We start from the raw sequence: 144,179 nt of genomic DNA, 5'->3' as shown, positions 1-144,179 counted from the left end.
CGGGGGCCCAAATCAGGTTGCGTGGAGTTGGATCTTCAGATCGACAGCTATATTCCAGTATGCGCCAGGCAAGCGGGGGAGCCCAGCCCAACTCGTAGTTCCGACAGGCCCCTCGCGAGTCGGTGATGATGTGTTTCGACTTGGGAGTAGTGAGAGCAAGAGCAATGGCAATCTCCTCCGCGTGTGTTGCGCTGTAGGCTTTGAAAGTGAGCCCGTTGACTGTGTTTGTGTTGTGTACGACTGCGGCCGTGTACCACACCCCGTGGTGTGGGCCGGCAACGTCCACGTAATACACATGTTGTTGGTTACCATAGTATCGCGCCAACGCTTCCGCGCGCGCCTGGCGACGACCGCTATGGTCTTCTCTGGACATGTTGCGGGGAAGGGGTCGGACCCGGAGGGCGCGTCTCCAGGGTGCTGGCACTCTCTCCCTTTCCTCAATATGGTAGTCATGTTTGATGTGTAGCCGGTCCAAGAGGCGGCGACCGGACGTGGTCTGTGCAAGACGCGTGTATTGGTTGACTAAGTGGGCCTCTCGAAGCTCCCGAAATGTGTTCACCACGCCCAAGGCCAGAAGTCGCTGGTTGGACGTGGTGACCGGGAGGTCGAGAGCCCGCTTGATGACTTTCCGGTGGATGACCTCCAGTTGGTCATCATCATGTTTGCGCAGGTGCAAGTAGGGGGTTGAGTAGAGGATTCTACTCGTTACGAAAGCATGGGCAAGCCGCAGTGCATCCTTGCTTCGTAATCCGCCCCGCTTGTTGGAGACCCGGCGGACCATGCGGCCCACCTGGTCTCCCACCGTGCGAAGTTTGGCTAGGGTGGTGTCGACTCTGCGTTGGTGGTGTATGAAGAGACCAAGGACGCGGATCTCCTTGGACTCCCGGATCGGTCCCGAGGGGAGACTGATGCAAAGCGGGGTTGTGTCCCGAGGGGAGGGACGTATGTGCACAAATTCTGATTTCGACGGGGCGCACTGGAGTCCGCAGTAGGCCGCGTAGTCGTCGACTAGGGTCGCCGCTGCTTGCAGGCAGGATTCCATGTGGCCCAGGTTACCTTGCGTGGCCCAGATTGTAATGTCATCCGCATAAAGAGCGTGATGTATCCCGGGCAAAGAGGACAATTTGGAGGGAAGATGAAGCATTGCCAAATTGAAGAGGAGGGGAGACAGGACCGCGCCTTGAGGTGTTCCCCTCGAGCCGATGGTGTATGGCCCGTGTTCCGCATCTTGTATGCGTATGTAGGCTTGACGGTCTGTAAGAAATTGTTTTATGTAGTTGAATGTTTTGTGGCCACAGTTGGTGTTACTGAGGTGGTCCAGGATTACTTCGTGTTTGACGTTGTCGAATGCGCCTTTAAGATCCAAGGCCAGGACCACCTTGTCGTTGTGGGGACATTCGACAGGATCTAAGATGTCGTGGTGAAGCTGCAGAAGTATATCCTGTGCAGACTTGTGAGGGCGAAAACCGAACATGGTGTCCGCGAAAGTGTGCTGTGTTTCTAGAAAATCGGAGAGTCTGTCGCGCACCATCGTCTCCATCAGCTTGCCGACACAAGACGTGAGGGAGATGGGGCGAAGGTTCTCCACATCAATAGGTTTGCCGGCTTTCGGAATAAAGGTCACGAGAGCCGATTTCCAATCGAGAGGGAGAGGAGTCTCTCCGTCCCAAATGCTATTGATGTATTTGAGGAGCGCGGCGTAGGCTGCGTCGGGAAGGTTGGCCAAGAGCTTGACCGTAACCTTGTCGCGCCCGGGTGCAGTGCCCCGCTTCATTTTGCTCAAGGCCGCCCGGAGGTCGTGGAGCTGGAACGGCTTGTCCAGCTCCGTGTTCTCTTCGCCTGCATACGAGTACGCCGCCTGCCGGGGATCCTTAGTGGTGCACAGGTAGCGATCCCTGAGCGTGTGCGCTAGTTGTTTTGTTGTTCCTGTAAAGTTGTGCAAGGCCCTATGTAATTGGCGTTGGGTTTCCGTGCGTGTTTGTATTGGATCGATGAGAGCGCGGAACAGGCGCCACGTGTTGCGGCCAGACATCTGGCGAGCAGCCGCGTTGCACCGGTCCACCCAGTTAGTGTCGGCTAGCTGAGTAGCATATTCCGCTGCCTGTTGTGTGAGTTCCAGGATGCGGTTCTTTAGGCGTCTGTTATGTTTCTGTTTCTTCCATCGCTTCGTGAGGCTGCGACGGGCCTCCCAAAGGTGGAGAAGGTGGTTGTCCACGTCTGTTTGTGTTTCTGTAAGCTGTATCTGCTGTTCGTGTTGTGTAAGTGTAGAAGTGAGCGATCTGGACCAGGCGTCGTATCCCGACTGGAGGGGGTCTACAATAGGTAGAGAGGTGCGGAAAGTCGTCCAGTCAGGGATACGAGCTTGTTTTAGTGGGCGTTTCAGGGGACGCATGTAAATGGTTGTGTTGATTATACAGTGATCACTACCTAGAGTGTCCTCTGTATTCAGCCAGTCGGCATGTCGTATGTTGCGTGTAAATGTGAGGTCCGGGCAAGTATCTCGTTGAATGGAATTGCCGACACGTGTTGGGTTGGCGGGGTCAGTGTGCAGGGTGAGTCCAAGTGTGGAAAGAAGTTCCGCAAGCTTCCTCCCACGCCTCTCCTCCCGGGGGTATCCCCATAGCCTGCTCGGGGCGTTGAAATCGCCGACGATTAGGAGGGGATCCCTACCCGCCACCTGCATAGCTTGAGTGAAAATTTCATTGAACGTGACGTTGTTAAGTTTCGGTGGGCAGTAAATATTTAGAATGTGTACAGGTGGGTCAGACCGCTTTAGGGGCAGCACTGAAACCATCGTGTATGGGAAAGACGGTGTTGTGGGAAGTGTGACCTCCTGCGCAGTGTATCGCTTGTGAACAAGTATACATGTCTGCGGGTTGTGTTGAAATGTAGTGTAGTTTGTTAGTTTGGCACCGGCGCCGGGTTCCTGAAGGGCAACCACGGCGACGAGGAACTCAAAGGTCTCAAGATAGAGGCGGAGATGAGTCCGCTTCTTGTGGTCCTTGAGACCTCGGCAGTTCCACTGCGTTAGTGTAAGCGGCTGAGTTGTTCTTGCTCGCGACTTAGGGTTGGGGGCCATGGTCGGAGGCGGAGGGTGGGGTCACGTTGTTAAGACTCCCCAGTCCGCTAGTGCCCGGCGCAGACGTGCAGGAGTCTTCCGAAAAGTCAAACTCATCGGGAATAGCTCTATTGAATTTTGAGGGGCGGTTAGCGTCCCTGATGGGTCCTACGCGTTTAAGGACGCGCGGATTATCTTTTATCCATTTTTGGATAATGTGCGTTACGGCTAAGTCGGAGCTCCTCATAATCCGCCCCACAACACGAAATTGCCCCACAGCCCCCATCACCGTGACACTGGAAAACCGGCCCATCCCGGAGGTAAACACTCTCCGGGTACTTGGCCTCCACATCCAGAACAACGGGAAAAACACACTCACCATACGGAAACTCAAGCAGACAACTGTGTCGATATCACACCTAATCCGCCGCGTTTCTGCACACCACCGGGGCATGAAGGAGCATGACCTATGTCGTCTCATTCATGCCTTCGTCCTCAGCCGCTTTATCTTCACGCTCCCCTACCTGAAACTCCAGGCCGGGGAAATCTCCACCCTGGATGCCATGATTCGAACAGCATTTAAGACAGCATTACACCTACCCCTAAATACCTCAACCGAAAAACTCCTTCAACTAGGCCTGCACAATACGATAGGGGAGCTCATTGAGGCCCACCGACAGACACAATACATACGTCTCGCGAGAACCACCACCGGGAGACACATCCTACACACCCTCGGTATACGCCTACCAGTTACCGATCCCACACAGCTCCAGGTCCCCCGCCTCATTCACCGCGATTTATTTATTAAACCTCTCCCCAAAAACATGCATCCCACCTACCACGAACACCGCCGCAGAGCTCGCGCACGGGCACTCCACAAATACTATGGCACGGAACCGTATGCCGTTTGGGTGGATGCCGCATGCACGGGCGAGGACGCGGTTGTCGCCATCACGAACCCCTCCCTCCAACCCATTGCCACCCTTCACATAACCCCTACTGCCACTTCGGAGGAGGCCGAAGAGGCCGCCATTGCCCTGGCCATCACCCGCACGGAGGCCCGATATATACTGTCAGATTCCAAAACTGCCATACTAAATTTTGCTCGCGGGAGAGTTCACGTCCCTGCATTTCGCATACTGGACTCCCTCGCCGCGCACCCGCCCCGCCATGTGGAGCTGATATGGGTGCCTGCCCACTCCGGGAATCCCGGAAACGAGGCCGCCAACGCTTTAGCCCGAGCTTCTCTCAACCGGGCATCGGCGGCCTCCGACCTGGGGTTCTCGCGTGAGCGCATGCACTCATTCAGTGAAATGACGCAGGCCTACAAAGCCGAGCGTCGGCTCTACCCCCCTCCTCATCCTTCCCTCGACAATTACCATCAGACACTTTGGAGGCGGCTCCAAACACGCACTTTGCCCTCCCCTTATATACGCTCGCGATATCACCCAGTCCACACGACCCCTTCCTGTACCCTCTGCCACCACCCCAAAGCCACTCTCGACCATATTCTTTTCCTCTGCCCGGCGGACCCTCCCCCGCGGGGCCTGGAGCACCTGACCACTTGGGAGGCTTGGGAGACCCTACTGCGCTCCGAGGACCCGGCCAAGCAAGCCATCGCCACCGGCCGGGCTGCCAGCGTCATGAGCCTCCGGGACATGAACGTTTGAGTGCAGTGGGGCCGTGCGGGGGCCCAAGTACCGACGTGTCCAAAACTCCCTTGTTATACAAATAAAGTTTTCATCATCATCATCATCAAGAAAAATGAACGTCCGTCCGTTCATAGTACGTGGAGGGAGCTTAGTGTCTCCTTTACACCCGCCTTCTACCCTCCGATCTCTTTGCAAGCCGTGTGGAACAATGGTTTCACTGGGTCAACTCCACTGATTGGAATGGATCTGAGCAGCGGCGGCGTTGTCGGCTGTGCAACTACTGCACACAATATACGCAAACGGCAGAGGTACGTGTCTGGCGTATTCCAGATCGGACCTGGCCAACGAACGGGAAACCAAGGGAAATACTGCTGATATACCTTCTTTTTTGGTCCGAAATATATCTCAGGCCAGGATACAGAGTTGGTGGGGTTTCACTTGGAAAGTACAGGAATGCAGAATTGTCGCGGAAGCTAGCCAAGCTGTGGCATCAATGAAAGATCTGTCCAAGCTGCAAACACACACAAAGGTTCGTCTGGGGCGAAGAACGAGTTTGCCAACTCGTTACGATGTGGCGACGGGCGGGACCCGTGCACCCACTGCGTTATTTTTCTCTTCGGTGAAAGAAAAAAAAAGTATGAAAGAGAGAAACGATGGGAGGGTGCCACGGCAGCGGACCGTCATCCGGGTTTCCACTGAGACTTCTTGACCAGCACAGATCGACCTGAGACTCGGCAAAGGACACAGATACGGGTAAATGTTTGCGGCGGAAGAAACTCTGCATCGTGGTTGACCAAGGGTAAATGTCTTTTGCTGACCTCCGAAGAAACATAGAGACTTCGTGTGTACGCAGGGTGTTCTAACTTAGTGTTTAATGAGAAAAGGACAGGCGTGATGTTAAAAGAGGGTTGGAAGCGGTTGCGTGTAAACGAAAGATTATTGGGATGATGATGATGGTTTATTATGACAGAAGTGCAGCTGCGGCCAAAGAATGCCATGGCACAAGGTATTTTTTGTCGACAAAAAGTGGTGTTAAACACCCTTTTCCCAAGTATTTCACCCCATATAAGCCGAGAACAAGAGCAGGGAAAATAAAAACATGTGCCGGTTGTGTCACCGCAAAGGGTCGAACGCCGCATCTCCCGCACAACTTGGCCACCGTTGCGATCGTTAAGTGTTTAGTTTACAGCGTTAACTATTCAGGGCTTGTTTGTGTGGAGCTCCCGTCATTCGCAAAAAGATGGCGTCTTCAGCATGTAATAAGGTTACATTAGCTAGTCACGTGACGACCTGGTCACGTATTTAAATGGATCTTGTCAACTACTAATTTCAGCGGATAATGTGTCCCGTTGATCTCCTTAGGCGTGACCGTGACCCCCTAATACTCGGTATAACCCTCTTAACAGATGACGCTGAAGCTTGTGTTCTACTACGTACGTGATAGCCCCTTCAGAACCAAAATGACGGTTTACGGTTTATGCGGGTTTAACGTTTCAAACCGACTCAGGCTATGAGGGCCGCCGTAGTGAAGAGCTCCGGAAGTTTCAACCACCTGGTGTTCTTTGACGTGCGCCGACATCGTATAGTGCACGGGCCTCTAGCATTTCGCTTCCATCGAAATGCGACCGCCACGGCCGGGATCGAACCCGCGTCTTTCGGGTCAGCATCCGAGCGCCGTAAACACTGAGCCACCGTGGCGGCAAGCGGTAATGGACCTGTAGAAAAAATATTCAGCAAAGAACCCCGGAAATTCCGTTCTGAATGAAACACCGAAAAACTACACCTAATTAAAAAAATAAAAACCGAAGACTTCAAACCCATATACATACTGTGCTTGCAAGCGTGTGTAAACATGAACCTCTGCTACCATTGGCTGCCGGCTCGAAAGCTTGCCTTTTGTTTTGTGGCTTACTGATTATTCTGCGAATAAAAGTGGAATATACATCAAGAAGCTTATGAATAACAAAACAGCTCTGGAAAGGGAGCAGCGCGGATATCTGAGGAAATAAGTGCCAAGCTACCTAGTAACTCCGGATAAGTATGGTTGATAAAACAAGCAAGAAAACATATATGATGACAAGTCTAGCAGACCAACTACAAAGAGCTACTTGATAAGGAAGCGATAAGCGTGCTGTCACAGGTTCGCGTAGTCGGCACACGTAAAGGAAATGCCTCTAATTGATAATTACGTTGCGAAGCAGTCTGCAGCTCAAGTGCAGGAAGAGGTATACGTTGTTTTGAGTGGGCGGTCTTATTAAGCTTACACGAACAAGGTAAGAAGAAGCAACGAAAGCACAAGCGGCCTGTACAGATTAGGAGCACTCCTTGTTAGTCGCATATAACAAGCTTATTATCCTGCAAAACAAATTGGCTGATAGACGAAGAAGCATGATCTGGAAGTATAGAGGTAAAAGAAGAGCGAAAAAGTTATCGGCGAAAGTATAGGCTAAAGCTTAGTTAAATATTCGACGAAGGCCGTGATTGGCGGAAGATCTGACGCGGAGCTCCTAGCGCTGACGCTTCGTACATTCTACCTGTTGCACGACATTCCCACTTCACAGCACGAACCTCGTCCAAGATGGCAGCTCGAGGTCCTCCTGCGAGGAAGTCGTTATCTGTGTGTGTATGCAGAATTTGGCACCGATCCAAGCGACCCTGATCCAGTGTTAAACTCCATAAAACCATGAACCCAGTGTTCAAGCTGATGGAAGGTGGAGGTGGGTGTACCTCCGGGAACCTGCCAAGTTCTACGTACCATATGGTTACACGAAGGCTCAGGGTGGGCTCCGTATGGCGGCACTCGCCGTAAAAATTAGCGGGTGATCATACGGAGTGATGCGACCAATGTCCCTTAGGACCGATTCACACGACGGTCCGTTCGCCCGCGGCCCTCGCATAACGTGTTTATGCGCCACTAAAAACTGGCCTGCGATCCCAAGACGTCAAGCGGCCCGCCGCGGTGGCTCAGTGGTTATGGCGCTCGGCTGCTGATCCGAAAGACGCGGGTTCGATCCCGGCCGCGGCGGCTGAATTTCGATGAAGGCAAAATTCTAGAGACCCGTGTGCTGTGCGATGTCAGTGCACGTTAAAGAACTCCAGGTGGTCGAAATTTCCGGAGCCCTTCACTACGGCGTCCCTCATAGCCCTAGTTGCTTTGGGACGTTAAACCCCAATAAACCAAACCAAACCAAACCAAGACGTCAAGCGGACGCGACGGACCAAAGGGGCAGACGACGCCCTGGGTGTACCACAGTTGCCAGATTATTTTAAAGTGTTCGGCAGGACTGGTCGAACCGGTTTTTCCTCCCGACCCATGACTGTGCGATGGAATGAAAGAAAAACTTTATTGAACTGCGGGGGAAGTCCTGCAGAGTGGTTGTGGCCCTTTGTCCAATTCCTCAATGGCCTGGGCCGTCTTGCTAGCCCAGTTGTCAGAGCTAGTGATCGCATATCTTTGCAGGCCGCCGCTAATTCCCGCCAGGTATGGTACGCGAGGGGAGAGGCACCTGTGCTTACTTGCTTGACCAGTACGTAATGCGCGGGCCGCGGACGAACGGACCGTCGTGTGAATGGGCCTTTAGCGGCACTGGCTTTACATTTCGCTTTTGCAACGATCGTCTTACCATTTAGATTTTTGGATTCGATTTCACCTCGGCTTCTTCGTTTCATTGCTACGGGGACTTCTAATGGAAGTAGGGGGGGGGGGGGGGGGGGGGTGGAAGAAGGCTTCGGACACACACACAGTGGCATTTGTGCCGAGTGACTGCTATAATGCTAACGCAGTGAACAACTCCTGTTAAGGCGGCTGTCTGTAAAGCAGTAGAGACAAAATAGTTAGGGAAAGCAGGGTTTTGTTTGTCTTTGACGAAGGCCAGGCCGCCGCCCTCCCGTTCTCGTGCGGCCGTATACTTACTGCGGTTCGACCACTCTCCAGACTTGGTGGTGAGTTCGTCGTAGGCTTCCTCAGACTGTTGCCTTGTCACTGTACAAGTGCCTTCCGAGACGCGTGTGGAAGGCGCAGGTGGAAGGTAGTTTTCAGCACTGTGGTGGCGCCACATGACCCTGAACTGGTAGTACTATTAGTGGTAGCAGATGTAAGTAACCAGCGACCAGATCGAGTTGCAATTTCGCATAAACAGCTGCTGTTGTCTGCTTTTTGCAGCAAGAGCAAAAAAAAAATTGCCATAACTAACCTAACCTAACCTAACCTAACCTAACCTAACCTAACCTAACCTAACCTAACCTAACCTAACCTTGGAAGCTGGCGCCCTCCGACGGCGAAAAGTAATCGTTACAAAGCGAACAGTTGACTTAACACGACTTGGCAGTCACTGTCCATAGCAGGGGAATAAATGAAGGCACAGTGGTACGCAGACGCCTGGTCCGGCTTAGCCAAAAGCACCCAACTGGACCTCCGATTACGAATTCGTCAAAGCCGGCGAGTGTACGACCAGATAGGCTCACAGCTTGCTAAATTCTGATGCAGGCCCACAGAAGGTACCAGACAGTCGCAGATGATCGCAAATAAGTAGCACTTTGGAACGTTGATAGTCAAACGTGCAAATTAGCCCCAGCAAGCGGATTCGAACTTACGCCCTCCGAGACCAGTTCTCACTTCTGATTCACAGCATCACATTACTTCTTTATTTATAGCCAGATATCAACATAATGCGCAGACGTGCCTCTAATAGATGATTGATCGAATTCATTATTGAGCTTGCTATACGCTTTCATGACACGCCTTCTTTCTGTTCTGCCAGTAGGTGGCGCTTCTCAGCCGAAATTAATGCAGAGGGTTGGTAAATGCAGTGAGAAAGATTAAAAGCAAAAATCAGAAAATAATCGCTTTATGACAATTCAAGAAGCATTGCTCTGCTGTTTTAAGCAATTTCTAGTTTTGTAGAAATGAAAGGGGTAAAATCAATATGCACAGCATTATGCACAATGTGCAGTGAGTTGTATAAGTCTCAAGGTGCAAGCATATTTTGTCAGATTACCGCAATATCCATCCAGGTATCTATGCCGCTAAGATCAGTGCTTCTGAGGCACTAATTTTCAGGTATAATGAATACTAGCTGGACGTTAGTTAAAATGACTGGAGGATTGGTGGCCTAATAGCAGAGATGTAATCTAAGGGTAAGGCTTCAAGGGTGAGGTTTGGTATACTCTAAAGGTTATTGCAATCTATATTTGAAATGTGGGTGAACTTCAAGGTAGTACTTGTTAATGCGAAGAAAAATGTCAAAATGCACAGGAAAAATATTTAAGCTTTCTGCCCCCCGCCATCGCACCGTTTTAAAGAGGGCGCTCTCACACCACCCGCCCATTTTGCACTCTAAACATGAATTAGTTTATAGGGGAGCCAAAAGGCGGAAAGCTTTTAGGGACTGCTGTTTTTAGCCCTTCTAGAGGCATGGTAAGCTGTCTAAGCCCTGGGGTAAATTTCTTTCACTGAACATACGGAATACTTACTTCTGGCAACGAAAACAAATTTACTCATCAAGGCATGCGAAATTCTAGCAGTTACGAAGATTTTACCCGAGCTTTCAATTTCCTCTATTTGCTAAACTCAAGACTTGCGCTGACGAGTTTAAAAGCCTCCTCCAATTGCTAACTGCATCAAGTCACTATGTTTTGCAGTGGGAGTATATCTCTACTGCCAAGTGTAAGCATTCCGTATATTTAGTGATCTAAATCTACTTCAGGACTTGTGCAGAATACAATACAATACAATGCCCGTAAAAAGGTGTTCACTAAAGGGAGCTTACTCTCTTTTTACTCCCTTATAACCTTACTCGTGTTCAAAGTGTAGGGAGCCCATACACTCTAAGCAGAAATAGTAAGCTATCCTGTAGCGCACTCCCTTATATAAAAGTGCTAGAAGAGAGTTTACTCTCTTTTTACTCCCATATAACCTTACTCGTGTTCAAAGTGTAGGGAGCCCATACACTCTAAGCAGAAAGGAGTAAAAAGGTAGTAAGCTATCCTGTAGCGCACTCCCTTATATAAAAGTGCTAGAAGAGAGTTTACTCTCTTTTTACTCCCATATAACCTTACTCGTGTTCAAAGTGTAGGGAGCCCATACACTCTAAGCAGAAAGGAGTAAAAAGGTAGTAAGCTATCCTGTAGCACACTCCCTTATATAAAAGTGCTAGAAGAGAGCTTACTCTCTTTTTACTCCCTTATAACCTTACTCGTGTTCAAAGTGTAGGGAGCCCATACACTCTAAGCAGAAATAGTAAGCTATCCTGTAGCGCACTCCCTTATATAAAAGTGCTAGAAGAGAGTTTACTCTCTTTTTACTCCCATATAACCTTACTCGTGTTTAAAGTGTAGGGAGCCCATACACTCTAAGCAGAAAGGAGTAAAAAGGTAGTAAGCTATCCTGTAGCGCACTCCCTTATATAAAAGTGCTAGAAGAGAGTTTACTCTCTTTTTACTCCCATATAACCTTACTCGTGTTCAAAGTGTAGGGAGCCCATACACTCTAAGCAGAAAGGAGTAAAAAGGTAGTAAGCTATCCTGTAGCACACTCCCTTATATAAAAGTGCTAGAAGAGAGCTTACTCTCTTTTTACTCCCTTATAACCTTACTCGTGTTCAAAGTGTAGGGAGCCCATACACTCTAAGCAGAAATAGTAAGCTATCCTGTAGCGCACTCCCTTATATAAAAGTGCTAGAAGAGAGTTTACTCTCTTTTTACTCCCATATAACCTTACTCGTGTTCAAAGTGTAGGGAGCCCATACACTCTAAGCAGAAAGGAGTAAAAAGGTAGTAAGCTATCCTGTAGCGCACTCCCTTATATAAAAGTGCTAGAAGAGAGTTTACTCTCTTTTTACTCCCATATAACCTTACTCGTGTTCAAAGTGTAGGGAGCCCATACACTCTAAGCAGAAAGGAGTAAAAAGGTAGTAAGCTATCCTGTAGCGCACTCCCTTATATAAAAGTGCTAGAAGAGAGTTTACTCTCTTTTTACTCCCATATAACCTTACTCGTGTTCAAAGTGTAGGGAGCCCATACACTCTAAGCAGAAAGGAGTAAAAAGGTAGTAAGCTATCCTGTAGCACACTCCCTTATATAAAAGTGCTAGAAGAGAGCTTACTCTCTTTTTACTCCCTTATAACCTTACTCGTGTTCAAAGTGTAGGGAGCCCATACACTCTAAGCAGAAATAGTAAGCTATCCTGTAGCGCACTCCCTTATATAAAAGTGCTAGAAGAGAGTTTACTCTCTTTTTACTCCCATATAACCTTACTCGTGTTTAAAGTGTAGGGAGCCCATACACTCTAAGCAGAAAGGAGTAAAAAGGTAGTAAGCTATCCTGTAGCGCACTCCCTTATATAAAAGTGCTAGAAGAGAGTTTACTCTCTTTTTACTCCCATATAACCTTACTCGTGTTCAAAGTGTAGGGAGCCCATACACTCTAAGCAGAAAGGAGTAAAAAGGTAGTAAGCTATCCTGTAGCACACTCCCTTATATAAAAGTGCTAGAAGAGAGCTTACTCTCTTTTTACTCCCTTATAACCTTACTCGTGTTCAAAGTGTAGGGAGCCCATACACTCTAAGCAGAAATAGTAAGCTATCCTGTAGCGCACTCCCTTATATAAAAGTGCTAGAAGAGAGTTTACTCTCTTTTTACTCCCATATAACCTTACTCGTGTTCAAAGTGTAGGGAGCCCATACACTCTAAGCAGAAAGGAGTAAAAAGGTAGTAAGCTATCCTGTAGCGCACTCCCTTATATAAAAGTGCTAGAAGAGAGTTTACTCTCTTTTTACTCCCATATAACCTTACTCGTGTTCAAAGTGTAGGGAGCCCATACACTCTAAGCAGAAAGGAGTAAAAAGGTAGTAAGCTATCCTGTAGCGCACTCCCTTATATAAAAGTGCTAGAAGAGAGTTTACTCTCTTTTTACTCCCATATAACCTTACTCGTGTTCAAAGTGTAGGGAGTCCATACACTCTAAGCAGAAAGGAGCAAAAAGGTAGTAAGCTATCCTGTAGCGCACTCCCTTATATAAAAGTGCTAGAAGAGAGTTTACTCTCTTTTTACTCCCATATAGGCGGATTTGCGTTTAGAATGTATAGTCGTGCCATATCCCGACCAAGAAGGCTCCCAGGGCAGTTCTGGCTCCGTGCCTTTGACAGATCGAAGCCGCGCCAAGCAGACACAGCGACAAGGACAAAAGACGGAGGCGGTCGTTTATTCTTCAACCGGAGTATAGCAGTACGCTTTCCTTCTCTCCACGCGTGGCCCAAGAACGCGGAAAGAAGAGATAGACAGAAGAAACAGAGACACTGGGTTCGACCACCACGGGCTTCGAGAAACAACACTCGGCTCACTATAAGACGCACACACCGATGGTACTGAAGAACAAGAAGACGCAGCGCAACGGCACTGATCAGTGGCAGCAAATAGGCTGGGAAAGGAGGTCATTCGGAGGACAACAAGGAAAAAAAAAAGAGAACGCCTAACTCACGCACACACAACCTTCACGTGGTTGGTTGCCTCGGGTCGGCAACGACAGCGCCATCACTCGGCACAGCTGCGCGGGAGGGAGGTCGACTAGTAGACATCAACATCAACATCAAGCGCAGAGGCGCACAAAAATGCACACTCACTCATCCCCTGCGAGCGCCCGCGAGCAGGCATACACCACCGCTAGGCTGCGCTAGTGGCGAACCTAGTGACGAAACTCAGGGGAAAAAAAAGGAAGAAAGTAATGTGGAAGCGCGCATCAACAGTGTACTAGTATCAACATCAATGACAAGAGACAAAAACCACACTCGCTCGCCGTGTTGTTTATTTGTTTTTTTTTGTTACCCCTCCCTCGCTACCACGCGGTACACATTCAGACGCCGCACGCGTACTGAAGCAACAGAAAAAAAAACAGTGAATTACACATCCATTTGCAAATTGCATACATAGATGCGCTACGCAGTGATGTGCATATTTTTAGGCCGCACCCATCTTAGCACCGCGCTCGCACTTTGCACGTTGCAGTCTCACCGCAGAAGCACGTTTCCCCTATGTTTTTTTTTTCGTGTGTGTTTCTGCTTCTGCGCTAGTGAGATCGGGTGATTGGGACTACAGCTATACAGTACAGCTTGACACAGTTATTGGCACGTTTGAGGAGGGCGAGACGAGGCTTTGCAAGAGCGAAACTGGGTTGTGACTCTCATTGTCATTAGTATACCGTATGCCAGGGCGCGCGCCGAGACAAATAAAAAACATCGCGGACAACTCAGGTGACGCGATCAGTGTTAACTGTTCCGGCGGACATCGCAGGCATTGCCGGGGGATGCAAGGTGCTGGACTCTGGGAGGTTTACCAGCAGACCGCTCGTCGGCAAGTGTCTACAAACCGTTTCACGGGCAGCCGAGGACTACACACAGTAAGCATTAAAACTCCCCTGGACATCCCGTGGACGTCTTGTAGACGTCCTAAACGTCCGCGGGACGTCCAGGGAAGTTTCAGTGTCTATTGGGACAGGGCCGCCACTGTAGCTCAAGCGCACTTTTGGGTTGTTTCAGCTTGTCGGAATAGGCTGTCAAGTCGACTTGGTGGAGCATGTCGCTTTTGAACTTGAAAATTGGGTGGCTTTCTCTTTGCGTTAAGTTCTGTTTTTGCTCACAAACAACAATCTTACAGTGGTATAACAACACTCCACGCTGTGTATGTGATATCCTCTATCAATTCATTCCTAGCACGTTGTTAGTTAATCGCACTTTTTTTCGTTGAGAAGTTAGTTTATTGATGGTTAAAACATCTTTACTTTTGAAAATCGCTGTGCACTTTCAGATGCACCATAGTGAAGGACTTCGGATTAATTTTGCCTTCCTTTGGCCCTTTGAACTACTCTTTATCTTATCTATAGATGTGTTATCCATAGGTATTTTCCATAGACATACGACCGTCGAGGCTGGGATCGAAACCACTAACTCATTGCTAGCTGCCTAACTCCATAGCCAGTGAACCTCCGCGGCGGATAGTTATAAGGACAATGACTTTGCACCTGGAGATTCTGGAAATGCATGACCCATTAGATGTGCTCGCTTTCATGGGCTCACACATAATTCTTAAAGGCAGCTTCGTGCGAGCATATTAACTAGCTTCGCTGCATACCTTACTAGGATTAATGGCCTGGTCAGCTGAAATTGTCAAGCTTAGCTATTGCCTGTCACAAAAAATCACAAAGCAATGTTGAACTCGACTGGGATTGGACGAATGAGCCTGAAGTATCCTCTTATGCGCGCACTGTTTTGTTGTAAACAACAGACTGCTAACAACTAATACTTTTTTGTGATTTTGGTTTGCACTCCTGTAAGAGCCTGTTGAGGCTTACAGTATTAATAAAATTAATAAACGAACTACTATTGGCTGACTTCTATTGCTTTAAGTGGTGCACGAGTAATATGGTCTAATCAATTCCTGCCAACAGTGCAATGGAGGTATATCTTCTGGTTCATCAGAGCCAGTAATATCGCAAGGACTACGCATTAAAAAAAGGAAACAATTGGGCCTTCAGAACAAAAACTCGAAGCTTGACCCGGTAAGTTGAAGGCAAAGTTGTCTGCACTTCCGAAGCATAATATAATCTCAACGAACTCTGGACAAGGATCTTTCTTACTTCACAAGATGTCGCGCAGTGTGTAAAAATAGTCACATCATTTTTTAACAAACAGCGTTTAGCGCTTCTGGACCACCTAAGCTGGCTGGTGGAACGCCGATTAAACGCTTGTAGAGCTGCTCACTTAGTCTACGTATCCGATGACGACAAGGAAAGAACTTTCTTTGCCTACGGGAAGAGCTTGACGTGCTTCTGTGCGATGTTGTGCAGTAAACTTCAAAAGTTCTCAGGCCACATTGGCGTCTGCTTTTTCTACTACGAGTAGCACTTTTGCTCCTACTTTACGAAGCTTCCAAAGCAGAACAAGGGGATGCAGGTGAATAGCCTAGTGTTGTGGCCGCGCGAAGTGTGGCCTGAGAACTTTCGACTAGCACTGTACGTGTCGAATGAAGCGTTTGGTGTGAGCTAAAATGGCACCTTGATAGTTCACCGTTCCCGAGTAGTAGTTCTGGGGCAAATCGGGGTGCTATGCGATGAAGGGCAGTCACGATGGGAGCGAACACGATGCATATGGAAGGTCTACACGTTTTTTTCTTTGCTTTGGGCATGGTCGCCTTCTGAAGCGTCGCTCTAGGCGCACGCTTCAAACACCTCGAAAAATGAACCGCACTTCCATGCCTACGCGCACGCATGCGGCACGCCTAAAGTTACGCCTAGTATGAACAAGTTTCCACCTGATGAACCTTCCTAGAGTGTACAGTTTCGTGCACACTTAACGTGAACGTGTAGCTTGGTTCTCCGGCAATGCTGTTGCTTTCATGCCAACTACATTGGTTGTTTGTCTTATCAAAACTGCCAATGTTCTTGTACAAAACAGACATGCTTGATGAGGCCGCTGGAGGCTCTCTAGGTTTAAGTGTGTGAACTAACGTTGTTTCAAATAATAGGCATAGCACTGCGATCATGTTCACACAACTGTTTCGAGTTGCACGTGGAAAAACTCGTTCTTGTAGGCGGAACTTTTTGCAGCGGCAGGACTGCGGTATAGAACGCAGAAGAAGTAAAGATCTATCGGCCGCGCGGAGCGTGAAAGGCCGAAAAAGAAAAGCAAATGTCAAAAGAAGAATCGGCAACATTTATGCAACTACTCCATCGAAGGTGAACGCGCCGACTCGTAGCTTGGTATTCCCACTGATGTGGTCTGCGTCCTCACAATCAGGGTCATGTATTCGCTATCTACACACACGCGCTGACTGTGGTCACGTTTTTGTTGTTGTTGTGCTCTTTGAGAGTTCACAAGCTTATACAGTCACCCTACGATCCATACAATCGCACGACCGTGTAAGAGCTAACCATCGCAACTAGCAGAGGAAGAGCAACTGTTTGAAAAATAAGAACACGATATTCCTTTTTCAGCCACAGGTTCTAGTTTAGCGACAACCACTTACTGCACATGAATTCAGATGACAGAACTCGCACGCTTGGAGCAAATAAGTGCTAGGCTTTGCAGACGTAACGTTACCAAGTTATAAAACATAAGACGGCTCACTTAGCAGCTTACAGGACCGAGTTTTGTTTCTATGAGAAATGTAACGCGCGGCACTGAAAACAATTGAAACACTGCAGCATATAAATTGTTCGACAGGTACGGTATTGCCGTAACGTTCACTTATAGCGAAGCCCAATGAAAAAAGTGGAATCAAAAGGTAACCACATTTCTTTTTTCTACTTATAAATACTCGTGGCAAATAAGATTCCGACGTTGCTTTAGAGAAATGCCACTGCAAAGATTCTTTGTAACTGAAGGCACAGTTGAGAGAGGCGTCACAGGGACCTAAGCAAGACCACAGAGACATCTCGCAATGAAATCAACTAAAAGCAATTAGTTCACTGAAGTAGCGTGTCCTATTATAATCAGAAGCCGTACTGTGAGGAGAAAAGAAATGCGTAAGAAATAAGTGCAAAAACTCACAACTGCGGACCTACTTACAACAAAAAAAAAATCACAGATTCTTCCGAAATGATTTGAATGTCATCGACCGAAATGCTTCAAACGCTTCTAGTGGCTGAGTAAATACAGAACTTCGGGGTGGCCGCCAGCGGTATGGATATTCTATTTAATCATATTTCTCACCACGCCTCCGGGGAAATACGTCATCCCGCAGCTTTGACGTAGCAATACGACAAAAAGAAAAAGTAAAGTAAAACAAGTAAGGTTCCAAATCAAGCGAAAGGGAACAGCAACTCGAGTACCGAAAGGCTTAGAGGCACCAATTTATCCGCATATTAGAGGCGTACGAGTTATTATTACATGGGACACGGTAAGGCGCGGCAAGGATGAAAATTGCAGAAAGCCGAGGCAGGCGAAAGAAAAATAAAAAAATATCGCCAAAAAAGTCGGCGCCGCCAATCCTCACCTGTTTAATATTTCCGACTCCAATTTTCGTCATGAGGAAATCGGTCGCTCGTCGAAGCGCCTTTTTTCACGCCTGTCTGTGCCCAGGACGTCTCATTTTAGCTCCGGAAACGGAACCTTTCTTTTCCTATCGAACCCCGCTTTTTATCTTTGTTTTTTACATATCCGCCTGCTTCGAGCGGCTGCGTCTTCGACTTTGTTGGACCAGGTTATACCGAGGCGCGTATATATAATATACGCCCAGTCCCAATCGAAGAAGCCGTCATTTCACGCTGGCTTTCAACCTGCCGCTGTAATGATAACGTATATCTCAGCTCGGTGCGCCCCTCGCCTTTTATCGGCGTAGTTTGATTCCCCGTGGCGTTTCCCCGAGCGTCGTCTGCATCGTATTGTTTCGTTTGTCGTCTGCTGCTTCTGCTTTTCGTTAAAAGAGAGCCGATTGCAGACGTCCAAGCCTGTCAGGCAGTGACACGCTTGTCGAGTTTAGTGGTTCGGAAAGCGCTGATTAGTCTGATTGGCTGCGAAGGATGGTGACAGCGTGAAATATCCATGCGAAAACGCAAAGAAAAATATAAAGAACAGAACTCGGCACCAAGGGGAACGTCGGGTTTGGATAACAGCAGACGGCAATGAATGAGAGCCTAAAACTTTCCGCTTGCACGCTGCGATTAGGCATTTCCAGAGAAATGAATGAAGAAAAGTAATGAGAGAAGAAGAAGTAAAGGAATATTTAAGTGCTTCTAAGGTTTGAACCGAAAACAAAAAGGAAAGTTGCCATACTCTTATGCCAAGATTCAAGGCCGCTTTTGAAAGACAACACGTTGGGCGCGTATATTCAACACTGACGGCTGCCAACTCTGTTTTTCTTCAGGTTTGAGTTTCTTTTTTTTTTTGGAATGGGGCGCCCAGTTTCGCCATATTACGTTTCCGAATTACACTCGGAACTTAACCACAGTTTCATTCTTCAAGATTTAATGTGTAATCGTACGTAAATATACCTCCTACTAGCGGAGCTCTTAGGAAACGCTGCTCTGTAAAGTATAACGCACCTGGTATAAGTTTTCGCGTTTTTTTTTCCTAGCTTGTGGTTTAACTAAACTAGGTTTGAAGCAACGGGAATGTTTATGTTCGGGAAAACTTCACTTTGTTTCAGTAACGCCGCAGTTCTAAATAAAGCGAATACACAAATCTGGACTCCGCAGCTGTTTTCAGTAGAGTGATAGCAATGAGTTATTTCTGCGAACACATGAAAAGAAAAAGCTCTTTTGGCTACAAACAACGGTGCAATCAAAATACCAATGGTCTAGTGCCACTATTTGCACATCCTGCCTAGACCTGAGCATAAATACAATTTCATAGTGTCAATCAAAACATGTTTTCAAGGCGGTAGGCGTCTCCCTGAATGTCGCCGCGAGTGAAAATTGCCGGCGCTTACGCTGTAATTTTTCTGTCATTTTGCTTATACCCCAAGCAATGCCTCTCCGTACCTTCATAATCTGACGTCTTTTGCCATGTATGCGCTTAAATAGACACCCTGAAAAATGTGGATTAGTATCGAAATCCGGAACAATTTTGTGCTCAAGCCAACAAAACCTGGACTGGCTTTGGTTTTGGATTGTAAAGAACGGTAATTTAGACAAAGCAACTATTCCCAGAGATTGCTCGTAGTGCCATTTACGCGAGCCACCTAGGTAGCTAAAAAGAACTGGGCCTAAGTAGGGAACCTAAACACAATTTCCCGTAGAGTTCTCAAATTCATGTTTTTCATGAATTTAACGTTTCCTAACTTTATTCAGGCTACACGAATGTCTTGTTTTGTTCGATACGAGGAAAAAAGGACTTTGTATCACGTAGTTCACGGAGCCTGACGAAAATGTAACTAGTCTCGAAACGTATTGTTCTTTCGTCACATCAAATGCTAGATGCTTGTAAGAACCAGAATGCGTGGCTGTAAGCAAGCATCTAAGCACAGAAAGCCGTGCTACCACATCACGTCATCATCTTCCGCAACGCTACACAACAACCATTCTTAGCAACACGGTAACATTCACACTCAAATACGGACTGACTTCGCTCACTCGCTGCTACGGTTATCATGTGCTCCACATAAGACAACAACAACAACAAAGCCAAAAAAGTGCGTAGCGCTTCGTGGAAGGGTTCGTCAACATCACGTCGGCAGGCTGCAGTGAATCAAATGCATCGTTAAGGCCAGATAATAGACAGTCGTGTACTTGGGGCAAAAGTGATGAAACGCTGCTGGCATGCGTCAGTTGGCTGTAAAGGTTTGGTTTGGTTTATTGGGGTTTAACGTCCCAAAGCGACTGAGGCTATGAGAGACGCCGTAGTGAAGGGCTCCGGAAATTTCGACCACCTGGGGTTCTTTAACGTGCACTGACATCGTACAGCACACGGGCCTCTAGAATTGCACCTTCAAGAAATTCAGCCGCCGCGGCCGGGATCGAACCCGTGTCTTTCGGGTCAGCAGCCGAGCGCCGTAACCACTGAGCCACCGCGGCGGGGCAGTTGGCTGTAAAGTCTAAGTTCTTATACTGCACTCACTTAGTCAGACTCAAATAGTCCTGTACAACCGCTGTGTCAAAGAAGAAGCGCGTAAGGTAAAACAAGATTGATTCTTCTGCTGAAGTGATTGAATTACCGGCCAATCCACGCCGAACTTCTGGTGAAGAAACATTTGGGAGCTTCAATATTCACCACGACGTCTTCAATGAATACAGCCACGTTAAGAGAGTGCGCTCGAGAGCACAAAAAAAGAGAAAATTGCTTTTTCTTGTAATTTTTTCTACAAAGCCAGGAATGAAAGAAAACGAAGATTAGATGTTTCGTAACGATTATCTGCGGTCTGATTCCTTTGTATCAGTACTATCTGTAACCGCCATCTTTGTCGTAGGCGGCTATCGTGGATTTGCGGCCATCGTGAGGCGAGGCTGACCAATGACTTAAAACCGAAACTATAAATCGGAGAAAAAAAATATCGTACAAGATACGTCTCCAGTCATCAAAGATATTCTTGACTACCATTAGTCACCGTCGGCGGGAATTCCCACAACGGCGCCGGGGGATCCCAAGAAGGGAACGCTCCCGGAGGTATTGGCAAAGCTGGACCTCCATCCTGACCTCATAACGGAGTTAAAATACCAAAATAAAGCCTCCGTCATTGTCAGGACATTCAAGATGTCGTAAAGGCATTTAAAGTTTTTTTTTTGCCTTTTAAATTCGACTAAGATGAGTACGATGCATTTTGGATTCGCCGCATCCTGCCTAATTCGTCACCCTTGCAAAACGTGAATTGAGACACTCCAGAAACGAGTCCTCGTGAAGGTGCATATATGTAGTGGTAGCAGCATAGCACACACTGACTCGCCGACATAGCGCGCGCACGCGCGGACAGGTATTTAAATGTGCAAATTTGTGTGTATATCGTGTGTGTACGCATGGCGTTATATCATGCCTAAAACTTTGTGTGTATGTAATGCGCGTCGTCTAAGTGGCTTGACGACAATAATATATATTTCATATATATATATATATAATATATTTGCTACACAGTCAGGTACAAAGAGACAGTTTTAAAAAATTACACACACACATACACATACGCACTTGCGATCTGCTTGAGTTGAGTGTGTTCGACCGCCGATACCACCTCGCCCTGTGTCGTGCAGGTGATTTTGATCAGAGATACAGTAAACACGGTATACTCGATTACCCTCGATACATCGACTAACACACCTTCTAAAGCGTCAAGGGCTACGGGTTTATTACTCCGTCGTGCTTTCTGTCTTTTATCTTTTTTTTTCCCCGTCAAGATAATCGAGCATAACACTGACCCTAAAGGAGCTCGCTATTGGCTAAGCCTAACTGAAGAGGGAACGATAACATATGCGCTTAATATCGAGCACAGAGTGGGTGGAGGACTGGGAGCTGAATAACGGAAGAGAAGGATGTTAGGAAAAACATTGCGCTTAATTGGCGAGGCCTCTAACACAGCACACCGCAGCACCGTTTGTAAAGTAGATAAAAAAAAAAACTCAGCAGCCACTTTGCTAATCAACCAGTCTTTACCTTTCTTTGAGTTTTTTCCGGAATACTTAAAACTGCAGAAAAGATGCATAGCCTCAAGTTGGATCCTGTGCTAATTTATGCTCGAACTTTTTAGCTGTGCATTTTCATCCGCAAACTTTCGTTTAAAACCTCTCTATAACACGATGATTTAAATTTTGCTCTGTACAACCAGTTCCCTCGTGGACATCGGCAGTGGTATCAAGAACTAGTAAATAATAACGACATTCAACATGCAATTGCGCATGTTTTTTTTTGTACCAGCTGAAAAGTAGCTCTTGACAAAAATATGTTTTACGACACAGAAAAAAACTTTTCCCAACCATTCGCCACAAAAAAGATAGTATTCACAGTTGTTTCCTTTGTGAGTTAAGCTTCGTAAATAAGCTGAACGTCTAAGTAATAGATGAAGAAAGTAAGTCGTGAGAAGGTAGAATTTTGTCGCCGACGCTCAGCGACCGGTATCTTGCCGTTACCTAAAAAGTCAACCCAATATCAAAGCAATCTAAAATCGATCGTCTTGTGCGTGGGTTTCTCCACTCTACTGACGTCATTGGGGTATTCACATAGCACTTTCCAATTTAATCCAGTTGAATTCGCTGTTTGCCTTACTGTCTGTTTGCTTGTTCTCTGCTTTTATTATTACCAAAGTTTCGAGTGAGCTAAAAACAAGTTCTTTAAAATTGACAGAGGTAGTTTAGTGCAGTGACTTCAATGCTTTTTTCAACGACCTCGTGGTTTACAAATTTGATTCGAAAGAAGCAATCAGCGGGCATATAATATTCGTTTCTGCAGGAAAGTTTGCGTCGGTTCAAAAGCAAAAATTTTTCGACGCGGAAAGCTTTTTCTTTAAGTTTTTGATACCACTATTTTTTCTTGCTTTGGTGTATATATTACATGGCAGGGACATAACTTTCGCGAAAGAGATCACCAAAAAGAAAACTAATAAAGTATAGTATTCATGCTGAAGGTCGTATGCAAATAAAGTGTGCGATTTAGTCACATTAACTTAAACCGCCAGCGTGATACGAGATATTGCACTGCTAAAAAAACTGAGCAGCATTAAATTAATCTCTTTTATGGGAAAGCAGGGGTAACATTCAGAGGGCGCCGATGTTGAGAGCGCACCCATGGTACCAGTTACAATTTCGATTTCAATTTGAAGATTAACTGAAAAAAGAAAATTGAAATAAAAAAATGAGGCAAAAGCAAGTAGCAAAGATAGCTAGCCGTAGCACACATAGATAAATGCTGAGAACACGCATCATTTCCAACGTTCGTCATGTCTGATACCCAAATTCCGTTACCTTCTTAAACAGAAAAAAAGCAAACAAACCCAATGTGCTATGAGAAGCTGCATTTTCTTCACAAGCCCGAATTCTTCACTGATCTCTTATGTCTGCCGAGCAGAGTGAAAAAGAAAACCTTGACTTTGTCCAACTCTCCGCGGAATCTTTTCCTTAAAATACTTTTTCTTCGTTGGTATAATTTTACTTATTTGCTTTCAACTTTGGCAGACCCTATTGGGTCCGAACGGGAGAATTTTTGCTTAAAATATGTATATAAATAAAAAGCACATTATCTAATATAAAACACAAAATACGTTCGAGTTCCTCTGTGACGCAACCCCGCGGATACCAACGGAAAACGAGTTCTCTTTTCAACCAGACGGAGGTATCCTAGTGGCGGAAGCCAGCAGAAGCAGCGTATTCATCGGGCTAAAAGCCGATAAAAGAAAAGAAAAAAAAAACAAAGCCGATCTGTAAATATCGTTTCTCCGACAGTCGTTGCGATTTTATCACATCTAATTTCCTTATCTGCTCTTTCCTTATCCTTAATGCGAGCGATCATGATTTGTTCTCTACTCCGTACTTCTAATAAGACGACTTTCTCGTCTTCCACAGTTGGTTTGACTCAAAACATGAAACCAATACGGCATACAATTCGACTGCTGCGCCCCCTAATCATACTCAGAGCTGTGTGAGACAATCCGAACTGCAAGCCTGAAGTGTTTCCACTAAGACCGTGACCGAGGGAGAGGATATTGTGCTTCTTCAAAATAGAGGTATAGATAGAAAACAAAGACAGTTGGAGTGCTAATGATTTAAAAACAAAGTAGAATGTGCTCAAACGGTGGATCACTCCTGGGTCGACTAGCGTTACAGCGACCTTGTGCGGCAAAGAAGACAGACAAACAACTAAAGAGAAGACGGAAAATAGTGAGAAGCAAAACTTGTGAAGTGGTACAAATAGAACGGCTTAAGGGGAGGAGGATAGATAGGGTAAGGGCGGCGAAAAATTTTACACATAATTTGCACATTCTCGATGCTCTGTTGTTCTGGTTGTGTGCTACCCACACCTGCTCGCCGCCACGCCGCGCCTTTGATAGGCACGTTTTTGTGCTGTGACAGCGCCACCTATGAGCGACAAGACGACCTCCGCACTGTACTTCTGGTTCCCTCTCGCCTGCAGTTCACAGTATTGCTTCTTACTATGATGTGGCGTTGCGCACGGTGAGGTCTGTGCGGCGCCTCTAAATGAGCTGTTTTGCTTGTGTGCTGCTGTTATTAACAGGAAATGGTGCGCACTATGACGTCACTCTAAGAGCGATTTTTTTCTGCCTGCGTAATATATGACTCGACTAAAATCTTTTGATTAATGAGGTGAGTGACGTCAACGGGGCATGAACACCAACGCCACCGCGTATTTTCAAGCGTTCTCAACTAAACGAAAGAACCCGGCTGTAAGCATGTAACAAAGCTTCAGCTTGAAAGACCAAACCACCTTGTACTTGTTTAGAGCATGGTAAACGCCGTTTTTTTTACTCAGTCAATGCAGGGAAACAGTTGCCTGGGGAAAATCAGTGACATCGCAAGGTGAGTGCGGAGGTCTTCTGTCTCCTAGATGGCGCTGGCTGTGTGATGTAGTCACCGCCATCTGCCGGTGACAAAGCTTTGCATCTTCGTCTGCTCTAGCAAACAGCGAGTGCTTGTTCTTGTGTGCTCGCTTAAATGTGTGTGCTTGTTTGTATATGTGCGCAGGTCTTTTGCGTGCGAGTCTGTAGTGCTTGACATTCAGTCGGCGCACGTGACCCCTTGAGAATGCAGTGCACTGGCTGCGAGGGCTGTCGCAGTTTCTGGTACAGGATTTACGCGTCACTGTGACGTCACGCACCGGAGCCGGAATGCAGTGCATTGCGTTGTTCAGCATGCCATACATAAGGGGTGCTCCTGGTACGGGCATTTTGCATGGCCAGCAAATGGCCTAGAACGTTTAAATATATCGGATTTCAAATCGTAACGCAACATTAACTGTCAACTCTTTTCTGCGGTACCTGCTTTAGCGGCAAAACATCACGACGCGCCGTGTTGTGCTTCGGACAGGCACCCTTGACAGGTTACTTCGTTAAAACGGGTAAATACAAGTTATGGACTAAGAGGTAAGCGCAGGCGTTGCATACTCTCTGGGGAATTTTGGTATCAGATTCTTCAGTTGACACTGACGCACTTTTGCTAAGCGCGCTTTATATTTCGGATGCAATTAATACTACTTCAACGATAACGCTTCTGCTGGTTTGTTGCGTAGTTTATACTAAACGCCTCGCCGCTCTAAGCTGATGCAGAAGTGGCATGCCTTCACTTCGAAGTCGAATTAGGAAAGTAAGGCTATAAAAGAAATATAGCATAAATTCCAGCCTCTACACGCAATAATATGGCTCTAAGAGCATGTGCTACACATCAGGGGACTCGAGATAAACTTATCGGGTAAAATATGCAATACCCTGAATGCCTGAGGACCACTTCCATCTCTTGTAGAACACTTATATAGGGGCGATTTTTATCCCAAGCAATACATTTGCCTGGTAGTTGCATATGATTACGACGGAGACTTTCGTAACTGCTGGTCAGTCAGCGGCCTGACAACGACTTGGGGGTGACCCGTAATTTAGTGCGCTGACATCACACAGCTGTCTGGGTTGCAGAAAAAAATTTTTGAAGCGGTGGACTAAGAACTTGCCTTGGAGAAAAATGTCAAGTAGAGCTTTCCATTGGATCGCTAATCATGATGTAGTCTTTCGAGCAGCTGCATAAAGTACATGACAGGAGCTCATAGCTTTTGTCAGAATTCATTTTAAAGCCAATGTTCTCTGCGGATGATATGAACGGTGCACACGAAACTTCAATATATATATATATTTAAATTTCGTTATTTGGGCCCTCCCGTAGACTCGCATGGGGCTTAATAGTTTCTCAGTTTTACGAATTGCCCGATATAACGAACTATTTCGCGCCTTTGCTGATACTCTGCAAACGGATGTTTCCGCGTATTGTCACAACCCCTGCAGCCAGATCTCCCAGGAGGCCAAGCGCGCATGCAGGATGTCTCAAAAAACGGCGATCCCAACGGGTGGACTGACTAGACGTAACGTGTGTGTTATATGTACGTGCTCTTGACAGAAAAAGTGTATGCAGTCACGAAAGGACATCAGAAGAAAGCACATCACGCGTGGGGCGACACAGCTGGTAACACACACCGACACACACATGTATTCCTACGGGCTGTTGGACAAGGCGTTACAAGCTCTGGACACTCGGTGGAGGGCCACCTTGAAAGGAAGAAACGAATGCGCTGCGATATTCGAAAGAAAAGTGGAAGGAAATAAGGAAAAAAATACGAACAGAACACGAAACACGAATTTGTTCGCAGCGTTCTAGGAATCAATACACACGCGTAGGCGTATATAATATATGTACATATATTTATGCATTCCAGTACGCGGGTGGGCTTCTGTGACGGCCGTGGAGACGAAAGCGTTCCCGTTAGTTGGCGAGGAAGATCGTTCAAGCAGCACGCGTGCCAAGTATACGCTGTCCTGCGATGCTGGTCACAAGTGCGCACACTAGTGTTTGTGGTTAAGCGGACAGTCTGATGCAATTTGAAGGAGATAACTTTAGGCTTAACTTATTCGCACTAAAACGCTGTAACTGAAATTATTTTCGCAAGAAGAAGGAACAAAATATACGGCCTTCGCTAGCTACTTGTTTCCTCTATCTTGCACACTCATTTTTATTCGAGAGTAAGTGTTCATCAAGTTAGACAATGTTTATTAGTCCTATCCGGCCGTAAAGACACCGAAAACCTTCAAATCACTCTATACTGTACAGTTCCTGAACTACACCAGTACAATATGAGCGTAAGATGCCTATGAAAGTAGGAGACAGTTGAATTCGCCTTTGGTGGTTGAAGCGTTCCCACGTAAAAGTGAAGTTTTGTGTGCATGATCAATTATCAGCTCATTTCGTTCTTGACATTACTACATCTTACCAAACGAACCCAAGTGCGTCATGTAGGGAACAAACTGGCCAAGAAGCATACGATTATCGAGGCCCAAAGTTCTTTCTTTTGGTACTTAAGAAAGCGAGGTACTTGTTCCTGGTTCACTTTACTGACTACCTGCGACTCTCCATTTAATGGTGAGGTTGAGCGGAGCAAGAGAGACCAAACAGTACGCGCTCCGAGAATTTGGCTCCTTACTGAGTTAAAATTTGAAAAATTAAACATTTTTCTCTCTAGTTGGCCGGCGTAAATGACCTGAGGGACGATCTTTGTTCCGCGACCGTTACAGAAGCGCAACCCACACTTGGTATAGGTAACAGTCGACCGTGCCCGCGACGACGCGCTACTAGCGTGTCGAGTTGAGAACGAAGCGGTGGCGGGATGGGAAGAGGCAGCGGGACGAAGGGGTAAGAGGATGGAAAAGAAGGAAGGGCTGTCCGATATCCGCACCAAAAGCACAAAGAGAAAGTGAATGTCTCATTGTACGTTGCTCACCCTATTGTATGTACATTACATCACGGGCGGCGTACACGACGTGAACCTATTACAACCGCGCAAAACTTTGCACAACGACGAACTATGTTACTTCCCAGCTCTTCTGTGGTCTGCTATGTACACGTAACGAAACGAGTATATATATGTACGAACCAACGACTGACCAAAGTCGCGACTGGGCCGCCTATGCAGCTTGTTTGTGTCCGCCGGCAAATTGCCTTTCTGTACAGAAAAGTCAACTCGTTTGCTTGTCGGAGAAATGCCTTCGGCATGTATGGCGGATTTTTGTTCGCTATATAAAAAGAAAGAAAAGTGGAATATTCCCTTCAAAACAGCACAACTTGGCATTGCTAAGCGCTAACCCAAGTCAGCGGAACGGCGCGCGACAAAGACTTCGAAAGTTCCCAGGGGAACAGGCGGCTCTTGCGCGGGCTTTGTCCTGCCATGTAAATCTGTGGTCCGTGATAATTCGACGAACAGAAGTGAGCGTCTCGCTTCGCCGTCACCGCTAGCGAAAGGCGACCTGTCGGTCAGGTGCTTACGTGCAGGCTTGTTGAAAAGTGCCTGGGTTACAAAGCTATTGGTTGCAGTGATAAGCTTAGTTGGGCATTTGCGGCAACCCTGAAGGTTGAATCGTCTCGAGGGTTGGCAGAACTCTTTCCCTGACACAGCCAGGTCTTTGAATTGCAAGAGGTACTCTTCAACTACGCGTTTCGACGTAAAGCCTTGTGTCCGACGGACTTTTGACGAAGCCAGAGCATAGGTCGCCCATGAATCTGGCTGATCAGCGAAGGCAGTGGCTGACGGGTGATGACGGATGCAGAAGTGTTCGCCGTTAAATGGCACTTCACGCGTCACTGTTCCTCTTGCTTTTATGCTTCAAGACACCAAGCCGTAAGTCCCGAAATACAAGTCTGTCAGACCAGGGGACAGCAGTGTCCGTTTAGACGGTCATTAAATCCCGGTCATTGTACGCTCTCAAGGGCCACCGCAGATTACGTTCTGCATAAAATTTTGAAGACAAACCAGCAGAGAAGCCGCTACGTCCGCCTTGTTCAACTGGGAACAACCGAAATCATGCCCCGCACGGAAGTCCCGTAAAAACCACTGCGTGGGTCCCCCGCATACAGTGGGCATCTATCTCAAAAACACGAAAGACAGCCATCCATGCAGCGCATACCGTCCGCTGTTTCGAAACTGGCGGAAATTCGCTGTACAGGAAGAAGCCAGTCAGTCAGTGCATAGCGGACGCCGTGCGTGAAAACACACCTGCATACAAGGCGCCACGCGGTAGTCGGATTCCGCAAGAATTCCTTTTACAGCCTCAACGTTAGTTTTCCGATTGGGATGCCATAGTGAACGACATTGCTGGCCCACAAATCTTCTACCATTCCTGCGGACCGCGCCGGTCGGTGTTCAAGTACGGGAGCGAAGCCGTATAGCCGTACAAGAGGGAGACCCTTACGGAACCTGGCTCCGCGGGGCGTTTCGTCACGCTGCAAGATGGCGAGACACGGTGTGGGGAAAAGCGAGACGAACCGTCTCAGAGGCGACAAGACAAGAGCCGCTTCGGCAGCGGCCGGGAGATCGGGCACAGCGTTCAGGTGAAGTAGCCGCGGTTCATGGACCGCTGCTTGTTGTGCCACTTGCACGACAGGATGCGCATGTATGTCCGGCGAAAGTTCGCGTTGCAGAGCGCGTAGCACAGCGGGTTCACCGTGCTGTTGATGTAGCACAGGTAGTAGACGAAGTTCCACAGCCCCGTCGGGATGCAGTCGTCGCACGAGGAGACCGTCTTGATGAGCACCAGCACGTTGTACGGCGTCCAGGTGACGATGAAGGCGAGCAGGATGGCGCTCAGCGTCTTGGCGGCTTTCTTCTCTTGCTTGCGTTCCTGCTGCTTGCGTTTCTTCTTGGGCGCGCCGCGCTGCTTGGCGACCACCTGCCGGTGCACCAGCTTGGTGTTGAGCGGAATGCGGATGGTCTCCAGGCCGGAGTCCGTTGTCCGCATGGCGGCCGTCGAATCCTCGGAAGACGTGCGTGCAAACGCTGCCGCCGCCGCGGCCGAGGACGCCGTTCCTCCGCCCCCGGACTCGTGCTTCTCGGCGTCCTCCTCGAGAATCATTTTGATGGAGGCCTGCGAGCGGAGAGAAGGACGGATGAGTTTCGTAAGATACAAGACCGGAAAAAAGCGTTACTGTCGTCCGTAACACATGTATTTTTTAAGAACAAAATGAATAGCTTCTTAATGAAAGCCTGCGAACAACAACAAAAAAACATTCAAGGGGCACTTTGGCTCTCTAAAGTGCTGCAAGGCGAAAGCGTTTTCTGGCCACTGTTTGTTCTTATTTACTTTTTTATTTTTCATATTTTGTTTTTATTTATTATCTTAATTGTATTGTTTTTATTTTTATTTTCACATCTTATTTTTATTTATTTTCCTTTTCTTCACTTTACTCCTTTTATTTCATTTATGAAGCCCATGCATTCACTAGATGCTGGAACCTTGAGCCTTTTAAGCAGTGACGCCGAAAGGCGGACGAATCTGCAGACGCGTCTGTCGGCACGGCTGCCGACGCTCGTGCCGACGCGTCTGTCTACACGGCTGCCGACGCGTCTGCTAACGACAGTATGAGGCATTAAAGGCTTTCGCCTTAAAATAGGGGAGCACTTAAGATCCGCCTTAAGGGTATTACGCGATAGCGTTGGCGAGTTCATTCAGCGGACTCTCTTTCTACACATACACGGACACTGAGAGATCAAACGAAGATGTTGTTGTTGTTGTGACTGAGAGAAGTATGAAAAGGAATTTGCACGGGCCTGCTACTGGCTCGAGCCAAGCCACCACCGCTGCCACGTGCAGATAGAGGAGAGCTAAAAGATCAGAGGAAAGAGAAAAGGAAAGAAAAGACGCGCGGCGCAGCAACAACTGCGTCCGCCGGAGCGGACGCTGCTCAAAAAACAGATAAGCGGCCGAAGCCGCGCTCGCCGAAGCGAGTACAGATCTTGATGCGCACTTTCACTTTATACTGCTCGCGCGCCATCCGTTGGAGCAGCGGCGTTTGCCGGTGGCCGCCGCATGACGGCGCCACTATGACACGTCAAGCAAATAGGATATAAAACGCCAAAACCACTTTGATACTTGCTAAATTACTGCTTGCGTAAATACAACCCTTCTAATTAAACACACACACTCATCAGCATACAGTCTTAAGGTACCGCTTTATGGGAAAGTCTACACGATATACATACATGCCCCGCTTGTACCCAAGCCGTGCAAGCGCGCCTCCGTGTCTTAGGCGTAGCGTGTCTGAGTCGCAACCCCAACTAAAATTCTCGAAATTTATCGTTAAGCGGAAATCATTTGTGTTCTAAAGTTATATAATTTCAGACATAAGGCTGCCTTTAATTCTTATTACATGTAATTTTTCAATCACTTTCATTCCTTAGATAAACGTGTGACGTCGTTTCTCGTGACGTCATGCGTGACGTCACGAGAAACGACGTCACACGTTTATCTGAGGAATGAATTTTCATTGCTCGCCGCCGACGGGACGAGCCGCTTTTTCCGGCGTCCAAAAGAAGGCATAGGTAGTCTCACAATGCGGGTCATAAGATATAAAGCATTCAAAACTAACTAATAGTGGTTTGTTTTGCTCAAAAGGGCCACATCACTGATAGCGCACTCACAAACGTGTAGAGTTTTAAGGTCTCTTTTTTTGCAATCTTACGATGGGTAATTAAAAGTTCAACACGAGCACTTTTTTATTCCAAAGCGAAAAGTTTTTACGGCGATACCCAAAAGATGCTAACGGAAGACGTTGAAAAGAGCCCTGGAGCACAAATAATTTTTGATCTCTATATATGGTGGTAATTACTTCTTCTCTTTGAAGCTCATACACACACTACAGTCTAAAACAAGCACTGAAAGTTTGGGCTTAGGCAAGACTATGTTTCTTCCTGTTTGTCAAGTTTTCCAAAGATGAACACATTGATGCGGTGCCAGATGGCGCCACACATGCCGCCACGGACGGGAGGCAGCTCGGTGGCTTCCGTGGTGGCTGCGAAAAGTTGTTGAACGGAGCCAAAACTGGGCACAGTTATAGGTCGAAACATATGTCGTTATCACGCTCAGCCAGGACTGGCGGAGAGACCCTGGTCACCTCACTGCATTCAGCTCCATCGTACTAAAACTGCACGAAGCTATCTTTTTTATGTCGTAGCTATTCGGTAACATGATAAGATTGAACTAGTTGTTGTATTAAAGACACTCTCTCTCACGTGCAGCGGTGTCACATACCTGCGACGTCTCTCCCTCCAGCGACGGCTGCGTTGGCAGTCGTATCAGTATGGTGTAGACCGAATCGGACGAGTAGGAGCGGGACGCCGAAGATGCCGTAGCTGCGGTAGACTTCTCGTTGCGCCGGAGGCCGTTGCGGTCGGTCATGGGGATGCTGACGCCGCCGCCGCCACCACCGCCTATGCTTGCGATGGCGCTGCCGGTACCAGTGCCGGCACGTCCTGCTGGGTTCAGCTGGACCAGCTGGTCGGCGCGGAAGGTCATCGAGGCCGACTGCACCGGCGTCTCAATGGAGGCCGGCGTCTGGGTGCCGGGCGAGCCTCCGTGGCTGGTACTGTCGTCGTCCTCCTTGTCGTTGTCGATGCGGCACCACGACAGGAGCACGTCCCGGAGTCGACGCCTCTTGGGCGCCGCCGGGGGCAGGTACTTGGAGGTCTCGACGCATAGCGAGGTGGGCACGTACGTGGTCTCCACCTCCGGCGGGCAGGAGTCACTGCGGCCGCGGCGGAAGTCCTCCGACTCGGCGGGGTCGTCGCTGGACGTCGACTTCCGGCTGCCGCCGGTCTCCTTCCGGCCCGCCTGGAGCTGCGTCAGGTCCTTCTGGCGCTTTTCGGTCTCTCGCCATATGCGCCAGTAGAGGATGCACATGACCGTGACCGGCACGTAGAAGGCGGCCAGGGCCGTGCCGAAGGTCACGTATATGTTGGTCTCCAGGAACTGGATGTAGCAGCGGTCCACAGGGACACTGCGCCTGCCCTCGATGTAGGGCCACGAGTAGATCCAGGGCGGCCACAGTACCAGGGATATGACCCAGGCGCTGGCGATCATGATGGCGGCCCGCTTGGTTGTCCTGCGGGCCCGGTACGTCAACGGCCGCGTCACCGAGAAGTACCGGTCAAAGCTGATGATGAGCAGGTTCAGCACCGACGCGTTGCTGGTCAGGTAGTCGAATGCGAGCCACGTGTCGCATATGAAAGTCCCTAGCGGCCAGTAGTCGTACAGGGTGTACATGGTGAACAGGGGCATCGAGATGACGCCGATGGAGAAGTCGGCGATAGCCAGGCTAAGCAGGAAGTAGTTGCTGATGGTCTGCAGCTGCTTGTCGAGCTTGAAGGAGATCATGACCATCAAGTTTCCGATAATGGTTATGACACTGAGCAGAGCTGCCAGGAAGGCGATCAGGATCACCTCGGGCAGCGAGTAAGGCGCCGAGGGACCACCGCCGTCGGCAGTGGAGCTCTCGTTGGAGCCGTTTCCGGTTTCGGTGGCCCCATTTCCTCCCCCTGAGCTGTCGTCGAAAGCGCCGCCACTGCCTCCCGCCTCGGTGGCGGCGAATAAGACCGAGGCATTGAGCGCGGCTTCCAGGAGGCCCATGGTCGGAGTGGCGGCCAGGTCACCTCATGACTCGGTGTGGTTGACCTGCGTAGGATTGAATAACAACAAACGGGGAATTTTTTTTCGCTCTTTATATCTTAATTTGTGTTTGGCACTGCAATTCGTAAGCTAACATGACTACCACCACGACAGCCTATGCACAATTACAGCAACACCAAAATAAATACGATACGAATCCACCTGTGTGTCGGATTTACAAGCAGCTATCGTCGCCGCTTGAAACAAGCCACCACCCTTATAAAAATGGTCTATAGACTTTTTATAGACGCTACAGCCTTCCTATAGATATTTCTTTTGGGCTGTTTAAAGTCTGTAGACTGTCTATAGAAGAAAGTCTACTAAAAGTGTATGACCATAAATCTATGGCTTGCCTATAGACTTTCTATAGGATTTGTATTGACTACAGACTATTCTTAATGGTTTGTCTATACAAGGTCTATGAACTTTTTAGACAGAAGTTTATGGACAGTCTGTAGACCGTGTGAAGAAAGTTTTGTAAGGGTGGTCTTCACTGCGACAGTTGCGGTACAGCTGAAAGTGTGTTACAATTTTTTTAGGATGTCCGTCCCATTGCGACAAAAGGATATATTACTAGGTTGATATGAAGGAATCGCGGCAAATGCTACTGATACTGGAATTTGGGTTGGCTTTATTACAAGGTTTTTCGCCATATAGTATTATGCTCTGAATATTTTACTTGTCTATGTGCAAGACATTGCTGTCCGTGATAAACATCAGTAACTCTTTGTATCGCCGTTAGGAATGCCGACATACAAATTCTATGGCCTCAATCTTTGTTGCAAGCAGTCTTTTTTCTTAATATTTCTAGTCCTTCTTCTCTTTGAAACCTTCGTTTCCTCAATCCACTGCCTGATACGCAGTCGTATGTATTAGGTATAAAGCACGGCGGAAAAAAAAATTCACATGTACGAAAATAAGACCACGTTCAAAACAGAAAATCATAACCGATAACAATGCAATTCAAAAGCACGGCACGAAAAATGCGCAAAGCCAGCAGAGAAACATAAAAACTTTATCGAGAGTGAAAAAAACACACAATGAAAACAAGGAAGCTCACCACGAAAGAGAACTGTGATTTGTGAACGTGAAAGTTATTTGTCAGAAAATGTTAAATCGCATCGACGTTCCTTTCTAGGAGAACTACACACGGGCACACATGCGGGAGTGCAAGTTGAAAGGTGCAGAAATTCAAACACACATCATAAGCTGTTTGGCCCGCAAAGCAGTATGCTTCACAGAAGTGCATTAGACTCTCGATGGTTCTAAGTCGAAGGAGACCTTATATTTATTTGGTTTAAATATAAGGAGGCCGTATTAAGGGAACCCCTTTTATTGTTGGCAGCACTAGGTCGCATGTTAAAGATACAATGTAATGCCGGTTACCACAGCTTATGATTATCATCTCTGTAAGTCACAACAGCAAGAATACACAAATAACTATGTTTCTTCATTCACTAGCTCAAGTGAACGTGAACGTCATAACATAAGCTACACGCAAAAGTGAACGATGGAAGATACACACATTGAACAACGATTGGTCTCCAAACGTTAGAGAACATACTACCACGAATGTTAAATGATTTACACAAAAAATATCCAACTGGAATCGACGACTTATAAAGAGCTTAGAAAACACTTTATGTTAATTTAAAGATGTGCATCCCTTTTTCTAGTTCTGATCCGCGCAATTTGAAGGTCAGGACAAGTGTTACAATAAAGTTTTCGATTATTTTCTTGCTCCCCTATGAAAAACGTAATGTTGTTTACCGCAAATTCATATTGATTTTACTTTGTAGTTTTGTGATTGAATTTCGTTCGCAATCCAAATATGAAACTGCCATTCCTATCGTTTGGGGGCCTGCGGCTTTGTCAAGTTGTCATTAAGACAGCTTTTCTGCTGTGCTCTCTAATCCTATGCACGCATTAGCTGTAAATAAGCATTTATTGTTATTATTATGTTCGAATAAACCAGAAATTCAAACTAAGCAAGTTCTAATTAACGAGATTCCAGTGAGCATGCAAAAGAGTTTGAAAAATAAAAAAATAAAAGCCGTCTTTTGACAGAACACGTAGGAAAACTAGCAGACCATGTGAAAGGTAACACCTAGGACTTAGTTTTGGTTTTGCCCCCGTGGTGGCTCAGTGGTTATGGTGCTGGGCTACTGATCCGAAATACGCGGGTTCGATCCTGGCCGCGGCGGTCGAATTTCTATGGAGGCGAAATTCTAGAGGCCCGTGTACTGTGCGATGTCAGTGCACTTTAAAGAACCCCAGGGGGTAGAAATTTCCGTAGCCCTTCACTACGGCGTCTCTCATAGCCTCAGTCGCTTTGGGGCGTTAAACCCAATAAAACCAAACCAATTTCGGTTTTTCGCCTCTCTTACCTATGTACCCACATATTTAGTTGAGAAGAATAAACACGTGGGAGAGGTCTCCTACGAATTATCTTCCCTAAGTCTATCGCATGGCTATCGTTTTTCTTGGACGCTATGCTCAATGGCATGTTTGTTGATGGAGTACACATGACGTCTACACAGGCCTTGCTGGGATAAACTATGCCTCGTACAGTTTTGACTCCAAAGAGATATTGTAATCCCAGATAAAGTTTATACACTCAGTGGAGGGCACAAACAGCACAGATAAAGCATAGGAAAGTGCGAAAGCTTAGAAGTCGCGCCTCTTGTGCTGAAGGAACCATCAGTCCACTCTCCACCGAAAAACATTGTTTATGTGCCCATCGCTCCCAGTTAGGGGAGTTTTAAGGTAGGCAGTTATGACACGAGTTTTCAGCTCAAGAAAGCAGCGCCACACGGGCTTTGTATATACCGTGGTTGTAACACATTAAAAAAAAAAAAAAACAGGCATGAACGAAAAATGAGAAGAAAATTACCTACCACAAAAGAAAATAACTTTGGTTTCCGCCCCTCACACTTGCATTAAAAGAAAGCAAAGGAAACGCGGCATCCGATCTGGCATTCGACCTGAACGCGTTTGCTACTCTGGCGAGAGAAAAAAAAAAAAAACCGTTGACGGAAGCTCAAAAAAAGAAAACCCCTTCAGTACGACAAAAAGTCGTGATTACTAAGAAGCAGCTAAAGCCTCAAGTGACCGGTCACCAGCGCACCAGTCACCCGGCTGCGATTCACTCAGCGCATGGACACTCACTTGAGACGCAGAAGTGGGAAATTTTGCGCACGTTCTGAAGCGCCTGACCTGGACTGGAGGAAAAAGAAACCGAACTTGCTTCTTCTGTGTCAACCGCACGCCAAACAATCCGCTTCCTACTGACTACTTGTGGCGCCCGACTCGCTCCTTTCTTTTTGTTGTTGTTGTTGCAATTCTCCGCTTTGGATTGTCATAGCGCTCTTGCCCAACATCGCATAGCCAAGGTGACGTCGGCTTGGCACGCCCTCAGTCCGGAAGCATTATAGGATGACTGCCATCGCCGCACTTCTCTGCGTTGTACGAAATCCACCCCTGACTAATTAGTTGTGCGGGGCGGTGGAAAAGGCGTGTAGGTCCGACCTGTGCAATTAGTGTAGAGTAAAGCTCAAAAATGTTGAAATGCAAACAGAGGCAGATTTTGGTGCGTAATTGGCACACTTTAGAAACTCCGTTACCACCAAAACATTAACTGCTCCCCTGCCAAATTTATGCCCAAACAGCACAAGTAATCTGCCCAACATTGCAAATGGATGGTTTCACTATGGTACTTTGTAGGACCGGGTTATGTCAATACGTTTCCAATATTGAGCCTATTAGCTGTGCTGTCAGGGATAATGCCCGCCTTTTTATTTGACACATCTCTTTCTCAATTTCCTGTCTCTTCTTTTTCCAAGGTACTTCGTTTCGAACTTCCTCGCAACAGAGAGTAGCATGATAGCGCTGTTACCACGCTGGCAAAAAGTTCCCGCTGTTCATTAAACAGCCCTCTCTTCCTCTATCCAGGATCGTCCTGCCCGCAAACTTATTGGTCTTGTACAGCACCCCACTCCAAAGCTGCTGCCCCAGGCAAACAACTGGATGTTGGTAGTGAAACAGCACGAAGAGAGGTGTGGCGCAGATACTCTCTTGTCCGGGATCCACCCCCGCTACGGGTATAAATGGAAACACGACTGCTGCGATCCACGGGTAAATTACGGAACGCGCAACATTATATAGTACGAACGAGCTTAGGGCGAGGACAGACGCGTGTCTAAAGGGTTGACTAACGTGTTCCCCGTCACGACAGTAACGAGGCGGGATCATGCCGTCGCCTTTGCACTTTCTCTGACGTCGACTGGAGCTAACGCCAGACACTTACAAATGGGATGGGCCGTACGGGGCCCAAAAATACTTACGCATTTATTGCGAGTGTGGGTGGGTCTGGATGGCAGGAAAAGGGTTTCAACGAAAGGGGTTCTACAGGTCGTAGCAAAGGGCGCTGTAGTGAGAGTCGTAAGCTGCTGGATACTAAACTACACAGGGCCGCGTCGGTTCAAGGTAGTGCATCGTAGATAAACATTACCAGGAATTCGGACAACGCTCGCCGGTGTTGCTAAGCCTAGCTGCCTATTACGTTATGTTCTACAGCCACCAGGTTATTCCGTTTCTTTCTTACGTAATGCATGGCGACAACCCGCTATGTTTTAGTGTTAGGAGCCATGCGCCACATGGTGAAAGCCAAGGGAACCAGAAGCGCTTGTCCAGAATTCCTTGCAATGGAGACAAAAGAGTAAGCCGATTTCCTACCGGATGCGTGAGCGCAAGGAATAGAGAGCCGGTGATCGCTCAGAACAACTAATTTCCTAGATAAGGGCAACGTATAGCACAGGATGCCGCAGGGTGAGGTGTGTGGATGAGATTGCGACGGCTCCGGGGATAGGGTGGCCGCAGCATGGCTCGGAGAGGGTTAACTGGTGATCAGTGGGGGGGGGGGGGGGGAATTTGTCCTGCCATGGACATTTCTGGGATGTGGCGCTGATGTTGATAAGTGAACGCAGGGGAAAGCAGGAGATGTAGTTACGCCGCGCCGGCTATTGATATGGGTAGGCCCACGCGAGAAATGCGTCTTCCAAGATAGTAACATACAAGTGTCATTGTCAGATATTTAGCTAATGCATGTATGATTCCAATGTAACCCTGATGAAGGAAGGTGGAGTAATCCACCCTATCGCTGGCACGTTGAGCGATGCCCGGCTATGCACCACGGCCATACCCACGCCACTTTACACTATCGAGGAAGAACCACTCACGACTCAGTACGGAAAAACTGATACTGACGAAGATCACTGTATTACTACTTCGTAATGACAAAGAAGCCACTCTTAATTAAAAAGCTAGCTCTTGCCAAGTGATATGAGAGCAAGAAATGTAAGATAGGTATCGCGATCACAGGTCGCTCTCACAACTGACCGGCGGTGACGTCGGGAGTGGTCATTTGTCGCACAGAAGAGAAAACGAAATATTATGTGCATGTATATTGCGGTGGCTTCTGTTTCACAAGCCCCAGTCCACTGTTATAGCGTCAGCAAGACGAATAGAAACAGAAACACTAAACGTGAAAAATTCAGCCAAACTCGACCCTCGGACGTAACGACTTCCAACCAGTGTGGCGGGATAAGATATTCTAACCTTAGCTACAAATTTCTCAGCGGTCAAAGTCTCTTTCGCTGCCGAAGAAATATAAAAAGACCACAGAGGGCCGAAAGACCAAGATATCAGAATTTACTCAGGACTAAGACCCAGTTGAGTTCTCAGTGTGCTTTAAGCAGCCGTCCACAACACGGCCGAGGTCTTGTTGCGTCCTGGTGCAAGGAATACAAAGAGAAAAAAAAAAGTTACCGAGGCTTGTTATCCCATCATCATGGAATGTGCTCTAACACTCGTTTTTTGTTCAAGGTTAGATCAAACCTCTACACGAACGCCATCCGTTACTTGCTTTCACCACCGTCTTTGAGGGCTATAGGTCTCAAGTATCAGAAACCCTCGTTAATTACAAATCCTCCATATAACAACCAACGCTATCAGACAGTACAGAACTAGAGTATGAAGAACGGCAGGAAAAATACCGGAACCGCTTAATTCGAAGCAAAATCTTACAAACTCCCTTCGTTGGAGAACATTGTCGCAATAGGACTTGATCCCTCATCATTCCTCAGTTTTGCAGTCAATGCCCTAGTGTCAATGTCAAGTAGAAATGACCGCTTTCCATTCTCTGCAAAGAATTAACGAATGTGCTTGAAGACCGAGCTTGGCAGTAGGGGACAGCGGATAATTACTCGTAGATGTTATGACGAGGTCGCGGCAATCGTGGCAGAGGGCGCCATAATAGCCCAGTCACGGCACGCGTGCTGACAATTTATGGCCAACACGTGTCGGCAATCGGCGAGGTGTACCATCGACAGACTACGAAAAAATAAAGGCAGGACTACGCGCCTAAAGCACCAATACTCGAGCGGTCGATGTAAAAATATACAAGGAGATAAAAAGTGATAACAAAAACTCGCTTATTATATTGCGGCGTCAAAAATTAAGCGCTGAAGTAGATGAATAGCTGAGGACGTTCCGTAACGAATCCACAGTGCCCGCGCCTTGACCTTTGGCCTGACCTGACCGTGACCTTTGATGCCATGAGGGCAAACGGCCGAAGACTCCATTTTCACTCGCCCTTTGGCTCCTCTGACATCGATGGCATGACCTCTGTGATCTCTGTCACACCGCCTTGATCTCTCGCCGATAAACAAGCCGCCGTGCGCGGGTAGAATTTTTAGAGGATGGTCAAGGCACGTGGCTCCACGCCTGGGTTTTCAAGAAAATATTTTCGTAGGTGCCGTGCCTTTTACGCCGCCTAGTATAGACTTTTCAGTAGGCATATTTTATTATAAGGCAATGACGCCACGCCCTTTACGTCGCCTAGTGTAGGATTTCTTTAGGTATATTTTGTTATAAGGAATGACACCATGCCCAATACGGCGCCTAATATAGACTGAAGCATACTTTATTATAAAGGAATGACACAACCTTTTTAATAGCAAGATATGCGATCGACAACGTTGAGTCGGCTTCCGTGCTGTGCTGCGAAAAAATGAGTTTGTTTTCAATCACCATCAAACGACATGTGTTAAGAAGTGGATCGAAACGCGAGCTCAAAAACACAAAATATACAGGAGATGAATTACAGTCGTGCTGCGTTTACACTTTCAAGTTGGGCTCCTCGCGTCTTCGAAATGAAAGTAACCAAGACCGGAATTCATTCTCCCTTAATTGAGAATTTCTGGAGTTACTGTTTGGTGTTTATATCTTCTTTTGTCGCGTTACATTCGACGTGCATCACATGTGTGCAAGGTTTGTCAAAAGTATCCAGTCCCCAGCGTCTGCTTTTGAGCAGTGTAGCGGGAAGTTTACGACATCCCCGAAGCTAAAAATCTGTGGAAGAGAAGTCTCATCCTTACATCGGAGTACCTCGGTGGCCTCATAGGAGTCATATATGTATTCAGTCACAAACAGACCCTGTGCCCTGTGAACTTTTGAGCAGCCTTGTACACGTACTTGACTGAATAATATTTTTGCACCACACAAGTTTCACCACGACCAATTATCAGGGTTCCATAGAAATGCAGTAGCTATAGTGACAGCAGTAAACAGAATAGAGATATTATTTTTAGACTCACTGAAATGAGCTAAACAAAACGGCAAGGCTAGACACTCGCACGAAGCGCGAAGTTGCTGCTTACTTCATTACAAAAGTCGTCCACTCCAGCAAAAAAAATTAAGCATGCCCAGAAACGTCTTGGGCGCATACCTTAAGTAACGGGTGGTTACTTTTAGTAGTAGAAGTGGTTTATTAAAAATAATAATAAAAGGAAGAAAAGATTTTTGCTAGCCCCGGCATCTGCCATCGCTACGGTAAGCACTTGAGCTGGGGCAGCGGAAATAAAAGGGATAGGAGACAGACTGGAGAAATGAATTGACAGAGGTGAGGGGACAGGTAAAAAGGATAGGGGGAGAGAGGTACTATTTACACAATAATATATATACAGGTCGAGCGCGTGTGATGCCCCTTATAGGCAATGGTAAAATCGTAGATCGAAAACCAGCAGGTAGTATTGATGAGGAAGGCAAAAAGACACATTTCCATAGACCGGGACATTCAAGAGCAGCGGCTATAACAGGGGAATTTTATATCTCTTCATCAAGGAAAGCAGCAGATGCCGTGCTCACATGTGTGTCGGATCCGCTGTTGCTGATGCTCAAGACCTCAAGGATTTCCCCAGCAACTTCAATAAAACATGGTACTGGGCTAGTTGGTAATAAATACTTGGTAGGAAGACAGCGCAAAAAACGACAACCACAGGGAAGGACAAGACACAAAAGAACGCTTCTATCAACTCAGCAAGCGTATCAGAGACATGCCAAATTTTCCAAGTATCCTCAAACATATGGACGGCACCTACGCTTACTAATTCTGCTGTGCGAAGACAAGTTCGTGCTGTTTTTAGAATGCAGTGACGTTGTATGTTCCCACAGTTTGTCATTTACGCCATTTAGACAACTCCCTGTCTGCCCCAGAAGTCCACTAGTAAAGAGTAGCTTTTACACTACACGCGCACTACAAGCTAAGTATTGAGTGCAGTGGTTGATGGCGCATGCGTAATTATTAGGAAGGCACTCGCTATACAGTGCACACAGAGCACAGAGTTTGCAAGGACAGTGAGACTTTATACTCGTTGCCTACTCTTTTCATGTTGTGTGATATATTAGCACATAATAAAATATAGCTCGTTTTTTCTTTCTTTTCTGCATGAAATAACGATGATCAGAGTTCCTTACAAGCTTTCGCAATTTCTTAACCAAGTTGTCTGCCACAGGTCTGAATACTGAACACTGAAAACCTGCCTCCAAGAATCCTACTAGGAGGTCAAAACAATGTTAGCTTCATGTGGACAAGATTTCAAGAAGGTCGATATTAAACACAATTAAACAGTACCATGTTTTACATTCAAATCTCTTTTTGCTGGAAAGAACTCATGTGACAACAAACCCTGTACCAAACACGGTGCTTGTACTGCGGGTTTAGTGGGTAAGATTCTCCCTATTGTGGACATGTTTATACAGGGCAAACAGGGTCCTGTCTAAACGATCGACCGATGGAGCATGCAGCGTCTATGTATTCTACAAAAGGCACGAAATATCTTCACACTGCAGAACCTGCAGAAGGTCGTCCATTGTTCGAGGCTGCTATTTTTTTCGCTTCATTTCGGTTACAAATCTGGTTTTTCTGTAAAAAAATGCGTAATTGGTGTTTTTGTGGGCAATTTTGCTTTTTCAGCGAAAGAAAAGATATTACAAGCGCTATTTTTTGTTCTGGTTAATTAAAATGCTTTAATTTTGTTCATAAGTACATAAATACGAAATTAGCAGGTTTACAAAAGCAGTTATTTTTCTTAATTATTCTAATTATTTTATCGCATGCATTATGTAATCCTGCAGGGTAAAGACCTGCCAGTCTTTGTACACTGTGAGAAGGTTCATTCAACGTCACGAAATCATTATAACGCGCAAGAGCCTTGGAATAGGACGTCATTAGTGTGCCGGGCAGCAGACTATACACTCAGAATGCTTGATAGTGTGATGCCAGTATGACATCTTGTTTATGCCCGTATTTTGCTTTCTTGCTCCTGAAGGAAAGTTTCACATTTATTTTCAAATTTAGCTGCGTCGTCATAACGACAGTTAAGATATTAGAATCGTCATTTAACCGAATACCCCCTTCTAGAATGAGCTCAAGATATTCTTTAGTATTCGTGTAATGGCTTCAGCTTTGTGCACTGAAAAAGTACGTTCTCTAGAAGCCGCATTTTCTGGCAGATAACTTTGTTAATGCAAGCTTTAAGAAATACTTCTTGAGGGGAAGTTTTAGGCCAAACAGGAGTGTACTCGAAAACGAAGGGATCTAATTATACACTGTTTAGAGCGAGACATTAGTAAAGAAAGCGGAAATCAATTGCTTCGAGTTGTGCTGCTTGATATGCGTAACAGTTTCACATAACTTCGTCTTCAATGATAAACGAAGAAATTGGACAAGCAAGGAGGTGAGGGGGTGGCTGGAATACTTTAATTGCTGACAGAAGAAAAAATAAAGGAGATAGACAAATAATAACAGGTATATCCAATAGACGAAGGCAGCCAAAAGGATTTGAAGTCATCAAAAGAGTACGGAAATATTACTGTATTAGTTTTAATAGCTCCCGTGTTTTTCTGATTAAAACAAACAACAAATAATAGCAACCGTTACAAACGAGAAAGAATAGGGAACAACAACAAAAACAAATCAAGGAAGGCGTTCTGAAATATTACTAGCGTTTTGTTCGTTTGTGCCAAAACTAAAAAGACACAATCTTAGCAGTTCTTCATGCTTCCTTCGGTTTCAAATACTGTTCGCTTTTTTCATATATATTATTCACATTTATCGATTTCTATTTCATATGTGCACTGAATATTTTTCTCGCAGAAATGTTTCATTGGGAAAAAAAGAAACAGAACAAAACAAAGAAACACCTGTACAATTTTAATAATACGGGGCCTGTATATCGATAGTTCAATATAATTAATACATCAAACTAGACGCAGTCACTTGTCCTGTGACACAGCGCAGCCTCAATCGTACTTCGCACACACAGAGATAAAAAAAAAGCAAAGAAAAAAAGAGAAAGGGTTCTCGTATTTACGTTTCGCTCCGTGACGACGACGGGCAGTCCGCCGAGCCACCGCGGGGCTCCGTGTGGCAGCCACTTTAACGGCACGAGGCGTCGGTGCCAAGTGGCCCCGAAGGGGAATTCGAAATGCGATCGCCGCCTCGCCGCACAACTCAAGTCACGATGTACGCAACGCCCGAGCCGCCGCCGCCGAAAGAGAGCGGGGGGTAGGGGGGGGGGGGGGGGACCAAAGCCTTAGCCAAGAAGAGGTGACGAGGGGGGGGCTTTTGTTTAGCGAGACACCTCTTCCCAGCTCCAACTTGCCCTCTCCCTACTTTGACAGTCTGCGCCTTGCGGCCACTGCTGCGGGGGCACGGAGCGGCGATTTATAGGGGCGAAGCTGCCATTGCGACAGCCCTGCCTCTGTCAAGGGCTTTCCGGTTCGCCTGTAGCGGCAGCGGTGTCCCCGAGGAGACGTGGGCGCACGACCTATCTGAAGCAACTCTATACCACGTGAGACGGTGAAAGCATTGAACGTTATCAGGACAGTGCTCGGGTAACTCTGCGATGAGATGCCCGGCATGTCACGTGTGATGGAGGGTTAAAGTGAGAATAGTTTTAGTTTGTGGTCGTAGTAGTGTACAGGGTGTTCAAGCTTTGACTTTAGGCATTTTTATAAAAAAAATAAGCGATAAGATGTGCACGGAAGCTGTTTCCAAACGCAGGTCATGCAGCAGGTGGACAAGTGACAGGGTAATTATCATCAACTTACTAGCTAAAATAAAAGTCGAAAGCTTTTAGCAAGTTCACCTAGTGCGAGTGTGAACAGGTGAGGTTGAAACGTAACTCAATATTTAATTGTCCATCAGTCTACTGCTGTCTGGTTTGGGGCACAACTACAAAATATGACTTCGAGTGTGAACAGTCAAGGTTGAAACATATAACTCAATATTGAATTGTCGATAAGTCTACTGCTGTCTGGCTTGGGGCACAACTATGGAATATGACTTCGAGTGTGAACAGTCAAGGTTGAAACATGTAACTCAATATTTAATTGTCGATAAATCTACTGCTGTCTGGTTTGGGGCACAACTACGGAATATGACTTCGAGTGTGAACAGTCAAGGTTGAAACATGTAACTCAATATTTAATTGTCGATAAATTTACTGCTGTCTGGTTTGGGGCAGAATTACGGAATATGACTTATGCAAACTGGCAGTAATTCAGAAGTACATCGTCCGTTCCAGAGCAAATATTGGGTCCACGACCGCCTGCTAACAATCATTTTATTCCCTGAACATTATGCATGTTGTCATTTAGTGCGAGTTTCGTTTATTACAGGCAGCCTACTATTCTTATCTACATCTAAAAAGCGTTATAACGCCGTTTGCGTCTCGAGAACGGCGCATTCCGAGTATTAACACAAAAAACTAGGAACACAGGTTTACAAGTGATACTGCATTATCGCACTTTCTATAAATATCAGGTACTGACCTATAACCTCCGTGTTGCCATTGGATTGGTGCACTCATTGATAACAGTATTCATATAATTTGTTTTTGAACGTTCTGGTTGCATGCTGCCTTACTGTTCAGTACCCTGTGCCATTGCTATGTATGTGCAGAGAACCATTCTTTCGTTAAAGCGATAATCTGTGCGGAACACAAGTAAATTGCCGATGATAACAGCACAGGTATTAAAACTCTGCTGGTGGATATAAAAAGAACCGGTATATGGTAACTGTAGATGTCAGATAAGTACACCGCTTCCGCGTGCAAGATAAGATAAGATGAGCGCGATAGTGTTAAAGCGGGAACTGGCGTGTGCGCTGTGCGTTTCCAGTGTCGATGATGTTGCCGGTGTTCGAGTCGTACAGGTAGCATATTTTGTTTGAACGTAATATGGATACAGCTGGCGAGTGGAGAACTTAGGTTGGCTGTAAGTAAATGAAGTAGCTTTTGCCAAGCCACTCGCGCTACCAGCGAGAAATCTTCGCTTATGGGGATGCTGCTTTGTTTGAAATTGTTTAGAAAGGATACTGTCTTTTGTTTTAAACACCGAAAATGTGGCGACAAGAGAGCGGCGTTTCTAAATGTCAAGACTCCTGAAAGAGAGGCGCGTTTGCATGTGGATAATATTAGATTGGGAAGACGATTAGTAAGAACAGAAGCTAAAGTTCTTGCTCCTGTTGCTTGCCAAGTTTCATTATAATCATAAAAATCGTGAAAATTTAAATTGTTACGCTGCGGCCTGCCGTCAAGACAGTCCAGATGTGCTTGTAATGACCTAACCAGGGTTCATTGTCATCAGTAGGAGTTTTTATGACCGAAATTTTCTCACTCAACTGCTCTCGGGTTGAGATTTTATTTTGACAGATCAGAAGGTTTCTATAACCCTCATTTTGGTTTCGGCGGCACTTTGGGCACTTTTAATAGCGTTTACTTCAGATGTTATCCAATATAAGTTTTGGAACTTTGCAATGAACGCGTACGAATGACCTTAAAAGATGGCCTTAAAAGACTGACACTGTTCCCACTTCGAATTATTGATCAATTCGCTCTCGGCCTACCAAAAGCTTGCCGTCCCGGTTAGCTCAGTTGGTAGAATGACTGCTCCGGTCAAGCGGTGGTCCCGGGTTCGAACCTTGGACCAGGACGAATTTTTCTTTATCTACGAAGTTCCTGAGAAAGCTGTATAGCTTTGCTTTGTAGCCGTATGGCTGCGCTCGGGTGGATGTCAATTATTGCTTTCGTCTCTTCGGTGGGATCGGACGGTAAATACTCGATGTCTAAAAGCAGCTCTGGCCGCTTGGTTGGGGCCTCCAAGGTTACCGTTCACATCACCCGCGCGTCACAACAAAATATCAACCGAAAGCATTCACAGAAAAGCATCGCTTAACCCTTGTGGACACGTCAAGCACCAATCAGGCTTTGTTACACTTGTTTGCACATAACAAGCGTTCTGTACACACCTTCATTACGAATGGAAGCGGTTGAGCGGGTGAGTGCAATTGCTGTGTCCCCTTGCTCACTCCAACTACTGTTTCCGTGCCCACTGAAGCTTTGCCGAAAAGAGACTAGATGAAGAGTGGTGCTGGATCAGATGCTTCCCGAAAGTGCACAGGAGTAGGACACGCGAACAGCACCTCGTCTAGTGCCCAGGCTTGATGGTGATCTGGCAGAATCATGAGGTCTCTTCGATTTGGCTTCACTAGTTCCGTGAAGTTCCGCGGCTGTGCCGAGAGCGTCCAGCATCAGTTCAAGTGCAGCTTGACACTGAATTACGTCACGCTCGACATCATCATCGAGCAACAACGGCCAGGCTAGCAACGGAGCCAGGTTTTTGCAGGGTGTCGCGACAATTATTGTGTCATATCATACGGTCGCTAACGACGCGCGCCAATTATAATGACACGTCATTATATCAGTAATGATAAACATGATAAACATGATGATAAACAGTTATCAGTAATGATAAACATGATCACGGCACAAGCCTTATACAAGATGCTGAGATGAGTATACTGTGACAGCTTTGCGACAGCCGCCAATTATGGATGACGTCACATTTTAGGCACTGGTTTACGTCGTATGCCATCTGTGATAACAGGCTCATGGACTGCGATATGCTCGATAGCATGATTCACGAAAGTGCAAGTGAATCACTGCACGAGACTAGATATGATGACGCGGTATGTATCGTGAATAACAAGCAAAGTACCGCATCCAGTTTATAGGTGCAGTCGTGTTAGCGCTCGTAAACGATCAACATCGATTAAAATCACGACGCAGACGTAATTGGAGGACGTCATGTTAGTTCTTGAGAGTGATCAGCGCTCGGACCAATCACAATACTCACCTCACCGATGACGCAACGCTAGTGACTGGTTGCACGCGATACTTGGCTAGCCGTTAAAGAATAATCAGGGCGCATTCGTGTGACCGGATTTCCGGAAGCTCTGCTTGCTCTAAAGGGAACAGACTCGTAATTATCCTTTCGACTAAAATTGGTGTTTGCGCTAGTTGGTTCATACTTGAATCATAAGAAGGCAGCACAAAAAAAAAAAAAAAAGAAACGGGACCGAACACAGCAGAAACACAGGACTGCACCCATCCTCTGATCTGTGTTTCTGCTGTGTTCTATGCCATTTTTTTTTGCGGTGCCTCTTATAATTCGTAATTACGGTTACGCGAATATAAAATTCTCCGTATACAAATCGAATACAATTAATTCGCTTCAAATCTTGCGTCCTAAATCGAATGATTGGCCTTAGAATCGTTGCATCTTACTTTCTGAAGCTGGAACATTCTCTATTTTCGCGAGAAATAGTCCAGTGAGCATAAATGTGGGGTCAGGATCTATGAGATCACTGGTTGAAACGTAGCGACTGCTTACAATAACACAATGATTATTTTGTCAGAGTCTCTAACGTTTTGTTGAAATGCACAAAAAAATTCAAGGTTTAAAAACTGTAATCAGGTTTAAATCGTAAGGAATCAAACTTGCCCTCATCAAAAACGGCACAAAAATAGCCTGGACTGTCATGTGACAAAATTCTGCATGTGAAAAACACGTCATAAAAATACGATACCGACCGAGCGGTGGAAGGGGCCGCCATATTGCTGTTTCTTCATCGGCAATTAAAGCTCGCCAAGACGCGCTCGTCAATAAGAAAACTTTAAGCTCGTTGAATGCGCTAAAAAGGATACTCGATTCGTGCAAGTATTAGTTACTTTCCAAATATTCGTAATACAAATGGCACCGAGATTTTGACGCCGCCGCGGTGGCGCAGTGGTTACGGCGCTCGGCTACTGGCCCAAAAAACGCGGGTTCAATCCCGGCCGCAGCGGCTGAATTTCGATGGAGGCGAAATCCTCGAGGCCCGTGTACTGTGCGATGGCAGTGCACGTTAAAGAACCCCAGGTGGTGGAAATTTCTGGAGCCCTTCACTACAGCGTCTCTCATAGCCTCAGTCGCTTTGGGACGTTAAATCCCAATAAACCAAACCAAACCGAATAGAATACTATATATATATATATATATATATATATATATATATATATATATATATATATTCGTCTTCGTCGCAACTCGAATACAACTCAAAGCGTGCTGTTCTGGCTCGAGAAGCAAATTATCCGCGCTTCACAAGCCAACGTAATTGAATTCCACCGTCTGGTGGACAATAGTTAAGCCTTGGCTAAGATATAATTACTGAATGAGCGGAGCCGAGAATCTTCCTAGACTGCCGAAGCCAACCAGGCGAGTACGGTCTTCTTCGCAATGAAAAATGGGTTTCATAAAGTCGCTGCGCGCGCGCGCGCGCGAAAAGTAAAAGAGCGAAACAGACCTAAAACCCCTAATGGTAATGAATGATACAGCAGCACACCGTTAATGGCCTATATCTTCATGCGTTGATGATGTTTGCAGATTGCGTAATTAACACGTTCTCGTCGAGGGACGCATAGTTAAGGGCAAAAACTTCGCGCTTTTGCCCACTGGCAGAAACATTAGGGAATTTATTTTTCTTCTTTATGAAGGTTCGAGGGGTGCGTTGCTCGGTGCGCTTTAATCATGGAAAAGCTTTCTGCCGTGAATTATGCTAACGAGCCTAAAGGGAATTTGGAGAAAAAAGAAGCAGAGATAATGACGAAACTGCAGAATGTAGTAAGATACCACTGGCGTCAGTGCATGCAAGAAAAAGACCAGCGAGACTCGTTTATTTTTTAATCGATTCTTTTCTGTTTGTATTTGTTACTTTCAAGCCACGAACCCTTCGGTAACGAGTCGCCCGTTAGTCGAGACGCCGTTGATGAGTGCGCTAGCAGTAAAAAATGATGCTAGTACACGTAGACTACACACACAGCAAAGCGGCGCGCCGATATAATGAACAACTAATGAACAATACCACGCTTTTACCAGTGGCCTCTACCTGGTAAAAGTAATAACATCAATGAAAAGAGAAGTTGAACTGGGAGAAGACCCGGCGTCTGGTCCTCGCGCCCGATAGAGTGGGGCGAAAATTGCAGGCACTTCAAGAGCTTAACCGGAGTGTCTCCGTTAGCGAGTTACTCTTCTTAACTTGCGAGGTTGGTATGCCCGGAAAACCAGAGGCGATTGCGGCAAAAATGTTAGTTTCTAAAAAAAAAGCCAGGGGGCAGACGCTGCGGTGTGCAGCGATTTAAGCCCGGAGGCTAAATTGCTCGCTTTTACTTAGGCGAGCTCGAAGCTTTGAAAAAGGACAGTTTAGAGGGGAAAAGAAATTAATTAATAAACGAAGAATACAAAGTTATGGACGGAAAGAGATAGTGCTCCATGTAGAAGAAATAAAGCGTACCGAAGTACCGCTACGGGCTAGTTGGTTTAAGAAGTTAAGAAGGCGGGACGGAACAGCCCGGAGACAGTACGATGAAGACAGACGACACAGGCGCTGTGTGGCATCGCAAGTTATAAATGTTTAGTTTTATATAGAAAGTTTAATGAACGTTTAGTGCAGCCAGCGGGAGACGGGAGAATGCGAAAATGGTAAAAAGAAAAGGTAAGCGAGGCTAATTTGGGACAACGATCAGTGGGTACCGATTAAGTACAGAAGAAAAAACGGCGTTTTTTTAATTGGAATCAACTACACAGAATCACCCGCAGGTCAGAACGATGGACCGCGATTACCTGTCGAGCTGTTGGCGTGTTTGGAGTTAGCCTCCAGCTGGAGCGTTAATATCGGTCCAGCGTTCTTACCTGCGGGTGAGTCTGTGTAGTTGACTGCAATAAAAAAAGACGTTGTTTTCTACTGCAGTTAATTTCCGCAACATATAGACCCCATGTGCAAACACTGCTCAATTTTGGCCACTCTCATACACATGGCGTGGACTTGTCCACACTACGACACGAACAACTCAAACAGTCCAGAGACATGGGAGTCTCTACTGCGTACTTCCGAGCCAGCAGACCAACGCCGGCTTATACAGCGCGCGGTGGAGGCCGCGACATCCCAAGGGATCCCCGCCTACCTCCTCTAAGCCAGCGCAACCGGTCCTTGGAACTGGTCCCCTGTTTTTGGGAGTAATAAAAGAGTTCATCACCGCAACCGCGATTACCGTGATAGATAGCGCACAAGATAAAGCGATGGTCGCACGTTGTTAGAAGCTCGGGCGCGCGAAACAGAAAGAACAAAGTTACGGAAAGGATTCAAGAGGCACAAATTCAAGCTGTCTTCGCTTCTTTGAAACACATACAGGAACGGCGACCAGTAAAAAAAAGATGCCCAGGCTTAGCTTGGTTAAGCCAAGAATGCGTTGCATATTGCGGGGTCTTTTTGCGCGAGGTATTGCTTGGCGGCACTCGATTTTCTCAGCAGCTTTTCCTCCGTGACGTCACGCGCCGGCGCAGCGCCCCTAGCGGGAGGAGCGGGAGTCAGGTGGTGGCTGCGGCCGCGCGCGACCGCGCGAGTTGGGACCCAGCTTTTCCTCCGGCTGTCGTGACGTCACGTCACGTGGTTTGGTGGCTGCCCGGCCGCGCCCTAGGGCTGAACTGAGTGATTGAAATATGCAACGCATAAAAAAAATCTGACATTTTGGCGCCCAGCACAGGGGCCTTGTTCACAATGGAGGCATCCCTAGAAGTAGGGCGTTTTCAAACAGACTATTTAGAGACCCACTTTTGATTACGCTTCTACTGCGAACAAGACATCGTGCCAGGAACCGAATAGTCAAAGATCTTTTTTACTAGTCGGCGTCTCTTTTTCTTCCCTCTCATGCGGGAGGAGCGGGTTCGATCCCCAGTGCCGCCGGGTACCCACAGGTGATACAATGGGCACAAGCTTTCCACTGGGTTGGTGCTGGGTTTATCTGAGGTGAAATGCTTGGAAATGGGTCTTTGACCCCATCTTGAGTAGTCGAAAAACACCTTGTGCCATGGCGCTCTTTGGCCACAGATGCACTTGCGCCGTGAAAATCTGCTTTTGCTTCAAATGTGTCCACCCTGCCAGACGGGATTCCGTCGCACTCTCCATTTCAACTGTCTCTGACTCTCCTTCTGTGACCGCGTATGTTTTGAAATCGTCAGCTAACCCGCCGACCAACAACAGTTATATTAAATTTCAAGCGTGTGGGGCCATTCTGAAAGATTCAGCACAGCCGGCACAAACATTGACGGTTGTTAGCTGCTTGTAAAGTGCGGATTGAAGAAGAGGTCGCAATGCCACCTTGGTGAAAAAATCTGATGGCAGGAAATTTCGCGTGACAGCTTGGTACTTACTGGTAGCTTTCATATGAAAGGGAGCTCTATCCATACTGAACCATTGATTACACCATAAGTATAAGGAAAAAGCACGCTTTATTCTGTAGTCTAATTAGTTTCCCTCTGTTGGATACTGCCCAAGCGACCTTTTCAAATTCAGCGCAGAAGTAACTACAGAACTCATTCTTCTATGCAAAGTGACTGGTTACTTTCATCTTGGGGTCGCCTGTACGTCAACTGAGGACCAGTGCTTGGAGGAAGCGCCTCTGCTCCAGAAGGTCACTGTCCTAATTTACCTATTGATGGGAAGAAAAATGAGAGAACTGATAACATCGTGAAATTTTCTAGTCGCCTCTTGAAACTATCAGCATAATTCTAAGGATTTCAAAATTAGTCATTTTTGCAGTACACTGCATATAAGCGGTAGTTGCACATCTTGCGTGGCCGGGCGTTGTAGACAAGCACCGCCGGCATGGGACCACGCGTACTACTTTTATAAGGCCTTATTCATACTTGCTAAGGTAAAACCAACTTCTGATCTGCCGTGCCTACAAGAACCGTTGAAGTACCGGTGAATGTCAACAAGAAACGATATTATACTGAAGGCAAACCAACCAAGTATCGGGTAAATATCTTCCTTGCGTATCAGATTCTGTGAGCGCGGCTTCTTTACATCGTTGTCGTGACTTTCAACAATAACAACAATACTTAAAAAGCGAGGAGATAGAGACATAAACGGCAGATGGGAATGTAAAAGAAAAAGCTGAAATAAAAATTGAACCAACATGAGTGTCAGAAAGGCTGAACTCGGATGTCTTTTTTTTTTTGCGAATTCTCTGATTTTTTTCATTTTTCTCATGGAGTATTAATTTTCCCCATGTCATATGAGCTCCTCAGCCCGACGATAAGGTAAAATATTAAAGAGCCGAAAACGTACAGAAATAATAAGACACTCACTAAAAAGCAATTCAAAATTAGTGTGAAACACGATGTTCGGTCTTTGTAGTCAGGTGATCTAATACTCCGCAGTCCTGTAGGACATTAACGGCTGCGCGGGTATGCCTTTCTAATGGACAGAGGTAAGTTCAAATACACGTCCAAGCGCGAATACCGTACAAAAAAAACAGAAACAAGGGATGTCGTTAATCGCAATGGAAAACTGCAAGTTTGCTTGGGAGAAAACTAATTATCCTCCACCGCTAATTAAGGACGTCTCTTCGTGGCTCGAAAATTATTAAGACCGTGCGCCTTGCATCCGCTTGAAGTTCGCCTTCCATTATTGCCTTTTGTCCCCGGCGTTAAGTGAGCAAACGCAATATATCTCGAACTTACTTGAGAGACAACTTAATGCTTTTCTTTATCGTTTTTTTTTTGTTTTGCGGACCTGACCTCAATAGACAAAGCACGCTTCTGAAGCCTAGGAAATAAAATCATATCGAGCTGAGCCGAAGGGGATGTTGCGAAAATTGCATGAGTGTATACTGTTCCCTTTGTGCCGTGTAGGCCGGTATTGCATATTAAGCGATATGCGAAGCTTAATTACTGTTGCCATGGAGATTACATCGCCCCTGTCGCGAAGGCAAAGGTGGCAAAATTAAGTTTCTCTGGTGTATTATTTGCGTTCTATTTTCTGTATCTACCGGGGGCACATCTGAGGTTACGAAATTTGTACGCTCAAATTTCAGTTAACGATTTTTTTCCCGTTGAGTACCGTGCAAGCTACGCTTTCTTTCGATGTAGATGATTTATGTCGACAGTGCAAGGTGAAGCGCTGAGACACTAATCTTATAAGCTGGGAATGATTACGTCCACCACGTCAGGTACGAATTAAAATGAGATGAGAATCGCTTTTAATTAAGGGCCTGTTGCCCGGGCAAGCAATATAGCTTTCAGCAATGCAGCAATACGGTTCCTATTCTATCCCTAGCATGGAATTTCCTAACGAGTGGGATGACAAATGTAGAATACAATAAAAAAAGAAATGGTTGTCTTAGTTTACCAGCTTTTGGTACTGCCCTCAACACCCGCAAGGAGAAAGCTCATCTTAGATAGGTTTAAAGCAGATGCTTAGATTGCAGCTGGCTGGCGGCGTTCGTAATGAAAGATTTTTATGCGAAGCATACTACTTTAGCTACCACTTCAGCCCTTCACCGTGGTTATGCGCCTCCAAATCACGTGATACATGACGTCACACCACGTGACACGATGACGTCACGACAGTAGAGAAACGGGGGCCCACCTCGCGCCGCCGCTGTGGTTGTGCGCCTCCAAATCACGTGATACATGACGTCACACCACGTGACACGATGACGTCACGACAGTGGACAAACGGGGGCCCACCTCGCGCCGTCGCTGTGGTTGTGCGCCTCCAAATCACGTGATACATGACGTCACACCACGTGACACGATGACGTCACGACAGTGGAGAAATGGGGGCCCACCTCGCGCCGTCGCTGTGGTTGTGCGCCTCCAAATCGCGTGACACGATGATGCCACACCACGTGACACGATGACGTCACGGCAGTGGAGAAACGGGGGCCCACCTCGCGCCGTCGCTGTGGTTGTGCGCCTCCAAATTACGTGACACGATGATGCTTCGCATTCTCCAGGCTTAACCAAGTTAAGCCTCAGCCATTTTTTTTTGGACTACGCATAATTCAGTCAAAAATTACGAGGATACTTTGGCAAATAGAGTGTGGCGATAGGCGAAAGCCGAGGGCACTGTGCCTTGACGAGTTCCGATGGTTGTGACGTCACACCGTTCCCGTGGCTATATCGACACCCAAATTATACATCTTTCGGGGATCTTAATGTTAATTACGCTTAATTACACATTTTCCCATCTCACTTGACACAAATCCGACGTTTTTCCGACCATTCTATGACAATTTTCACTATGCCGTGACAGCTTTAGGTGGACGTGACGTCACACCGTTCCCGTGGCTATAATGATGTCCGCGCTATTTCGACGCAATTCCGACATTTTTGCCTACAATTAATTAATTACTCTACAGTAATCAAACTTGGCTTCTAGGTTGATTTTTTTCTGCTCTATCTGAAGCAACCACTGGTTTTTTTTCTATGTTTTTTAGTTCCCGAGTTAAGCGCGTGTGACACGCTTTGTTAAGGGGCGGATGACAGTATGAGCCATGAAAGGCTTTCGCCTTAATAAACGCATGTTTACAGTAGTGACCCATGGCCAGAGGTGCCTACGATGAGGGCATCTAATCGCTGAGGTAACAGTGGCAAAATTCCGCAAATGATAGACCGAAAACCAGTTGTGGTACCCACTTAACCTGTCACTCCGTGCACTGCACTGATCGCTGTTCAATCACCGGCAGAACTGAAGCGGTGAAGATAATTGGCCCAATATTGGAAACGTATTGGCGAATTCCCCTCCTACAAAGGGCCAGAGTAAAACCATCCATTTGCAATACTGGGTCAATTACCTGTGGTGCTTGTGCTGCTCTTGGATCTATGTGTTCACTTTGCAGCCTTGTCAGGTGTTGTCCGCGATTCAGGTGTTTTCCACAAGCGCGATTCCATTGGTAGTACCAAATGCACCGGCTAATTACACGCCCGGACCAGCCACCCTCATTGAGCCAACCGAACCAAGTTAACAGAGAGGGAAATGATTCGGCGCAGTGGAGTGCTCCGTAATGATTTCAACCATCCGGGGGTTCTTTCACGTGCACTGACATCGCACAGCACGCAGGCATCTTTTTATATTAAGGCGAAAGCTTTTAATGCCTCATCGTTGTCGACAGAAGATTGTAAGCAGAGGTGTCACGCTTCTAGGTTGGTCGAAATGGTTATGACGTCAGAGTGCGCGGATTCGAAGTAATGAGGTCACGCCACGGATGCCTGACGGCCCTTTTTGGAGCAGATGACAACTAATGAAATAGTCGTCGTCCGCTCAGACAGGGGGCGTAAGGCGTCCGTGGGTAACAGTCTCGCAGTCAATTCCAAACAGTGCGCCAGGAAAGGCTTTCGCCTTGCAGCACTTTAGAAAGCCAAATTGCCCCCTGAATTTTTTTTCCGCTCCATTGAATTCCGGCTGCCGCAGCCGTCATTGTGCCCGCGACATCTTCCACCATGCCCGCGACCGTGTGGTACCCATCGGAATGCGAGAACTAGTAATCCACCATGGCGGATGCATCTGCAGTCGCTTACCGACGCGTAACGTCAGCGGAATTAGCAGGCTGAAAGTAACCTAAACCGTAAAGGAGTGTATACGTCAAATTTTGGTTGCATGTTTTCTTCTCTGTAGTCATGCTTAAGGTATTAATACAGATATATCACCATGTGATGTTTGACTACGACAGGGGAAAAAAAACCATGGCGGACATTTTAACCACGTTCTTTAAGAAAATGCAGTAGCATTCGGAAATTGACCCACCCACTCGGATTAAAAAAAAGCTCACTCCAGAAAAACGATTAAAATGAATAGGAAATAGTGGATGGAATAAGGTGGGTAGTGTTAATATAATCCGATGTGATAATGCAGTGCAAGATACTCAAGTATTATTTTCCTCAGATTTTGAAATTTGGTGGTGCTGATGGCGTCACGACCCTCTCGATCAATCAGGAAATTTCGTTACGGAGAAACCCGTCGTTTTTGCAAAATTACAATCCAAACACTATTGCATTATTAAATTATAACTGAATTTCTTCGCTCATGCTATTTCAGTTTGAGCAACCGAACGATAGTTGTGACGTCATCGTTAAGCATAGGTAATGTGGGGCATAAAATTAAGTGATATAATCGCTGCTTCGTCGTTTTAATTTACTATAACGCTAAAGCCAGCCTGCCTCAAGAACCGCAGTGACAACGAACGAAAAACGAGCGATTATACTGCAGTTTTTTATGCTTCACGGGACGCGTACTGACTGTTGATGTCACAGCTATTATTTTGTTGGTGAAACCGAAACAGCAAGAAAGAATAAATTCAGTTATAAATTATATAGCTAGCGTAGACGAATAAAAAATGACAGTGGTTTAGCTCTGGTTAAACCTGGTTTTGTTGCGGAAGCAACAGCTGCCTGGCTACGCTTAGGATTCGCTTGTGGTTAGGCGTTTTGGCTAAGCTCTATTGTTTATACACGAAGAAGACACACAAGAACGACACCTCCTCCCCCTGTACTACGCACAACTGGTGAAGCGAGTGCCGGCGACGGCGGCGCCATCTGGCGAAGCGCGGCGGCGGCAGCTGCTGTGGTTGCTAGGCGACGGCTCAAGGTCATTCGTGGAGTCGCCGCCACGGCGAAAGTGCGGCCACGCTGAAGAGGCCAATCGGTGGGCGTAGTGTTGCTTTCGCAACAAAACAAGGTCATGCAGGTTTACTAATGTATTAAGCATCATTATGAAGAAGGAAACATGCTACAGAAATTTGGCGTTTGCACTCCTTTAATATCACCGCCAATGTTCGAAAGAAACGCAAACTCCGTTACTGACTGCAGATCAACTAATGGTACAGCAGACCCGCGCATTTTGTTTGCAGGGACGCAGCCAGCGGCTTCTTTCGAAGCAAGCTGGGTGTGAAACAGCAGCTTACCTTTCCGCTTTCCGGGGTGCGCGTTCATGTCACTGCAGTTCACTCGCGGCGGCTGTTGCGAAAGGAGTCACGAACAGCGGCGTATCGCCGTCATCTGGAAAGAGCACACAAATGATGACACGCAATTAGCGAAAGCAGGGGGAATAGCCATCTGAAAAGATTTATGGTTACTGTTAGTACTTTAAAGGGCAACTGTACCACTTTATGAGAATTCGCCGATATTTGAGGATTCAAATCTATATAGGCTGTTGGAAAAGCATGCCATGTTTTTTTCTTTTGCGCTAGTATTTAAAATGGGCACCTAATAGGCGATTCAACTTTAGGCTTCTCCTTACAAGACGCAAGTAATGCGGAGAAGGTCAATGTGACGTCACAGTTGGTAACTTTTTAAAATTCAGCTGCCGTCGTCTACACCTTGCCGTCTGTCGTTGGACGCTGCCAAAGAACGCTAGGCGGGCTTTGATTTCGGTGTAATTGGTCTCATTGCTTCAAAGCAAGCATTTACGAGTTAGAAATGTACCGGTGCCGTGGATGACGTCACCATGCGCGACCCACTTGACGCTATGCGCTGTGGAGAAGTTTGGAGGCCGTCGCGATTTTTAATCGCCGATTACGTCACCATTTAAAATTCTCACCCAAAAGCACTTCGCCAGATTTACCTGAAAGTTTCACACATTCGATCTCTTTAAGCTTGTCTAATTCGGAAACCTCTGCAGTTGCCCTCCAACTGCTGAAAGAATAGGACAGTCATTGGGAACCTATCGGTGAGCAAAGACTATGCAGGGATATACATTAGACGGTGCGTGGCTACCACGAGTGTGGCGCCGCCTATGGAATGTAGCCTTTGTTGCTGTAGTGTACAGCTTAAAATAGAGAGGGCGCTACACGTACGATCAAGCTATAGTTCCTGTATATGACCTTTGGTAGCATATACAGTAATTCTAGATCAAGCGTACGGGAGACCTGAAAAGTTTTCTATGCACTGATGAAACTCTTGCTAATGGAAGACATTCAATGTAACCTTTCAACTGGTCAGCGCCGATATATGCTTCTTATGAATCTAACCTTGTGTTTGGCGCATGATAGCCATAGTTGCTTATGTGCCATAAAACCCCATATAACTAACTAGCTTCTTATGAGCAGGGCACACGAGTCAGTCAGTCAGTCAGTGAGTCAGTCATTCGGTCAGTCGGTCGGTCAGTGCGATTTACACATTTCTGACAGTCGCCCTGTTGGAAGCGGGGGTTTTAGCTATATTTAACTAAGCATTATAAATTAAAAAAATTGTTTTGAGGAATTTGGTCTTGAACTTACAGAAATGCACGAAAAGCTGAGGAGCATCACTATATACACGAAGCAAGAATGAGTCCACGTTGAACTCTGCTTTCCACCACAATGTCTGACACATGTGTGAATCTTAGTCTCAGATGAGGCATCGAATCCACGGTCACAATCTTTTAAAAAAGACTTACTCCGAATGCCTCCTCGTGCTAAAACCGCTGAGTTATAAAGCAACCCTTTTTTGATTACTAACTTCAAATACTAGCTTTCGGGAACCCCAACAAATTTTGCTACAACGTTATTTTCGTGAAAATCACCCCTTGCTTTGGTTTAATCTCGCTTCAAGGCACCGTCTTTCACCCGGTATTTTAAGAATAACTGCGGCTAAACGTGCATGTAATGCGAGAAAATGAAGCGGAAACGAGCAATTTTAAAGATTTTCCGTTCACGTTTCAAGCGTTACGACGCAGGGGGCTTGTAAGGTTAGAGATAAATCGTGGTCGTAATAAAAGGCTCGCTGCCTACTCTTAGTACCGCTTGACGGAGTTTTACAATGTATTACTAAGGGCTTGCGAACTGCGAAAGCGCAAACAACTATTCTCACTGAAGAAGCAGACGCGATAAACACACACGCTTAGAAAAAATCTAAGCGAACCAAACATAACAGATCTGTCTGCAAGGAATACGGCGCAGAAGCAGAATACGGGCACGGAATGGTCCCTACAAATGGCACAGCGGGAAACGACAGGTTCCATTCGGCGCGTTGAATAATGAATCTTCCAGCAGATCCCCTGCTACCGCTCCAGCCTCTCGCGCCCGCTTCGGCCGGCTTCGAAGCCGACCCGTGTCGAGTCAAGCTCCGTAGCAATGGCGGTAGTATTTGTTTTCCTTTCCTCGCTGTATAATCAAAAGCTTCTCGCTCGTTACATATGTGCCACCAGTCTGTCTTTTTTTTTGTTTTTCTTTACTCGAGTCGCGACGACAGACGATATTTAGCCCCCTTTGCTTCACGACACGGAGTGCGACCGACTAACAGACGACTCCAACCAGGCCAAATCGAGCCGAGTCAAGTCGAGCCAAGCCAAAGCGAGGCCGGGTCGAGTCCTGTTGTTGCCGTCTGCTTTCGTTCAAAGGAGCCGGCTGGCATGCCGGTCACCGGGACAAATGGCATTTTGTGCAACCGCGTATCTGTTTGTCCTGGAAAGAGAGAGATAAGGGAAAAAGGAAATAAAAGGAACATGCGTCTTGCCCTCCGAAATCCCATTTATCTCTCCGCCATTGTTCCCATTCGGTCGTCTGCTTCGGCCGTATCGATGGCGGTTTTTCGCGGGTTGCAAAATAGCTTCCCTTCTTTGCGTTGCTTTGCGCGCTAGATGGTTTCTTTCTAAATAAGCGGTCTCTCATTGTGCGAGATCAAAGCGTGGGAACGGAAAACATGGATAGAAAATGTGGAAACTGGCGCCCGATGCGCTTTTATTTTTTTTTCGCATTACTTTAGCGCGGATGTTCGCGAAGCGCATTTCAATTCATGCCGGTTAACAAATCGTTTTCGAAACACGAAAGGAGCGACGCAGAATAATAAAAAAAATTATCCGGAACTGGCGGCGCCCACCGTAAACAGTTCGCACAGGATGTTTGTATGGTGAACTTGCCGCGGGGGATTTCGCACGGGCAAAATTTACTCGCTAGGAAAGACTAAGTGTAATGAGACTCATCTTAATTTCTTTTGTTGATAGCTGACTGAGATTCGAGCGCGTGTAATAAATCATGCTGAACTTCGTGGTTGACACAAAAGACGTTCTGCTCTTCCAGGCGTTACTCGTTATTTCCGTTAAAAACAAAACAAAACCTTTCTAAAGAATCTATGCAAGCGTCAGCAACATCGACACGTTGTTAACAACAAGGTTGTTAGTCAGCGCTTGTTCCATGTGCCCTTTTCTTCGTGTTTTCATCTTGTTCGCGCTTTTTCGTAACACGACTCGTTACCAGCACGTCCAACTCGCAGTACGTATTCACAGCGTCAATTAGTTAACCATGTGATAGAAAACACTGTGATGGGACGTTGCAGGCGACTATCGCAAGTGGACTCATGATAATCGCTTTATCGCGAACTTTTGCCGCTTTTTAAGCGAGGCTTGTTTACACTCCTTTTTATATCTTTCTTTCCATTTTTCATTATGCCTAACGGCAAACAGCTCGAATAAAAAAAAATAAAACACGAGCTGCTAATTTTTTTACAGGCATATACAATATATAGTCGGGCCCGGGTACATCGCACGCAATCGAACGGGATCGCAAAATAGTTCGATATATCAGTAATTCGATATATAAAAAAATGGAAATTGATAAAGTTATATGGAAAGTAGTAAGAAGAGCACTTTTTTCGGCATAGAATTGTCAACGATGCAACGCATCATAATGCGACTAATATGGCCTACGAAGTAGGCCGGTTATGTAATATTGAGTAGTTAGCGTTTCAACTATTAATGTTAGTCTCATTATTTAATGAGAGGCGTGTAGCCCATCGTAAGTAATATCCATATCAGCTTTTAGAATTTCGAAAACGCAGTTACCTTCGGCACTGTAACGCATCAAATTATAGCAACATTGCGCCATAATACAAGCGCTTCGGAGAAGCTTGGAGGCAAAGCAACCCTTCCAGTGCACGTAAATCGTCAAAATCGCCAAGATAGACAAAATAAGGCCTTGTGGTAGAGCATCCGCCTCGCATTCGGGAGGTGCTGGGTTCGATCCCCAGTGCCGCCGGCTACCCACCGGTTTCTTTAATGGGTACAGGATTTCCCCTGGCCTGGTGCTCGGCTCTTCTAGGGTCACTTACCTTGACGGATCAGAGATAAGTTCCGCCGACAAGCAACCCTAAATATGCCTCGTGCGGTATAAGCCCAACTTGTGGCCCTTTTTTTTTTCTCGCGAGCCAGACGGGCGGAAAAACCGGACTGTCTGGTCAGCTGTGATACTCCGAAGCTTCCTATTCGATCGAAGGATCGCTTACAGTAGTGTTTGAACCTGTACGTCTTGAGACGCACTGGTTAGAGCGTACGAGCTTGAATCGAACTCTTCACTTTGCAGTGAAACACTAATCACATTTACAGGCTGAGTGTTCGAAACTAGGTTTGGGCCCGAAAGGGCCCACAGGGGTTTTACGGAGCCTCCTCCAAGTGCACATTCCTGAAGAAGCCGGGCGCCGGGCCGGGGGTGGCTTGTACCCTTGTACCCAGCTGATTGATCAATATCAGATAAAGTCACCCACTACTAATATCATAGTTTACTTGCCGTGGGCTACACGCCTGCAAATAAATAAGGAGACTAACAGGTAATAGTGAAACGGTCAATTACTCAGTATTAGTTAACCACCCTACTAGTCAGCACTCTTACCTGTACGCTAATGTACTACACCACGGACAATGATATGCCGAACAAAGCGTTCTTCCAACCGAAAAAGCCTGTTTTAAAATTGCGGGACACCTTGCGGGATACACTCTGTATTGTTTGCTACGTTCTCCTGATGGCAAAAAAAGCACTCCATTTTCGACTCGAAGAGGGTTAATTAAACTGCTCGCTTCCTGTGGTACCTGTGTTCATGACTAGTGTGTTGAGTGTCGCGAAAGATCTTCAAGCCTACGGGCACCACGGAGGTTTAGGTACAGTCTTGGTCAAAAGTCCTAAGGCCACAGCGTTCCCCTGCAGCGAATTGAATGTCCTTAGAATGCTCTGTGTGACGAATCATTCAAAGCACAAGCCAAGTAGGAAGCTTCTCTGCATCCAGAAGAAACCTTCTGCTAGCATTTCATGGTCCTTCGGTGTTTAATAATGACTTAATGGCTCCTTTATGGGGATGAAGCGAAAAGCCTTTGGCCTTAAGACTTTTGACTAAGACTGTACATATTAATTTGGGAGATTAAGCCAGCAGGAGACGTCGGAGAGTAAGGTGGAGAGATGAGATTAGGAGATTAGGGTGATAGGAGGGCCGCACCTGATGGAGGGCAGGGTTAATTGGATATCAGCGAAGAGGGCCAGAGAGTGACCACTCCGTCAAACAGATGTACCTCTTCTGGACAGCACGAGACAAGCTATTACACGAAGCTGCGAAGAAGAGCGCGTCGTGAAAGTTGAGAGGACACTTTGGCAACTAAAGTGTTGAGAGGCGAAAGCCGAGGGCACTATGCCGTGACGGCTTCCGGTGGATGTGACGTCACACCTTTCCCGTGGCTATATCGATACCCGAATTATACATCTTTCGGGGATCTTAGGTGTTAATTACGCTTAATTACACATTTTTGCATCTAATTTGACACAAATCAGACGTCTTTCCGACCATTCTGTGGCAATTTTCACTATGCCGTGATGACTCCCGGTGGGTGTGACGTCACACCGTTCTCGTGGCTATATCGACGTCCGCGCTGTTTAGACGCAATTTCGATATTTTTGCCTGTAATTAATTAATTAACTAACCTACAGTCATCAAACTTGGCTTCTAGGTTCATTTTTTCCTCCTCTATCTGAAACAACCATTGGTTTACTTCTTTATTTTTCAGTTCCCGAGTTAAACGCGTGTGACACGCTTTGTTAACGGACGACAGTATGAGCCATTAAAGGTTTTCGCCTTAAAACACACGCGCCTACTCCATGCAGCTGAAGAGAAAGATCGTCCTTCTTGTCCCTTGGATCTCCCAGAGAAGAAACAGCAGTTCTGAGTAACAATCTGAAGGACGGAATCGTGTTCCATTTGTTGCAGTCATTTCAAAGATTGAAAACCGAAACAAGGAAGCAATTTGGAAGCACAAACAGACCCATAAAACAACGATTGAAAGAAAACAATAAAGAATTGTTGAAGCGTCATTGCAGTTGCTTCAAAAGCAAACAAAAAATGTGCCCCAGCGCTGTGAAAAAAAAAGGAACACTTTGGCTGGGTTGTCAGAAACACGGTGTGTCGAAGGACGAGTTGGAGAGGAGATTTTTGACTTAGATAAAGGAGCAGAAAGTGTAAAGAAAACAGTCAGTTTGAGCGGCACGGATTTGGGAATGAAGCGTTCGAGGGATGGGGAGGGATGGAAGAGGTTGTTTACCGTTCGCCGACTGAAGTCACCCATTCGCGTTTCAATCTCACGAGAGCACGGCGCCCTTTTAGAATGGCCCGTTTGCAGGCATCTCGGGCTATTCATGTGGAAATACAGAAACTGTGTTTCATCTGTTTGTTTCAGCCCGTCGTTTCTGCGTGTTTGTTTCACAACGTTTTGTCGATGGCAAGGAACATTGGGAGAGTCGTAAATATGTGCAAGTGTTGAATGAAAACGCTAGCAGGCTGCACGCACAAAAGAAAAGATCTCCACACTTCGATTTGTGGGTGTCATTTTGATTGGGACACGTCAGGAATTCTGCAAAAAGCGATCGACTTTTTGTTTTTCCCTACTCTCTTTTTTCATGTCAACGAAGAAATCGTTATTTTTGAGGCCCCTTTACGATGAAGCTCAGCACTTGTCCAAGACTCTAGCAACGTTTGTTCGAAGGGTAGGTTTAACCAGTTAGCGAGCAGATCGTCATTTTCATCCGTCTTCATCGTCAACATGATCTCCATCTGAAATGATTGCACTTTAGGGTTTAGAAGTCCTAATAATTCACGGCGACTAAACTGTGCGAATGGCTGAACATACGTAGAAAAAGACGGCTTCTCTATATGCAGTGCGGCTTCACACATTTCGCCATGTACAGTACGTTGAACACTTAGAGAGAACGGCTAAGTTGTGTTAAGTGTGCTCTAGCCAATGTAACTGCGAATTTTACTCGAATTTATTGCTGCAAAATACAGTCGATACGGGGCGTTTTGCTAATCAGCTACTCCGCTAGGACCATACTGCTTACAGTAGGTGAGAGCGTTGGTTCTTGTTTACTGGTTGGTTGGTTCGCGGGATTTAACGCTCCGAATCTGCTCACGGGCAATGAAGGGTGCCTTTGTACGGCTCTTCAAAAATGCTGATCCCTTGAGATTCTTTGTAGCGCACTACCATCCACCGCGCACGGGCCTTATTAAAGTCGTGTAGCTGCAATGGTTACACGATTAGCTATTAGAAATCAGTTAGCCACCTAACTATTTAACATCATGAATCTTTTTTCTGACTTCCGTTACCACTGCTGTTATTATTAAAAAAAAACGCAATATACTTCCGTTTGGTTTGGTTTATTGGGTTTTAACGTCCCAAAGCGACTCAGGCTATGAGGGACGCCGTAGTGGAGGGCTCCGGAAATTTCGACAACCTGGGGTTCTTTAACGTGCACTGACATCGCACAGCACACGGGCCTTTAGAATTTCGCCTTCATCGAAATTTTAGAGGCCCGTGTGCTGTGCGATGTCAAGGAGACTTTCCGAAAGCCTCCTACTACCAATTGGAAGAAAAGGGCAGAGTCCTAACCTCAGATATCTCTGAATATTAAATATCGATAATTACGTCTATATAGCACTATAAATCTAATATTGGTTATATATTCCATTTAAAAATGATATCAAATAGGCTATAATATGGAATATAATTATATTAGATTTAATATCTAATAGGTTAGATATTATATAACAATATAAACCTATATTGGATAACTAAATTGATAATTTAATTAACCGACTAAATAACTAATTAACTAATAAGAAAATACTGCCAGGCTTCTCTGATTCAACCTTGTATTAGAACGTATTCCAGTCCTGGACAGGAAACCGACTGAGGCCGTGATTGATCCTGCTAGAACAGTGATGCCGTAAAAATCGGTCCACCAGGCCGTTCATACTCGGCAAGAACGGAACGGAAATTGCTCCTAGTACTCACCTCGAGCTTGCGTCTGCCTTGGCACTGCTCTAACAGGTTCTCATTCGATTGAAAAACACAGTGGTATTTGATGATAACTACGTATAGTAGCGAAGCTCGGCTTCGAAACCCAGTTATTCCCTGTCGCCACTTCGCGGAGGTTAGCGAAGAGTGGCGCCGCGTGGGAGCCGAGTCGTGTGATAACGGTGGCGCCCTGCACCTTTTGTTCCTCCACTTATCGGCGTGTCAGTTTGTGTCGAGCTGTTCATTTAGTTCCGCAGATGGCGCGACAATCTGCTAACCTTCGAATTTTTGTCCAATCAAAGAGCCAAATTCAGATAGACGAGTTCTATAGGGAGTTTCGCAACTGACATAATTTAAGGAGCTTCGGAAAGAACCATAAAAGAAGATTGGTAAGCGAACCTTTCCTTTCGGCCAGCGATGATAAAAAAAATTAATTGGCTAGCAGTCACGGAAAGAAAGCCCGGATATCGTAGAGTCGCAAACGACGAAGACCCGATAATTCTGCGTGCCGGCGTCAATAATGCTCTGGAGAAAACGAGACGTAAGAGCACAATGCTGCAATTATCATAATTCATGCGACAGGAACAGCGAAGGTTACTCAAGCGCAAGTTGATCAACAGGAAAGAACAAACGACAGCGACGCAGATCGTAAATCAAGCCATATCGGTCCGAATTAGCGACTGCGACGGTTTAACGCCGTTCGGCTACAGCTGACGTCATAATTAGCTTTCCGGAAGCCACCGAAGAGTGGAAAGCCAAATCTGCCAATACACGTCTCGAATCGCTGAAGGAGAAGAGACGTATACCCTATCGGCGTATCGATCTACCCAGAGATTCCGGCAGAGGAAATGAAGGCAAAAGCTATGCCGTCTCAGTGGAGTGGATAAGTGCAGTAAAGACGACTGGGCGACAGATAAATTTATACGGCAGAAGGCTGCGTTTCGTCTCGACTACGTCGCAATCAGCAGATGGGGGGGGGGGGGGAGTGGGTGTTCTGTCCGACCGAACAATTCAAGGAACGCCGCCGGCCTTGGCAAAGAAGGAAGGAGAGGATGGGGAAGAGGGTTAGGAAGCACGACCGGATGGTTTATGCGACATGTCTGGACGCGCAGCATCGATAGACAAAGCCCGACAAGGAACGGCCGGCGCGCGCTGTCCGTTGGTGCATTGAGCGTAGATGCAAGTAGGGGGACGACGGAAACGCAGAGATCAAAGCAAGAGGAAGAGAAAAAAGGGAAAAACGGGACGAAGGGGTCCGCAAGAGGGCGGGTGAGATGGGACGAATGGACGCATCTCCGGACTCGGGACGGGTAAGTAGGGCCAGATGAAGTATGAGATACACCATACCCTAGCAAACACACTGACTCGCCCGGACACACGCACACACGGAGTCTCTCTCTCTCACCCTCTCCTCTCATCGTCTCCCTATTGAACTGTCCCGGAAAGAAGGAGCTACAGCTGAGAGCGTCTGTTGCGTATAGAGCACGACTACCCCCTCCGCTACTAGGCTCGTTGAGACCGTACAGAGCAGATCGGGAGCTGTATATCGAGCGTTCGCTGAGATACGCCCAGCGCGAAGGCAAAGCAACGAAGGAGAGCTTGCCAGCGCGATCGGCTTAGACATCGGCGAGGGAAAAAGGGGAAAAAAATAAGGGTCCAAGGCGGGAAGACGCGGGACTGCGAGGGAGGTGGAGTTCAATTATCTTCGGTCTATCGTTTTTCCCCTTCTCGTGGCGTTCGCCGCGTACCTTCCTCTCCGCTCTCCCATTCCTACGCACTCGGTACATCCCACCTTCCCCTTCTTCCTTGTGTATACGTCTTCCCCAATCCCGTCGCGCAGCCATCTTGTCGGCCGATTTGTGCTGCCCAGTTCTACCCAACCCCCCCCCTCCTCTTCTGTTCGTGTTATTTTTAGTCTTCGCTCCCAATAAACAGCGTACACTGCTCGTTTCTTGATCGGAGTGCCGTATCGGTAGGGTGCCCTCTACACCGCTCTCTCTCCTCTCCTCCACGCGGTCCCCAGATCCTTACGTCACCGCTCCCCATTTCCAACAAGCTCTCACGTGCCTCTCCCTATCCTCCCAATCTGCTAACCAGGCGCTACGTTGTTGGGAAACCTTCGTTATAGTGTCTTTTTTACTTTTATCGGTCAGTACGCTGTGTTCGCCGATCAGCGGGTATTGGAAAGACGTTATTCCCCTTTTCATCTCACACTCCTTCCCTATCTTCATCTTCTTCTTCTCCCCTCTTCAGTCTTTGTTTTCCCTATTTTTGTTTTTGGCGGCGAGCCTTTTGGCCTACTCTTTCCCTATAGTCTCGCTTTGTGGCGCCACGCTTTGGTATCTGGCACGGCCACCACCGGCTAGTCTGGCAATAACGGCCTCGCTTCTTGGCCTACGGTTCGACGGTGCCGCGGGCAGCGCCGACCGTTCATCGGGAAAGGGAAACGGGAAGAGAAAAAAGAAAAGGGGAGAGAGGGGAGAGACAGCGGCGGATCGAAGCGGTGAGGGATTGGCGATGCGCGGAACGGATAAGGCTCGGTCATCCCTTATCCCCATTCCCTAGCCGTCTCTGCCGCTACAGCCTTAGGCGTACTTATATACGCTGTCTGGTCCTTGTCTGCATTTTTTCTTGATTACGTTTTTTCGTTTGTTTTGCACCTCGAGCGGTGGAAAAGGGGAGAGAGGACGCAGTTTGTTGCGACGCCGGGAAGATTTTTCTTCTTCCGAGAGGCATGGCCACTCGAGAAAAGCCAGGCGCCGGCTCCTCTTTTTTTTTACAGACGTGCTGTGGAAGTTTTTTCTTTTCGTTTCTTCTTCGGGCAAACCTGTATACGGGCGGGTAGCAAGCAAAGACGGCATAGTTGGATGCGTGAAAATGAATGATGGCTCGGCTTTCAGTTTTCGTGGACAGTCTTTTCTTTTTACCTGCGGAACCGAGTTTAAGAGTCCGTCCTTGACTCGGAAATTATTCGTACTAGTCACTCCCTCTTCCTTGGATTCCTTGATGCCGCTGGAACTCTGACTCGAGAATTTAGGCTTCATATCAATGCCCCTCACCGTCTTCAATGAAGATGTGTCATAACGCTGCGAAATGTGAGTCGTGTGAGCCCCTGTAAGATAGCGAACGCGAACTGGGTTGAATGGGTATCCATTTCTGTGCTTCCGAAATGGCGGAAATAATAAAGGCTTTATTTATCTAAAGCTTAAATTACTGCTATCGAATTATTATTCCGCCGCAGCGATGCCTGATTGCTTGTGGTGCTCGGCTGCTGACCCGAAAGTCGCGGGTTCAATCCCGGCCGTGGCAGTCGAATATCGATGGAGGCGAAATTTTAGAGGCCCGTGTACTGCGGGACGTCAGTCCACGTTAAAAGCTCCAGGTGGTCATAATTTCCGGAGCCCTTCCCTACGGCGTCTCTCATAACCTCAGTCGCTTTGGGACGTTAAACCCTCATAAATCAAACCGAATTATTCGTAAAAGTGGCATAGTTATACTACTGCATTAAAGGAAACATTATGAATACATTCAGAATCATAGCATTATACTTAAAGCTCCTTACAAGAATCTGAGATAATTTTAACCTTTCGTTGTGGCCATCCTTTTGGACACAAGCACATTCATTTGAGTCTTATACTCAAATAATGAAGAGCTTTCATATGCGCTTCGGAAATGGCCCTAAAACAGTTGCGACCAGCTATGAATATTACACCTGGACAATTCTGGGGAATCTCAACATTTAGAAAGTGTCAGCTGAAACTGTTAATCCGCAGAAAGGTCGCCCAGCGTTCAGCGTAGCGTCAGTAAAGATGCACAGGAGACTAGACTTGTATCAACGAGGATGTTTGTTAGCAGCCACATCTCTCCTCGGAGCTAAATGTACAAAGCACGAGTCCTCTTATTTACTGCTAATTACGTGTCACTAAGGCGCAACGCTACATTCATTTGCCTCAGTTGTCTGTAAGCTATAGTTTCTTCACACAGTGCATCTTGTTTGAGCTCGAGGTTTAAACCTTTCAGGCCCTGGCAAACTGTGTTCTACCGGCTGTCAGCGCAGCAGTAGTGTTAAGCAACAGAAAGAAGGAAATACAGAGAAAAGGTGAAAATTGCGGACATGGGCTCCTTCCCCGAGCTGACCTTAAAGCCAGACCATTCAGCACCCCCCCCCCCCCCCCCCCCCCTCCCGATTCTCCTGGTCTTCGGCAACATGAAATCCGCTTTTAAAGTTACAAGATAGTATGTAAAGGTCATGTGACCCTTACATAGAACAAGCTGTATGTTTGTCGCTATAATGAAAAGCAAGGCACTAGAATTTTAATCTGGCCTTTTAGTCAGTTAAGCCCCCAAACAAGTTTCGTTGTCTCGTTGTACATGCCACGAGAATATTTACGGACAACTCTTGCAGGGGCCGGTTGGGAGAGGTGTTATCATTTCTTCAATTGATTCACTAAACTTTCTTCATCAAAAAAAAAAAGAAAACGGAGGCTGTTGCGGTTTTTCCACTGAAAACATCTCGCTTAGGGAAAGCGGCCCTTTCATCAACCCCCTTCCCCCCTCAGCCCGGTTTCCTTTAAATGCGTCCCTATGATTTCATTGGTCGGGAGAGGTGTTTTCGTCTCTTCAATTGATTCATTGAATTTTCTTCATCCCCCCAAAATGGAGGCTGTTGCGGTTGTCATTTTGAAAACATCTCGCTTAAGGAACACGGCCTGTCCATCAACCCCCCCCCCCTCTCCACACATCCCGGTTTCCCTTCAATTCTTCCCTACCGTCTCTTCCTTACGCAGCTGACGATGAAAATCGTGTTCACAAAGGTTAACTCGCATTTTTTTTTGATGCAGCGTTATCACGGAGTAACATATAGTGAAGATCTAAATGCAAGGCCACACCAAACCGATCGTTGGCCCCCTGGCGCCAGGCGCCGTCGATTTTGGAGGCGCCAGGGAATAACAATCCCGATACCTGCCTGTCGCCGAGGGCGACGATCGGTGAGGGCGGTCGCGCGGGATGTGGTAGACGGGAGAGGGCCAATATCGACTTCCGCTACTGTCGAAATCGAGACCATCTTACACGTCCGCCGCTGCCGTGGTTTTCATTCACGCTGGCCATAGTCGCTTGGTCGCTCATTTCGGTTCGAAGCAGTCGAAGCGCATTCGCGAGTTATCGATGTATACAGCATGATGAAGAGGGAGGATGGTAATGGCAGCTGGCAAAAGGATGAACCAACTTAACGCTCTATCCAAGCAGCACGGATAATTCGCCCAGTATTGGAAACGCATTGGCAATGACCATTCCTACAAAGGACCAATGTGAAGCCATTACTTGGGTATTCTGCATCTCCACGTGATGGCAGGGGGTCAGTTGGGATGCTCTCTGCTAAAGAAGGGGCGGAAGGTATTCAGTAAATGACGGCCGAGCCTAAAGACCAGAGGACCATGTTTTTTTACGGTAATGGAAAAAAAGGGCTGGCAGAGGGGGGAGGGGCGGGGGCGAGGCAGGATGTAGGAGCACGCCCTGTTTACAGGCAAGAAAGTATTAACAGGGAAGACTGCATGGTATCCCCATCAGCACAGCTAATCGGCCCAATATTGGGAACATATTGGCAAAGGCCTGTCACACAAAGTACCAGAGTGAAACCATCCCATTCCAATACTGGGCTGATTACCCGTGCGGCTTGGGATGGATACGTTGGATTTAAAAGGCAACTGCGGGGATTTTTTTCAACATTCTTATTTTCTATTCACATCACAATGTTTTCACTACGGTATAAAAGAAAGCCGTGTATCAAAATACCAAGTAGAAGTACTTGTGATAGCAAAAACCAGGAAAATGAATCCGGAACTTGGTTTCCACGAAACGATTATGTCATGACAGACCAACCTATGGCGTCACGGATTCTTTGAAATAGGCTAGCGCCAAAAAGACGAACACAAGGCGAGAGAACGACGACACGACACAGAAGAGCGTGTCGTCGTTCTCTCGCCTTGTGTTTGTCTTTTTGGAGCTAACCTATTTCAAAGAATGTCGAATCGACTAGCCCAGCACCAACTTTTGCGTCATGGATGTTGTCACAGAACCTATCGTGCACGCGTTGATTGGCGGAACTGGGGACTATAAGTGACACCTTGGGTCATCATTTGTCTTAAATGACCAAAAGCAAGCTCAAAATTTTGTCCTTCAGCAAAAACTGGCAGTGGCTTAGCTCGGCTGTGCCAGGATATACGTACCGAAAGCGAGCGCAACGCAACGACGAGGCGAGCGGTGTGACGTCATACCAAACGGCGGCGCCGGCTCCACGGCGAGGCGCGCGGTGTGACGTCATGCCAGATGGCGCGGCGAGCGCGCGGCGTCCGCCAGCTGGGGCGGTTGCTAGGCAACGGCTCAAGGTCGCTCTCTGTGCCTCCTAGGAGCCCCGCCACAGCGAAATCGCAATTTCGTGGCCAATGTAGCTTTCGCTACAAAAAAAAAAGAGCGAATATAGGCGGCAGTGCGTCCAGTGACGTCATACATGCAAGGTTGCTCAAAGAAATCTCCCCGACTGAGGGTGTGAAGTAGGAAATTTAAAATTCATTCGCGTTGCAATCAAACACCAGCGCATTGCGAAATTTGGTCCAGATGACTAAAAAGGACCAGAAAAAGGAGACAAAATAAGCCACATATTTGCCTTTTAGCATGTAGAAGCTGCGCATGGGCTATGAAAGACGTCGTAGTGGAGAGCTCCGGATGAAGTTGGACCACCTACGGTTCTTTACAGCGCACTGACCCCGAATAGCACACGGGTGTCTTTTGTGTTTGGACTCTATAGAAATACTGACTCCACTTCTGGGAATCGATCCCACAGTCTTGGTTTCAAAGGGGAAATATATTGCACCTGCGCTGCTTCATAATGTTTTTAACAAAATGAATTGCCCGCGCTAATCGAGGTAGGTGGCATGTACCCCGTGTATTCATTGCAGATTTATGAAATATACTTCCCGTCTTCCCAAGAAAATATTTAATTCTCAGGAAATTTTTAGAAAACTAAAAAAGCAAGGATCATGCTTCCATTTGAGCAAAACAACTTAAATCAGCATTTAACAACACGCTTTACACCTTTTACACTGAAAATTTGGCGCTAAAGCTCCGGATATGTCTAAATTACCCATTTTAATTGCACATTTCAGCAAATTTAAAACGAACTAGTTGCTGTACCTGGATCTCAGAAAAGCTCGCTGTCTTTGTTTTTTTCAATGTTTGATTCTGCTTAGCTCAAACGCCCTGAAAGAGTCTCGAGGGAAGCGCCGACATGATCAATGGGTACGTGGTGCAGGTTTGTGCATACGGCCTGAACCTTAAGTTGAAATTAAAGTTCATTTCCTTTCTTACAAATGAGGAGCCGGGACTAAAACCCGTGGAAACAGCTTGGTTACATCATTCCGGTGTGATAACTTGACTGAGTGGTTGGTTTATGCCAGAGTACGGTGAAGACAACACAAACTTTTTAAAGCCATCCTAAACAGCTGTCTCCGATATAAGATTGAAGAGTTTGCTCTCTATCCCTCTGAATGAGAAACCGATTTTACGGCCGACTATTAACCGGCGGGACAGAGTACTGTAACAGCGAGGACACCTGCAATCCGCAGGACCGTCAGCCACGACAACCAACCCAGCTAAAGGGAAGCGTAAGTATCCTTTCTCCCTTTCTGTTCCCTATGTGGGAAAACGGAGCCGCTAACGACGGGCTCAGAGAGCCAAGTCGCTTTTCTTCCTCAAACTTTCCCCACTTAGCGCCGAGCCACGCTCACCAAAAGCCTCCGTGTCGGACCTAACCCCCGTTTCCCCGCGCCCCACCCTAACACCCCGACCTTCCCTAAAACCCTTTCGCATCCTTCCCCTCACCGTCAAGCTTCCGCACCTAATCATCAGTGCTTAACAGGGAAGAGGTGCGCCGTTGTTCTTTGGGGCTTCTTTAGGGACAAGATGAGAGCTGTGTGAGGAGGAAGAGGACCTTAGGGAGGATGGGGACATAACAAGATGGCGGGAAGGGAAGTTCGGGTGCAAAGAGAGGGAGGTTAAGACGCGGTGCGAAAGACGACGCGGGGACGGAGGCTTGTGGTAACGCTCGGGGCGTGACTCTGACTAGGGCTAGTGTAGCGCCTTGCAGGTCCTCGCCACTAGCTCGGTCCGGTGGGAGTGAAAGGCAAGGTAGGGAGCGGCCGCGGAAAGCCTCCATAGCGGTCTCTAATGAGGAGCTTTTATCCACTCCCGTCCCCCTCTCCCCTTTTATCCCTAACACGCACCTTCCCTATTCCTCTCCCTACCTCCCTCCTCCTCAGCCCCTTTTCGCAGTCTTCTTCGCATCAGGCGTCTCCTCTGGTGCGCGTTCCGCAATCTTCGCAGCCTAGCCGACGGAGAATGCGTGATCGATCGAATCCAAGTCAGACAGTTTGCCCGGCGCGTACGGAGGGGTTTAATTAAAGGCCTGCCTCCTCCTTCTCGGTCGAGTTGCCGGTATACGGGGATTCTCGGCGGGCGCGTGCCTCGGCGTATACAGTCGATATGACAGTAAGTGGGGGTGAGAGGGAGAGAATGTTGGAGACTGTTGAATGCCGAGGGTCTGTGCGGGGCACGCGACGGCTCGAATTCTGGTGGAACGTAGAGGCACGAACGCCCTTGATTAGCGTGATCACTACGGGAGGGCGAACCACATTGCAGGTATACTACAACTCTGCAGGCAGGGGAGGGGTGGGGGGCAGCTGGTGTACAAATTATTTCCACTCGTATCTCAAAGAAGTCTCCGTTGTGAGCCTCTTGTAAAATGCCACATACCGACGAGAGGAAATGGCTTCTTGTAGGTTCCATCGTGTGCCAATGAAAATGATTACAGGCCCAAGTAGCACAGGTAATGGACTCAATATCAGAAATGGATGCTTTCACTCTGCCCCTTTGTCGTTCCAGCCTTTGCCAATATATTTCCAATATTGGGCCGAACAGATGCGCTGCTGAGGGTGATATAGAAGTAAAGGGAGGCTCGAGGCATATAAGAACAAGATCAAATGAAAAAAAAAAAATTGCACGTAATGCAGAAAACCACACTGCTGTTTGGAGATAGGACACGTTATATAATTTGAAACTGTTTTTCTGCACCGTTGAGAATAAACTGTAATCAAATAAATTGCATTGACGACGTTATGAAGACACCCACAAGCCTGATACAGCACACCACACCTGTAATGTGCAGCCAGAGAGAAGTACCCCGACTGAAAGAGAGAGCAGTGAACATTAACGCAGCTAGGAGGGTCTGCAGGTAAGTCCACCTAGGAAACGTGAGCCTCTAGCAAGAGAGGTGGTGAGGCTCTAGTGATTAAAATTCCCCACAGGATTCACAAATGTTCGTCGATGAGAACCCATATCTGCTAAAAAGCGGGCTCAGCCTATGTATTCTACGCTATTCATTCCTTATTTCTTTGCCTTCTTTTTCTCCAGCTTATTCATTATTTTATACTTCGAAGCTCATCAATACAAAGTGGATATTTTATCCGCCTGTCTGAGCTACCATGTATGTTTTCTACGCGTACGTATATGGTCACGTGGAAAAGGCAGGTCTTCAAGTTATCATGCAGGAAACGTAAGTAATGTTCAAAAGTCTTGCAAGGGGGCAGCAGTTCACAATTGGTAGCGAGATGCTGGAAGTAGTAAGGGAATACGTCTACTTAGGGAAAGTAGCTGCCGCTGAACCGGATCATGAGAGGGAAATAACTAGAATAAGAATGAGGTGGAGCGCATATGGCAGGTTCTCTCAGATCATGAATGGCATTTTGCCAATATCCCTCAAGAGAAAATTATACAACAGGTGTATCTTACCGGTACTCACCTATGGGGCAGAAACGTGGAGGCTAACAAAGAGGGTTCAGCTTAAGTTAAGAACAACGCAGATAGCTACAGAAAGAAAATGATAGGTGTAACTTGAAGACAACGGAAGCGGGCAGAGTGGGTGAGGGAACAAACGCGGGTTAATGATATCCTAGTCGAAATCAGGAGGAAGAAATGGGCTTCGGAAGGGCATGTAATGCGAATGCAAGATAACCGCTGCTCCTTAAGGGTAACGGAGTGGATTCCAAGAGAAGGAAAGCGTAGCGGGGGGTGGAATAAAGGTGAGCGGGTGAGATTAAGAAATTTGTGGGGATACGGTTGCGGGGATACGGTGGCGGGGATACGGCCTTAATTTAACCCGTGCCACCCCCAAAGTTTGACCCTGGCCGACTGGGAGCAAAATCGATGTCAAATCATCACTGACCATGCCCGACACGATGGAGACTTCCCAATTTCACCCTGTTCATTACCAAAATTTGGCCCGGGTTACCCCCAAAATTTGGCCTTGGTTGATTTGGACTGAGATCGATGTCCAACTACAATTGACCGTGCTCAAGACAATGGCGACCTGCTAATTTGATCCTCATTTCTAAATATTTGGTCTGGGCCACCCTCTAAAAATTTGTTCACAGCTTTAAGATGTGTGCCATCTTGTTGGTATGGCGTCGCTTGTGCCGTCACCATTTACGTCCCCACGCTTTCGCACGTCACTCAACTGTTTCAGTGGAGTTAAACTCCGGCGATTTTTTTAGTGTGATGGAAGTAAGATGATGGTGGAGAACCTTGATTTTTGGTTATATTTCTTGCGGCGTAAGTGAGACGATTGGATGATTAGTCTGAAAAAAAAATTAAGATAATGAGTCCCCCACCCTCTCACCTCTTGTGCAACTGCAATGATGAGTGCTATGAATAGGTCCTAAGTGTTTAGTAGAATTGTGGAGGTTTGCATCTGTGTACTACCTGGGTGTAAAATTTTATTCGGTGTTAATCTCCTTATTCATCTTTATGGATGGTTTGGAGAGACCTTTGCCCTGCATTGGGCGTAGTCAGGCTGATGATGATGATGAAATGACATCAAGGTTGTCTAGGAGTTTGGAAGTGGTTTCCGTTGGTAAATGTGGTGATGATATTCATTATTTCTAAAGAGCATTTTTTTTAAAGTTTGCCTCGTGAGGTCAGGACAGGGGCATAATTCTTCTAGGGAATCTGCGCTTTCGCCAAATGGTTTAGCGAAGCCAAATAGGAATACCGCACTTACTGGCATTTTAGCAGTGGATAAACGGGATCAGAGCGCCATATTTATTTCTCGATAACTGCATAAAAGTCTAAGAATAAAATTCTACGGGGGAGACCAGTGCTTTCCCTAGGGTCCCCGGTAGCCTTCTAGCTGAAATTTAGGGTTTGACGAAATCGCGTCTGGCCGATAGTAGATTCATATGTGAAAAGAAAGGAATAACGCCAACCGAAAGGGAGTTGTTAAAAAGATGTAAATTTACACTTTGCTAGACCTTTCTTTAAGAACTTCCTTTTGGTCTGCGTTATTCCTTTCTAGCCTCCTAGCTGTCTATGTAAGCCACTTACCTATACACCATGAGCCTTGAATCGTCTGCTCAGGCACATTAGATCGTATAAAGCAGCTTCGCAGTTAATGCCTTGCGCAAGAAACGTTCGAAGCGCAGGTTAGCAGCGCATATACACCTCCTCAGGTTCTCGCTATTCGACCCTGAATAGAATCCAGGCTCTTCAGACAAAAGCCTGTCCCCCGGCCCTTAATTAAGAAAAAAATCTGAGCAGTCATCAAAACGTATATGCTTGTGAAGTGACGTAATACGGCTTACGTAAGCTTCACCCATGAGTGGGAAAAGATAAGCCCTTTCTTTTCTTTTCACCTTCTTCCCGTTCGTCATCATTTGACTGGGCCCGACATTAATTCCAAACGACGCTCGTTAGCGTAGAAGAGCCGTCTCGCGGCCACTCCATTAGGCGAGCCATAGAAACGGGGAGTTTGTGCTCCTGCCTAGTCGCCGGCGGAGATCACTTGTGAAACGCCCCGATTACGACAGCTGCGCTCCCTAGACTGCTTACACAATTAGCGAAGGCTGGAAAGAAAGGAAAAGGAATGGGGATATAGGGAGCGAAAGAGAAGAAAAGGTGCGGATGAAAGGAAAAAGAAGTGAGGTGAAGACACAGGGCGTTGGTCCCGGGATTTTTTCTTCTGACGGTCACTTTTGTGCTGCGGGAGTCAGATAAGAGAGTAACGGAGAATGAATGCTGCTGGGCATGCAGAGTAGAGACAGATAAAAAAGGGAAATAGAGAAAACTGTCATGCTTTGTTATCTATCCCGAATGGGGAAAGCGCTAGCGAATAGGGTTCAGAGTTATCGTCGCGTAAAGGGACAGCGTGCCATTGGTTTGTACCAGTTACACGAGTGAGCAAATAACGAAGAGAAATAAAAAGAACTAAAACAAACACAACTGAAACTAAAGGAGTACGAACTAAGCGGACAGGAACCATACTAAAGAATATCTAGGAACACAGTAGGATGGCATGGCGCATAAATGGTCCTCGGTACATTAGGGACGCCAGGGACAAAGATAGGACGGGGAGTCCGCAGGGAGAGACGCCAGAAAATGAGAGGAAATGAAAGCAGATTAACGAATGAGTCCGCCTTGCGACACGTCGGACTCACGACGTACGGCATGACGCCAACTGCACTCGGGCCATTAGAGCCCAGTAGTGTCTCATAACCGAATCTGACAGCACTGGCTTCTTCCTCTTTTGTCTTCTAGTGGGATCTTGTGTCGTAATCAAGTCGAGTTCGTGTTTTGTTGTATGACTAAACGTTCGTCCGTGGAACTGCACATAGCCGCAGCGGCGCACGCAGAGCATTTAAATGGCGAGGATTATAACAACGGCTTGTTTGGTATGTACAGCCTTTGTGAAAAGTAACCAGGCTCCATGGTTTGCTTCTCATTCGTATACCGGAGCCCTCACGGCTTCCCTAAAGATCAAAAAGTTCTTTGACGATGAGAACAGGGGTTCGCCTTACCATACCAGAGATTTAGAACTTGAGGGCCGGCATAATAGCTTTAATATACGACTGAGAAGAAAAACGTGCAGCCTGGTTACTTTTGACAAATACTGTACATGTGTGTGTTCAGCCGCCGTTATGTTTCTCAGGTCGGTAGTATTCCGGCACAATATACAAATTTTAAGGCCGTACAAAAGTCAGCCGACAGTACTAAAATTGTGAAAAACTTTTCAAATGTTCTCAGATACAACTCATGTGTCCTCGGGAAAAATGGGAAAAAGAAAAGAGAGAAGGAAGACAAGAGAATGCAATAAGGAATACGCTGTGTTTTTCCACAGAATATTTGGTTATAACAAGAAAAGAGCTCAATATACACTCCTGCTATAGGCCAGAAAAAATTGGACTGCACTATGTATAAATAAATAAATAAATAAATAAAATACATAAATATATAAAAAAGGTATGAAAAGTTATGGGTTATCATTTCATTTAATTCAAGGAAATACCAGCTCAGAGCGCACTTGCCTAAATATTCGCGCCCGTTAAAGCAATTGCAAATAAACCTTATTAACCAAAAAAATGTGAATGAAACGGTCATAATTTTTTAAGGCTTCTACGAGACCCACTCACACTACTAACTCCCTCACTCATAACATACGTGCACGCAGATCACGTATGACTGACATAGATGCACGCAGACCACGGTGTAAGAATATATATGTAGGTGTTGACACTGATCGCCCGCCATGGCATGCACAGATAATGTTCGTGGTCTAGTACATGCGCCGCCCGCTGCAGAGCGGGGGCGCTGCGGCATGTGGGCCAACCGATTACAGAAGGGGGCACGTAGCTAAGCGGCGTGCCCGGGTTTCGGTGGCGTTTGAAGTGGCATGTATGTTTTGCACTGCTAGAATGTATCGCAATGCGTGAATGTTAGGTTCTCTGCTTCTGAGTTGCTGTGCGTACCATGGAAAAACAAGTTCAGCTAAAACTAAGTTTTTGTATTTTTGTTTGGTACCCCCGTGGAGGTCATTGCGCAAGCTCGCGTGATGGCGCGTTCCGAGCCCGTTGATGGTCATCGCAATCTGTAGGCCTGGTTGCTGTGATGTGTTGGTTGTTGTTGCGGCATACCTGTGAAGCCCAGCCCGATCCAAAGGCCGACTGATCGCGATTATGTGTAATGCGTGAGAGAGAGAGACTCTTTAATGAAGAGCAGAGAATTTAGCCGGCGTTTAAAAATCGCTGGCATGCTACTCTGCGTAGGGAGGGGAATTTGGGAGATAAAGCCAGAAGGAGAGCAGTGTGGAAGAGGTGAAAAAAAAACGAAGATAAAATGCGGCCATGAAATGGGTACTAAGGATGCAATGGCGAGTATTGATGTAACCTATGGAATGATGGAGTGCATAGTCCGTCAAATGGGCTGACGAAGTTCACTGCATGAAGAATGCATGAAGGTAACGTGCAAGTGAATTTAAAGCTTATCGAGATGTCCAATGTCTTTTAAATATGTGAATAGAAAGTTCATTGCAAGTCTCTGTTGCCTAAGGCAGGCTAAGGGACCTAAAACTTTGTCCATTGTTAGAGGCACTGGGCAGAGCTTCTGCATGCAATGTTCATAGTACGCACGCTCGTTAGCATACGCAGGGCACTCAAGCAAGATATGTTCCACAGTTTCTACCGAGGCACAGTTGTCACAGTGCGGACTGTTCATTAGTCTAAAGCGTGCTTCGTGCTCAAATGCATATCGTGCTAGCAGGCTTGCGTTGATCGAATGCCAGTTTTGAAAGCTCCTTCAGTGCATGCTCACCTGTACCCGTTTGGTTTAGTTTCAAGGTGTTTAACGTCTCAAAGCGACTGAGGCTATGAGGACGCCTTAGGTGAGGACTGCGAATAAGATCGGAATTAGAGCGGCGAAAAAGATTCGGTCGCGGCCTCGAGCGGAAAGTCAACACATAAATATATTCTTACACCGTGGCGCTGACCCATAATATTAGGATTTTAATGAGAAATAGAGGCGAGAGCGTGTCCAAACAAACAAATCGAAGTTTCTCCAAGCAAATACCGCACGAGCTCTGGTACGAGAACTTCTCGTGAGGAGAACGTAGGCGGTGCATAATTCAGCAGCGAGCGCCGTTGCATAACGGAGTATCGCTTCGCTGATGTAGAAGGACCGTAGGCGCTCAGCGCCTGGTAATTTATTGAATTTATTACGCGGGCTCCCTTCGGTCTCTGCCATCAAGAAGCGTACGGTGTCATGAAAGTTGAACGATCGAGCCACTCAGTGGAAGACGGTCGTGTCTTTGCAAGAAGCGCGAAAGCTGCTCCTGCGGAAGTTGTTCTTCGCGTTCTCCCGGAGGAGACATCGTTGGCGTGCTTTCGAAGCGATATCTTAATGATGTCGCACTATAGTCGTCTAAAGGAGGCTTGTAAAGAAAAATTACCTGACGACCACCAAAGATGTTGTAAACCTCAGCACTACCTCAAAGTGGAAAAAGCGACACAGGAAGATTTGTCATGGTTTATGCTTTCATCGTGTCGTTCGTGTTTCAGTATTTTATTTATTTATTTATTTATTCAACATACCCCTAAAGGCCCTCATTCGAGGGTATTACATAGGGGGGGGGGGTCACATGTAACAGGAACATTATTAACAAGCAAATGAACAATAAATAGGCTAAATATAACATGGGAAAATAATTAAGCACCAGAGGATAAAGAAACAGGCTAATAGAAAGCAAAATAATAATAGGTTTAAGACAACAATAAGGCGTTACAGAAATGAACGTACACAGCGTGTACGTATTGCCCATAAAAAGAGACAGACGCAATCACATACATTTCAATCAACAGTACATTTCAAATGCCAACGTCGCTGCGGATGAGATCGAGAAATGTGGAGGCGTTAGATTCAGTGGCTATGTGTGCTGGTAGATCGTTCTACTCTATGATAGTGCGTGGTATGAATGACTTCGCAAATGCAGATGAGCGACTCGCGATGCGCTTAACTTTGTGCGGATGGTCGAGCCGTGGAAAGAAGGCTGATGGTGATAGGAAAAAATCGTGGTGGAGCGATGGATGGCGATACAGTTTATGGAAAAGTGCAAGTCGTGATAATTTGCGGCGGAAGGACAAGTCTTCTAATTCGGCACCATTTTTTAGGGCAGAGACTTATCTATCATATCTATCATAATATCTATCATAAGTCTATGAAAGACGAAGTAGTCAAACTTGGAAACAGTATTGGACGATAATAAGTGCTTGTTTGTCGACTGCATGGTTTAGGCTGGAATGTTTAGAGGATTTTCGTGAACTGATATTTAAAATAATCCTGAACATGTGTACACACTACGACTACTTCCAAAATTTCTTGCTCCTCACTGTAGCACAAAATTCTCTACTCCTTCTTCGGTTACATTGTAGGTTACATTGTAGAGGTAAACAAGTTCTTACCAACCTTTTATCTCTCAATCGCCATATTTTCTTCTATAGTCATAGTTGCTGTCTACGCTATACTTGCGTCAAAATATTCGATCACTAGATTCTGGAAGCATTCTACGGACATCTTTAATTTTTAAGAAAAATTACCTGACAGCCATAAAGATGTTGCAAACCTCAGCACTACCTCAAAGTAAAAAAAGCGACACAGAAAGATTTGTCATGGTTTATGCTTTCATCGTGTCGGTCTTGTTTCAGTAATGATGGGTAAGTCTATGAAAGACCAAGTAGCCAAACTTGGAAACAGTATTGGACGATAATAAGTGCTTGTTTGTCAACTGCATGGTTTAGGATGGAATGTTTAGAGGATTTTCGCGAACTAATATCTAAAATAATCCTGAACATGTGTACACACTACGACTACTTCCAAAATTTCTTGCTTCTCACTGTAGCACAAAATTCTCTACTCCTTCTTCGGTTACATTGTAGAGGTAAACAAGTTCTTACCAACCTTTTACCTCTCAATCGCCATATTTTCTTCTATAGTCATAGTTGCTGTCTACGCTATACTTGCGTCAAAATATTCGATCACTAGATTCTGGAAGCATTCTACGGACATCTTTAATTTTTAAGAAAAATTACCTGACAGCCATAAAGATGTTGCAAACCTCAGCTCTACCTCAAAGTAAAAAAAGCAACACAGAAAGATTTGTCATGGTTTATGCTTTCATCGTGTCGGTCTTGTTTCAGTAATGATGGGTAAGTCTATGAAAGACCAAGTAGCCAAACTTGGAAACACTATTGGACGATAATAAGTACTTGTTTGTCAACTGTTGTGTTTAGGCTATAATGCTTAGATGATTTTAGCTGACTAATATTTTAAATCATCCTGAACGTGTGTGCACACTACGGCTGCTTCCAAAATTTCTTGCTCCTCACTGTAGCACAAAATTCTCTACTCCTTCTTCGGTTAAATTGTAGAGGTAAACAAGTTCTTACCAACCTTTAATCTCTCAATCGCCATATTTTCTTCTATAGTCATAGTTGCTGTCTACGCTGTACTTGCGTCAAAATATTGGATCACTAGATTCTGGAAGCATTCTACGGACATCTTTAATTTTATTACTACAATACTACAGCACACAATTAAGGTACAGTATTAGAAGTTACTTTCTGTCCTAAAAGCAGCGATCATACTGTTGACACTGTAAACGAAGGTCTGATGAACAGGACCCAAACCGCATTTTTTTTGGCTTCATCATGACAAGTTTTAAGATGTCTGTTGAGACGAACATGTGCAAGCTTTTTAAACTTTGAGCGCTATAATTCATCTCGAAAAATACGCCATCTATATGTATGCGTGCAACAATAATAACTTAGTTTCGCTAGATTTTTTTTTATGGTGCCGGCTGCTAGAGGCTTATTGAGCGAAGATAGCGTTGTTCGCGCTGAATTGATGTTTTAATTCCGTTTTAATGAGGTAATGAAGTGATCACGTAACGTGGTGAGAGAACTTTCCGCTGCATATTCAGGTCATGATTTCGGTCTTGCGTGGCCAGATGATGTAGGTTATGTAACTCATTGCAAATTGGGTCTCATTTCACTCTATTAAACCAGTACGCACCACTATTCTCCCTCTATAAAACATGACACCATTAAGAGGCGCAACAGAAAGTGGTTGAGATTATGTGAAAGCCTCTTAAAAGAACACTAAGGATAACTTGATTCAGTTTTTGGTCTTAGTAAAAATCGATCACTCAGCTGTCTCTTGGTACGTTGATGTTTATTCCACACCAAGAAATACAATAATTTGTGACAAAATTGAATTTCAAAATTAAACAATGTTCTTCTTCCACCGTATAGCCCTTGTGACGCCTGTAACGGATGAGTGCGCGATTACTGTTTGGAATTTAATGTCTTTGCAGCTCAAGCAAAATTATGTGCATAATATTTACGTCGTCGCAGTTGTATTAGAAAAGTTGCATTTCATTCTTTGGAAATTCTTTAGGCTTTAAAAGCTCCGTTCCCAGTTAGCATAACTAGTTTGTAACCAGAACGCGGTAATGGGTAGATGCGAGCTAACTTCAAGTTGCATCCAGTCGCCCTGCTTAACATGCGAGTGAACACACTGAAGAGTGCAGATCATTGGCAGTTGCGCATTACTCAATTAAATTCAGCAAAATGACGTCACCAGTTAAGTTCTTCGCACGGATCTCGTGATTCTCAACCTTTCGTGCAGTATTTTGCTCCAGTGTGGACCGGGACGAATTCGAACTTGCGTTCAGCGGTTGCATTTCTCTCGCCATTTTCGCCTCCGGCAAAAAAAAAAAAACTTCTGTGAAGAAGACCGAACTTACCGAAGTGTGAATTGCTTTCTATTTCATTTCTTTTCTTTTTTATTTCATCATCCAGTGCGAGTGGTGAAATCTCTGGCCTGTCAGCAATGCGTTGCAGCATCCATCACGCTTAGGTTACGGCAGCGGTTGGATGAAAGGTTGGGAGGGGGGGGGGGAGGGGGGGTGTTCACAGGGAATACTATTTATCCGAGTGACGCCGCGGGCGAGGTTTTTCGACTGAAAGAAGGTAGGAAACGACAGGTCTGAATCGGAAACACCTGTGCGTCTTTCAAAGGCATCCAACGATAAGAGGTAACGTGGCGGAGATAATCAGGCTGCTGTGGGGGAACTGTGCCCGGAACACGTGCCCCCCGAGGCTACGAGAACGAACCGAGGAAGCCAACTCAGAAACGTTAGAGAGAGAGAGAGAGAGCGGGGAGGAAGGGTACAGCGAAAAGGTTGTAATTTGAGAAAGGGTGAATAGGTTGGCTAGAATTAAAGGACCGGGCTTTCACAACGGCCTGCTTTAAGAAGGGTGCCGCGTGTTACGAGAACAGGCTTACAAACGCTGGAGATTAGCCACGATAGGAAATCCTTATTAATCCAGACATGTGATGATGGTAAATATAATAATCATGTATCTAACTTGACATACATCGGAACGTTATTACAAAACGGGCTTGTCTAAGCCATGGAAGCTGTGTGAGACTTGGTCAGGGGAAGAGGTAAGGCACAGAAGCGCGAAGGTTTATGGGTGTTTAACGTCCCAAAGCGACTCAGGCTGTAATGCTATAAAGGCTCCAGAAATGTCGACCACCTGGGGTTCTTTAACGTGCACTGACATCGCACAGCACATGGGCCTCTAGAATTTCGCCTTCAACGAAATTCGACCCCCGCGGCCGGTATCGAACCCGAGTCTTTTGGGGTGAGCAGCCTAGCGCCAGAACCACTGAGCCACCGCGGCGGGCTGAAATATCTTTGAAGCGTTGTAAATAGACTAAGAGAATATATTTTTGCTCTAATGAATTCTCTTCATCTATATACAACGTTTGAAATTTTAAGATGTTAGGTGGCATCCAGTTCAGAATTGGGATATCTTTGGCAATTCTGAACTGAACACCAGGTAAAATCTTAAAACTTGAAACGTTGTAAATAGGCGAAGAGAATATATTAGGACAAAATTATATACAGGTTATACAATAAAAAAATGCTAATAATAGTAATACCAATAGCTGAGAGCAAAGGTTAAGTATGTGACTGCCACACTCAGGGTGAACCATAGAATAGGATCGCGAGGAAAGAAAGCAAGAAGGAGTAAAAAATCGCCGTTGTGGAGGGCTCCTGAATAGTTACTACCTCCTGGGGTTCTTTAAAGCTCTGCTACGTCACACAGCACAAGGGCTTGATTTTGTGTTTCGCCTCCACCGGCAGGCGGACGCTGTGGCCGGGATTCTATTGCGCGACGCCGTGATGACTGTAGCTGACCCTCAGCAGAAAAGGGGTAAAAAAAGAGTAAGCACACCCTTTTATGAAAGGCAGCGTGATAGAGGATGGCTTACTCCCTTTTTATTCCCTTATAGGTGTATTTGTGAAAGAGAAAGGAGTAAAAAAGGGTAAGCACACCCTTTTATAAAAGGCAGCGTGATAGAGGATGGCTTACTCTCTTTTTATTCCCATATCGGTGTATTTGTGAAAGTGAAAGGAGTAAAAAAGGGTAAGCACACCCTTTTATGAAAGACAGCGTGATAGAGGATGGCTTACTCCCTTTTTATTCCCTTATAGGTGTATTTGTGAAAGAGAAAGGAGTAAAAAAGGGTAAGCACACCCTTTTATAAAAGGCAGCGTGATAGAGGATGGCTTACTCTCTTTTTATTCCCATATCGGTGTATTTGTGAAAGAGAAAGGAGTAAAAAAGGGAAAGCACACCCTTTTATGAAAGACAGCGTGATAGAGGATGGCTTACTCCCTTTTTATTCCCTTATAGGTGTATTTGTGAAAGAGAAAGGAGTAAAAAAGGGTAAGCACACCCTTTTATAAAAGGCAGCGTTATAGAGGATGGCTTACTCCCTTTTTATTCCCTTATAGGTGTATTTGTGAAAGAGAAAGGAGTAAAAAAGAGTAAGCACACCCTTTTATGAAAGGCAGCGTGATAGAGGATGGCTTACTCCCTTTTTATTCCCTTATAGGTGTGCTTATAGGTGTGCTTACTCAGACATAACTGTCACGCCAGAGGGCGTATCCTCTGCCATAGACCGTCTACCCGCTAACTCCGCACCCGGCCTCGATGGGATATGTCCTAAATTACTCAAAATAGCAAAACCTGCAATATGCCCCATCTTAGCTACTATCTTTCAGCAATCCATTGACACAGGTTGTGTTCCAAAGGACTGGAAAATTGCACGTGTCATTCCCGTTTTTAAATCTGGCGATGCTTCTAACCCTTCAAATTACAGGCCCATTTCGTTAACTAACATCAGCTGCAAGTTGCTCGAGCACATACTCTCATCTGCCATCATGGGTTATCTGGTACAGCATAACTTCTTTTTTGTCAATCAGCACGGCTTCTTACACGGTCGATCTTGCGAAACACAGCTGTTTGAACTGATCACTGACCTTCATCACGCTGTTCATGCTCACTCTATAATAGACGCCGTATTCGTAGATTTCGCCAAAGCATTCGATAAAGTCCCACACATACGTCTAATAAATAAACTTGAGAATCTGAACTTAAATCCTAAAATTATTTCTTGGATAAAGAGTTTTTTGGCCAGTCGGTATCAAACAGTCTTTGTTAATGGGCATTCATCGTCCCTCTCCCCCGTTAAATCTGGAGTACCGCAAGGGTCTGTACTCGGACCTATCTTGTTCTTAGTTTATATTAATGATATAAGTAATAACCTAAATTCCACGGTCAGATTATTTGCAGATGATTGCGTGATATACAGACAGATTACTGATCCTTCCGACTCTACTCGTCTACAATCAGACCTTAACAAAATTAATGACTGGTGCACACAATGGCAAATGGAGATTAACACCTCAAAAACAAAAGTTGTTAGATTTACCACAATATCTAGCGCCGAACCTTGTCGTTACACTTTGAACAATGTGGGAGTAGAATCGGCACCCATCATAAAATATTTAGGTTTGCATTTAGCAGCAGACCTCTCATGGAACAGGCACATCGATACCGTTATTAACAAAGCTTCCAAAACACTCGGCTTCCTCAGACGTAACCTGCGTTTAGCTAATCCAGGCACAAAGCTATTAGCATACACTACATTAGTTCGCTCGAAATTAGATTACGCCTCTTTGATCTGGAACCCCCATCAAGCATACCTAGTAACAAAATTGGAGTCCCTGCAAAATAAAGCCGCCCGGTTCATATCGAAGAACTACTCTCGATCAGCGAGTGTAACTGAAATAAAAAAAGCTCTAAATTTACCTCTTCTCGAAAAACGGAGAATGGTTTCCATACTGTCATTTTTCTACAAATTATATCACAGTCATTTTTCCTTTGTTTCGTACCATATCAAGCCGGCTCATCGGATATTCCCACGCATTGATCACCAACTGAAAGTAGAACCCATTTTTGCTAGAACTAATCTCTTCTTTCATTCGCCTCTCCTCATCGCCATCCGTCAATGGAATCTACTCCCTGGCACCATTGCGTCTGCCAATGATTACGAAGCGTTTGTAACCGCTCTAAAACGTCACTTCGAGCTGTAACCTTCATATTTTTGCATTCTTGTTGAAGCACTGCTTTTGAAGGAAACCTGAGTGTTCTTTGTCTTGTGCCTTTATATTTTGAGTGTTTGATGCTTTTCAACAATGTGTTCCCGGCCAACGAATTTTGTACTCATCGGAAATTTTTTCTGTTGTTCCCCCCTATGTAATGCCCGCTCGGGCCTTTAGGGTATTTGAATAAATAAATAATAAATAAATATTTGTGAAAGAGAAAGGAGTAAAAAAGAGTAAGCACACCCTTTTATGAAAGGCAGCGTGATAGAGGATGGCTTACTCCCTTTTTATTCCCTTATAGGTGTATTTGTGAAAGAGAAAGGAGTAAAAAAGAGTAAGCACACCCTTTTATGAAAGGCAGCGTGATAGAGGATGGCTTACTCCCTTTTTATTCCCTTATAGGTGTATTTGTGAAAGAGAAAGGAGTAAAAAGGGTAAGCACACCCTTTTATGAAAGGCAGCGTGATAGAGGATGGCTTACTCCCTTTTTATTCCCTTATAGGTGTATTTGTGAAAGAGAAAGGAGTAAAAAAGGGTAAGCACACCCTTTTATAAAAGGCAGCGTGATAGAGGATGGCTTACTCCCTTTTTATTCCCTTATAGGTGTATTTGTGAAAGAGAAAGGAGTAAAAAAGAGTAAGCACACCCTTTTATGAAAGGCAGCGTGATAGAGGATGGCTTACTCCCTTTTTATTCCCTTATAGGTGTATTTGTGAAAGAGAAAGGAGTAAAAAAGGGTAAGCACACCCTTTTATAAAAGGCAGCGTGATAGAGGATGGCTTACTCCCTTTTTATTCCCTTATAGGTGTATTTGTGAAAGAGAAAGGAGTAAAAAAGGGTAAGCACACCCTTTTATAAAAGGCAGCGTGATAGAGGATGGCTTACTCCCTTTTTATTCCCTTATAGGTGTATTTGTGAAAGAGAAAGGAGTAAAAAAGAGTAAGCACACCCTTTTATGAAAGGCAGCGTGATAGAGGATGGCTTACTACCTTTTTATTCCCTTATAGGTGTATTTGTGAAAGAGAAAGGAGTAAAAAAGGGTAAGCACACCCTTTTATAAAAGGCAGCGTGATAGAGGATGGCTTACTCCCTTTTTATTCCCTTATAGGTGTATTTGTGAAAGAGAAAGGAGTAAAAAAGGGTAAGCACACCCTTTTATGAAAGACAGCGTGATAGAGGATGGCTTACTCCCTTTTTATTCCCTTATAGGTGTATTTGTGAAAGAGAAAGGAGTAAGAAAGGGTAAGCACACCCTTTTATAAAAGGCAGCGTGATAGAGGATGGCTTACTCCCTTTTTATTCCCTTATAGGTGTATTTGTGAAAGAGAAAGGAGTAAAAAAGAGTAAGCACACCCTTTTATGAAAGGCAGCGTGATAGAGGATGGCTTACTCCCTTTTTATTCCCTTATAGGTGTATTTGTGAAAGAGAAAGGAGTAAAAAAGGGTAAGCACACCCTTTTATAAAAGGCAGCGTGATAGAGGATGGCTTACTCCCTTTTTATTCCCTTATAGGTGTATTTGTGAAAGAGAAAGGAGTAAAAAAGAGTAAGCACACCCTTTTATGAAAGGCAGCGTGATAGAGGATGGCTTACTACCTTTTTATTCCCTTATAGGTGTATTTGTGAGAGAGAAAGGAGTAAAAAAGGGTAAGCACACCCTTTTATAAAAGGCAGCGTGATAGAGGATGGCTTACTCCCTTTTTATTCCCTTATAGGTGTATTTGTGAAAGAGAAAGGAGTAAAAAAGGGTAAGCACACCCTTTTATGAAAGACAGCGTGATAGAGGATGGCTTACTCCCTTTTTATTCCCTTATAGGTGTATTTGTGAAAGAGAAAGGAGTAAAAAAGGGTAAGCACACCCTTTTATAAAAGGCAGCGTGATAGAGGATGGCTTACTCCCTTTTTATTCCCTTATAGGTGTATTTGTGAAAGAGAAAGGAGTAAAAAAGAGTAAGCACACCCTTTTATGAAAGGCAGCGTAATAAGTTATGGCTTACTCCCTTTTTATTCCCTTCTAGGTGTATTTGTGAAAGAGAAAGGAGTAAAAAGAGTAAGCACACCCTTTTATAAAAGGCAGCGTGATAGAGGATGGCTTTCTCTCTTTTTATTCCCATATCGGTGTATTTGTGAAAGTGAAAGGAGTAAAAAAGAATAAGCACATCCTTTTATAAAAGAGAGTGCACTAGAGGACAGTTTACTCTCCTTTTATTCTCTTATAGGCATATATGTGAAAGAGAAAGGATTAAAAAAGTGTAAGCACACCGTTTTATAAATGGGAGTGAGTGCGATAGAGGACAATTTACTCCCTTTTTATTCCCATATAGGTGTGTTTGTGTTTAGAGTGTTATAGGCGTACGCCATACCAACTGGTGGGCTCTCGTGACGGCAGTATTAACAATGTAGCATCGAGTTTCGAAAACAAACACAAGCACAGACGTACAGACACGTAATTTTGCCTGGATATGCGTAATTCAGCAAGAGTATGGGGGACGGCACGCAGTCATAAGGGCGGATGAGATTAGGAAGTTAGCGGGATTAAGGCGGTCGCACCTGCCACAGAACAGGATTAAACGAGGGATATGGAAGAGGCCTTTGACCTTGTGTAAAAGTAGCCTAGGCTGATGATGATGATGTATCGCTACCTGACTGGACGATGTAATAAAAATATTAACGGAAACGGGAGCATCCCTGGAAGCGATGCGCTAGAAATGGAGACGGAACAAAAATGCCGGGAAAGGGGTGGTCCCAGTCAGCTGCCGAATATTGGTTTCCGTGCCGATGCTGCTATAATGTTCTTTTCGTTTACAGATGACTGTGTTTGCTTTGATCCGCTTGTTCTCTGTTTCAAGTTAGCACTCGTGTTGCTCGTATCTATCACTTTGTCTTTCGTCTTCTCCTGGGCTAGTTTTTTCCACCGTGCACCAACAAACACAACAAACCACGCATGCTTTTGGTGGAATCTGCCGTTATGTTATTTCAAATACCGCCTCGTCAACAACTCTTTTGTGTAGCTGCAGACACTCGTCCAATAAAATCAAACCATAAATAAAATTTAAAAAAAAAGCATCGGAGCATGTTGACGACGTTGCAAGTGTCTTGAACTGACAAGAGCAATGCTTTGACTTTAATCGAATTAAAATGAAGCGGAAAACTGGAAATTTTTTATTCCTGTTACAACTTAGACTGAAACAGTTTTTTTTTTTACTTTCGAACGAAGGCAGCCTCCGAGCGATGACTACTTTCGATTGAGTTTCAAGAGTAACTGTAACAATAGTAACTGTTCCGAAAATGGCCTCTGGCAGACACTCCTCCGAAAGGCATCTGTGGTTATGAAAGGGCAAGGCATTGTGTTTCGGACGGACGTGACAAATGCTCCGAAGATAGGTCTGTCCAAGAAGTTTTCTCACGCCACGGACAGCTGCTGAGGTCGGCGAAGTATTTTATCTACAACGGTATCTAACGGTTTTCACTCTCTCGCTAACTGAATTTAAAATGAATTTCGTAACATCATACTCCTCCAAACTCAGCAATGTTCTGTGCCGCTCAAGTGTGGCTCCAGTTACGGGCAGCTCGGACCGATATCAGAAACGAGGAAACAGAATACACACGCAAAAAAAATGAGAGAAATGCCTAAAAGAAAATTTATTATTTTATGAACAGCTCCCAGGTCAATGTTACAAGAACTTAATATTGTATTCATGATTGGATTCACAAGGAGAACATGATTTACCTTGCGCAGTGTATTATTTAAGTCAGTCGTTACCCTAAAAATAGGAATCGTAGAATCGCGCATAAATTTGTTTATTAAATTATTGAACGCGTGCACGCATTTTCTCAGCCCAAAAATGAAATAATTAGATAAAATACCCGAGAAAAACGAAACCTCACAAATGGAAAGACAAAAAAGAATATGAAGGCAAGAAATCAAAAACAAGAAATGTACCACCCGCATTCGTTCTCAGTAATACTTACGGATTTATACCAGAACTTGCGGAACCCTTTGCAAGTGCCTTTTTTATACGTTACAACTTATTTCTCTTATTAGGGTACAAGCACAACTGCACAATTATAAAAAAAAAATTCCGCATGGTTGGAGCTCTTTCTTTTATTGTGCATCATTACGAAGAAAACTATAGGAGCTCCGACTAAATCTCTCCTTATTATATCGTTGGTGGATACATCCGTACACATTTGGCACAAATGTAAATTTGTCTATGCTTAATCGCAAACACACTTTCTGTCCCTCACTAAGCGCCCCATTGTGTCTTTTTTGCTTCATGCAGTTCAGTGAGGAAAATGCAAATGAGAGGCACGATCACAAGTGCACTCCAGCCATCAAAAATTTGTGAAATGTCACTTTGGCGAGAAAAATAAATTTATTTGCATCCAAGGTGCATTGCTTCAGATTTACTATCGCACTGTGAAATTCACACACCATGAATTAAGCTGGGTCATTATAATAAATGCTAATAAGGGAGTAATTACTCGTTGACATCCACCCGAGCGCAGCCATACGGTTACAAAGGAAAGCTAAACAGCTTTCTCAGAAACTTCGTAGTTAGGTTTGGTTTGGTTTATGGGGTTTAACGTCCCAAAGCGACTCAGGCTATGAGGGACGCCGTAGTGAAGGGCTCCGGAAATTTCGACCACCTGGGGTTCTTTAACGTGCACTGACATCGCACAGTACACGGGCCTCTAGAATTTCTCCTCCAAAGAAATTCTAGCCGCCGCGGCCGGGATCGAACCCGCGTCTTTTGGGTCAGCAGCCGAGCACCATAACCACTGAGCCACTGCGGCGGCTTAAGAAAAAAATGCTATGCTATGCGCCACGACGGCGACAAGGTCCAGTTCTGACTACAAGTGTGCACAGATTAATTTTTATGCGAAGCATATTAACGTAGGTTTCGGGCCTTCGCGCGACGCCCGGCGGTGGCCACCATTGACCTTGAAGTGAGATCACATGATGTGACGTCACGTGATGACGTCACACCGGCTGCAGATGGGGCCTCATATCACGCCGTCGGACGTCGCCCGGCGGAGGCCTCCACGCTTCGGTTCGCGCCGTCACGCGCGACGCGGCGGCGGCGCCACCATCGCTGCATCACGTGATATGTGACGTCACGCCAGGGATGAAGCGGCGCGCGCCCGCCGTCGCGTCAGTCTCTGTGCCCGCAACCGCGCCAGCGTCTTTGCGCCGGGCGTGTATGCGGTCAAGATGCCTCCAAACGCTAAGGACGTTAATAATAGGAATGCAAGACGAATCAGTGGGGAAACAGTTTAGACTTGGTGTTGTGTAGAAATGCTCAAAGACAATACAGAATAAGTGACGTGCAAACCAAGAGTCATGCATTTACGGACCATAAGAGTGTGTTTGTCGGGCTGCAAAGAATAAAGTACGACGATTAACCTAAAACCACGTCTCCGTTACTTAGCCCCATCCACACTGAGGCAGCTGCTTAACATGCTTCGCATCCACTGGGCTTAACCTTGATAAGCCTCCAATTTTTTTTCTTGATCTTGGCTGTCTTTCGCCGTGTCTAATGGAAACACAATAAACCAGCAGTTCAGCGGCATAGTACTGCCCGCTTTTTATGACAACCTCTCGCTTTTTTGATCAGACTAAGCAATGATCCTCAATAATTTTATCATATTAACTGCGTCAAGTGAGTGAAACTTGGCAAAAAATTTTAGCGGAATGAGACAGCACTGGAAGGAACGTCGCTGCTACACGTTTTTGTGTCAGTTCTTTCACCACATACGCAATGTTGTATTGCCATCGTATCCGTATTGACACACACACTATCATGCGACCCCCGCCGCGGTTGCTCAGTGGTTACGGCGCTCGGCTGCTGACGCGAAAGACGCGGGTTCGATCCCGGCCGCGGCGGCCGAATTTCGATGGAGGCTTAATTCTAGAGGGCCGTGTACTGTGCGACGTCAGTGCACGTTAAAGAACCCCAGGTGGTCGAAATTTCCGGAGCCCTTCACTACGCCCAGGCAGCACAACAACATTGGCCGAAGGTCGGTCAACTGTTGGCAAAAATTGGCACGAACATCGGTCCTACACTGGCATTTGGGCCGAGCGCTACCACTTTACACATTGGACCTACTTTCATGCCAGTTTTGGGCCAATGTTCGGACGATCAAACGGCCAACGCAGTACCAATGTTCGTTCTGCAGCATGGGCCAGCAAGGGTCTCATACTGGTATCCAACTTTCAAACATTGGTAGCCAGCTTTCAAACATTGGTAGCCAACTTTCAAACATTGGTAGCCAGCTTTCGAATAATGGTTTCCAGCTTTCGAATAATGGCATCCAGCTTTCGAATAATGGTTTCCAGCTTTCGAATAATGGCATCCAGTTTTCGAACGCTGGCACATGCAATTAACCCAGTAGCCAATGACCGGCACTGTGGATGGATGTACATACCATTCTACCTAGCAAATATTCATAATAGACGGTGCGAAAGAATTCCAGAAAAAAGACCCGTTTATTGCTTTGAGTTACAAGAATCACGCTTTTAGCCCGCACAGGATGGTTTGCGCTACCACCAGCCACCCTGGGGAGTAAAGAAAGGGGGCCCAAGAGCATGGTGGTAGAGGCTGTGGGAAAACAATTTATTTTCAAGTTTGGTGCGTGCCGATCAGGTTGGGCAAAGCATCTGGGCAAGCTGCTGCAGCACGGCTAAGGCATCCATAAAATGCTCAATGGAGCTGTCCTCCAGTGAACTGATTAGTCATATCCGAAGTAATCGTTGCACTCCACTTGCAAGAGGGCTGCTGGACTGCATTCAAACAAATTCCTCGTCCAGCTCTTGCACGATGGCCTCACGATGCGCCAAGCCTGCAACGATCGAGATGCATGATGTCATGGTAAGTTGAATTATGGCTATCACAGAACAAAAACAAAAATGATTAAATAACACCGAATTTTGTGAAACACAGTCATCGTGAAGACACTAGCAACATATTTTACAGGATAATTTTAAATTTATTCTTAAGAACCAGCACCACATTAGTTGCACAAAGTGGAATTTAATTTACTAAACTTCCCTTATACCAAATGGTTTAATTTAGTCCAATGCGTCGTTTCGCACTCCCAGTAAATATATTCAATGCGAGATAAGCAAATTAATGTGATATTGAAAACAGATTAATGTATTATTTTGTTTTAATATCATAACTCGTATCTCTAAATTGCGAGAGAACTTGGGCAAAAGCTTTAACCAGAAATTGCGGATTTTCTATTGAGTCTGCAAGTGTAGAAGGCAAAAAGAAACAGTACGGAAGTATTACACATATTCTTACCAACTGGTCTGCAGTGAAAAATTAATTAAACGGTTCTGATTTCCGTCGTGCATAAGCGGTAAAGGACATATTCCCGAATGCATCCCATATCAGGTCATATGAGTTCAAACCCGCTGTTAGCCAAAGTAGTGAATCTTCAGTGAGTTCATCTCACCAAAGACGAAAAATTAAATTCTCACCATTCGGCCACAATTCCACTGCGCACGACGTCAAGCAAGCCATTTCGCAATGAGGGTGGGTACACAGAAGTCGTCCTCGTGCTTATTGGCTCGCTCTGTTTTCCTGCCGAAAAAATAAAGGCGCATGTAGTCAAAGCAACGTTTACTACAAAAACCACTTTAACTTCCAGACGTATATCAAGATAAAAGAGTTTTAGTACTTACAAATAAGATCTTGCAGGCGGTACGAACAGCGTCGGAGCTCTCCTAATATATGAGCGTGGCTTTTCGCGTGCACAGACTATGAACGGTGCTAGCTCGAGTGTGCATGCATTTTCGTCGTGTTGGTTGTGCACGTGGTTGGGCTCCGCCGTGGAGTCAAGAATGTCTTATTGTGATGCGTCGCGCGGTTCCAAGACGAGCAGTGGAGACGATGGTGGGGGGAGGGGGGGGGGTTGGCTGGAGGGGAGAGAGTCGTTTTTCTTTACACAGGTTTTGTGGTTCCGAGAAAAGTTCTCGAGCTGAAAGGTGGAGACAGGGAGATAGTGGAAGGGTGCACGAACAGCGAAGCGCGTAGCTGCGCGCGAGGGAAAATAGCTTTGAGGAAGTGACAACCAAAAAGAAAAAAAAGCGCTTCGCGGGGTGGGGGGGGCGGGTGGGGGGGTTAGCCCGCTACCTAAAAAAAGGGCGCGGCCGGGAGAACAGGTAGGGAGATATGGGAATACTTGAAAGAGAGAGGGAAAGGGGCCAAAACACGTGAAAAGGGTTTGGAATTTTTGGAGAATGAGTCACATGGCCACAGGCAGTACGGAAAGCAATACCTACAAGGAACAAGTGGATGGGAAACACGGAAGCGCCAAAGTATTGCTACAAAGCTGCAGCAAAAGCCCGAAAATTTTGAAGTGAAAAACTTGGAGCTTCAAGATGAATTTCGCCAAAACGAGTTCAGACACTCGCGTATTTTGTGGGGCCGTATGATGTGGCTTCTGTTAGTTCAAGATAGCTTAAAATGTTACCACATAATAACAAAAATATAAAGCAAAAAAATATCCAAGCAGAATGCGTGCTCTTTCATAGTTTCATGTACCGTACATACGCCAAACAAGCTAGGTTAACATGCGTCTAACGCCAGTTGTCAGTTCATTTATTCAGTGGTCGTCGAGGAATCCTCAAATTGTTTGTTGGTGTGGAAGTTTCGCGCAAAAAAAGCAAAAACAAACAAAGGCATGTTAAAATTGTGGTTCGCAACTACTTTCGATGGTTTTCATCAATAAAGGTCATGTTCGAAAGAAAAAAAAACTTGCGAGTAAATATGCAAGGACGTGAGCAATGGCTATATTGCCCCCAATGCAAATTACGCAACAGAAGAATAAAATGGTCAAAAACAACAATTTCCAACACAACGATTCGCAGAAAGGGAAGGAAATAGCAAATCAGAAAACACGGGAAAGGCGCGATCACAGGGCACTAGGTAGGGAAGCGTAGGAATCGCTTAGCACGTGTCCGCGTGCGTTTATGAAGCACCCGCCTAATATTTCACGAGCGCAACGCATAATTCGAAATTACGAGGCGACTGCTTCGTTTCTGGACGTTGCCAAAACTGAGCACAATTTCGGTTTAGCGAATGCACTTGCGCTAATCTATTACGTTTGTATCGCGATCTCCATGAAGCAGACACCAGCTGCGCACTGCGGCAGTGAATTCCTAGAGCGAATAAAAAAAAGTGATTTTTTTTATTCCAAAAATTTAATCAAATCAAACTTATTTGATTTTTGTTGAAGGCGCCTGTTGACAATTTTTGTTGAAGGCGTCTCGGGTGTAATCAGACCGTTAATTCTGATCAACAGGACTTCGATCGCAATTCTCCTAAACGTATTATTGCTGCTCACTGCGCAACCAGAGTGCAGCTTTTCCAACGGAATCATGGGTAGCTTTGCTCACAAACTGCAAAAGTGTTCGGTTAAAATATAATAATAAATAAAAACAAATCTTTGAACTCGCATGTTTTAGCGCATTCGAGAATTATGAACTGCCGATATGGTACTCGACAATAAAAATAATTTTGAACCCATTTTAATGGATGACACAATGTTTACCAACGTTTGCCAGTATACTTTGAACACTGGATAAGCGGTGGCAATCCTAGGCCAATATAGCCAGCTCCCGGAAATGGCATAGCCAATTCTGGCAAAGAGTGGAACAACACTGGCTAACATGGCCCATGATAGCCAGGATTCGATGATGGCACAGCCAGCAATGGCAAACAGTGGGGCAATCCTGGCTAACCTGGCCCATGATAGCCAGGATCTAATTACGGCTCAGCCAATACTGGTAAAGCGACGGACAACCAGGGCCATTGTTGGATGTGCTAAGGAGTGGCACAACCAATATCGGATGCTCACTGGCAACTCTGGGCCTAGTTAGGGCCACGCTTTGCCAGTGGATTTCCAATATTGGCCCGCTGCCGTGTGCTACCTGGGCGGCGTCCCTCATAGCCTGAGTCGCTTTGGGACGTTAAATCCCAATAAACCAAACCAATAAACCAAACCTATCATGCGCCGAGTGAGCCTGCCGAGAACTTGTTCCAACACGCTTGTCTCGCCTTTCCCGGGTATCGCGCTCCCTCCTTTGTTTTTAGTTTTTAGTGTTCCCGCCGGGGTCACGTGACCTTGTGACGGCGATGCCATATCGATCAGTCAACAACTTTCGTGACTTATGCAAGACGCGAAATAGCATATGAAGTGCCGCAGGGGCAGTTAAAACATTGCTCATCGCCACGGTGGACAGGTCTCTCACAAACCCGGCGGGCAGGTTGTAATGACACAACATGGTCACGTGACCTCGTGACGTCATGACCCTCTCGACCAATCAGTGTCTTCTGCGACTAAAGCAGGATCCTAAATGGAGTTATGTGAAGTCGAATTCTCTCGCATTAACATAATGTGACACACTGTGTTCATAAGAAAACATAGCATGAAAATGCCATGTGTATTCGGCAGAGCGCTAGATTAGACGCCCACTGCTCGCAAATGGCCGGAAACGCAGAACCGAAAACGCCGCTATAAGCAAGCAAAAAGATTGATGTAACTTGGAGCAGTAAAAAAAAAAGGCAAGACTAAAGATAAAAAACACACGGGATGGGACAGCTTTTAATTATCCTTATCTTTAACTTCCTCTCGCTGCCCGCGCACGAACGAGCGTGGCCATTTCTCCTCCGTTCGTGTTTGCTTCTTTTCATGGTCTCGTCAGTCTCCGGGGGGATTAGAATGGCTAGCGGAGACCGGGGCCGGCTCCGGGGCTGCTTCGTTTACAAATGAAAACTCCGGCTCAGCGAATCTGCCCCCTGACCCTTAACAGCACCAGGGGGCGCAGGACAAAGTCGGAAGTCACGCACAAAAGGGCAGCCCTAAGCTAGCATGCCTTCGCGTCGTCTAGGCTGATCAAGTCAAGCCGAACTACACATAACAGGACGGATGGGTGAAGACCTTTAGCGATGGAGCATGTAAGGAAGGGGGGAGTGGGTGGAGGCTGGTAAAGCAGCGCGCTCTGGTGAGTTAGGCAAGAACAACAGTGCATACGCTGTTGGAAGCTTCTTTTCCAAACACTTTTCTGTTTTTGTTGCTGCTACCAGATGCTTAAGACTGGTGTTCTTTTCCGACTATCCGCTCCTCATGAATATGGTCGTTGAGGCAGGGTTGCGATTTAAGTTCACGAAGAAATCGAGAGTGAACAAAAGGACAAAAGGAGCTGGACATTAGCATAGAAGGACGTCATTTCTTTCGGAAGACTCTCTAGTTGTTTCTTACTTCATTTGTTTCTGCACTTTAAACTTTACCGCGCACGCCGCTAGTGTAACGCCGTTTGCTGTAATGACGAATAGGAGCTTAAGCAACTAAGAAATATTAATTTTTTTCTTTTTAGTTGCGTACTTTTTGCTTCTACGAGCCTACATTGCTGCCTTGCTGTTACTGTGTGCGGCGTTTGCCTATGAATGTTAAAGCGAATGAACTGAAACTTGCAAAGCTCGACCGGCTTTGGAAGCGGCTCGCTTCGTCTCAGCTTGGATTGCCAACTAGGAGCTTGGTGCGATCATTGTAGACAGGTTATTCAACGCAGCCAATGGAACCGAGATACCATGAATAAGAAACGGTTCCTTGTTGCTCTGGTCGTTCACTCACTCACAGCCTGTAGCTCTGCTTGGCCATGTGAATGGTCTCCTAGGTTTCCAGTTACCCAGGAAGAATTTAGTTGAAGAACGAGGAGCCTAATCAATGTGGTCTACTGCGCAACATAACAAACAAGAGCTGCGACCGGAGGAAAGGGATTGGTAAAAAGCATTTTTAAAAGAAAGTAGGTGATCGGGGTAGTTTCTGGCAACCCTATACGAAACCGACTCCGTTTGCCCCGCAGAAAGTCGCCTAAAGAGAACAAACTGGTGGTATGAATCGACCAACGCTACCATGGTGTGTGTGCGTTAAGGACAGAGAGAGCGCGTGCAAGTGCATAAATTGAGAAATTGTAGGGATAAAATAGGGAGAAAATAGGGATGTTTCCTACACCAAGGGAAGCCGGAGAGACTCAGAGAGATATGTTGGAAAATAAAAAGAAAAGAGGCGGAGGGGAAAGAAAGAAGGATAAAAAAAAGAAGGAGTAAAGGAAAGGATGGCCCGCAAAGGTAAATGTATGCGCGTAGATTTCGAGAGGCGGCGGGAAGCAGTAATCGCAGGGAAACACAACGGCTCCGTGTAGAAGAACAGGGGTAATGCGAACCCAAGGAAGGAGAGCAGAAAATCGGAAACAGATGTAGGGATCTAGATGGGGAGAGGGCGGCGGCAAAGAAGAAGGATCACAAATTTTGCCCCCCCCCCCCCCCCCTTCCTTTGTGTATGTGTGCCGTGAAAAAACAGCCCAGTGATCGAAACTTCGCTGCTACTCGAGAGGGGAGGTGACATTAGTTTTCATCAAGGCCCGCGGTTGCGAACCAAGTCTCGAGTGAAGGGGAGAGATAAGGAGAGAAACGCCTCAAGGAACAAAAGGCGCGGAGATAGCAGCACACAGCCTACACAGAGTACTGGGTAGAGGAATCGAAGGATAATGCGACGAAGAAGGGCAGCGAAAGAAAAAATAGACAAGCCAAAATAGAGGAAGGTGGTTGCAGGAGAACGCAGTCCTCAGGAAAGCAAAACAGGGAAAAGAGGGAAGAGAGATGTGGAGTAGGGAAAAGGAAACGGGTACATGGGGCGCAAGAGTCTTGTGTTCCAGGGAAGACAACTGGGACAAACGGAGCAGAAAGTTGTTGCGGGAACGAGACTACAGGGAATGAATCGCAAGCAAAAGGGGGATAACTGCTGTGGTGTTCGTGGAAGCGGAATGGGGAAATATAACATGGGAGTCGCTAGAAAGGGGGAAAAAAGGTGTATTTTCCGCGCCGTACCTTAGAGATGCCACCAAGGCGAGCTCAAATACAGCTTTGAAGCTAGGTATTTTGTAGCATTGGTTAATCAGTGGATTAATGGGTTTCTGTGCGGGACCGGTAAATTGTTTCTAAGAAAAAACAATATGCGAAACCGCATTTATGTGAATCCAGCTTAAGCTATGCTTTCCTTCTAAAAATGTTTTGTCGTCAAAGCAAGTAGCTCCTCGCCTAACACACCCTGACAATACAGCGCAAAGTTGGTTGGTTTATGGGGTTTAACGTCCCAAAGCGACTAAGGCTATGAGAGACGCCGTAGTGGAGGGCTCCGGAAATTTCGACCACCTGGGGTTCTTTAACGTGCACTGACATCGCACAGTACACGGGTCTCGAATTTCTCCTCCAAAGAATTTCGGCCGCCGCGACCGGGATCGAACCCGCGTCTTTCGGGCCAGCAGCCGAGCACCATAGCCACTGAGCCACCGCGGCGGCGACAGCGCAAAGTAATGTGGCAAAATTACTAAATGTGGCTTGGAAGGTTGATGTAGTTGTTGGCGTTCTTGATTTCAACAACACTAGTGTATGATATGACACAAGACTTTTCAGTCAAAAATATGCAGATAATACACGATGTCAGTAAACTTTTGACAGGTCACGGCTTTTCAATAGATCTACCAGTGCTGCGCATAGGATCTCGGAGGCCTTTCGTCAGTGAGTCGCACTCGTAGTGTGCCAGGCGGTAGCAGGAGAAGACAAGAAAAAATGGGATGGCTGTGAGTACTGTCCCGTTATTTGCATGCAGGCTTATACTTTGCAACGCACGAGCGTGCTGGGTGTTCAAGGGGCGGAGATTGAACGCAGTGAAGGAAGGAAGGAATGACTTTAAATGGCGCCCAGGCTTCCTCTTAAGTCATAAAACACCGGTCTAGACAAAATGAGCAATGTAGACATGTGGCACCATGGCACATGCTACAAATAGAAACAAATTAGTGCAAAAGCAGATGCTAATAGGAATAAGTCAGATGAAGAAAAAAAAATGCTATGCTGTCTTATTCTACACGAGAGGAAACAAGGAGGAGGAGGAAGAGAAGGAAAGGCAGGGAGGTTAAGGCAACAAGAAACCAAGGCACCTGAAGACACCAGGTGCTGTGAGCATAGCCGACGATATGCGATGGAAAAGGCTTCTTAACTTCCAGAAAGGGAATCTTTAAAAGCAACTTAACAGCTCTTCGAGTGGACGTTAATTTGAAGAAAAAGACAGTTTACTCCTCAAAAGAAGGTTTGCACTCCCCGGATCTTGTAGGTCCTGGATGAGTTACTCTTACTTGAGAACTCAGTGACTTGGCTCCTCCCCACCCTTTTCTCCCCTTGGATCCAGAAACAGTTAGCGCCGCACCATGTCATAGGCTCACGTTCAGTCCCACTTATATTTTTTTTTATACTGTCACCGAACGTCAAGACAGGGGCTGCGGTTTTAAAAATAAAGCAAAAGGCAATATATGCAGTCATGCACACAACCTTGCCGACATTTAAATAATTCAGTGTATAGCATTTAGATTAAGAGGTACAACATAAAAAAAAATCAACCCATTTGATTTTCCTGAAGCCACTCAGAAACGAGAACACTACCTAAACTAAAGGTTGTGACAAGAATCAACACATCACCATATCGCCGTATCAGGTAAACCATAGATGTTTACTATTTATCTACTAATATTTACTATAATGCACGATACTGTTATATACATAAATATTTGAAACAATATAAGGTTTGAAGCCACTGGAAATGACAAACAACAATACTTGCTGATTCTGTTTCTTAGTTACATATTTAATTCCTTCAAACAGAAAAATACAATAAGACCAGTGGCAAGCTTCAGGGAGCTTGGAAACTATATCAAAACAAACAAACCCCCCCTTGTTAAGGATAGCTGAGTCATCTTGCATTTTGCCCCACCGCGGTGGCTCAGTGGTTGCGGCACTCGGCTGCTGACCCGAAAGACGCGGGTTCGATACCGGCCACGGCGGCCAAATTTCGATGAAGGCGAAATTCTAGAGGCGCGTGTACTGTGCGATGTCAGTGCACGTTAAGCAACCCCAGGTGGTCGAAATTTCCGAAGCCCTTCACTACGGCGTCCCTCATAGCCTGAGTTGCTTCGGGACGTTAAACCCAAATAAACCAATAAACCATCATCTTGCATTTTGCTAAGAGTCCTTGCGTCACCAGTCTCTAGAAACCATAATACTATAAAGATACTCTGCACGAAGTATAAGGTTTTACAGAGAAAAAAAAAGTAGTTTCATCTCACATTAAACGACTTCAGACATATTCTGGAACATTTTTAGCGCAGCCATATCTTAATAACCTCATGTAGGGCTGTTGTGTGCTTCAGCCTAAAGACGTTATGCCTAAAAATTGATTTCACCTCTGAAGAATGTCTTTTCTAAGAGTTCTTGTCCCTTCCAAGATGTCGCGGAGTGGTACATTTGCATTTTCTTGGCACCATCTTGTTCGGTAAAGGCTTCTTTATTCGCTGTCAGGTCCCTTTTAGTTATTATTTGGGAATACAATGAACCAAAGAAAAAAGAAGCGATCGAAGAAAGTCAGTTGGCAAAAATTCGATACGGAACCGCGAAAGGCAGTCCATACCAATCACGGGAAAAGGAGACCACTTTTTTTTCCTTCGTTGTCTACACACTCCCGCCGGCATCGCTAAGCAACTAACTTTGACAGCCGCAAAGCCGCAGACCAGTACAGCGCACATCCGAGCCACAAGTTCGCGAAGAAGGATAGAAAGTATGTAAGAAAGAAAGGAGCAGGCTACGATCAACTCTTCCTTAAGTTATACGCCGAGGAAACCGAATAAATTCCGCCTTTCCTTCTTCGGACAAAGTAACCGACGTCGACAAAGCCTTCCGCCTGGTTGAATCCTGCCCCTTATTAACCCGAAGAAGCCCCCTTTTGAAAGGACGCCAAAGTCTTTGCGCTTTGTTGCCACTTTTTCGTACTAAGGAAGACTTGGAACACGTCGAGACATCCGAGATTTTTATGCCGAGCGCCTTCGAGTTTTGTACGAAGACCGGTAGGGACGTACTTTCGTTTAGTGGTCTTTTAAGGCGGAAACATTAGATGGCTCATCGACATCAAAACCCGACGTCGCCATAAAAGTGATGGCGTTACAAAACTGGTGACTGGTCGAAACGTTACGACGTCATCAAAGCTGGGAAAATATGAACTGTTAACCAGTGATAGTCAGTAGTAGTACTTACAACTGCACAATTTTCAGAGGAGTAGAACACAAATATAATAAAATTTGAGCAGAAATGAAATAGAATTGAATCTAGAATTGGAATAGAATTGAAGTGCTTTCGCATTGCTCGTAAGTTCCTGAAGCGCTTCGCTAATTTTTTAATCAAGTGAAATAAAGTTTGCTGAAACTGGTCTGATTTAAATGCCACCATCGCAGTATGTCGCTGCTCATGTGTCGTTAGCCTAATCATCATTATCGTAAACATAGTTGTCGTTATCATGATCAGGCTTGTGAAATTCGCTTCTGAGTAAAGACCTCTTCTTCCTTTATCAACATGTGCAATACTTTCAACTCCGTGGGCCACGCTTATCTTGTTCCTGCAAAATCCTGTTCCATAAATTTCGTAGCATTTCCCCAGAACTGTTTCAGAAACTAATGTGCTGTTCGCCTCTCTACTTAATCCCCTCTATTAGGCTCCCGTGCTCTGCGTGAACAATCTGTGCGCTTCCGTGTTGTTTAGTAATATCGTAGTCTCTGTTACCAAATGAACCGTCGGTAGTGTTTTTATAAGGCTGTGCTTATTGCCTTTGAGAATAGCAAGGGGATGGTTATGTGTTCTCGGCGTTACATATACCGTCTAAGTTCTCCTCTTCTCGGTCCTGGCTGTGATGTGATTATAACACGTTTATTATTCGATGCCGCATGCCATTTTTTTCTTCCTATCACTCAACTTAACTCGTTCTGTTACATCAACGTTACGCTAACAGCCTACAGCGCTTTAGAAGCCTGAGCAAGGTTTTGAGTAAAGTACACACATTAAGCCATTATTTCGTGAATGATAGCTTCAGTGGTTCGTGCGCGATAGTCATAACTCGATTGTTTAACCTTTTCCTTGTAATATTTTGATGCTAGAAGTGCAAAACAGTGTTACGCATACAGTTCTCCACGTCCACTCTGCTCTTATATGTGCGGGCCGGCGAATAAGCAGTTATTTAGGCATTTAGTTATTTATTTGAGTGAAAGTGCTCAGGATAGGCCTTGTTGGGGGTCTTTTTTTCACCATATATATCTGCATGAGTCCGTGGGTCTGGCTGAGCAATTTCACCTCGAAACTAAAAGGGCATGTTTGAAACCTGGGTCTAGCACTTATTTCCCAAGGCATTTTGTGAAAGAGATAGCAGCATCATCATAAAATCCCGATTAGCAACGGACATTAACATGCTCGTGTTAACTGCATTTAAGAAAATCTTGAATTTGGAACGAGAATTCTGGGCCTAATTGATTTGCTTTAGCTTGAGCTTTATTTTTTTTAGCCTTATTACTTCTCCCTAAACATTTGTTCACTTATCAACTCAGTCACTCAGAACAACACCCCTCTATCAATTTCATACACACCAAGTTGAACTCGTTAAATCACGCAATTCCGCATACTCGCTTTCTGGCTTGCGCAATCCTTAACTCGGTCAGCGACTCACTCAGTAACTGGCTCGCACAGTAACCTACTCACTTACTAACTGAGTGACTGACTGACGCGCTCATTTACTCCTTCACCCCTCTTTTTATTGTGGAATAACTGAGGGCAATGACTACGAAGGAGCCTTTCAGTACCGAAGTGACGTGTTTCTCAAGATTTCCTAGAGGAATCGACGCATGTTGGTCTTTGGAGAATGAGAATAGAGGGGCGTATTTATTATTTATTAGATACCTGCATCACCTTACGGCATTACAGCAGGGGATTATGAGTACTTCAATGATTATGGGTACTTTGTACTGATCATCGGTACTATACTGACAACCGGCATGGACAAACACGAGGAAAACTGAAAAGTCCGGCATGCTCTTTCCTAGTTTGACTACCTTGTCGTATAATACATAAAGCTGACTCCAAGCCAATGGCGGGTCCGACTGTCCCGTTTTGAAAAAAAAAAAAATGGAAATGTGGACTCATAGCATAATGGGCATGAGAACATTAGTTAATTTTTTTCGACCATAGTCACTGCTGGCTAACTCTACATCTAAGCATGGAACTAAGCAAGAAGTAAAAGTAGCGGGAACTGAATTAACACTGCCGATAACGTTGCATTGTGTTGAATTCCATGTCACATAAGTAACTAAGGCCGTCATGCTCCAAACACAAGGTTGAGGAAACTAATGTAACCGATGATTAAGCCGTCTTGCTTATAAACACGGCTTGCAATATCGAGCAGGCAAATATAAAGGCATAAAAGAGAAAAATGATGTAAAAGTAACACGGTAGAGACCAGATGTCCGGCGAAGTTCTGTCATTTCTCATCGCCTTCCCTAGAACCGTGGCCATACTCCTGCTTCTTCGCGAAACACAAAATTACGGTGCCAAGAACATGCCCCTTTTCTCTCTAGTTGCTGATCGCGCAGAAGCTGAGGCAAGCTTGACGCGCTGTATGGCAGATCCAAAGAAGGCACGCCGCACAAGTCGATGGCGCTAGCTCGAAATTGAGGTTACATACGGCAGAAGCAAACTCTCGTAGAACAATGCGACTTTTTTTGTTTTTTTTTTTGGGGGGGGGGGGGGTGAGAATGGTGTCGATTAGGGTGAGGAATTACTTGTGTAATCATTGTGACAAAGAATTATTACGTAAATAAATAGAGAAAAAGGCAAGCCCGCCATCAGAAAAGATAGTTTTATAACAAGTGCAAAGCAAAACAACCACGCAGAATGTGGGACTCTGCGTGGTTGTTTTGGTATTTTTTTCCGGTCTATTCACGCCGTGTAACGTGGTATTAGTGCAGAATAACTGTCTTCCGCCCGTACTAAACATGACTAGGAAATCCGTGAAGCTACAATGTTAGCAGCCTTTCGTTCTTGCTGGCATATATTCTTCTTCAATGTTTTAGGAGAAAAAAAAAACGATGAATAAAAAGCCTGAAATTTATTGGAGTATGTCGTATTATATACACCCTAAACGAGTCCACCATTCCTTTACCCTTGAAAGCTCAATAGTTGTACTGATGTTTGTAGACACGAAATGAATGCGTGAAGCTCACACCGCAGATTACCTTCACCTGCGATACGTTATTTCATTTCTTAATGCGGTAACCGGCGACATGAATCGTTTATTTATATATTTATTTATTCTCAGGAGTCAACCCATCATAACGCGGTATGGAGCCGCCACAGGCTATGTCCTTGTGAGCGTTCGGTACGGATATGCTGGCGCTGTGACATTGAGTAATCTCTGAACAAAGGTTCAGTATGGTTATGCCTTGACAATCGAGGAGGTGTGGATGCATGCCATTTCATTTCCCTGTAACACTGGGAGTTGGGAAAGTAGGCAATGTAAACTTTGTTGTGGAAAGTGAACCATTACTACTAACAGTGTTCCCTGTCACTTACCATGCCACATAATTACTTCAAAGAGCACGCACACAGGACAAAAGTGACACGGAATGAAAATATCTGGTGCCTTCAAGCTTAGCACCAATGGATACTGTAAATATTAGCACTGACGAACCGTTACGCTGCTCATTTCTCGTACTTTATTTTTTTTTCTGTTTTTTTCCCTGCATTCCAGCCCTGCTGAGGGGAGAAATTTTTAGGCCACGAAAGGTACGTACAACATATATTTCGCTGCACCACGATTGGTATCGAAATTTTGCTGCAATGTGTGTCGTGCCTTGAAAACCCCAAAACGCCTTCATGAAGCGCTAAAGCAAAGACAAAAGGTTCTCCTCGAGCTTTGCGTAGAAGCGAATAACATTAGCGGAGTTCGCGTTCTCGGCTGTTTCCTAAAATCGAACGCGCATTGCCTAGTGACGCAAGCGAAGATTCTTCGGCGCCAGCGGAATTTGGCGGAATTCACCAGCCTTACAACAAGACCAACAAATGAGAGCTCTCCGTCGCGATAGCCTAAAGACTCGCGCGCAATTAACAACGCCACCCAGTGTTACTCCCCGCTGTTCTCCTCACCATTACACCTTGTTCTTTCATCGCACGACCGACCCGAAAATCAAGCGGATATCGACTGTTTCCAATACCGGCGAGCCGGTAATGCCGATGCTCCGCAGGCAGCGATGAAGGGTGTGCAGAGGGAAAGGAGCTCCGCCGCCTTAACCCAGGTAGCGTTGACGACGACGCTCCGAAAAGGAAGCAAAGGGGTAAGTGAGACGGGGTGGTGAGGGAGGCGCGACCGTAAACCCGTTAGCACGTCGTTATATCGTTACGAAGCCATTAGCGACGGCGGTCGTCGTTTGTGCCTTGGGACTAAGAGCGTTTCCTCTCTGGGCCCGGAGGAGGGCCTGCGGTTGATCTCTGTTCACCTCCTCTTATTCTCCTCGTTCCTTCGGTTCCTCCTCTCCTGCCTCCCGTATCCTCGCCTCTTCCCTCACTGCTAGCACAGTCGTCGGCGTCGTCGCTGTGATCGTGAACGCCGTTGACGACGACGGAGACGAGGCATTACACTTCGCCGCAAGCACTGTACCGCCGCTAATCTGAGAAACCATCTCCCTTCCTCCTTCTCCCCTCCCTCTCCCTCCTTAGAGCATCAAGAGTTTGCATCTTCCTCAGCTTCTCCAGCGTCAGTGCTCTTCTCACAGCAGTAGCATTCTTGTTTCCTCCGAATGTTGTGTGTTTGTGTGTGCATGCTCGTGTGAGGCAGATAGATAGAAGGATTAAGAGGGAGAGCGAAAGAGATGGAAAAAGTTAGAACTACTTTGTTCCTTCTACGAGGCCTAAGCCGTTCTCGCTTCTTACGACCGCTCGGTGAGGCGCTTCTCTGCGTCGTCGTCTCAAGGTGAAAGGTGGACGAGTGGAAAGGATAGAGCGGATGCAGGAAGAGAGGAGAGAGAGAGAGAGAGAGAGAGAGGGAATGAAGGAGGGGTTGGGAGAAAGCGAGCGCGCTCTCTCGAACAGTGGCGGCCGGAGCGCCCTTCTTAATCGCCTCGGTTATTTCGGCGCCCACCGCGAGCTATATCCGGCGCTAGGAGCGCCTGCGCGCACCGTGCGCCGCTACGACGTCATTGTCGGTCGGTCGGTCGGCAACAGGTGTCGCCGAGATGGCATTAATTTGGCCGCCAGCTTAGCCGCCCGCCCTCTGGGGAACGCGCGGTGGCGTACCTCGAGAGCTACCCGGCGAGCTGCCCGCCCACACTCCGGCGTGTTGCATTGTGTTTCATTCTTTCGCTCTTCGTCTTCTCTCTTCGCACACTCCGTGCTTCCTTGCTTCCTCATTTAACCTGTCGCTAGCTGCTCATTTCACATTGCGCTTTGTATTACAGACACACTACTATCTGCATTAAATTGCGATTGCGTTCCTGGTAATGGGGATGATCAGCGCTGGTTGCTCCACATGGTGCTGAACGTGCGCGTTCACAGCATGAGGCTCCGCCATGGGTGAATCCGTGGTAGTCCATGGATGTGGTGTTTCGTGCTCTCTCTCTATCGCATTTGAAACGCTGGTTGAAATACATGGGTGGAAATGCACGTATAAAATATTCCGCAAAGACCCCTGAATTGTATCGAAGCAGTCTTCATTGCTAATACATTTTCCTCTTCGCCATCTTCTGATTCTCACAAGATCATCCGCAAGAAAGACAAGGATTAACGTAGTTTAGGTCAGTGCTTTGTTGAGCGAGTTGGTCAGTCATGACCAACAAAGCGTACTGCTCACATCAAAACAAGGACGAGAAGTGAAGACAACAAGCGCAGAGTGGAAATATGAGAGCTCTCTGCGCTTGTTGTGTTCACTTCTCGTCCGTGTTTGTATGTGTGCAGTACGCTTCGTTCAAAAGAATGATCAGTGATGCTGCTCACAACTGCTTAATAGAAGGACTTATCGCTATCGAAAAAACAGAACACAAATATTTCTGTTGTTATGACAGATTTTTAAAGTACTTTTGACCATGAACTTGAAGTAACAATAGAAAATTTAGTAATAAGAGCAGAACATTCTGTAGGGCTACTCTGTCTCTTGTTGAAGTGACAGAACTGTACTGTAAAAAAATACTACAAACGTACAGGAAAATCTGTCGTTACGAGAAAATGGCGAAACCTTTTGTCATAATTTTTGCACAAGTCTAGTTTTTTTGTCGCCTGGGATGAGCTTAGGCCAAGAATATTTTAACAGGAACACTGCAGTGCGCACCCAAGAATGGGCAAAAACCTGGTCGGCAGACCTCAGATGTATTTCTGCATGAAAGATGCTCAGAAATATCAGCACTTAGCATAGAATTAATTTTTTTTTTTACCTAAGCCCATCAAGTGACTGGTTTGGTTGAGGAGGCTGAGAAGGGGCATTGATATCACCGAACGTATCAGTATACTATATTAACTCGCCTATTCACAGGTCGAGCTGCCCTCACCAAGTTTTTCTATTACTAATCCATCAACCCTCCTTAAGCGCTTAGCCTGTTTCGGTCCTGCGTGATCTCAAGCTGGCCTTCGTGGAACAGGCTGAGGAAAGTTTGAGCGCCTCGTGCTTCGAGCGCATCTCCGAGGTGCTCTGCCTGGCTTAGTGAACGCAATGATTCACCCTGCGGCCGAACACATTTTCATCATTTTCGTTAACCGGTTAAATTTCACGCACGTTGATGTGCTCGAGGAAACAGTGGCAGATTAAAAGCGAGGAGGTGATAACGATATCAGAGGCGCGGAAAGTGGAAACGAAAGCTACTGTTGGATACTAGCTATTCGCCCTTCGTGGTCCTTCAGACAGCTTTCTTCTTGTTGTGGTGGCCATATCTTCTTATGAGCCTGACAGGCGTGTCGTTTGACCTAGAAAAATAACTAGGCTTTTTGCAGTTCAACCGAGAAGGAAGGCACAACGATTGTAATACGGTCTCCCTCCATCCGCATTAGATAGCCCTCTTTTCAAAGAGATACTGACGAGAAATTGAAAATGGCCAATAGAAAACGATCGCGTCTAAGGAACGAAGTGTCTACTTCTACCGAAGACGGATATTTTTTTAAATTGTAAAAGGCAAATAGAAAAAACGAAATGCACCTATCTCTGTGTCTCCTAACTCAGACATTTTCTCAAACAAAGTGAGATTGACTAGATAGTTTTCTTAATATATAGGCTATTAGACAACACAGCCATGAATCACGGCGTACACAATAGTGTCGGCGCCGTCATCAGCTTTATGAGTTTACATCCAGCGGCTGCAAAAGAAAATATTCCATTTAGAACTGTGAATTTCTCAGCAGTCAACACATCGCTGGTGGCCGAATGAATGTCAACACAGACGCGAAAAGAGAAACAATCGAATTTAATCAAGAATAACGACTGGGTGGAGTTCATGCCTGTGTAGAGCATCGCGCGAAGCATGTTAAGCAGTGCTGCGCTTGAGGGAGCCAGTGGAGACTGGTCAGACAGAACCACTGTATCAGAAGAGTACATAAAGTAGTGTACTAATCTTCTAAAATTATGCGGAATAGAGGGTCCTGACAAAAATATGCTGAGAACAAGGGACAGGAAACACTTGCGCAAGCGACGTTCTGTGCTTCTTGTGTCGTCTTTTTGCCAGCTTAGGTGTTATCTTTGGGCCAGATTAGGTGTTACTGTTCGTCAGCATTTACATTTAACTCATCGACCCATTCAGCGACCGAATGTTTCGTTGAAACTCGACTGCAAGTCGGCTCTGTCTCAAAAACACCTTGTCTGCAGTGAAGGTGACGGTACAGGCAAATGTATTTTTGCGTAACGTACAATGCTACGACGACTCGATGTATTGGGTGCAAGATTCATCCGTCATTTTCTTCAGTATGTGAAACATGCACCGTGCATGCAACCAGCAGTCCATAACATAGTGTAGAGTGCTATGCAGTGAGCCCACAATTCATCCTTTCCTCCACCCCCCACAATCCTTAACCGCTTTCATGGGCTTCGGGCCATGCTTCAGAAACAAGTTCATTCATTCATTCATTCATTCATTCATTCATTCATTCATTCATTCATTCATTCATTCATTCATTCATTCATTCATTCATTCATTCATTCATTCATTCATTCATTCATTCATTCATTCTGTAGCACACGAAAATGTAGAGATTTAAGGAAAGAGGTGATGCAAGCAAAGTGATGGTAGGAATGACTGTCGTTTTCGAATTGCATGTTACAAAGTACGCGGTACAATGTTTGCGCGCCCTGCTACCCCAGTGAGCAGTCTACAGACTGCCGTTTGCACAGATTTGCAAGCTGATTACTGAGGGGGTTTAAGCTTCCAAAAACAGCCTGTGCGAGCTTCTGGCAATAGCTTTTCTATTGGTTCGTGTACCAGGTGTTCCATGGAAGTTCGCTACTAATATTTAAAACTATGCTTTTTGAGTTAAAAAGGATGCTTTTGCGGCGTAGTAACACCAGCACTGGCGAACGCCAGAATTTCATCTGCTTATACAGAAGTTGCGTGATGCGTGCTGCGCTCACAGCTCACACTTATCATACACGAATTAAAACGCACACTTAACACAGACTCTGAAAACGCACATATAAGACACTCAGAGCACCCGAGATTCGATTGGAGTCGTTTGACTGCGTCTTTCGACCGCCTGCCCCGCCCAAAAACAGCGAACGTAGCGTGAGGCACGTGCAGGAAGTGGTCGCGTGTTTCGCTACACGAGCACCACCTAGCCCACTCCGATACAGCCGACGTGCCATTAACAGCTGGTAATGGTGCCGACGCTTTGGCTGAGTGGTTATCGTGATCAACTGCAGACCCCATAGACGCGGGTTCGACCCCGGCTGCGGCGGTCGCATTTCGATGGAGGCGAAATGCTAGAGGCCCGCATACTGTGCGATGTCAGTGCACGTTAAAGAATCCCAGGTGATGGAAACTGTCCGGAGTCCTCCACTAAGGCTTCCTTCATACGCTGAGCTGCTTTGAGCCGTTAAACCGCATAAAAAGAAAGAACGCACACGCACTAACATACACGCTCGCACACGCACGCAAATACGCACGCACACACAAGGCCACACTTCACTTCCCACAAGAAACTAAATACGACACATGCTCTCTTTTATTTTTTTTTTTACTTTCTGGCTACTTCGCAAATTTTGCACTGCTCCTCACATATCATCGTAATTCCAATGCGTATCCTCACGTTTTGTTTGAACCCATTTAAGGCAGACAGCTGGGCTAGTTGGTGTTTAGATTGAGAGGACATAGTAGTAGCGCTGTGTTTAAACACAGCCAGCACTTGACTGTGAAACTGATATCGAAGCTTCCAGTCCAATTTGCTCTGCCCAAAGCCGCAGCGATGCTTTTAACGAGTCGAGTGCTGCTAGGTTCGCCAGCGCGTCTGGTAGCGAGTAAGGGCAGGTCAGCAATTAGCCCGCACCTTGTCCGAAGTATAACCGACGGTATAACACAGAGAAGCCCAGCTCGAGAAGGCTTTTTTGCGAAGCAGGAAAGTAAAACTAAAAATACGCGAACAAAGAAGCGAAAAATACGCAAGGATCAGGTTTGGAATGCGAAACGCAATAAAACAAATTTAATTAGCCGCCCCCTAACTTCCTCCTTTCCCCACGTTCCTGTCCATAAACTCTTCACTCTCGCTCAGGACTGGGAGTGGATTGTTCGGCGCGTCAAATTAAGTCCGCGAATACGCTGATACAACAAGAGCCGACACAACCGATATAGCTAGGTTACTCGACGCTCGCCCGTATGTTAGCGCGAACAAACTGCCGCCCAGAAAAAGTAAAAAGAGCCAAAAAAAGCGGGCGCAAAAAGCCGAGAGGCTATTCATTTAACTGGGCAGCCAGCATCACGACAGTCAGCCCGAAATGAGAAACACTTCGGCAATATCAAGCAGGCAGCAGAGAGCGTAAGCGGGTTACGAGAAGAGAAACCACGACAAGCCTTGGGTGCTTGGGTTCGGTATGGAGAGGGGGAGATGTATGGGATGGGAAGGGGGTTGTCTCTAGGGGGTAAGTTTTCATCGAACGACGCCGGGGTTAGCCAGTGGCAGACGAGCCAAGCCGAGTGCGAAGCCGCCGGACAGCGGTGCGATCGAGCGGAGCCGGGCTGATGCCGGCCAAGCGAGCCGAGCGGATGCAACATCGGCTTGGGGCAAAGGCCGATGGAAGCCGTGGGGGGAGGGGGGAGGAGGTGAGGGAGTCGGGAATACGATAAGGCTCGTTCCAAACAACCCCAAAAAAGTAAGGGTGTAAATGAAGGAAAAACAAACAAACTAGTTGAAGCGTGAGCCCAAACTTAGCATCAAAACCAGCGCCCTGAGCAAGGGTAACCGAGTTCGCGGAAGGCTCTAGTTTGGTAATTACCAAAAAAGCAATAAAAAACCGGAAATGAGAAGCGCATGACCGCTGCTCGGGAGCGCGCGTGGGATGCGGTGAACCACGCGTCGGTGGTTGGGAATATTGCTGCGTTTGCGGCTATCTCGCCATGGAGGACCGTGCGTTGGAGCCTCTCGTAGCTGGGTGTTTACCGATACTTTTGCCTTTTTCGTCGCGGCTATGTCGTCATTCCACTCGAATCGGACTTTCGAAACGATGAATTGGGAGAACAGGAAGAAAAGTACTTGCTGCGGTTAGATTCCTTAGCGCTGGCCATACTAATTAGCATGACGCTCATTATGACCGCAGGTGTTGCAGGCACCGAAACTCTGTGCAGCGGAGTTAATAAATGTGACACAACCCTTCTTTTGTTACTACTAGGAGATAGCTAATTCGGTTTAAACCGAAAAAACACCGGTTAAAGTACGCCGAATTCGTTTATTGAGATGCGGTTTTAACCGGAAATGGTCAGTATTTCTTGCATGCATGTCACCACTAACTGGCTATTCAGTACTAGTTACAGCAGTCACCAGTTACAGAGCCGAAAATTATAAAAGTGATGGAACCAAGAACACGGGAAATCTAACGCATCTTTGGAATTTAGTTTGGTTTAGTTTGGTTTGGTTTATAGGGTTTAACGTCCCAAAGCGACTAAGGCTATGAGAGACGCCGTAGTGGAGGGCTCCGGAAATTTCGACCACCTGGGGTTCTTTAACGTGCACTGACATCGCACAATACACGGGCCTCTAGAATTTCTCCTCCAAAGAAATTCAACCGCCGCGGCCGGGAATTTAGTGCCGCGATTGTGAGTTATGAAGAATTGATCCGTGAACTCAGACACTTAGTTACAAATCGGAAAGCTTAGCAAAGCCTAGCAAAGGACTGTCGGCTGGCGTAGCTTCGTCTGCTCAGACTTATCAGTGGCTTAGGGTCGTCGCTTGTCTACTTTTCACTGCACTTGGCTACGCTTGGCTACTGTCTACTTTTTGAACCGTAACCAGCAACCGTAAACATGAAAGCATTAATAAAAGGGTTAGTAAGTGTCATCTTCTGGCTTCCACGACTGTTGAGCAGCAGTTACATCGCTGCCTTAGCATGTAGACCATATTGTGCGCGGTCCTCTCGTTTAGAGCAGAGTGCAGTTACGGCGTCGCTTTGGGATGTTAAACCCCATAAACCAAACCAAACCAGAAAATGACAACCGAGGTCTTGAACTAAATTTCTACTTACATTTTTATCTAAAGGATGGTTCATTTAAATTCGGCGTTTTTACTTTGTGTTACGACTTCAAGACATCCATCCGAAAAGACAGCGCCTAATACGACCATTTATACGATAAGTATTGCTACACGGGCTGCTGATTAAAGAAACAAAGTGCCTAGATAAACTCTATGCTGCTTTTGACCGCACAAGGATATCACATATCTCGCCGTAAAAAAAAAAAAAACACAACCGAGTAAACGTACACAGAAAATAACATCCGGCGGAAAAAAAAAATCAAACTGGTGTTATGAAATAAACGCCATGAAAAGGTTTCATTTCATTTATTGTTTCCTTAAAGGGAAACTGCATAGGTTTTAGAAATCAACGAGCTTAAGAGGGTCGAATGTGTGAGACCTGCAGGTAAAGCATGCGAAGTCTTTTTGGGCTAGCACTTGAAATAGTGAATTAATCGCCGATTAAAATCCGGACGTCATTCAAGCTTCTCCGCAGCGCACAACGCCAAGTGGGGGGCACACGATGACGTCAACGAAGGTATCGGTACATTTGCAATGCACAAACGACTGCTTTGAAGGAAAAAAACCAACGCCACCGAAGGCGAACCCTGCCGAGAGTTGTTTGACAGCGTCTAACAAGTCAGGGCAGGGTGTGGCTGACGACAGCAGTAATTTGAAATCATACCTTCCATGACGTCACGCTGAGTTTTTCTGCACTTCTCGGGTGCATTGAGGAGAAGCGCAAAATTCAATCGTCAATTACATCACTATTTTAATTGCTAGTGCAAAAACACTTGGCATGCTTTCCCTACAGCCTATATAGATTTGAATCCGTCAATATCGCGAAATTCTCAAAAAAGTGCTGCAGTTGCCCTGTAAAGGCTCGAAGGCATTACATAAGGGGGGACATATTGGTTTATAACAGCGAAAGTGTTGTGAGCATGCATAACAAAAAAAAACCAAACGAACAAACAAACACAACAGGGGCTCTAATGATGTCAGGGTTCACCAGCAGGCGATAACCACTCTTCAAAGATATATTAAACAATATTCGCTTCAAAGTGCGCAGAAACGATCAAACCTATACGAGGTGAATTTTTTATTTCCTCGCGGAATGTTTTGTGATCAGTGCATGAAGCGATGTCGTTAGGCAGTGAATTCCAGAACGCTATTGCGTTGGGGAAGAATGAGTTGTTGTAAGCAGACGTGTGGCCACTGATGCGTGCTATTGGGTTACCGTGGCTGAGCCGGGAGGATGTTCGAATTTAAAATAAATAAAAACCAAAGAAGACCAACCCCTTAGAACTTGTACCTACAGTGCGACGGAAATTTAAACTTTGGGCTGGTTGTAATGCTGCCATCATGATGCTTGTTACGTACGCGGTTACAAATTCCTCTTCCATTGACCTCCAAATGCCCTTGTCCTGCGCCAACGACGGCCATCGTATATGGCCGAAATTTTTAATATAATCTACCCACCTACCTCTCTACGTACATTGACGTCATATATACGTGAATACATACGAGATCATCGCAGCTTGCTAGGGGAAATGGCCTCTGGCGGCGATACCTGTGTTTCAAATTTTTATGCCTTTTCTACATAACAAAAGCTCCTTTTTTGAGTGAAGTCTCGTCTTTTCAATTAAAATGGGGTAATCAATCAATGTAGGCCAATTTGAATGTGTTCTAAATTTCCATTAACCCCAACGCTTCCGAAATGATTCGTCCTAATAAGCAGCAACACCGATCAGTTTCCCTTTCGTAAACCACGATCTAGGCCTAACCGCCTGTAGGCCCACTTCAAGTTCGACTTCACTTTCTCGTTAAGTTACTCTCATAGAGAAGACTTGTACACCTTCGAGCGCACACACAAGGACTCTAAATGAATAACTGGTGCACCAATCATTTCTGTTTAGTTTCCGCTGTGGTCTCCGCTAAATTTGCAATGATCGCTAGGCCTAACCTGAAGTTCGACTTCACTTCCGCGTTGAGTTCCTGCCGTAAAGAAAACTTGTGCACCTTCGAGCGCACACACAAGGACTCTCAATAAATAACTGCGATGCTAAACGGCCCCAGGCAAAGCAGCAGCAAACTCACCCAAGGCTACGGCGCGAAAGCACAAACCGAACTTAGTAGGCTAACGGGCGGGGATGGAGGAGCAGCCATGGTTTTCGGGCCGAAAAGATAAAAACAGATAGAAGAGGAAGAAGACGGAAAACAAGGAGAAAGATGAAGGGCCAGCAAACTGCATCCGTACCCTGATAACGGGTTTCGGTCCCGGAGAAAAAACAATCGACCCAGTTTTTTCTTTCTACCTCTTTTCTGCGTAGCTTTCACGTTCGCACTTTGTTCCTTTTTTTCCGCCCTCGCCTTGTCCCTCCTTTGTTGGCGCCGACAGCAAGCTGCATCAGCGCCAGCTTGCCTTCGCTTCGGCTTCAACTGTTCGTCTGCAAGGAGGAAGACGGAGAGGGGGTAGCAGGAACTAGAAGGGAATAAATGTTATAAAGGAACGGAAAGGAGAGTAAAAAAAAAACGCCGTTATCGAGCAAACGCGCATTGATCACCCTTACCTCCCCCCCCCCCCTTCCCTCGCATCAGCCCCTCGCTGCCTTCCTCGGAACGCGTAAACACAGGCTCGTCGGCACTCTCGCGTGGATCGAAGGTGGCGCCACCGACCAGCCCGCTTCAGCTGCGCCGGTTAGAGGGTAGGTATAGCAGTTTAGCGTATTGGCTGTTCCCTGCTGCTGCATGGGTGGCTACGAGGAAACGAGTACGAGCTCGAACGGAGAAGTACAATCTGTCCTTGTCGACCTAGTGCGGCAGCTGGTTTCAAAAATCGTGTAAACATAAACAAAGTGGTAAGAGGGAAGGAAACGGAAGCAGGGGCTAAGAGCAGGTCGAAGCAAGATGAAAAGGAGCAATGCATTTGTCTGTTGTCGAACATTGCTTCCCGAACAAAACTACTATTCTTGCTCCCGCTAGGCTCTAACACTAGAACGACCCAGTTCCGATCACTCCCGCTCAAACCGCTTCTACTCGTGCACCTATGTGAAGCATTGCCGTTTTTAGTGCCTACAGGCACTATCCACTCCATTCCTATATAACCCCCTCTTCCCCACCACCCTCCATTTTGTGTGCCTGACTAGTCTAGGCTAAACTGAAGGATCAGTCGTCCTTCATGCTCCAAGCCCAAGCTCTCCAAGCTACAAGGAGTAGGCGCGAAGCATCGGGAAAGGCAATATCCAGCCGTTAGGCTTAGAGTTAGGCTTAGTCACGCGCTTCGTTTTGTGGCTGCTGAAACGCTATAGGGAAGCACCAGCACACACTGCTCATCACACGCAAAAATTCAACAGAAGTCAAAGTGGATAAAGCTTAAATCCCTATTGCAGCTTCCCTTTGGATCAACCGCTTCAAGGCATTGCTTAACCGGCCAATTTTTTTTTTTGTTACGAAAGAAACACTACGCGAGTCGCCGAGCCATTTCGCGGAGCTGACGAAAGGCCATACTGCGCATGCGCGATGAGCAGTGACGTCACACGGCGCACAGTGGCGCGCCGTTGCCGTCGCTGCGCGGGTGACTCAGAGGTGCCGCCGCCGCGCCCGCCAGTTGCGCAGGCGCAGTAGCGGCGCATAACTAGCGTGCCGGTGCCGCCGCCGCTGCCGCGCGCTCTCCGTCGCCTCTCTCTCTCTCCTTGTTGCTTTGGGAATCGTCCAGGTTGAACCGGAGCTAAAGCACTGCCATTTTTTTTCGCGTAAGCTTCCTAGCGACGAATATTCGTACTAGCGTTCTATAAAGGTTATAGGAGAAGTAAACCTGCATTTTATTCTCCTGTCCCGGCCTAAGTTTTTCCTTTAACATAGCTGGCGCCTGTACATCGATATTTCTTTTCATACGCAACGAGGACAACTCCGTGCAATTATTGTTCTCAGCAAAAATTCATTCTTTCGCACTCTCTGTGTATGTTGACGCCTGTCCGGCTGCAAAAGGGCATTCGTCTACAGGGAAACTGCATTTAAATGCCTTCGCGCCATTGCATTCGAAGTCGTAATGTCCTTATCGAAAAGGACGGGTTGTGCCCGCTTTGAAGCGAATGGCTGTGTAGTGTAGCCTCCAAGATGTACGACGAGAAATGGGTGTCGACGCATGCATTTTACTTGCGAAATTGGCCTGTTATAGGTGCACCTGTATTCCGTTTTTTTTTTTTTGTCAACTCTAGCTTTAATCCCAAGCTCGGTTTTCGTTCAGTCTGGTCTACGTCCCAGTAAAAAAAAACAAAAAAACGACAGAACCGTATCAGAAACACGACAAAATTCACTTCAACGCTTTCTGTTGCGGCGTCTGTTTTACAAAATGACGAATTTTTCTGGCACGCAAATGCGTCATCCGGGTCATAACTAACGGGGTCTCCCCTACTAGCCAGCACCGTAATCTGCAGCACATCTCGAATTCGTTCCCTGCACAACAAGACAGAGAAAAGAAATAATTCCCTCAGCTCATCCCGGAGAGCCCGAAACGGGCAAATGCGAATCGATGAGTTCATTAATTACTGAGCGTTCTGCAAATGACGCCGCTAGGCGGCGCCGAACAGGGGCCGCCAGAAAACGAGCTCTAAGAAGAGACTTTAAGAAAGACAAAAGACGCTCACAGAGCGCGCTGCGGTAATTTTAAACCGACCGGGAAGAGAAGCTGCATTATCATTAGGAACGATGGCGCTCCTACCTCTCGCCTTCTCCTCCCTAAGCTCTTATTTTTTCTACCTCTTTGTATCTTTTTTTTTTTCGATTATTCGCACTACGCATGCGCCGTTGTCTACAGACACGAAGATCCAGAAGAAAAAGATATTCCGAGAGGTACATTCTTATACAGTCGCGTCGTCTGGCGATGGCAGCTCGTGCGCAATTAACGACAATTATGTATTTTTTCAGCAACGTTCTGCAGTTTCTTTTTACAGATTCTTTTCGGGCGAGGTTCGAGGAATGGCGCGTCTTGATGTTAAGCTGTGATTGCCCTCGCCGTCTTCATTCCGTTCTCCGCGAGCCGAACAGCTCAAACACATTAATCTAGAAAAATAAATGTAATAGAAAAAAGTGCGCCGTGGCTGCCGGGTTGCGTACGTCTGGGAAAAAAATATACCAGCGCAGGGTACCGAGAAATTACGACGTCGCAGAAATCCAGGAAGACACGGCATGGCAAGTTGCATAGCGGAGAAATGCGGAATTATTTAATGTGTTTCCAAGAAGTTTGTGAAGATTGAAAAAGATTTGTTAGGAAAAAGAAATTAAAGCTGTCTTGTTTTTCTGTTTCCAGGAGTTGGAATATTGCGCTGACATTTGGGCTCGGTAACTCGCACGCACGGGTGGTACGCTGGAAACAATAGAATATGGCGAAATGGTGTTTTCGGGGCCGTTACACCGTCCGTGATGAAGCTCTACGGGGGATCTCTTGAGATCTGTCTGGGCGGCGTGTTGCAGTGGACTTCGTTTTGCGAGAGGTTTCTATCTGTATATATCTCGGCGCTCTTGAGTGGTTGCTTCGTGGAATGCTGTGACCGCTCGTAGAATTAAGCCGGGACCGCAGTTTCTTTGCCTTTTTGAATGACGAAAAAGGGCGAAAGCTGTACTTACGACCATTTCGAAGAGCCAAACGCTAGCCTTCAATAACTCACAGGATCTGCGACGTGCACTTGATTAATGTGTACACTCAATTATTAGCGAACCGGGAAGCGACTCTCGTGTTCTGTCATTCTCTCGAAGTCCCTTACGATTCCAACGGCGGTCATTTCGTTCACAGGCCTGGATGGCGATACTTCTGAAAGCATCGCTAACGCGTAATTTCAAGCAAGAAATATGCATCATCGGAAAGGGTCACGGCATATTCGGCTCCGCACAGAGGCCCATTCGGAAAAGAAGGTTTTATCAACTAAGCCAGATTTTTGGCTGCTCCAAGACGACCGCTGACGCCACATTGTTTCGTTCTGCATCGCTCTTGTCATCGCTCATCGCTCTTGCACTTTAAGCGTCTGTGAAAAAAAAATTATTTGTAAAGGTTACGATATCTCTGAGGTAGTCCTTCCGTGGGTAGCCAAGGGTGGGGGGGGGGGGGGGGGGTAGCGTAGGTAGCGGAACGTGTAGACAGGACCCTTCGTTTTCCCGCTTTCGGTTTTTCATGGAAAAGCATCTCACAAGACACCTGCGTCTGCATCCAAAGTAAGGAATGAAATTTACACCATCACTCACTCGAGATCGCCTGAGTTTCAGTGGTGTCACACCATATAATCGTACTACATTATCCTCTGGTACTTTAACGGATGGTCCTGGGACCCGAGTCACTTTAAGTGGATCTTGCCTATCGCTGCAGAATGCACGAGAAACACGCATAAAATCCGCCTGCGAGAGTATCACAATGTTTTGATCCAAAACAGCTTGTTTAACGACGGCCCCGAAACAACGGATGACCAGGCTCCAAGGCCGGGTGGCCGTTGCAGAATATTTCACATCGCTTCATTGCTTCCACAAACAGAGCCAACAAAACGGCCTCCACACTCTGTTGCGAACCGAATCGATGTCCGCGCACGCCATAAAACTGTGGGTAATACAAAAGCTCGGTGTGCATAGGCGGCCCTACTGCCCACCTCCCCTCTTCGTAGCCTTGTGCTGGCCTCCGATGGCGCGCACTTATTGGGAAATTCCGGGGTCGCTGCAGAACGCATCAGGGCGTGTTTTGGCATGCTCACTCGGCCGTACATATCGGAAGAAGGGAGCGGAAAGTAGAACGTACGTATCAGCAGAGAATGTTTTGGAGCCATATAAGAATGCGATGCAGTACTAGTAGACGTGGAAACGTAAGAACAGGGAGGTGAATAAATTCAAGAATGAGCGATCGATCGACTGGCGCCCAGCTAGGTAAAATGGCGCCACTTATTTGGAAGAGTAAGGAGATACATAGGTCAATATGCTTGACTGTAGAATAGCCCGAGCTGCATGCTCCAGTCTGGGAAAGCAACTGCTAAAATCAAAGCTACCAGCAAGGCAACAAAAAGCAAGGAAATGGTGCCTATGTGACGTAGGGAAACTAGGGGTGTGCGAATATCAAATTCTTCGAATACGAATCGAATACGAATACTTGGCTCCGAATATCGAATCGAATATCGAATAATCAAGGACAGACGCATTTAACCACTACAAAACATTTATTTGAGCACCGAAGAACATCACAGTTCAACTATCGATGATTAAATGAACACAAAAGGTGTGCGTGGCTGCACAAAAAGTATCAGTCTCGAACATTATTCTTAGAAGAGTGGAAATATCAGAGAAGATGGCTGGTACACAGCATTGATTAAGGCTAGCTTGCCATCAGCACGAACGCGCGTTGCTGGGATGAACATGAAAGGTTGTCGTGAAGGAAAACCCGCTGCTCCACATGGTCAGGCAGAAGTAGTTCCGTTCTGGCTGAAACGACTCCTCCAGCCACAGAAAATGCCCTCTCACTTGGCACTGAACCGGCACGTATTGCGAGGTACTTCGTGCACAGCTCTGACTATACCAGCTTCGCAGGTATAGCCACAAAGAAGCTCACCAGCGCAGTCAGCTACGGCATGGCCCTTGGAGGAAGGAATGCGCATTGCTCTGGGCGCCGCCTTGTTGTTATGTCTGTCAATAGGGCTTGCGGACCGAAATGAACGCCGGTGCTCACATTGAATATTCGGCTAGATACGAATATTCGCGTCGGGTCGAATATTCGAGACAACACGAATACTTGGATTTCGAATCGAATTCGAATACTAAAAATATAATATTCGAATTATATTCGAAAATTTCGAATATTCGCACACCCCTAAGGGAAACGCTAATAATTGTGGATCTAAAGTCGCAATGAAACGTCGGTCACCTTAACTGTAGTAGGAAATGCCGTGTGGAGGGTAAGCTAAAAAAACTAAATGTTGCTAAGCAAACTAAAATGAACAAGTTCCTGAGCACTCACGCAGACACATGTCAGTCAGTCAGAGTCAGTCAATCAGTGACTTGGTCGGTCGGTCGGTCGGTCCGTTGGTCGGTCGAACAATAAAAGATAAAAAAAAAGAACAACATCTTTTCTGCAAGTAGCAGACCATGCCACAAATAAAAATCCGCCGACAATTTTGTCCCCAGGAACGAATTCCTCGAGTAGCCTGAATCTGGAACATTGTTCGGACTTCAAAAGATTTAAGAAACGTGTAACACCTGGCTGGCCCAATTCTCTTCGAAACATGGCTTTGAAGTTTGCAAAAGTTGACGCAAATTCTCCGAAAGTCTCCGCGTCGCAAACATTTCTTTAATACCTCCCTGGTATCGGACATCTAGCTCTAAAAGCCACAGCAAAGAACGGTCTCGCAAGAAACTTTGCGTCATATTTTTTTTCGCTTAAAATCAAGCAAGGTGCTCCAACTTTAAGGTATTTCTCCGCTCTCTTGATCCCGTTGTCGGCTCAGGTAGGAGGAATTCTCAAAATGCCACTGGAGTGCGGGTGTTTCGTATAAACCCACGCTTCGCTTCCTACAACAAAGGCGCCTCGAAGAGCGCTGCTTCGAAGTTTTCAGCTTTTCTGCAATACTTGCGGACACTGCTCTGTTATTATGAATATACGTAAAGGCGGCTGGCATGTCGAGCACGACCGATCTTCTTGAAGTTCGGCCGCTACACACAATACAGTCGCATTCTTGTTGATCCGACGAAGCCGACAAGTCGACGTAAGTCGGTGGCTTATACAAGAAAGTTTTAACTTCGCTCTGTTTCCTATTTCTTCGTTTCCTTCAAAGTAAAGCGATAGACGGTGGTGAGAAAACTTCGAGTTGAAATTCTTTTGCAGATGCATCAGAGACCGACAGTTTGGACCGCCAGCTAGGCTTGGCAATGACTCGAAGGACAACAGAATTCAGAAGGCTTTTGTGACGTGTCGTGCGGGCTGTATTTGCTGCTGTCGTGAACCAACAGTTCGCGCATGTTTTCGCACCTACGCGCTTATACTTGGAAGCGGAGGTGTTGAGGATTTCTTTTAGGAGAACTTGCTTTTCAAACTCAACGGCGTATCAGCAAAACGACTTTCAAAATGAAGCACCTCACGGAACTAACTCAAACAGGTGAAAAAAAAAAAAACCATTAGGCAGTTCGCGGTGGATCGTATAATTGCGTTAGCAGTCAAACATTCGTAATACCCGAGGTTGCGTACTTTGGTTCGTTATATCTGAGGCAACACGTAAAATTTTGTTATATCCGAAATTAACACAAACAAGTTCCGAGGTTAACACAGCAAAGTTCTTTATACTCGAGGTGACGTACTAAGGTTAGTTATATCCTGTGTTAACACACGAAAAAGTAATTACATCCGAGTTGGCATAGTAAGGCTCGTTATATCCGAGGTAGTGTACTAAGTTCGTTTGTAGCCGGACAGACAGGTTATAACCAACTTCTTTTGTTGAAGAGGGGCACATAAGGTGAGCAACATGCAACAGAAAAAAAAGATCGAAAAAAGATGAAAAAAAAAACAGCACAGGCGAAGACAGCAAAGTGTACACGCCACCAACGATACCTGAGAACTCGTTTGCGCATCACGGGGAACGCTCTTGGCGCAGTGGTATGCGTATCGAGCTGGGAACTTTTCCGGGAAAGTAGGCTGCGTTTAGTGCGAGGAAGGTGGTCGATGCTCGGCTGACACAAGTAGAGACTGTTCAGTCAATATGGAAGACCTAGCTGTCTCAGCGTAGGCGACAGCCTCGCGGCCTCACGAACTACGCGCCTCCCACTGTACTCTTTATAGTGCGCCATGTTTAAGGCCGAAGCCTTTAATGCCTCATCGTTCTAAGCAGGAGTTGTCGGCAGGAATGTCATGCTTTTCAATCGGTCGAAATGGTCGTGTCGTCACAGTACGCGAATTTCAAACGGGGCCAATTGTTCTTTGGCTAGGAACCGTGCAACCAATTAAAGGGATCGTATAGTGATACTCCAAGTAAGTGGTACTGAGCTTAGTTAATTGCTTTCTTAACCGATTAACCTAATTAACCTTTCTAGTCAGACCAGATACGGTGTCTTCGTTCACTCCAACCTTCCTCCCTTCCCGTTACGGCGAGGTTCAGGTGTTCATCGAGATATGCGAGACAGATACATTTCCTTTCCTCAAGAACCAATTTATCGGCGAGCAAGGCGTAGAGCCGAACGGGCGATGGCGTTCTCTGGACTCCCTGGCAGCGCTGCTATACGCTGTCGCGTTCCACTCTTAGAGCCGTAGCTTAACATCTTAACCACTCATCAGTGGCACAGGCAGCAACTCTGCTCTAAAGGCTTTCGCCTCACCGCATTTTAGGTCAACAAAGCGCCTCTGTGAATTTTTGTTGACGTTTGCTGTAAATATCTGCAATATTTCACGATACAAAGTTGTTTACGATACTTTGTTGCAGGCATCAAGGTATGGGCCACTGGTGGGACCTCCCGGTTTGTTAGTGATGTAAAAAAGACAGCAGTTATGGGAAGTATATGTAAAAAGTTACCAGTCGAACACGATGTAACACTTGTAATCAAAAAAATTCTAATTAAACACAGTATTATACAAGAGGCTTTCGTTTTCGTTGGTGTGGAGTCATGGGACGCTGTTGTGATGGTGGACTGGAGTTAGTAGCTGACGGCTGCAGTCAGGCCAGTGGAATCGGACAATAATGTAGTCGAAGAAGAGGGCACGTGTTTGAAGCTAAACAAATGATTTGAAATATTATAACGCCCGCTAAGAAATGAAGGCGACATTTAGATTAAGACGCTGACCATTTCGCGCTAAAACTGCTGCAGATATGTCAATATGAGCATTCCTAGCCTTCATTTCTACATATTGCGCGCTTGTACCCAAAGCATATAGACCTAGCTCATTTTACGCATTAAGGTAGACCTATTAGAAGGCGTAGAGTGTGCAAAATTACTGTCTTGAAGTACGCTCTATGATAACATGTTACGCTGGTCACTAGGCCCATTTAAGTCCTTATCTGTGAAATAAGTACAGAAGGCCGAGCAGACCAGAAATTGTCGGTTTTCTGACAAGTCTGTTTGAGAGGATTGTGATATGTGTTTTCGTTAATGAGCGGCCCGGTGGTAAACTTGACAAAATATATCGAACTCCGACGCCCTTGGTGCTTTCAAAAAGAAACGTGAGAACACAAAATAATTTCCTCGTACCGAAAATAGCTCAAATTCTCAAATTTGTTGTTTGGTTGCAAATGAAAGTAATTTTTCATAAATAGCAGCGTCAGGAGCCGAAAGAATGTGCCTATGGGTGCTTTGTTTAACTGGCTAGAAAACAATAGATCTAGGAGAGATTCCTTTGTGAGCAGTCTGACCATGGTTTGCATCGACTGTGCCTAATCAGGGTCTAATAAGGAAATTCAGCATGAATGAATAATTGCTCACGAGAACGTACCATACGATCCTGTCCCTTGTTAACTGACGTTACGTTACGGTACGGGCTCTATGATGGCTTTTCTGACCTGTTATCAGATATAAATGAATAGATTTGTCTGTAAAAATTGCATGGACACTTTGACAACTAAAGTGTTCAGAGGCGAAAGCCGAGGACACTATGGCATGACGACTTCCGGTGGATGTGACGTCACACCGTTCCCGTGGCTATATCAATACTCAAATTATACATCTTTCGGGGATCTTAAGGGTTGATTACGATTAATTACACATTTTTCAATATAATTTGACACAAATGCGAAGTTTTTCCAGCCATTCTGGGACAATTTTCACTATGCCTTGACGACTTCCGGTGGATGTGACGTCACACTGTTTCCGTGGCTATATCGACGTCCACGCTTTTTCGGCACAATTTCGACCTTTTTGCCTTTAATTAATCAATTAACCTACAGTCATCAAACTTGGCTTCTAGGTTTATTTTTTGCTCCTCTGCCTGAAGCAACCATTGGTTTTCTTCTATCGTTTTCAGTTCCTGAGTTAAACGCTTAAGAAAAAACCAGCCAAAAGACGGGGACAAAGTAGAGACGAGTCACACACAACGACTGTTGTGTGTGCCGTTGTGTGGGCCTCGTCTCTACTTTGTCCCCGTCTTTTGGCTGGTTTTTTCTTAAGTATGTACCAACTCACCCAGATTTCAACTCTCATGAGTTAAACGCGTGTGACGTGCTTTGTTAACGGACGACAGCATGAGCCATTAAAGGCTTTCGCCTTAGTAACTGGTTTGGTTTGGTTTATGGGGTTTAACGTCCCAAAGCGACTAAGGCTATGAGAGACGCCGTAGTGGAGGGCTCCGGAAATTTCGACCACCTGGGGTTCTTTAACGTGCACTGACATCGCACAGTACACGGGCCTCTAGAATTTCTCCTCCAAAGAAATTCAACCGCCGCGGCCGGGATCGAACCCGCGTCTTTCGGGTCAGCAGCCGAGCACCATAACCACTGAGCGTTATGGGCATTTGAAGAGTGAGATGATATTACGAGGCGAATGCCTGACGAGCCAGCGTGCGCGTATGGTAATAAAGGGTGGCCCTGGTACATGACACATTTTAAATGCTGCAGAATGTCAAAAACGCGTTCGATCTGTAAGAAAGACTGTAAAAGAAAGGACGCGTTTTAATTTTGCTTCGATGAAAGAAAAAGCACAGTTACAAGATATAGTGCTGTGCAGTGACCTCGAGGAATTTTTATGGAGTTAAAAGTTCTGCTGTCAGCTTGTAACGAACTTCAACGTGGTACAAAAAGTTAGGTGCAGGATACACAAGCAAGGATCTCGAAGTGCCACTGTCGTGAAGAAAGATTTTTTTCTATTGAAAAACAGAGAAGTAAAAATGCATGACTTGTAAAGGAGGAGGAGCGCAGTCGAGGTGATGTAAAGTCAAGCCGGTATGCACTGTAAATAAAGAATAACAGCACGAAAAAAACAACAACAAAGGAACCTCAGAAAAGTTTACTCACTAGACGCTTTAAACAAACAAAACAGACCTAAGACAAGCTAGATAAGGGGAGAAAAGCGCCGGATCACAAGCATGCCATGATGACACCTTATGGAAGACAGGAAAAAAAGACGATTCCCCTATGCTTGGTGTTTGCGATGCCTGTAAGACACAAAACAGACGCAGAAAAAAAATGGAACGCGAAGAACATAAAAGAAACGAAACAGAAAAAAAAATCCATCCAGGCGGCAACCCTGAGTTAGGGAGTGATAGAGAACCACGATACCCGTCTTGTGATTGGGTGTCTGGTACGTATTTCGACTCCACATGCATCCCCCCTCGAGCTGCTCAGAAGAAATCTTGGACTGCTCAGTACAAGAGATCATAGCCCAGGAAGCGTCAATTTAGCGAGTGAAAAGATGGATGTATGTGTTAGCTTAAGATACAGACGCTTTAGTACGGGAGAGCATAGGTAAGGTAAGAGAGCAGGAAAACAGATGATGATGGAAGGAATGTACGTGTCCGAAGGAGGCATCCGCAAAGCACTCTTCGAATGAAGTGAAGATGGGGATTGCTAGCAGGGAGACAAAGAGCAGCGGTGAAGACGAATGCAGCCAGGCTGCATCGAGTTCGAACTGTAAAAATGGGGAAGAAGGATAGAAAGGAAAAAAATACGGAGAGAGGCTGGAGCAGCTAGATGGAGGTAACCGAGCAAGAGAGAGTGGAATGGAAAGCGTGACGGCCCAAAGTAACTCGAAGATCGCCGTTCAGCACGTACGAGTGTAGAATCAGGTGCCGGAAGAAAAGGGAAAAAAGGAAATGGTACCTTGAATATAGGGAAGTGGCGGGAAGAAAGTAGGGAAGTAGTGGTGAGTAGGGAAGTAAAGGGAAGCGAGGAGGGAAAAGAGGCTCCCGAGCCAGACAAGATAGGCCATATAGGAAGTCATAAAAAAGGGAGGAATGGAGTGAGGACGTGAAGAGGGAAGAAGAGAAGGATGGAAAGAGGCTGTATATAGGTGGCTGTCTCGCCATAAACGGCTGCGCCCGAGCGCTGCTTTTCCCGTACTCCCCATCTCAGAAGCGCGGCTCTCGGCATCACACAATTCGATCAGGCCCTCCTGTACCCCCTCCCTCTTTTTCCCCTCGCCATATACACTAACACATAAACACTCACATACTCTTTCTCTCACGTTGGTTTCGTCTGGCACGCGCACCGGTGAAGTGCGCGCGGAAATTCGATAGACGCAAACTCAATACGGATCTCGATGCACTGAGCTTTCCTTTTTTTCCCTATTTTAGTTCTCGTCCACCGCGACTGCCATCATCGTCATTCCCTGCCGTAGGCGCCGCTGGCTGTGAATGAGCACTGCTAGACAGGAAGAAAGGTACGGACGTAGTGAGACCTCGTCTAGAACGTATGCCCCCTTTCGTGTTTTTGATGTCCTTTCTTTCCCCTCTTGAAAAGGAACGATTTTTTTTTCTTGTTTTTATAAAAATTAAAGTAGTTGGAAGTGAGGCGCTTTTCAACCGTGAGAACGAGCGTTGTGAGGTGCGCGCACGCCGAACACTTCCCTTACGGAATTGGCGATACCATTGCAGATGCGTATTTTGTTTGTCTCTCTTTCAGCGAATTGCTTTTCTTGCAATACAGTTTTATTAAGGCGAAAGCCTTTAATGCTTCATGTTGTCGTTAGCAATCCGTGTCGGCAGCCTTGTCTGCGTCCGTGTCGGCAGCCGTGTCGGCAGCGGTGTCGACAGATGTGTCCGCGTTTTGACAGGTGTCCACCGAGAGATGTGAGACAGTCACTGCGTAATTTCCTTTCCTCAAATACAATTTTCAGTTTCTTCATTACGGCCCCTCTTTCTTCTTTCACTGCCACTTCCTCCCTTCTTGTACGGTGCGGTTAAGGTGTCCACCGAGATGACTGAGAATTACAGCGCCGTTTCCTTCCCTCAAAAAGCGTTGCGTTCAAAGGGCAAGGCATCGCGCCGAAGGGATGGTGGCGTTCCGTGGACTCCCTGGCAGCGCTACAACACGCTGTAGCGTTCCACTCCTAAAGGCGAAGCTTAAGCGCCATTAATTAGCAGTCAATTAGGGCTAAGTGATTAATCAGTAATTAGTTGTTAATTAATAATTTGTCATTACTTCATCAATTATGTGTGATGCCATCCAGTGGTGACGTCACATAGGCAAAGTGGTGCTGAAAACGCTTTCGCCTCTACGCACTTTAGACAGTCAAAGTGCCTCCTGAATTTTTCGTCCGCCTTTTTTAGCGGGCGCAATACGCGTAAACAAAGAGCTTCGTTAATTAATCAAGTGGCACTTGCTTATCATACCGCTTTCTGATTCTATTCACTTCTTATTCCATTTCTATTATTTTCGCTTCCATAATTGCTTTGAGCGACACCACGCTGCATCCGCCGTCAAGACTAGGCGTTTGGCGCGGAGAGCGGTAAGGAGGACATGGAACCGAATGCAAGTAATCCCAATATCAAACCGGCTCTGGTCTGAAAACTGAAAAGATATAGAAAGCTGGCCAGGAGTACGGACATAAATGGTATGTAAAAACTTTACGAATACGTGGACATCAGCGTTGTACAAGCCAGATTTATTCTGCATGTAACCTCTCGTCATAAGGTAAAGAAAAACACCTCCAAATTGCCTTAGAATCGCCGCGGTGTTCAGGGCGCAATCAATATTGTATAGTATGTGCTTTGAGTTTCACCCGAACACAACCATTCCAACGTTCGCTCGCACAACACCCACAGCGGCGAAATCTCGTAAGTAGGATTATAGTCGGGAATTGAAGCGCATAATAACAGAATAAAGCTTAATGCCACCATAACGGGAGGAACAGAAGTATTCAGAAGTTTGTCGATCAAGTCGGTGGACGTTGCGCCCAAGCAAGTGACTACGAACCATTTCGGGTGGTATTTTGCAGCACCATGGAGTGTAGCTTTCGCTATACACTGTCAAAGACGATGGTCTTCGTTATACAAGATTCGAGCAGAAATGTTCTCTTCGCAAAAGCCAACGGTATACATTCTTAAAGTCGCTAGGCTCACGCACCGACCGACTTCTCTTGTGCCCAGTGTGTTTGCTTCAGGACTACAGTCACGAGTGACATTAGAGTGTACGAAGATTTAGCACTCATTTACTGACTGCGCCATAAGTATGCTCTACAAGCGCAGTTTTTTCAGCTTTATATCGAATTCTCTTCTTTGCGCATAATATCCAAAAGTCGTTCTCAAATTCAGCGGCGAAATAACAAGAAAATTCGCACTTTTATGCAAAACGTTCCTTATCTTTCATATTTCTCACGGCTGTACGTACGCACATCGTTAACTGTATATTTACTTACACTGAAGTCAAACAAATACTATCAGATATTAACGGAAAGCCCCTTTACAGGTTTTCCTTCATTCACAGTGGTGATGTGGCCTTAATTAGCTGTTTTTTGTTTTTGTGAACGCATGTCATTGCACGAGGGACTTCAAGTAGATGCCAGCAACATTATGCAGCTTATATACTTTTTCACTTGGTGAATAAAGTTCACTTATTAGCCAGCATCGTGTCCGTCTTCATTTCTATTCGTTGTTGCCTTTGTGAGCTGCCAGGACCGTATATTCAAAAGCATTTGTTTTTATTAGAACCTGCCGGCGTTCCAACAAGGAGCTGTGGGCTTCAGGACGCTTTTTTTTTATTAAACCACTATACGTTTAAAAGGCGTGAAATCACTCGCCCTTTGACATGCCGTCCTATTAAGAACCGCGAATGCAACTTTGCAAAAGGCGTGTTAGGGTTTCGGTATGTTTTGGAAAGCTTGCTAGCCGGAGTAGTAATTACTTTCGCAGTTCTGTCGGGTAAATGTTCAACAATGTGAATGCAGCCATGCTTGTTCATCGCATTCGTTTAGGACTGAGTAGTTTACCTTTCGAGCAAGGTCAGCAGATCTGACTTTCACCCTGCACTTCCTATTGTGAGAAACAGCGGAAGAGAAAGAAATAGTAGGGAACTAACCGTTTTTTTTTCGTCAGTTGAAGCTACCCGGAGGCAAAAAACCGACTCCTTCGCAGCTCTGGCGAGGGGCCGAAAATTGCCGACCGGAGCCTTTCTTTCACGATGCAGGTCAGCCGGCTTCCCAGAAGTGCTGACAGGCTATCTTTCTTCGAGCAGACGCTAGTTCTTCAGGAATGAGAACTTCTTTTCCGCTTCGCACTGCAGGTCGAACCGGTCGAACACGTACACAAACAAACTAAGAAGTGTTATTCACGGCGAGGCCCAACAAAGCACCGTCCAAAGCACAGGCGAAAACTTCTTGGTGCAAGCAGACGACGTTGGAAAGGATGGGGCTAACCGCAGACGACGAAGACAACGATCGGTTTGGGAGCAGACGTAATTCGTCTTCTCTGAACGACGCCACGTTAGGCTTAGGAGGTGTTTCTTGCGTGTCGCTAAGAAGCGATGGCGAGGCGTTTTGTCTGTCGGTTCGCGGTCATTCACGAGTGGTGTGGTCGCTTTCTTGGAAGCCGGGAAGAGTCGTCGCTTACTACAGAGACATTGCAGGTAGAACCTGTCCAACTGTGATGAGAGGGATGCTGTCTTGACCCTTTTCGAACCATCTTACACTGGCTTTAGCGCAGACCGGACCAGTGTCCCGGAGGTGCTTGGCCAATCACGCCGTCGTAGAAACCTGGAAGTAAGCGAAAAAAAATGAACTTTTAGTCAGTCGCAATAGCATTCATCATAAACAAAACTGCCAGTACAAATATCAGCAGATAATCACTTAGCAGTTAATATTAACATCACTGTGTGGTTGAAATAGAACGGTTAGCCGAAAATGATCGTAAAAAGATTTGTTCCCATTTTAAACGCATCGAATTCGGTAGGAACGGGAACATCACCGATTACGATAAAACAAAACACACACACACACACAGCACTGCAACAAACTACAAGAAAACACAAAATTTCAAAGGCTAACGATCTAATCGCTTCAAGTAGGAATGATCAGTTCCATATCTTGGCAGGAACAAGGCAATGAGCAGTTTTATTCCCCTCCTACTTCATCATAAGGGCGTCCCAAGTGCAGCGATCGTGGGAAAGGAGGAATAGGCTAGATGATCCTAAATAACCGAACGATGAGCGAACATATAGGTATGATGCCTCATGATATACAGCTGAATGTAGCAAACGTTTTTAAGTAAACCGGAACTTAAGAAATGTCATCATACACAAATAACTCAGTAATAGAGATGACACAAATAAAAAAAAATAAAACAAAGTGGGGGAAAAAGGGAGCCCCCCTCCCCCACCAAGCCTCGACCCTTGCAGGCTTCTCTTCTGTCCTTGTTCACTGTTGCAAAAGAGTTATTTTTCTTGTATTTTTATAACGTCAACGATAAAGACTGGAAGATAAAACCGAACCAGAAATATATCGTTGAAATTCTTACTTTGCACCGAACTCATGAACCTAACTGATAATTATTCTCCACGCTAATATCTTCAATTCCGGGACGTATGGCAGACTGCGGCAACGTCCCAGTACCTTTCTAGTACCTTTCTGCAACGCCTAGGTTTATCATTGATGGGAAATTTAACGACGACCTCATTAATGCGCTGTTCGTGCTTCGGCTTGGTAAGGACCAGATAATCAGCTTTCTCCAAAATTCTTAACTTGAAATAAGCTTCACTTGCGTTTGCTTTCGCCCGTACTCTGTGACACAATAAGTGCTCAAGGCCGCAGTAGTTACGGATTCGCCGCGAGCCGATCGGCGTTCTAACCTAACTAAACACGCAGGAGCTGTTTTCTGATTGGCCCTAGACAGAAAACGACTGCTTAAAGGAACACTTAGGAAAAAATAATGGTGACTTGCATCGATAGACTGCCGCGATATAAAGACAAAAAGGCTCTTTCCGGTGAAACTGGAACTTCTAGATGCTACGAAAGCCCCCCCCCCCCCCCCCCTCCCCCCCCAGAAAAGAAACACAAGTGCAGTTTTACGAGACCATTTTTGCACATAAACTGAGAAAAGCAAATTCCTGTTGTTGATGCCAAGGCCTTTAGGTTATCGTCTTGCAAAAAACCACCTGGTTTTTCCGTAACGAAATTGCATGATTGGTCGAGAGGATCGTGACGTAATGAGCACCGCCAAATTTGAAAATCTGAGGACTAAAATGTTCGAGTACATTCCATTGCTTTATATTATGGGATCACACTAAACTGATCCAATCTTGCACATTAATCGACCCACTAATTCTAACTATAGTTAGAATTAGGGGGTCGATTAATGTGCAAGATTGTATAGTCCCATTAATCCGCATACTAATCTACACAAATCTACATTAATCCACTCACTAATTCCCGCTAATCCATCCGGGTTAGGCCTATTTCTTCCAAAATTTGGGAGGTCCTTTGGAATATTTGGGGGTGGGCTGAATTCCAATCGCATCTCCTTCTCTAAGAATGTGGTTAAGAGGTCCTGAAGTTTTCCGCGCGGATCTCGATGCCAGACCCCAGTGATATTTTTGAGGCCGATGATCACAGAGTCCTTTTGATCGAACCCGCCGCGGTGGCTCAGTGGTTACGGCGCTCGCCTGCTGGCCCGAAAGACGCGGGTTCGATCCCGCCCGCGGCGGACGAATTTCGATGGATGCGAAATTCTAGAGGCCCGTGTACTGTGCGATGTCAGTGCACGTTAAAGAACCCCAGGTGGCCGAAATTTCCGGAGCCCTTCACTACGGCGTCCCTCATAGTCTGAGTCGCTTTGGGACGTTAAACCCCAATAAATCAATAAACCTTTTTGATCGCTGACAGCCAAAGTTTGAAACGAGTGGGGGAGAGATGATGTTCCACTTTAATATCCACTTTTCTCTGAAATAAATGCGTATTTTGACGCCGAAGAAGATATCAGTGTGCCTACAAAAATCTGAGAAATCGAGTTTTACCGAGAAAAAAATATTAGACGGAGTTTTTCTAAGTGTGCTTTTCATTTAAAAAAAAAGAAAAACTCTCCAGACGAATACGATACTCGATAATGCAAATTTTCACCGCAGCTGTTGAAGTGCTTTCATCATCATCATCATCATTTATTGACCCTTAAAGACCCCTGGGTGGTGGGACATTACATAATTTCAGTTTGGGATATAATGAGGTAAGGAACTTGAAAGAGACATGTATGTGGGAACTGTTATATACCGCTCTGTTTTCCCCATATAGCCATTTTACGGCTAGCACTCCGCTTCAGCACGCTGCTCTGTGCCACAGATGAGAGGCGTGCCACATTCCTCGGCTCGCGCCCTCCAAATTGACCTTCACGCTCCGACCTCGGTAACCAAGGTAACCGCCCTCTTGCGTTAGCTGTATAGGCTACGCTTACAACATCGACGTGAGAGCTCTCCTCTGGTTAGCTCTAGACTCTGGTTACCTCGCCGTCTATTGTGATGCGCCAACTCACATTCATCAACCAATTTTTCGTCGTTTTTTTTTTCTCACTAACTGCTTTCACAAAGTCAGTTCATCAGTGACAAATCTTAGGTGTAACTTACACAGCACTGCTCGTTTTTTAAAAAGGGGGGGGGGGAAAAAGTTAGATACGAAACTTTCGCCAGACCTACCTCTCCTACGAAACCTCGAGCACGTTATTGTGTCACCAGGTTTCGAAGAACGGCTCACGCGAGGCCGGGGCTAGCGAAGAATAATGAAGCACCTTGTGTGGTTTTTTTTTTTGTTGCCTTATCCACAAAGGAACGAAGAGAAGGCAGGGCAAGAAAGACGACAAATCAGGGCACGTCATTTAAATAACAAAGCCTGAGAAAAAGAATAAGAAAAAGCTACACCGGTTACTGAAAGGAACCGAGCTCCCCGGGGTAAAAGCAGACGAGAAAGTAATCAAATCCCGAATAGCAGACGACCGGGCGGTGGATAAACAGGGAAGCGACGCGGTGTCATGTCCTCTTATGGAGGGTTACTGCATATTAAAGAGAAGCCCGGCCTCTGGATTGTTTCTGAACACAAAAGAGGGTGCGGGGAAGAGGATGAGGCAAGGGAAGAGAGAGAGAGAGTAAAGGGGAGGCCTTCTGGGGAAGCAAAAGCGCTTTAAAAGGACACGCGCTCGCCTGCTAGGCGACAGATTTCGGTGCCGCTCGAGGTCTCCTCCGTACCGGCTCGCTGCCGTCCCTCCTATTACAAGCCGCTATTCAAGCCAAGCCAAGCAAAGCCTAGCCGCGCCAGGCAGGGAGAGTGGAGAGATACGAACGTCGCTCTTCGGGCCTCCGCTTAATCCATGGCCCGTGAGATAAGTTGAGCACGATGAACAACGCATTTTTTTTACTTTTTAATTTCGTAGGTGGCGCGATGTTTTTGTCTTTTTCACTTTAATTTCCTGGCGCGGTGTCCTCGTCGTTTCAGCCGCTGTCGTAGGCGATTAGCTTTCACAGAGGCAGGACGGGCGACAGGTCGTGATTACGCCCGCTAGAGCGGCGCGGGTGGCGAACTAGCCAACATGCCTCCTTCGTATTCGACGCAACCTGGCTCAGTCGCGGCGTATCGCCGACGTTATTGGCTGAATTAAGCGGACCGGCTTTTATTTGAGCTTTTGCTTGTCGCGACGCACCCCCCCCCCCCCCCCTCCCTCCCCTGTCCTCCCTTCTGAACTCTTCGGCGTCTCTGGCAGTTCGTTTTAGGCTCCCAGTGCATTCGATCAAAGTGGCAGGTTGGAGTGGAGGCGAGCTCGCGCACGGATAAATGTGACTTTTGTTTATTTCGCAAGCTTTTTAGAGCTAGACGCTGTTTCATTAAAAGTGAGTAATTACTTCGATCGCTCCTCACCTGAGCGCCAATTTCCTCCTAAAAAGAACAAAAAAACTGACGCAAAGGTGTTGCACTGCTTCTATGCATCTCTGGTGGGTGAAAGAATTGAAGAAATGGTCTGCTCTTTCAGTGAAGCGGACGGGCTGAGCAAGCGAGTTTTGTCATTTAGAAACTAGAAATTAGGAGTTAGGAACATGAAACTGCAAAAAAAAAAAAAGCAGCACTATTCTTTTCTTTTTTTTCTCTGGCAGATCGGTGAAGTGATAGCGGTATCTCACTGCATCCTAGTCTCCCACTGAAAGGCCTACAGCTGCGCTTACTTATGTTACTAGACCGCGCAGAATCAAAGCAACCTGGTGATCTGAACTTCTCCGTAATGCCCGCTTTCGAGCTATCTTGGAGTCGCATTTTGTGAAAATTATTCGTTAGATTCATTTTAGCGCTCCTTTTGGTCATTTCCAGTTTGCTCCTTTGACGATAGGGTTGACATTGACAGCCAGCAACCAAGGTAATTCGTTGTCCCTGGAATCATAAATGAGCCTGACCAACGGCAGAGGGGCGAGAGAGCTAAACGGGATAATTATAAGAAGAAAAATAAAGGATCCTTATAAGATATGCCCCCTGAGGTCGAAATATGCAACGAATCATTTTGATTTGATTTGATTTCAATCCGACTTTTACTATTATTTGCTCCTCTCCGTGACGTAGGAGATGAGGAATTACGTCGCGCCAATAATGCCGCTTACCTCCATAAAAACACTCCACACACTTGTTTACCTGGGCCGACGAAGCGTTTGGCACGCTTGACAAGTTTACCTGCGGTACTTTCGTCTACTGAAAGAAATTGCTATGTGGTAACACGACAACTCTCGGGGCATAGTTGCTGTGACTGTGTACTTATTTATTCAGGTACCTACAGCGCCCGTTGAGGACATTTTTGTAGGGGGGATACAAATGCAAAGCATACATTGTCATGCAGATGACACTGTGTACAAAACAAACAAACAAACAATAAAAAATACAACGCATTGGCCACAGCTTCTCTTTGCAATGAAAGCGGGGGGTGGGGGGGGGGGTCCGCAGTAGTGTCATTCCTCTAAATGTCTCGGTCGCATGATGGTGCGCCCGGCTTCCTGGCGCGTTGCTTTTCCCGCAGTACCTTCTCTCCGTCGTTGGTGCATATGGTGCCATCTATTGGGGCCGCGTGACGGTGCGGCTCTTGCCGTATTGAGTGTGTGGTGCGCGGTGTCGGTGCGCGTTCATCGTATTTAGTGAGCGTGCTTCCCCCCGCGATGCCTGGACATTACGGACCCTTTGAACATTCTGTGCTGTGAATGATTTTGTGTGAACGGCGACAGCAGTCGCCGTCGTGTACTTGTTTCATAGCTTGTTTGTACCGAGCGACACTAGTCGCTGCCTTGTTGTTTTTGTCTTTGTGAGGGACTATGGTCCCTTTGTATGAATAATCAGTCCAATAAACTTCTCTTCGAAGCTTCTTGTAAGTTGACGTACCAAGAAAATTTGTTGTAATAAATAAAACATTTTTACGCCTTGATTTTTAACATGAAAATTTGTTGTTGGGTTGGAAGCCTGCCTTAAATAACGAATATTGACTGCATATGCTGTGCTTTAAGAGAAAAATAATACTGCAAGGACGGACAATGTAGGCAGGTCCCGGTTACTCGGCAGCAGAAGGATGGCTAGCGGCAACGCAGCGACTAGACCGGCCAAGCTTGTGATTGGCCGTTTGCTTCCTCGCCTCACTTTGCTGTCGTCACCACTGACGTCACGGCCAAATTAAATGAAAACGAAATGAGTCTTTAAACAATAAGGCCCCTGAAACTCATTCACACGGCCGTGCGAAACTGGTTTCTTTTTGACTGCGAGATAAGATTCCACTGTCGTCTGCTGTGAAGAAAAACTATAGAGCTGTCGATCTAGAATTACTGGTGACTGGCTGGCGGCTAGACTGTATCCTTATCGGCCACTGCTACTGGTTAGCGGTGCAGCTTCAGTTCATGATGAACCTTACTTGCCAGCGATAATGTTTGCGAATTCCAGCCTAGGAAGATAGGCTGACGGGTATCGCCCGCTACTGCATAATAGTGTCACGTTGTAGTGACGGCAGTCCAGCGGTCAGGAAGACACCAGAAAGACTTGCAAACGAAGCTCTTTATTTGGGCTGACTTGCGCCCGCAGAATAACTGAATCACTCGGTGGCGGCGTAAGCAACAAGCGTGCTTGTCAATCGTCGAACTACGAATGCCCGCTGCTCGCGGCATCGTTCAATTTAAAGCCGACAAGGAAACTTCGAGATAACAGGCCGAGATCATCTAGAGTAATCTGGAAACACGTAGATGCAGCTCTGCATGGCTGTGATCAATCGAGATTAGTCCGGTCGCTTCTCGCGTCACGAACAAAAATGATAACACCCCTTTCCTGCGGCCTTGCGCGAATGAAGGGACACGACAATGATACGTGGCATTACCCCCCTCCCAAAGAAGCATCGCCTCGATGCTTTAAAATGAAAATAAACACGGGGAATGCTAACTTCGAGTCCTTTAGCGTTCATAATAAGGTTTAAGCGCAGAGGTAAAAACTTCAAGTCGGGCCGTGTCGTCATTGTCGTCGGTGTTGTCGTAGATTTCGTCGTCGTAGTTGTCGTCGTAGTTGTCGTAGTAGTCGTAGGGGTCGTCGTCGTCGCAGGGGTCGTCATCGTAGGCGTTGTCATCGTAGGGGTTGTCATCGTAGGGGTCGTCGTAGTTGAAGCATAGTCTTGTGTTTTCCTTGATGAAGGATCTTAGTTCGTGCGCTCATAAGCAACCTCACCTCCAGAGGCTGCTTTATTTAGTTTAACCTTCGGGGGCTGGGGGAGCGTCCACGCACTGCGTAACCTCGGCTAGGAGATACATAGCGCGGTGATGACGGCGACGGAGAACGCGAAAGGCGACTCGGCGATGAGTATTCTTCCCGACGCAAAAACTCCTCGATTTCGGCTGGTCGCTGGCCGGGTCGGGGTCGTGGGGCGTCGTAAGAAAATCCTCGGATGCCCATTCTCCTGTATGGGCAGTACCGGAGAATGTGACCGGCTTCGCCGCAGTGGAAGCATAGTGGTCGGCGGTGGTCGGGTGTTCTCCACTCGTCGCACTTTCTCGGCTGCGCGCGTCGCTCGTAGGACGGGCGGGTTGGGGCGAGTGGGCGGCGGTCCAACGCAGCTGGCTGAGGGCGATAGGGGCTTGGGTCCCGTCGTCGAGGGGCAGGACGGCGCACACCTGCGGCGTAAGTCATGGCTGGGGGCTGCAGAGGCTGCGTGGGTGTCGGCGTCACACCCAAGGCCTGTTGAACCTCGTCCCGGACGACGTCAGCGAGCGATGAAAGCTGCGGCTGCGTTACCGTTGGCAGCAATCGTCGGAGTTCTTCTCGCACAACTTGACGGATAACCTCTCGCAGGTTATCGTTGTTAACGGTGTCCAGGCAGTTTGCTGAGTAGACGCGCTGCTGGCGGTCATATTGGCGGGCTCGGGCGTCAAGGTTTTTTTTCCATTGTGGATGCCTCTTCTACGAATTCCGCGACGGTTTTCGGTGGGTTGCGGACGAGGCCGGCAAAGAGTTGCTCTTTAACTCCTCGCATAAGCAACTTCACCTTCTCTTCTTCCTTCATGTTCATGTCGGCACGCCGGAAGAGACGCTTCATCTCCTCAGTATACACTGCAACGGTCTCGTTTGGGTGTTGTATGCGAGACTGTAGCAGCTGCTGGGCTCTCTCCTTTCGCACGACGTTTGTGAAGGTCTTCAAAAGCTGTTCCTTGAAGGTTTCCCAGTTGGCAAGTCTGGCTTCCTCATTCTCGAACCACACTCTTGCTGGTCCCTCCAGGGCGAAGAAGACGTACCTAAATTTCATGGCATCGTCCCAGTTGTTGAAGACCTTCTCGATTGTTCACAGCCATCAACAGCTTCGCCTACGTGTTTCTAGATTACTCTAGATGTCACGTTGTAGTGACGGCAGTCCAGCGGTCAGGAAGACACCAGAAAGACTTGCAAACGAAGCTCTTTATTTGGGCTGACTTGCGCCCGCAGAATAACTGAATCACTCGGTGGCGGCGTAAGCAACAAGCGTGCTTGTCAATCGTCGAACTACGAATGCCCGCTGCTCGCGGCATCGTTCAATTTAAAGCCGACAAGGAAACTTCGAGATAACAGGCCGAGATCATCTAGAGTAATCTGGAAACACGTAGATGCAGCTCTGCATGGCTGTGATCAATCGAGATTAGTCCGGTCGCTTCTCGCGTCACGAACAAAAATGATAACACCCCTTTCCTGCGGCCTTGCGCGAATGAAGGGACACGACAAGTGTTTAGATGCCGGTATTCTTCGGTGAAGTTGGTTAGCAACACCTGGGCTCGGCCATTTCGGATTTCGGCGACTCCCCTCGCGATGCCCAATCCTCGATCCAGGAGTAACTGGGTGTTCCCCTCGATAACACCTTCGGCATTTTCGATGTCTCCAGTACCTATGCCGACGAGAACACTTGATCGGGGCGGCACGCTCAATGCTTCATCGAGGACGTTTAAGGCAACGTGATGAGTCGCGCTCGTCGCAACAGGTATGGCTTTTTCCGCGGAAAGCTTGATCGACTTTGATCGAAGGTCGATGATCGCCCGATGTTCGTTCAGGAAGTCCATTCCCAAAATCACGTCTCTCGAGCATTGCTGTAGGATCAGGAAGGTTGTCGCATAGGTTCTCCCATTTACAGTAACTCTCGCGGTGCAGCGTCCTGACGGCGTAATCAGGTTGCCACCTGCGGTGCGGATCAGCGGGCCATCCCAGGTTGTTGTTACCTTCCTCAGTCGGACAGCGAGTGGGCCACTCATGACAGAGTAGTCAGCTCCCGTGTCCACCAAGGCAGTAACCGCGTGACCGTCGACCGTAACTTCAAGGTCACTTGTTCGCGTTCTGGTATTGTACGTTGTCTTCGGTGTCCGATCTCGGCTTCGTCGAGTAGTGAGGCTGCGGTGGGCGTACTGCGACGTTACTTCACTGGGCAGCGGTAAAAGATGTCACGTTGTAGTGACGGCAGTCCAGCGGTCAGGAAGACACCAGAAAGGCTTGCAAACGAAGCTCTTTATTTGGGCTGACTTGCGCCCGCAGAATAACTGAATCACTCGGTGGCGGCGTAAGCAACAAGCGTGCTTGTCAATCGTCGAACTACGAATGCCCGCTGCTCGCGGCATCGTTCAATTTAAAGCCGACAAGGAAACTTCGAGATAACAGGCCGAGATCATCCAGAGTAATCTGGAAACACGTAGATGCAGCTCTGCATGGCTGTGATCAATCGAGATTAGTCCGGTCGCTTCTCGCGTCACGAACAAAAATGATAACACCCCTTTCCTGCGGCCTTGCGCGAATGAAGGGACACGACAATGATACGTGGCAATAGTACAAAGCCCGTCGAGTCCCACACCATGATGCACAGGAGGCGTTTGGTGGCACTTTTAATAGCTCCAGTGTATATTTTAGGCGGTGCAAACTTTCACAGTGCTTTACTTACCGCCCCTCAGTGTTAAATCATGCGAGTCCATATCAGATTGAAAGTCCATTGTAAAAGATATGAGAGCGATGTTCGGATGCACATAATTCGGTTACGTGAAGCGAGCCAGTATGTAGGCAGCACTTACAAGCCACCCGCGCTGCCGTGGCAGACATGCAAAGATACAACTGAATCACAGTGGTCACGAATTCATTTCTTTGTTGCTGTCCACTAGTGGCTTGTGAAATGTGGATTGACTTCTCCGGCGTAATGCGTGGTCGTACCTTCGAATCACGGTAACTATATCGGCCAAGGACGTCAGCAATCATACACCGCCCTAATCTAATGTAACTCCGTCTCCAGATAACCCTCGAAACACACTCAGCGTCTTAGGCCATTACATCGATGAAAGGCACGGCCCCGAGAACGACGTAGAAGCAACGAAGAAAGAATGCGCTACAGCAATTCCTCCAATGACCGACAACTCCCCGTATCGGTTTCCGCGCCATGGCAGCGGCGATGCTCGTCGAATCTACGCCGTTTTGTGTCGGTCGTCGGCGGTTACTTGCTGTACGACATCACGCGCTATCCATTACGCTAACCCAATCATCGTTCGCCATTGGACCGTGGGTTTCGGGTAAAGCCGGGCCATTCAATTACGCCCACGTTGAGAGGAGGTGGAGGTCGCTAACGTGAAGGAACAAAATGCCACTGTAGATCATCGACAACACCGGATGTTGACGTGGCCGCGCCGTCGATCCTTGCGGACTCGAAACGTAGATACTTAATACGGCCGTCTTGAGACGCAAAGAGAGAGCGAGAGGGCAAGTGAGGGAGATGAAAGAAAGGCAGGCTTGGATTGTCTTGGATTGCGTGCGGGACACGCGCGCTTAACGTATACGCGGGGTCATTTCCACGGCTCTTACAGAATTGATTGGCTCAGTGTCCGGTGGCGTCTTTCGGGAGACAGGGCTGTCAAAGGAGATGCATGTGAT

At 46.2% G+C, this 144,179-nt stretch overlaps 1 protein-coding gene across 2 annotated transcripts; it reads right to left on the bottom strand.

Annotated features, from left to right (window-relative positions):
* Window positions 1–27,315: 27,315 nt before the first annotated feature.
* On the bottom strand, window positions 27,316–133,532 carry mAChR-A (muscarinic Acetylcholine Receptor, A-type). Of its 2 annotated transcripts, XM_089555575.1 has the most exons (4): window positions 132,866–133,532; window positions 57,794–57,887; window positions 31,911–33,329; window positions 27,316–29,747 (listed from the first exon to the last, which is right to left on the bottom strand). In XM_089555575.1, the coding sequence occupies exons 3-4, from the start codon at window positions 33,282–33,284 to the stop codon at window positions 29,211–29,213; spliced, it is 1,911 nt and encodes a 636-aa protein (XP_089411701.1). In that variant the 5' UTR covers window positions 33,285–33,329; window positions 57,794–57,887; window positions 132,866–133,532; the 3' UTR covers window positions 27,316–29,210. The 2 variants fall into 2 exon arrangements, with proteins under 2 accessions (XP_089411701.1, XP_089411702.1); XM_089555576.1 differs by lacking the exons at window positions 57,794–57,887; window positions 132,866–133,532 and adding an exon at window positions 44,036–44,160.
* Between the last annotated feature and the right edge of the window lie 10,647 nt (window positions 133,533–144,179).

This window comes from Amblyomma mixtum, chromosome 8 (assembly GCF_055824585.1).
Source record: "Amblyomma mixtum isolate Tamu chromosome 8, ASM5582458v1, whole genome shotgun sequence".
NCBI lineage: Eukaryota > Metazoa > Arthropoda > Arachnida > Ixodida > Ixodidae > Amblyomma > Amblyomma mixtum.
The sequence above is the reverse complement of the archived record's forward strand: the minus strand, read 5'-3'. Positions and strand labels throughout refer to the sequence as shown.

Coding starts and splice junctions, on each gene's coding strand:
- mAChR-A (XM_089555575.1), bottom strand. CDS start 33,284: ATGGGCCTCCTGGAAGCCGCGCTCAATGCCTCGGTCTTATTCGCCGCC. Junction 29,748..31,910: donor TGGAGGGAGAGACGTCGCAG/GTATGTGACACC, acceptor CTCCGCTCGCAG/GCCTCCATCAAAATGATTCT.